At 37.3% G+C, this 144,179-nt stretch overlaps 6 protein-coding genes and 2 long non-coding RNA genes across 14 annotated transcripts; 4 read left to right on the top strand and 4 right to left on the bottom strand.

Annotated features, from left to right (window-relative positions):
• The first annotated feature begins 3,632 nt into the window (after positions 1 to 3,632).
• Positions 3,633 to 29,527, top strand: LOC130431949 (collagen alpha-6(VI) chain). The gene is given in 41 exon segments (XM_056761167.1): positions 3,633 to 4,282; positions 4,365 to 4,937; positions 6,277 to 6,852; positions 6,946 to 7,560; positions 8,186 to 8,755; positions 10,270 to 10,751; positions 10,753 to 10,822; positions 10,924 to 11,502; positions 12,408 to 12,995; positions 13,278 to 13,621; positions 14,682 to 14,760; positions 14,934 to 15,070; positions 16,128 to 16,220; positions 16,744 to 16,797; positions 17,071 to 17,142; positions 17,433 to 17,459; positions 18,108 to 18,152; positions 19,505 to 19,558; positions 19,662 to 19,724; positions 19,826 to 19,891; positions 20,458 to 20,511; positions 20,750 to 20,785; positions 20,868 to 20,933; positions 21,032 to 21,094; positions 21,206 to 21,268; positions 21,365 to 21,427; positions 21,891 to 21,941; positions 22,067 to 22,102; positions 22,185 to 22,247; positions 22,413 to 22,475; positions 23,140 to 23,175; positions 23,284 to 23,320; positions 23,417 to 23,428; positions 23,777 to 24,273; positions 24,389 to 24,464; positions 25,574 to 26,227; positions 26,619 to 26,706; positions 27,771 to 27,928; positions 28,077 to 28,247; positions 28,384 to 28,425; positions 28,595 to 29,527. Coding segments are annotated over 41 exon segments (8,205 nt in total). The 5' UTR covers positions 3,633 to 3,693; the 3' UTR covers positions 28,795 to 29,527.
• Positions 29,528 to 32,244: 2,717 nt separating this feature from the next.
• Positions 32,245 to 38,109, bottom strand: fndc5a (fibronectin type III domain containing 5a). Its single transcript, XM_056760062.1, has 5 exons — positions 37,567 to 38,109; positions 35,512 to 35,627; positions 33,914 to 34,112; positions 33,664 to 33,753; positions 32,245 to 33,558 (listed from the first exon to the last, which is right to left on the bottom strand). The coding sequence occupies exons 1-5, from the start codon at positions 37,634 to 37,636 to the stop codon at positions 33,419 to 33,421; spliced, it is 615 nt and encodes a 204-aa protein (XP_056616040.1). The 5' UTR covers positions 37,637 to 38,109; the 3' UTR covers positions 32,245 to 33,418.
• Positions 38,110 to 55,309: 17,200 nt separating this feature from the next.
• On the top strand, positions 55,310 to 56,631 carry olig4 (oligodendrocyte transcription factor 4). The gene has a single exon (XM_056761268.1). It carries the CDS (start codon positions 55,621 to 55,623, stop codon positions 56,416 to 56,418), a length of 798 nt encoding a protein of 265 aa, XP_056617246.1. The 5' UTR covers positions 55,310 to 55,620; the 3' UTR covers positions 56,419 to 56,631.
• Positions 56,632 to 62,680: 6,049 nt separating this feature from the next.
• Positions 62,681 to 69,070, top strand: LOC130431139 (52 kDa repressor of the inhibitor of the protein kinase-like). 6 transcript variants are annotated; one of them, XR_008908140.1, is made up of 6 exons: positions 62,681 to 62,813; positions 64,262 to 64,364; positions 64,479 to 66,919; positions 67,620 to 67,698; positions 67,845 to 67,996; positions 68,137 to 69,070. XR_008908140.1 is itself a non-coding variant. In XM_056759993.1 (6 exons), exons 3-6 carry the CDS (start codon positions 66,798 to 66,800, stop codon positions 68,514 to 68,516), a joined length of 726 nt encoding a protein of 241 aa, XP_056615971.1. In that variant the 5' UTR covers positions 62,681 to 62,813; positions 64,262 to 64,364; positions 64,479 to 66,797; the 3' UTR covers positions 68,517 to 69,068. The 6 variants fall into 6 exon arrangements, 2 of the variants coding, with proteins under 2 accessions (XP_056615971.1, XP_056615970.1); XR_008908141.1 differs by having other exon boundaries at positions 67,845 to 67,969; positions 68,137 to 69,069; XR_008908139.1 differs by having other exon boundaries at positions 67,620 to 67,748; positions 68,167 to 69,069.
• Positions 69,071 to 76,740: 7,670 nt separating this feature from the next.
• LOC130432103 (uncharacterized) lies at positions 76,741 to 78,579 on the bottom strand. The gene is made up of 3 exons (XR_008908416.1): positions 78,542 to 78,579; positions 77,988 to 78,078; positions 76,741 to 77,827 (listed from the first exon to the last, which is right to left on the bottom strand). It is a non-coding gene; the product is annotated as an uncharacterized LOC130432103 (long non-coding RNA).
• A 938-nt stretch (positions 78,580 to 79,517) lies between these two features.
• Positions 79,518 to 81,422, bottom strand: LOC130431933 (gastrula zinc finger protein XlCGF7.1-like). Of its 2 annotated transcripts, none has more exons than XM_056761155.1 (3): positions 81,361 to 81,422; positions 80,807 to 80,876; positions 79,518 to 80,638 (listed from the first exon to the last, which is right to left on the bottom strand). In XM_056761155.1, exons 2-3 carry the CDS (start codon positions 80,862 to 80,864, stop codon positions 79,698 to 79,700), a joined length of 999 nt encoding a protein of 332 aa, XP_056617133.1. In that variant the 5' UTR covers positions 80,865 to 80,876; positions 81,361 to 81,422; the 3' UTR covers positions 79,518 to 79,697. The 2 variants fall into 2 exon arrangements, with proteins under 2 accessions (XP_056617133.1, XP_056617132.1); XM_056761154.1 differs by having other exon boundaries at positions 80,807 to 80,897; positions 81,361 to 81,396.
• Positions 81,423 to 82,725: 1,303 nt separating this feature from the next.
• Positions 82,726 to 83,756, bottom strand: LOC130431934 (uncharacterized). The gene is made up of 3 exons (XR_008908371.1): positions 83,673 to 83,756; positions 83,118 to 83,208; positions 82,726 to 82,950 (listed from the first exon to the last, which is right to left on the bottom strand). It is a non-coding gene; the product is annotated as an uncharacterized LOC130431934 (long non-coding RNA).
• A 6,677-nt stretch (positions 83,757 to 90,433) lies between these two features.
• bsdc1 (BSD domain containing 1) lies at positions 90,434 to 96,202 on the top strand. The gene is made up of 11 exons (XM_056761042.1): positions 90,434 to 90,484; positions 91,293 to 91,350; positions 91,951 to 92,067; positions 92,183 to 92,350; positions 92,702 to 92,756; positions 92,855 to 92,970; positions 93,087 to 93,155; positions 94,034 to 94,121; positions 94,397 to 94,798; positions 94,900 to 95,003; positions 95,101 to 96,202. Exons 1-11 carry the CDS (start codon positions 90,474 to 90,476, stop codon positions 95,131 to 95,133), a joined length of 1,221 nt encoding a protein of 406 aa, XP_056617020.1. The 5' UTR covers positions 90,434 to 90,473; the 3' UTR covers positions 95,134 to 96,202.
• The last annotated feature ends 47,977 nt before the right edge of the window (positions 96,203 to 144,179 follow it).

The raw sequence follows: 144,179 nt of genomic DNA, 5'->3' as shown, positions 1-144,179 counted from the left end.
AAAAATGTAATAATGCAAATATATTAGTTTTTGTCGTTTCAAAACGTAAAAATGTACATAGCAGGAATGTTTTTAAAATGAATGTCCTTGACTGGATTATGGAAAAAAAGCATTGAATAAAAGCACAGAAAGGAGTTCCTTCAGTAGTGTTTCAAAGGTTTTCTCAGGAAGGTGCTTGATAAAATGACTATAAATTGTGAAAAAAATGTTGATAAGTGATTTATGCCCAAGTTTTAAACACAGTGCAGGAAATATAAAAATGGATGCTCTTAAGCATTACTATAGGATCTCTTCAGCATTTCAACGATATCTAACACCAAGGCACTCATTTTCATTTTCATCATACATATATTAATGTTCTCAAAGAAAACCATAAAAAACCAACGACGTCTCTCTTGGACCATTTAATATAGTATTTGACTGAAAATGATGAAAGAAAACAATTGGAAAAAACATTTGTAATCTGATTTTGTGTTTAATAGTTTTGTTAATAAATTATTTTGTACTAGCTATCCAAATGTGTGTGTATATACAGTGCATGTTATACGTTTAAATACGACACAAATCTACATTTACATAAATAATATGTATTTACATAAATGAAAAATGTGTTTTCTGGTAATCGTTTGTATTATAAATGATGCAACAAACCAACAAAAAATATGAAGACAAGGCTTGTGCCATCATTCCAACACGGATCACTCATTTATTTTTGTTCTTGTAATGAAATAAAATCAATTCTTTGGTGTCTCATAAACTGCATGTGTAACGTGTGAGTATTGTAAATGATTCCGTAATGTAATGCTGCTGCTCTGTTAGAGATGTCTCTCTGGTCTTTATCTGCTGGCTTGAAGATTAATCTCAAGTAAATATTTTGACTGAGCAGATGTTTTAAAGGTCTGTAACGATAATTCTCAGACTAACGAAGATCAGAAACAGCCCATCTCCAAACGCTGTCTCGATGACTCTTTTGCTTAAGATAAACATTCAGACTGCAGTAAAGGGGTTTTCACTGGTGGATTGAAAGAATAACAGAAGTTTATTGCTGTGCCACGACCCCTTCTTTCTTTCGAAAAGAAACTCTTCTGAAGATCACACGGGTCAGCACTGAGCATGATCAGCATGTTGATCGGCCACTTTTGTCCCAGATGTTTGTTTATTGTGGGTCCAGTACAGTCAAAGGTGGCCCTGATTGGTCAATTTTTATGTTTCATGTTAGTTTAATCACACGGTCAATGGAAATATAAAAAGCAAATGTAAGATAAGCTCTGGGCTTTATCTTCTCTTGTCTCCTCGCTGGAATCTTCTCTCCTAGAGCTCTTGCTCTTCTTTTTCTTCTATACTTTCTCTCTTTTCTTTTCTATCGTCTCAGGTTATATCACCTACATTTGGAACCTGTTATTCATATCATTTGCAATTTTATGCATTTACTTTGTAACAATTTTACGTGTAACATCAATTTAAGTCTGTTATTAAATACTTTCATTTACTAATCTGCAGACTAGTGTTGGTTTAGTGTTACTATTTAAAGTCATGTTATAGCAATGCAATCCCACATATATAGCTATAATCACTGTGCTTATTTCAGTTGTTGATATAAATTGCAGGATGGTGGAAATTGACAAGGAATACTCACTTTAATACCATCTTGCTGTTAACGTTTCTATAGTCATTTCGACATCCCTATTGGCTGAACCACTATAGTGGAACCACCCTTGCAACATCTGTAGCTTAACTATACAGGATGAAGCTCCTGTAGGGTTTGATTCCCAAAGCGTGCAGACAGTTATAAAATTATTACATTATGTGAAACTTTCATGTATTCTCATGTAATGTTAAAGGTGCAGTTTGTACTGATCAAACAGTAATCGTTTTCAGATCATATGACTAAATAGTAATACATTCATTTTATGAATTATGTCTTAACCTAAAACATGCCATCAAACGCAACATTTCTAAAACTTTATTACTTTACATCATCCATAAATGAGATTCCTCATTCACCTCTTATTGATTATTAGTGCTTGAGTTGAAGACGACAATTCCCATTATTCCACGCTCCTTCACACGTCATAAAGCTACACCTGTATTGTTGATTTGAACATCTTTTGATTTTACAAACTGCACCTTTAACGTATGTAAAATATGTATCCATGTAAATAATAAAGACATGGAATGGGCCTCTTGACTTTCTCAACCATGATGTACTGTATGTGTAGTGTACGCTACAGTACAGTATATTTATCATGTCTGTGCGCTAGGTAGACAAGGAAAAGGATCATAAGATCGGATCACATAAATCTCATCCTGATGGTCTCTGAAAACAATGTCACCTTTATTTTTATGGGAAAAGGGAAAGATTAAGAGGAAATAAATCTTGATGTTCTTGTATTTCACTTGGTGGAGGATTTTGTTAGCAACATAAATGTCATGAATTCATTCTCAAGGCAAGCTAAAACTAATCAAATAGAATCAGATTATTTTAGATAAAAGCATCTGCCAAATTTGATTTAAAATGGAATAATATGAGTTTTCCTTCACATGGTACCTAGTACACAAATATATTTGATAATTTTTGATTAAACGTATTTGTTCCTTTTTTGTCAGGCCACGAGGAACTGCAAGGATGAAGAAGGATTGGGAATTACTTGGATTTCTTGTTCTTACAGTGTGTTTTCACATCAACACTGGCCAGAAAGTTGGTAAGGCCAAATTTTCTGACAGATGGGAATATTCAGTATACTCCAAAATCTTTTTTCAATCTTCAGAATATTCTGTATCTAAAGTAGGGTTGGGAATCCTAAGAACTTTTTCATTTTCTCCCACTCCTTTCTAAAAGATAGATACAGCTGTATGATTATTTCCGCAAATATACGACGTGTTCCCAGGGTGGGGGGGGTGGTTTGTGGTTAGGACTAGGCGGAACAAAATACAGACATCAATTTTACTGACCGCGTGCGGTTTATGTCCGCAATCTTTTACTGCGCCATCTATCAGTTTCAAACGATCTCCCTTATCCAGCGTTATATCCACCGTTTATATAACGTTCATCACCCAAATACTGTAAACAAACAAACACAGCTGAACTTCGCTAAAGTAGTGCTTCTCTCTCTCCGGCACACAAGTGAAAGTGACGTTTGCGCATGCTCCTTTATCCGCTCTCCTTGGTTGACGCATACCGCATGCTTTTCCGGGAGAATTGTCCAATAAGGGACTAAGAAAAGTTGCTACAAAACAGATTTTTATATTCGAAAAAAACTTTACAAAACCAATATGAATGCTTGGGGAGTGTATCGAGCACAGAAATACTACGTCATACGTCTAACTCGTTTTTGACAAGTTGACCATGTTAAGGATGAGAAGCCAGCACTTTTAACAGTGTAAAGAAGTCAGAATGCATGAAACACCGTTGCATCCCCTCTTTAACTATTTATCCTAATTAAATCTAGTGTTGCGGACTGTAAGGTAGTAAGTAATGTAGTAATGCTAATCCATCAATCACATGTGCTTTAAAGTTGATGTTTTTACAATTTCAATAACATTCAAATAGTCCAATGAGGGCTTAGAAACATCCAAAAATTAATGAAATATGAAAAAATATATTAAACCCGAATCTGTGGGGTGCCGCCACGCATCGCACGAAAACCGTTCCCAACCCTAATCTAAAGTCATGTTTTTTTTCTCTCAGTATGTATGCAGGAGGCCGTGGCTGACATTGTGTTCCTGGTTGACGGCTCGTTCAGCATCGGGCTGGAAAACTTTCAAACAATTCGTGAATTCCTTTCCTCACTAGTTAGCATCTTCGAAGTCGCCCCCGACAAAGTGCGCCTCGGTCTGGTCCAGTACAGCAACACACCTCGCACAGAGTTTTTACTCAATGCTTACCAGAACAAAGAGGACATTCTCAACTACATCAAGAATTTGCGTTATAAAACCGGCGGCACTCATACTGGCCTGGGTTTGGAGTTCCTGCTAAACAATCTTTTCGTCCCGGAGGCCGGAAGTCGCACACAGGCCAACGTTCCTCAGATTGCCATCGTCATCACGGATGGAAACTCGCAGGATGAGGTGGAACTGCACGCTCAGAAGCTCAGAGAAAGAGGGATCAAGTTGTACGCCATCGGGATCAAAGATGCAGACGAGACCTTGCTGAGACAGATCGCCAACAAGCCGTACGATCAACACGTCTACAGCGTCTCGGACTTCGCGGCTCTGCAGGGAATCTCTCAGAGTATCATTCATGAATTGTGTACTACTGTAGAGGTCTCAGTGACAACCAAAGGTAAGTCTATTTGTTTATACACAGGATTTAATGTTATATTGTGATAAAACAAAATAAGTACTAACCCTAAACTCTATGATAGACTGCAATGAGACGGCTCAGGCGGATGTAGTGGTCCTCGTGGACTCATCCGGTAGCATCGGCGAAAAACACTTTGCGGAAGTGAGAAAGTTCCTTCATGCCGTTGTGGACAAATTCAACCTTCGAGTGGACAAGGTAAGACTGGGACTCATTCAGTTCAGTGACCAGCCGTACCCAGAGTTTCTCCTCGGTGACTACGTAGACAAGAAAGACCTGCACCAAAAACTGGACAACCTCATCTACCGGAAAGGAGGAACCAATACCGGTCAGGCTCTCACTTTTGTTCAAGAGAATTATTTCAAACTGGCAAGGAATAATGTCCCTCGGATCGCCATAGTCATCACCGACGGTGAATCACGTGACTCCATGGAGGAACCTGCTCAGAAGTTACGAAATCAGGGAGTTTCCATCTTTATCATCAAAGTGGGAAAGGGCAACATCTCAAAACTGCGTGCCATCGCTAACAGCCCGCATGAGGAGTTCATGTTCAGTATCGACAGCTATCAGGAACTGCAGGGTCTGCAAGAGAGTCTGCGCAACAAACTCTGCTTTACCATCAGTGAACAGTTGATGGGTAAATACGTTTACGTGGTATAATATAGAGTACATTTATTTAATTATAATATATCCTACATTTATTTATTTTAAACACATTTATTTCATGTTATATCCTAGGCTAATCCTAATAATTGTATTGATTTGCAATGAATTGTATAAATATTAAACTGTGTTTTATGTGGATAGACAAAAATAGCTTCATAAAGACAAAAGTCCCCCAACTATAAACTCAAGGGGTCAAATATTGTCATATAGAGCCAAAATGTAAACACTGGTCCAGAAGAACTTCCTTTTTAATTTTTGTATTACATTTTTTGTCTTTGTTACATAGTTTAATCTTAAACATATTCATTTGACATTTTTGATTCATTTATTACAGTGGAGGTAACACATTCAGTTTCTGACAATCTCATATTATCCTTGAGTACCTATAGAGAGTAGTACTGCATACTTTGTATCTTCAAAGAGTATTTAGTTTGATTACATTTATAAAATACAGATACAGCTGTACGATTATTTCTGAAAAACAGGCTCTGAAGGCTGCGGAGGGAACTACAGCATGAGCTGCATAACTGTTGTTCACTATAAGTTTGTGTCGCTTACATTATGTACATACACGCCTATTGCCAACAAAAAACAGACATATGACTCAGTTCCACTTGCCGCGTGCGGTTCCTGTCCGGCATATTTTAGCGCTGGGACCGCTCCATCTATCAGTTTTAAACGATCTGCAAAGTTTATATAACATTCCTCACTAAAAAGCAGTGAACAAACGAATGGACGTGCTCTTTCTCCCGCTCTCGCTGGTTCATGCGTGGGCGTGCTTTTCCAAGAGAATTATCCAATAAGGGTCTAAGAAAAGTTGTTATGTATGGGAATTTCATGTTCGAAAAAAACTTTCCCAAACCCATACGAACCCTAGGGGCGTAGTTCGAGCACAGAAATACTACGTCATTTGTCCAACTCATTGACAAGTTAGTTCAAACATATACAGGAAGTTATTTTGGACCAGTGTTGGACCAGCATTGTTTATGTCTTCTTAAGCCTTCTATAGTACAAAAAAAAGTATAGTTAGGTTACATTTTACACTAGCTTACTATTGAGTTCAATAACCGCTAAACCCGGTTAATGGGAACACGTGGTACTATTGTACTTTTTATAGGACATTTTCTATTCAGACATACAGCCTTACTAAATGTAAACATAATGGAAATCGAAAACTTTCCTAAAATCCCATAAGGAAAAAATGATGAATATCGGCGCTTCAATGCTTTCGTTACTCTGATAGCCAAGTTATTTAGTTAAATATGATGAGATATTAAACGTTTTATTCCATTATATCCTTTTTCTTCAAGGTTTTGTCCCCAAATTTGCTGATCTCTTCATACTGGTTGATAGTTTAGCAACTAAACAAGACTCAGTTTTAATAAAGAATTTTCTGCCGAGATTGATCAACCAGCTGAGCACCGGTAAGGATTTCAATCGCATCGGCTTGGCTCAGTTCAGCGAAAACGTCACAGAAGAATTCTTGCTCAATACTGACAAGTCCAGAGCTGAGATGGTGACCCACGCCCGGAACCTTCAGCTGAAGCCCACGGGTCAGCGCAAAATTGGTAATGCCATTGAATACGCTCGCAAACATTTCCTCACCACTGCTTCGGGGAGCCGCGTCTCCGATGGCTTTAAACAGTTCCTGTTAGTCGTCGCAGCGGGACAATCAGACGACAAAACCGTCCAGGCAGCTCGCACCATCAAAAAAGACGCAGTGACAGTTTTCGCAGTTGGTTTGCCTAAATCTGATCCGGATGAGATGGAGGATATCTCGAGTCGACGGAACAGCTTCCGGATAACAAATAGTAATACAGCTGTTCAAGTGCAGCAGAAGATCAAGAGCAGTATTGAAAAGGCGTACGAACCTGTCGTCACAGAAGGTAAGTGCACTATCCTTGTTGTTTATTGTGTTACAAGATAAATGAATTCATGTGCATGAAATCAAACAACATATGTTTTTCTCTCTTTGACAGAATGCAAGTTGGACGTAGTGGCAGATGTTGCATTTATAGTCGATCAGTCCAGCAGTATCAGATACAGAAGCTTCCATCTTATGCGAAACTTTCTGAACAACACCATCATAGGTCTGGATGTGGGCAAAGGAAAAATTAAGGTGGCGCTGATCCTCTACAGCGACGTCCCTCGAGCTGACATTTACTTTAACACTTATGAGAACAAGGACGATATACTGCGCTACATTCAAAGCATCGCATACGGCAGCGGCAAGACAAACACCGGAGCCGCTCTCACGTTTGCCAAAGATAAGGTTTTCACCAAAGCGAGAGGCAGCAGAAGAGACCAGGGCGTTGAGCAGGTGGCCATCGTCATCACTGATGGCAAATCCACGGATGATGCGGCCAGCGCTGCGGCAGCGCTGCGGCGTTCTGGCGTCACTGTGTTTGCTCTCGGTATAAAAGACACACAAGAATCTGAATTGAAAAAAATCGCATCGTACCCAGCCCGGAAGTTTGTGTTTAATGTGGAGCACTTTGATGGGCTTAATTCACTGGCGAAGATTTTACCCAGAACGCTGTGCAATGCTGTCGCAGATGCTGTGATACCTGTGAGATTAAACGCGGTAGAGGAAGGTTTGTGGGGTATTTTTACTCAAGTTCGAACTGTTTTAAAAGTTTTTATAAATTCAAGCCACATTCATTCATTTAGATTTGTTTATGGAGAGTTTTCCAGTTTTTCATGTTTCAAAGCATCTTAAAAAACAAATTTAACATTACAAACATAAAAAATCTAGGAGGAATATGTAAAATAGTTATATATTACTATTTTCATATTATATATTGTTTAATTATTCTTGTTCATTCTTTTTTATTTATATATTTAATGTGTATATAATAATACACATATTTATAATAGAAATATATGATATATAATTGAAACAGAATGTATAAATAAAATGAATAAACAAACAATATATAATATGACATTAATTTGTAATATACATTTTATTTATTTATTTATATATTCTATGCTTTATTTACACATTTATATTATACATACATGTTTTATAAGAAATGTTTAAATAAAGCATAGAATATATAAATCAATTAAAAAAATTATACTGAAAATATATAAAATACATAAAAAAAATTTTAGTAACTAGAAACTTTAGTAGTAAAATTATTGCCTCTTAAAAATAATAAAAATAAAATTCTGAACCAATTCTTTAAATTGCGATCTTGTTTCGTTTCATACCAGGATGCAAGCTAACAGCAGAAGCCGACATCTACTTTCTTCTGGATGAATCTGGAAGTATTTCCTACGAAGATTTTGATGAAATGAAGAAATTTATTATGGAATTCCTCGAAGTGTTCGAGATTGCGCCGGATAAGGTGCGCATTGGTGTTGTGAAGTTTGCGAGCCGAGCGAGCGTGTCTTTCCGATTGAACAAGTACAGCACAAAAACTGCCGTCCAGCAGGCGGTGAAAGGTCTTATCATGGACGGAGGCGGCACCAGGACCGATTTGGGATTGCTGGAAATGATTCCGCTGTTCAAGGATGCCGCACACACAAGAGAGAAGAAGGTTCGCGAGCTTTTGATCGTCATCACAGATGGCAAGTCAGAAGACAGGGGGACGCCAGTGAAGGACCATGCTGAGGTGCTGAGGAACATGAACGTCACCATTTACGCCATAGGTGTGAAAGATGCATCTATGTCTGAGCTGGAGGTAATATCCGGCAGCAAGAAAAGAACATTTTATGTTCAAAACTATGATTTCCTCAAGCACATCAGGAAAGAAATCCTTAAAGAAATATGTTCTGTTAAAGGTGAGAGATATTTCGATCAATGTGCATTTCTGAACAATATTTTAGCTTTTTTTTATTATGTTTATCTACATTTACATTTAGTCATTTAGCAGATGCTTTTATTCACAGCAACTTACAAAGAGTTCAATAAGCGATATGTCACACAGGAGCAATAGTACAATAGTTGCTTATAAAAGTTACTAGCTTCAACAAAAGCTAGACCACTACCTGTTGAGAGAAAGATAGAGGTTTAGTGTTTTTTTTTGTCTGTCAAGTATTCACAGAAGAGAAAGATTTTAAGTTGTTTTTTGAATGTTGTGAGAGAGGTGGTTGACCGGACCGAGTAATGAAGAATGTTCCACCAGGAAGGAGTTGTGAAGCAGAATCTGCTAGAAAGCGATTTACTTCACCTATGAGAAGGCAATACAAGATGCCGCTCGTTTTCTGAACGCAGGGTTCTTGATGGGGTGTAGGTATGCTGGTGCAGATCCAGTGATAGTCCTGTAGGCAAGCATTAGTCAATTGAATCTGATACGGGCTTCAACCGGTAGCCAGTGGAGAGAGATAAAAAGGGGTGTCACATGAGCCCTTTTGGGTTGTTGGAAGACGAGGCGTGGTGCTTTCTGAACCACCTCGAGTTGTTTGATAGTCTTTGCAGTAAGACCAGCAAGAAGAGCATGATATTCCAACCTTGAGATTAAATGGCCCTGACAAGGACTTGTGCCGCATGCTCAGTGAGATAAGGTCTAACCTTTCTAATGTTGAATAAGGCATATCGGCATGACCGCGATGTCTTTGCAATGTGATCATTGAAGGACAGCTGTTGATAAAGAATGACTCCGAGGTTCCTGGCTGTTTTGGAAGGAGTATTGTTGTATTGCCAAGTTGGGTGTTGAGATCATGTTGCACAGTGGGGTTTGCCGGAAACACTAGTAGTTCTGTCTTGGCAGGGTTCAGCTGGAGGTGATGCTCTTTCATTCAAGCTGAGATGTCTTCTAGCCAGGCTGTAATGCGAGCTGCTACAGTGCTATCGTCTGGGTGAAACGAGATGTAGATCTGGGTGTCGTCAGCATAACAGTGATACGAGAAGCCGTGTGCCGTATGATGGGTCCCAAGGATGTCATGTAGATGGAAAAAAGCAGCGGTCCATGCACCGATCCCTGAGGGTCCCCAGTGATCATGTGGTGAGCAGTGGACAGCGAGCCCCTCTATGACAACCTTAAGGATCTGCTGGAGAGGTAGGATTTGATCCAGCGGAGAGGAGATTCCTGGAGATGACAGGGTTGCTAGCAGTATCTGGTGATTGGCAGTGTCAAACGCTGTAGATAAGTCAAGCAGAATGAGGACTGAGGATTTAGATTGTGCCTAGGCTATCCACAGTGCTTCTGTGACCGATATCAGTGCAGTCTCAGTGGAGTGGTTTGTTTTGAAGCCAGACTGCTTGTCATCCAGTAGTTTGTTCTGGGATAGGTAGGAAGACACCTGGTTTTCTACATTTTCTATTTATTTATTAATGTTTCTGACATTTTCTTCAGCATGCGAAGGTCTTCTGGCAGATGTCGTCTTTCTCATCGATGGCTCTGAAGGTACTGCCCCCGAGGACTTCAACAAGACCAAGGATCTGTTGGAGTTTATGGTCGAAAACTTTGCAATCGGTCCAGACAAAGAGCGAGTTGCTGTTGTTCAGTACAGCACAAACACAAAAAATGAGTTTTTATTAGACGCTTTTGACGATAGGAGAAAAATAATACAGGAGATAAGAACTATAAAACAGATGAGTGGAAAAACATACACTGGAAAAGCCCTCACAGAGGTTTCGCAGATATTTGACGTGTCGAGTGGGGGGCGGCCCAAAGCTTTGAAGTTCCTGATAGTCCTTACGAATGGAGTCAGTAAAGATGAGGTAGGGACACCTGCTGAAGACCTCAGAGAGAACGGTATTAACATTTATTCCATTGGCATCGGGCCTTTAAACCGGCTGGAGCTGCATGCGATTGCTGGGTCTCAAGAAAGAGTTTTTTTTCGAAGGAGACTTTGAGTCTCTGGATAAATTAGGCAGCGATGTCCTTCTGAAGATCTGTAGCACGGGTAAGCAAAGACAATATGTACTGTCATCTTTATTCCTATTAAAACTACCCATTTAAAATGTTCATTATCTCTATTCGTACATTATACCTGTATTTTTGCAGAATGCAAGAGACCTGAACTGATGGATGTCATCTTTCTTCTGGATGCCGCTGGTACTCCCAATAAAATTGGCTTCCTGGAAATGAAAACCTTCATGTCAAATGTGGTCCGCATGTCTGAAATCGGAGAAAAGCGGGTGCGCTTTGGCTCGATCGTCTACTCCAGCACCCCTGATTCAGAGTTCACACTTAACCAATACTACAAACAGGCCGATGTTGAAAGAGCCGTCTCGAATATCAAAGCATCGGGGGGAAGCAGAAACACGGCTCAGGCCCTGAGGTATGCGTTGACCTACTTTAGCCAGGATCACGGGGGACGACGTGCAAAAAATGTCCCACAGGTGCTCTTTCTGATCACAGATGGACAGATGGACGATCCCACCGGTCTGGAGAAATGGAATGACTTACTGGCAAATTCGGAAGTCAACCTCTTTGCTATTGGTGCGGCAGGAGCCCAGGAGGCGGAGCTAAGAACAATTGCAGAGGGAAGCAAAGGAAAAGTTCTCTATGTGAACGACTATCAAGGACTGACCGGACTTCAACAACAAATCACGCGTGAGCTCTGCAATCTCACTAAACCAGGTGATTCTCATTTCTCATTCAAACACACCATCCTGTGGCAATGCAATGCATTTGTTTTAGGATTTTTTTTAATTAAGATGTTTCTACGATTATTTGCATCCAGAATAAAAGTTTGTGTTTCCATAATATATGTTTGTGCACTCTGCTTATTTGTTATTTATTAAAAAATGTACGTATATATTTAGGAAATATTTGCTTGTAAATATTAATATATTTACATAGAATTTAAGTTATTTGTATAATATTTATACATTTTTAGATTTTTCTTAAATATATACATTAAATATACAAATGTATGCTTATAAATACAAAATAATGTACACAGTGCACAAATATATAGTTTTCAAACACAAGCTTTTATTCAGAATGCGTTTAATCAGGGTTTATCATTGAATAACAGGCTTTCTTCGTTGTCACCCTGATTTCATACATTTAAATAAAAAAGTAGTTTTTGATACAGAAGTACATCTAGGTTAAATTTTTAGTTCTATTGTTTTCAAATGAGTATCATTCATTTAAAGATATAGAGCTCTTATTTAAGCTGCAGTTTGAACCTTTGCCTCTCTATCGCCATCTCTGTTTAAAAAATGAAATTGCAGGTTATAGTTTAAATTAAAAATCATTATTTTAAGGTTAAATTTCTATTTTAGAAGACAGAAATTATTATTTAATTGCAGATCTAAATATGGTGTAGAGACAGTAGAGACAACATCATTTAGTGTACTAGAATTTATTTCTAACCAAAAAAGTGACGTATTGCACCTTTAAATATAGCTTATATGTACTTGGACATGTTGTTTATAACCTGTAGCTAACAAAACAGTAGCTTTAATGTTTCAAAATAGCTCCCCGAGAGTGTTCTATTCATATAGTTTGTCAAGTCCTAATGTTTTTTTTCTTTACAGTTTGTGAGAAAGAGATGGGAGACCTTGTATTTCTTATCGATGGATCAGAATCTATCAAGCCTCCAAGTTGGGTTGTAGTCAAACAAACAATGTTTGGCATCGTGAAAGAGCTCGATATTGCTCCAGACAAATGGCAAGTGAGTGTCGCCCAATTCAGCGATATTTTCCTGGACCACTTTTACTTGAACACCTACAGTAACTTAGCAGGTGTAAATGCGGGTATTGAAGATATCAAACAAAGAAAACAGGGTACGAGCACATGGATGGCCCTAAGACGTATAAAGGAATACTTCACCTCAAAGCATGGATCCAGAATCGCTGAGGGAGTCTCGCAGAATCTACTGCTCATCACAGATGGAGAGGCTAATGATGACAAGGACTTGGAAGCCTTGGCTGATCTCAGAGCCATGAAGATTGAAATCACTGTTATTGGGGTTGGAAAAGATATAAGAAAATCTGAGTTGCTCGAGATAGCCGGAACACCCGATCGGGTCTTGATCGAGACCTTCGAAAGCCTTAAGCTGAAGACTACCATAAAGAAAGTGTTGAGTTTGCTTTGCCGCCCCCAACAATCCATCGACCCAAGGGGTAAGTAGTTGGAATGTATTTTTATTTAGGAATGTATTTTTTGGTCTTTTGAAGTAAAAGAAAGATTTTCTTGTTTACCAAATATTAGTGGAACTTGTCTTGAATGATTCAATAAAATCATGTCAATATCAAATCCAAATGCATGCACAAATGCCTCTGAAAAGAAAACATTTTCTTTACACATGACCCTTGGTTTTGTTATTTGATGCGGTGGCTTTCAAACATCTTTAAGTGTGACTTAAATGCCCAATTAGCCTAAGTTTTTAAATTTTGTTTGCATAGATTGCAATATTGACATTGGAATCGGGTTTGACGTGTCCAGACGGGCGACCACACAGCCTCTGTTAAGACCTCATGTTGAGCCGCTGGTCCGAGCAGCACTTGTCAGCGTCTCCGTGATGCCGGATCTGTGCTGCGTCACCGCCGACAAAATCGACACTAAAATAGGGTACAGGATTGTTTCGGGTCAGGATGACAGAGTTCTGGAGGATTTTGACTTTGAGAAGTACAATGATGATGTGGCCAGGAAGGTGCTGTTACTGCGACCCGCCGTTCCTCTGGCCTTCAATACGTTCCTCTTGGATTCCTTCAGAGAAAAGTTTGTCCGGTCCACTGCTAAAGTGAAGGTAGGACATGACATTAAAGGAATAGTTCAACCGAATATTGTATTTCTATTGAATATAATATATTTACACACCCTCAGGTTATTTATTATAAATGTATTTGTTCTGCTGATATTTGGAAGAATGTAAGTAGCCAAACAGATCTTATCCCCCATTGACTCCTGTTGAGATCTGTTTGGTTACTGACTTTCTTGCAAATGAAATTTGTACAGGTTTTAAATGACAAGAGGGTTTGTAAATGATGACAGAATTTTCATATTTATTTCAATATTTTTATATATTTAGTATGACCACCGAAAATAAACAATATATTACACCAATTCTTATAAGTTGAACACACACTATAGTCGTGGTCAAAAGTGATGTCGTATTTGTGCAATGTTTGCTTTTAAGTTGCTTTTTTTTATAAGTTGTAAGAATTTTTTTAAGTAATATTAATATAATTCCACTAAGAGACGAAGACAGGTGAAGACACTGAACACAATGTTTCCTATTTGGAAACGAAGACTAGTGACAATTTTAGCTTTTGTAAACACACATTTTAATAAGGATACAGTCCTGTTTTGTTGAAATGTATGCAGTGTTGGTCTAAGTTACTAAGTAATGGAACGTGAAAGACTGGTTACTAATTATATATTTATGTAATTAGATTACTCTACAAATTACTCTACAAAGTATTACTAATTACTTTCTATATCCTACATGAATCTTGATTAGTTAAGTGATTCAAGGAGAGACATGAAACAGCTATTTTAATTCATTCAAATAAATAATATAAAACTACATAAAGTGGTATTATTAACCGACCGAAGTTTTACAAATGTGAGAATTATACATTAAAAAACAGATCTTAAAGTCAGACTTTGTATTTTGATGTCTATTCCACTATAGCATACATATATTACACACAGTAATTAGTTTGATTACATCAGAAGTAACTGTAACTAAATTACAGAACATTTTGAGTAATCTCTTACTTTGATTTTGCCAAAGGAAAAGCAATTAAATTACAGTTTCTAATAACTTACTCCCGACACTGATTGTATGTTTTTGAATGCTGTAGGTGTTGATAGTCTTCACAGATGGGTTGGACGACACTATTGAGCGTTTGATGGCGAGTTCGGAGAAACTCAAAAACAGTGGTGAGTGCCGTTGAACACGCCGGATGTAAGACACAGTTTATATGTGGGTTAATAATTGTGATTTATGCTGCGATTATGTTTTTCCTCGTTTTTTGGGGTGAAAAAAAGTGAAGAAATCCAAGGTTAAAGGTTAAATTAGTTGATGAAGTAATGTTATGTGTGTTATACTCCAGGGGTCAGCTCGCTGTTGATCGTGTCTTTGGAGGGAGTCGTTGATTTTCACCACCTGGAGTTTGGCCGAGGATTCGACTACACGCAGCCACTGTCCATTAACATGCTGAATGTAGGCAACGCTCTGATGAAACAGATTGTAAGTATCAAAATAAGAGCTGTTTACTTCAAACCAGCCGAGCAGTCTGTAGTATTCGCTAGCACTGATCTGGGTTTACACTTATTTTGCTTTTATCATCTGCATGAGATCTATTCTTACCATCTGAAAGTCAAACCCCTTCACTATATAATGCAGAATAGATTTGTCTCGTGTTGATTCCAAAATATTAAACGGACACATTTTTGTTATATATGTTTTTTTTCTGTATGTCCATACATCCTATTAGCATCCTATAAGAAATAAAACTCATAGATGAGATCCTACACTAAAAAATTCAACTTAGAAAATGCTCGCCCTACAAAGACAAATAAGTAACTTTAACATTTTTAGTTAAAGGAGTCAAATGATTTTTTTACCTAAACATGTTTCTAGCAAAGATTGTTTTGTTGACTGGACTTAGATTCTCAAGTTTACCAAAAATGCGTCAGAAAGTATTTTGTTCTGATATTATTCTGTTGTTCATTGGGTAAACTTGACTATATTGTTACAACAATGGAATTTTTAAGCTTCAGTTTTTGTTTGTTGAGTGCTTGTGATAGGTTGCCTCATTATTTTTAGTTGACTCAACTTTTTTTAGAGCGTAATATTTCAATGATTAATTCTTATAGATGAAATGATTGACAAATGAAAAGTTGTGCGGATGTTTTCTGGGTCCTAACTAGAAAGTGAGAAAAGAGAAAATGAGAAAGTTTATACACAACAGACAACTCTGAGAAAGCAATAACATGTTGAGTGTAAAAAAGCTATGAATGACCTGCTAATTGATGGAACAATACACAATAAAAATGGCAGATGCATTTAAACGTTTCCCTTTTAAAATCAAGTTTATTTCGACAACCTCACTGAGTGGTTATTTTTTGTAGGTTTATCACTGTTCCATCTTGAGATGTGCTTTAAAAAAAAATTCAATTATCAGAACATTGTACACTGAAAATATACAGTGACGGAGCACTTTCAAAGGCATACATTTTTTTTGAGATGTGCTGTTAAAAGGAATAAACAGACCCACACACCTTGTGTTTTTGTCTCCTGTCAGGAATCAGTTGCTCTTAGAGAATGCTGTGATGTTCCGTGTTCATGCACTGGTATATCTGGACCACGAGGACCCCCTGGTCGCCCGGCTCAAAAGGTAAGAATCAATGTCATGGTGTGAGACATGCTACAGTAGAACATATCTTTATGGTTTGTGTCAAGACCATGACCGGTACTCCTAAAATTAATCTGAAAGATCATCATAACACAAAAAGTCATATTGTGGAGCTTTGAATTAATTTTGTTGACAGATTTCTTCTAGGACAATCCCCCATTCATCTCTTACAGGCACAACAGTCAATTCTTATCTTAAACCAGGACTAGGCCTTAGTTAAATTAGTATATTTAAGTCACTTTTATTAAAATGCCTCGGATAAAAATACTGGTGGTGTGCATCTTGAGACAAAACAATGGCACCGTATTTTAAATAAATCTTACAGACATGAAGGACATGCAGGAACCCTGCAACTGACGGAAATCCGTCGTAGTGACAAAGAACTTTAATCCATAAATCATTTAATAGTGAAACATGCTTTGAACAATATGAGGTACCTTAGGAGACGGCGGGATCGTGTTAAAAACATCTTTGTCAAATTTGCATTAATATTTCTCTTGCATAGGGCCTCCCGGGTGAGATGGGATATCCTGGATTTCCTGGAGATGAGGGTGTTATGGTACGTCTATCTGATCAAAGTTGATGTTTAACAGCCTATAATGTTTACAAATCATGTGAATGTATATCATTTCCCACAACTTCGTTTTTTCAGAGGTGGGTGTACAGCAGGTATGAGGTTTAACCGTTTTATGTCACATTTATATCCGTGCCCTTTGACCTCGGCCATAGCGACGTGTCGATGATGATATAGAGGCAGGATGAGCATGTTTGAGAACAGATGCTTCATGTATATGCTTTAGATAAATAGTCTCTTCCGTCTGCTTTCCGGCAGGGTGAGCGAGGACCGCCGGGGTTGAATGGAACTCAGGGACACAACGGTTGCCCTGGCAACAGAGGAGTCAAGGTAAAGCCATGGTGATTTATCATCAATAATGCATCTTGTGCTCACTGAATTTCTGGATTTATCATAGTGTGCATGTTAGTATGTCTGAAGCAAGTTAAATCATACATGCCTAACCACCTACAGTGCCTACCGGCATGGCTGAAATCTAAATTTCTGTTTATGTCAGCTTATGCACATAATATTTCACTGAATATTACTCTACTGTATATGAGGAGAGTAAAACCACATGAGATGTGTTCTTAACTTGTGCTGAATACAGAAATCCTGTTTTATTGTCTTTTTTTTAACAGGGTCAGCGAGGCTACGCTGGAAATAAAGTGAGTGATGAGTTTTAACTCGATTTACATTTTAGAAATCAAGAGTTGATTCTGTTCTTTCATAAAAGGGTTTGCTATAGTTTAACACAGCAAAAGTCATGTTCTTTATCAGTGTAATTTATAATAATTTGTCAAGTAAAAATTGGTATGATTAATCTTTGAAATTGCAAGAACTAAGAATGCATTTATTCACTAGCGAAATTACGAAAAAAGCTGGTTAGATCCATCTCTTTGATATAATTCTGTTTATTTCAGCACATTTCACGCCTGCTTAGTGTATTGCAGAAGGTTAGCAGATAAAACAGAAATGCACACTGAAATTCACTCCTAAGGCTTAACAGAGAATGCATTTTGAGTTTTTGTTTCGTTGCACTGCACACATTTACTGTATATATTAATTGAAAATTTTGAAAATATATCTTAACTGTGCGAATCTATCTTGCTTTCTTAAAACAGGGATAAAACAAGACAGATGTGTTCAATGGTTTTTGCAGTGTAGTCAAAGGTCATTTTGTGAAGACAGATGTTATTCTTTCTACAGTTTTGTTAATTTTAGGCTGATAAACAAGAGAAGACATTCGGTGCTTGTTGCCAACTCATACAAACATGTGTGAATGTGTGTTTGACCTGTTGACCTGTGTTTAACAGGGAGGAGATGGGGAGGACGGTCTCGATGGAGTGGATGGAGAACAGGTCACATCTTTATTATCTCTGTATAACAACACTATTACAGTGATGATGCTGTAAGAAAGGGTGCTTCAAAATGTTCTCCGATGCCATAGAAGAACCATTTGGTTCCATAGAGAAACATTTTGTTTTGCAAAAGCAAACAGGTTCTTTTGATTATAAAAAGTATGAAAGATATGGTTGTTTGTGGAACCATAAATGGTTCTTCTATGACATTTGGCAGTTTTGTTGCTAAGGCATCACGTTGCAGTCATTAATGTTTTAGAAATTTCTCTTTTTTGTGCTTTAAACTGGCTTGAGGAACACCAGAAAGTTAAAAAATCAAAAATCATTTCATGAAATCAGATCTTGTCTCTGAGCCTTGTGCATTTGCATTCATGGGTCTGTGTTTTGATGTACTGTTCAACTTAAATTAATTTATTTACACACTTTTGCATTATTGCAATGTGCCTTTGCCGAAAATATATTTTAGCATGAAAAAAAACATACATTTTTTGTTAGATTTGACTATTAAAGTACATCATATTAAAAGGATAGTTCACCCAAAAATGAAAGTCCCGTCATCATTTATTCTGCCCATATTTTGAGAAATGTCTCACTGGTTTTGTGTTCATTCAATGGAAGTCAATGGGGTTCAATATTCTCATCGGCAGTCTTCAAAATATATTAATTTTGTGCTGTGGAGAAGAAAAACACTCATACTGGTTTGGAATCACATGAGCGTGAATAAATACAATTCATGTAAGAAATTTTTTCTTAAGGCACATCATTTTGATAAATAATTTATTAATGTAACTGATTATCAGACCGTTAAATTAATATTTATAAAATTAGGTCACATCAATTTTGGCCAAGTAATTTACAGGATATATTATCTTACATAATATATCTCCCAAATTTCAAGTAAAAATATCATATTTGCGTTTAATTACAGATCATGAAACCGGAGAAACAGGTGAAAATAACAGAAAAGATGCTCTGAATTTTGTCAGACATCACATACGGCAAAGAAAACAAGTTCAGATGATCTTTTCAGCAATACAACAGTCATATTTATACATGTATAGGAAAAGTTAAAAACATATTTTTTTATGTGATAACCTGGATTTTGATCAGTTTTCATGTGTCTTGTCATGCTTTCACATTTGCTGTCGGATGACTTTATGTCACTCCTTAGGTTTAATTTTGTTGAAATTCAAAAGACGCTGGACTGAAATGACCACAATACATCTAGAAATGATTACATTTTATTTTTAAATCTGCGGCTGTATGTTCATAGGGGATGCTACAGTGAATGACATATGAACGTCATGCCAAGTCTATTTAAATCTTTGCCTGTATATTTCATGTGTGTGCAGGGCGACACAGGTCTACAAGGGCTTGCAGGACCTGAAGGAGATCCAGGCAATGCTGTAATTTCACACATCTATCGTTTTCATTTAACAGCTCTACCTTCATACGCCGCTATAAAGAAAGTGTCTGATTCAGCTCGTGTTTTTCTTCTCTGTGTTGTAGGGTATGAAGGGTTTAAAGGGCTCTACTGGACCCAAAGGACACAGTGGTGTGAGAGGAGATCCCGTGAGTCTGTCCCGTGTGTTTATAGCACACTCTCTGAAATCTAAACAGCTTGATATGATTCAGATTCTTGGTCTGAATATGAATCTGTGTTTACGTTACAGGGCTCACCAGGACTAGACAACAGAACTCCAGGTCTGAAGGGCGAGAGAGGAGGTGCGGGACTCACGGTGAGAGGCCTTCTGGAAAATGTTAACAAGATTTGTTTGCATTGGACTCGTGCTGTGTTACTATATTCCTCCTGTATGATTGTGTGAACGCATAGCTGAAAAATTTGTCATGAAATTTTTTTTCGCTGATAAATGGTGAGACCAAGAGCTGCTCTGAAGGATGGTCTAAACTAGGATTTATCACACATTTATGTTTCTGAAGCTAACGTTTACACAGCAGGGCCTTAAACACAAATATTTACTTATGTTTACATGTGACGGTGTTTACTTAAAAAGCACACGGATGCACCAGGCTGACAACAGCACTTCATAGTCAGCTTTAAATACCACCAGTCAAAAGTTTAGACGTGTTGAATCTGTGCCTTTAAGCAGTTCTGCGTAAAATGTATTAAAATCATCAATCATTAGAAACAAGGTTAGTTTCACAGGCAGTTACACAAGCATCATGATTAAAAAAAAATTAAAAAGGGAACACTGAGATGCTAACATGTAATAGTGTTGATTTGTTAAACAGAATCAGAGTTTGTCGATGATGTAAATGTGACCTCATTGTGTTCTGTTGTCAGGGTGCCGAGGGGCTTCCCGGACCCCCGGGTGACAATGGAGATAGCGGTGATTCTGTGAGTGATGCTGAGTAGCTATACATGATATTCACAGAATAGAATAAAACGACATACAACATCACACTGCATTTCTGGATCTCTCCGAGAACTAAGGGAGTGTTTAAATTGCATTTTCTGACCTTTGGCGTCAACTGCGTGATGATGTTCAGTATTGCCTTAAATAGCCAAAAAATGTATACAATTTTATTTGGTCGAGGAACTTACTTCTCTTTATCTTTTTGAATATCTTTTATAGGGTGCTCCTGGGAGAAGAGGCCCACCGGGACTTCCGGTATGTAATACATCTGTTCTATTCTGCTTGTGGATATTCTACGCTTTCTACCAAATGTATAAATGCGTTTGTGTGGTTGAAGGGTGTCACATCAGATGAAAGAGGTGACCCGGGCCAGCGAGGACCTCAGGGTTACACTGGACCAACAGTGAGATTTATACAAACACAAAGATTTCACCGATTTCGCATCACAGAATAATATTTGATTCTCTGGGGATTGTTTTCATTTTTTGTCGTCTGCCTCAGGGAGCAGATGGTGGAAACGGGACCGCAGGAGACAGAGGTGAACCAGGTGTACCTGGAGTTCAGGTGTGTCAGTAGTCTCCATGCACTTCTCTTCAATGTTCAATTTCCATGTATTAACCATGAAGGAGACTGTATGTGTTGTTGTGTTAATGTCAGCATGATGACGTGTCATAGGGTCCGACCGGTCCGTCTGGAGATCAAGGGTCTAAGGGAAGGACAGGACGCAGAGGGTCGAGGGTAAGACTCTTATTTTGCAAATGTAAAACTGCAGCCATGTAATGTTTGTGGATCACATCTGAGCTCGCACTTCACATGTGTGTTTACTGTGTTCAGGGTGTGCCCGGTGATATGGGGATCAAAGGAGATCCGGGGCCTGACGGATTCAAAGGACCTCCGGTCAGTAAAGCTTTAATGTCCCTGAGAAGCGGATGTTGCGATTGTTTCCGTATTCTGACACATTTCCGAGTTAAAAGGATTTTCACAGAAAATGAGTGGGCGTGGCTTGTGTATTTCACTGCCAATTGGATGTGTAAGAACTTTCAATGATTTTAAATGAATCTGTCAGCAGACTGAGAGTTGAAGGGGCGAAGTTAACCGATGCTCCGCCCAAGCCGTCTAATTTACGTCATTTGAGATGGATAGTCATTTCAGGGCGGAAGTGCATTTATAAATTTTAACTGGAGATTGTGAGGGTACATGAATTGTAAAAAGAAAATGACCCACATTGATAAGATACTATAAATATTTCATGAAGAAGTAAGAAATGTCATTTTTTATTTCACTGGGACTTTAAGATAAAATGAGTTTTCATCAGATTTGATGTTCCTTAGCTTCTCGCTTCATGTGTTCATGTAAACAGGGTCAGGATGGAATAGATGGATTTGGACCGGCTGGACCCAAAGGGAACAAGGTACCTGTCATTCATAACACAAGAGAACATGTCAGTTCTTCAAATGCTTGAACTATTTCACGTGTATTCATTTGATGTTTGGTGAGGTTTTATTTCATTAAAACACAAATGAAATGTGTTTGTAGGGAAAGCCAGGATACATCGGCGTCCCGGGTTTACAGGTTTGTTAAAACACAGATCATAGTTGTTTTGTAGACATGTTATATACGTGACTAACGATTGATATATTCTATTAATAATAAGGGTGAGGATGGTGCCAAAGGATCCGGCGCAAGTAAAGGACACAAAGGCTACCGAGGAAAACCTGTACGACAAAGTTGAATTTTTCCTATTTATTTCTCCTTTGAAATTATTATCTATCAAAAAAGGATGTTATGTGTGATTGTAAATGATATGAATTCACATTCTTTCACTTGTTGCTTCTCTATGTTTGAAACGTATTGATGATAATGATATGTATCTGTTGATCAGGGGAACGCTGGTGCTTCAGGTGTTCCAGGTGATCCCGGGGAAAGAGGAATGGATGGACACAGGGTCAGTCATTTTGATGAATACAAAGATGATCTCATTTAAAGTGATAGTTTACCCAAAAATAAGAATTCCGTCATCCTTTATTCACCTTCAAGTTGTTCTTAGTAAAATACTGTTGAACACAAAAGAAGATATATTGAAGAATGTAGGACAGCAAACAGTTCTGGGGCACTTTTGACAACAATTGTCATTTTTCCTTTTATGGCAGTCGATGAGCTGTTTGGTTACAAGCATTCATTGGACTATATTTACATTTACATTTAGTCATTGAGCAGACGCTTTATTCCAAAGTGACTTATAAGTTGGGTAAGCAATGGAACCAATTGGGTCAACATTAGGAAAAGTGAAATAAAAAATGTCTCACAAAGCCTACTATAGAAAGACTATATTTCTGTGGTCAACCAAACAAAGAAATGTATACAGATTTGGAACAACTAGAGAGTAAGTAATTCCTGTCAGAATACATTTTTCTGATTTAACAGCAATATTATTTCTATTGATTTGTTATACAGTATTATTAAACCCTCATGGGCTTGGGTAAATCAGGCATTTCTTTTATTAACCGTACAGTCCATATCATTATTCATTTTTTTTTATTGAATTCCACACAGCAACAAAACATTGAAAACGAAGAAAGTGCAGATTTGTAATGAGATTTTTTTTTTAGGGCAATAGAGGATTGCCTGGAGCCATTGTAATGTCTGTAAGTACACATTACTATAAATTCATAACTATAATGTCATATTTATACACTAATGAATTACTCACGGCTGTATATGTTTAACTTGTTCTTCGGCTTCTCCGTGTTAAGGAATGTGAACTGGTCGAGAACATCCGCAACAACTGTGGTGAGTTTAGATTTACAGTACAATATGATTCAAGATAAAATGACGGAAGCATCTTCTGTTTTGACGTTGAATCTTTTTTGTCTTTCATCTCAACAGCTTGCTGTGCAGGTATGGAAGTACTTTTTTATGCCTCATTCACCAATATCACTTATCTAGAATAAAGGCTATCGTGACCTCAAAAACATCTGAGGTTTATTACAACTGAAAGTCTGTCACCTCACGGCCTATGTGAATGGTGAAAATACTGTGTTGCATACTTTAATATTTACTAAACTAGTTAAATGCTGAGATATTATAGTTCTTCATATAGATTATCTGAAGTAGAGTTTATCAGTTTACTTTGGTTAATACTATAGTGGTGTACTACAGTATTTTGCATTAAGAAAATTTCTTTGAATTTAAACAAAATAAAAGCTTTCTGATTTGTAATTTTATGTCCTTTTATGTTGTTTTCAGCTAATGGAGGTCAGTGTCCAGCGTACCCCACAGAACTGGTGATCGCTCTGGACATGTCGGCCGGCATCACCGCTCAGGTCTTCGAGCAGATGCGAGCCGCCACCCTCTCCTTACTTGAGGACATTTCCATTGCTGAGACCACCTGTCCGTGGGGGGCTCGCGTGTCCGTGATCTCCTACAGCAGCGAGTCCAAGTACCTGATCCGCTTCTCAGATCACCGTCAGAAGAAACTCCTGCTGGAGGCCGTGAGCATGATTCCTCTAAAGAGAACCACGAAAATCAGAGAAATGGGACAGGCCATGCACTTCGTTGCGCGGAACGTCTTCAAACGCGTTCGAGAGGGACGGCTCATGAGAAAAGTGGCCGTGTTCTTCACCAACGGGCTGTCAGAAGATGCGTCCAGCATTAAAACAGCCATGCTGGAGTTCAAGGCTGCAGACATCGGTCTGGGAGTCGTCGCCTTACAACCGGCCAAGGATGTGCAGCTGGCTGTTCAGGTAACTCTGGAGACAAATATTTGTGGACTCATGATGTTACGTCTGGGTGATGGGGAGAGAGCTCTCTTGTGGAGCATGAGGGCACTGCAGCTGAACTCTGGAATGTTTGTTTCAGGTTGATGACACCAGAAGCTTCATCGTGGTTGATGGAGAGGGAGTCAGTCGTATTAAACAGTGCGTCATTTGTTTCGGTAAGCTCCAGTGCAAACACGTCAATATATACAGCTTTGGAAAACTGAAGAAAGCACTACACATTTGCATTTACTTAGATTTTACATTTATTGTTTCATTCCAATGTTGGTTGTATTTTAACAAGAGCAGAAACCAAACAGCAACATAAAAGACTGAGAGCCAAGGCACATTAAACCTGTGAAATGCATTTAAATGCATGTAAAATAATTACTGTGGTTTTGTTTGAAAATTGATATACTTGTTTTAATGTTAAACTTGTTTGAAAACCCTTTTTTGTTATTTTTACCAGCTTTCACTTTCATTTACACTTATTGGCAGAAAATATAGAAGTTCAGTAGGTCACAGAATGAAAAAGAAAACCTTAATTTTACCCAAATACCCAAAACCGTTAAAAAAGCTGTATGATTATTTTTAAGCATTCAATCAAAACACTTTATTTTAGAGTGCTGTTTTTTTAACGCAAAGAGTCAATGGTTTTATTCAGGTATTTTTTTTAAGAGCTCTATTAATATTAAATGTCTTATATTCTTTTACTGGCTTTACAATTTTCCTTACTATGTTTAAAAATGAAGGCCAGGATTTTTTTGCTGATATCCCTTATGAAAAGGTACCACAAAACCCATGCTTACTATAGTAAAACCATAGAAACCACAAATGAATTATGATTTTGCTACAGTAACCATAGTTCAACAATGGTATTTGTATTAAAAAGTGTGCTTTTACGTAATATATGTCTGTGTAAACAAAAACTTTTATTCTGGATGCGATTAATCACGATTAATAGTTTAACTGCCCTATTGCATTACTTCCTCATCAGCAAACTTAAATTGAAATCAGTTGTAAATCAAGTCTCTCTGACACTTCCAATGAGGAGATTTAGTTTTTTAATACGTCAAAAGATATATTATATAAACACAAACTTTTATTCTGGATGCGATTAATCAAGATTAATCGTTTAACAGCCCTATTGCGTTGCTTCCTCTTCAGCGAACTTAAATAGAAATCAGTTGTAAATCAAGTCTCTCTCTGACTATTCCAATGAGGAGATGCGATTTTTTTTAACACATTGTTGCTCAAATCATCAAAGTAAACAATGTTTATTCCTCAGACCGTTGTAACCCGAATCCAGCCTGTGGCATCAATTTGAATCCAGAACCCCTGCGGATAGATATGGATCTGTCTGTGTTAATGGACGCCTCTGATAACCTGAGCCCTCAACAGCATCTCACCGTGAAGGAACTCACACTTTCTCTGTTGGATTCTGTTGATGTGAGCAGCGAGCCGAACGTCGCCGATGGCAAAACCAGAGTGTCCGTCTACCAACAGAGCTCCTCATACGGCTCCTCTTATATCCACGAAGAGTTCGGCTTCACTGCATTTAAAAATAGCAGCGTGATGAAGAGACTCATAACAGATACGGTGAAGCAAGTGGGCGGGGCATCCCGTGTCGAGTTCGCTTTAGAATGGATGATCACAAACGTTCTCCTGAAAGCCGAGAGACCACGGAAGAACCAAATGATCGTGGCCGTTTTTGGCCAAGAGCACTTGGACAAAGCTCAGCTTGACTATGTGTCTAAACTGTGTAAGTGTCAGAATGTTGTTTTATTTATCGTCATGGCGGGACAGACATTCGACTGGAGACAGATGGAGAAGCTGACCAGCGTTCCTCTGGAGCAAAGGCTTGTGTTCCTGGGATCTGCCAGACAGAGAGATCGAGAGTATGCCGGACGCTTCATCAAAGCCTTTCTACACCTGCTGAACAGTAAGAAGCAGCATCCATATTCTTATGTCATCATTTGTCCGTTGTTTGAAAAGAGACGCGAACAACAGTTCACCTAAACATAAACATTAGAATTGACTCTCGTCATTTCAAACCTGTGTGAGTTTCTTTCTTCTGCAGAGTACAACGGGAGATATTTTAAAGAACGTTGATAACCAAACAACGCTGAACCCCATTGTCTTCCATTGTATGAACACAAAACCACGGAGACATTTCTCAAAATATCTTCTTTTGTGTTACACTGAAGAAAGACTCACGTACAGATTTACAACCACATATAGAGAGAATAAATGATGAGTTTTTATTTTGAGTAATACTTTCTTTATCTAACCCATTGTCTTCAATTTTGTGTGTCTGTGCTGTTGTTGTGCAGGAGAGCCCATTCCTCGATCTGATGCTCCGGCCCGTGAATGTGATGCTTTTCAGCCGAGAACCGTAGAGTTTGGACAATCCATGGAGAGGTTAGTCATTTACCAGATGTACGCTTCTGTTATTAAATTATCTCTAAACATGCTCTGTCTTGTTTTTGTTCTTCTGCCAATCTGACAACATGTAGAACCCTCTTCACCAAAATTTCCCTGCAAAGGTTCTTCGGTTTTGTGCTTTAATGAAATAATAAAAACAAACAAACAGATATTTAAAAGAAATGCCCTTGTTTTTCGACTTGAACTGTGTACTGGCTTTCTGGAAAAAGTCAATGGTTGTGTAGGTGGTGATGTCATAGCCTGTAAAGCTCTGTCACTAGCAGTTTGGAATAATACGCAGTGTGTAAAGCGCTTTACAAATAGATTTACAAAAAATTACAGATTTATTTATAGCGGCACATGTGATTTGAAAACCCTCCTCGGTTGGCATTTGTAATTTTTGAATTGCGTTTGTCAAAATACAGACATATCTTATGATCCCTTACAAACATTAATCATGGTTTAAAAAAGGTCTGTTAAGCAATTAATGGATAAGTCACATCCAAAATAAAAGTTTGTGTTCCATGATAAATGTCTGTGTACTGTCTGTGCATTATAATTCTGCATTTATAAACACAAACATGTATGTATTGAACAAAATAAAAGATAAAAATCAATAAACGTTTATATATAATTTAAATTGTAAATGAATATAAATTAATACATATAAATATTTCTAATATATAAAGTATATGTGTTTATAAAAACAGAATTATAATACACAGAACACAGACGCATTTTATGTTAACACAAACTTTTATTCTGTATGTGATTAATCGTTTAACAGGCCTAGTTTACGACCAGAAAAAACATGCGCTGTGTCAGAAATCGTCTACTTCCATACTATCTAGTAAGCGAAAATGAGTACATGAGTTTAATTGTTAGGGAGCAAGATTTCAATGAATATTGAGATAGGAAAACTTGATCTCAGATGATCAATAACTGGTATTGACAGTGCTATATAACGTGGCTCATAAAGTTCAGCATATGAGAGGATGTTTTTGTTTGCGAGATAAGATGCAAACAGTACTTTCTGCTGAAATAAATCCTGTGTGTTTCAGAGACGTCATACCCATCCTTCCCCAAACAGAAGTAGCTCAAGAGGAAGATGAAGACGATTATACATACACCGAATCGTTTGTAAACGACTACACGTTTACAGAAGAGCACACAGAGGAACACAAAGAGGACCCAGTTGAGCCTCACGAGATCAAACAAGGTGAATTCACATGAGAGCACATTTTTGTGTTGTGATCTGTGTTGCTCATGCAAACCGGGATGCCCGAGCTGTTTGTCTTGGCATGTAATGCTGTTTCTCTTATAAACTTGCGTTCAGTAGAATATTTTCGGTGGTGTTTTTTCCACAGCACAATGTTTTCTAAAGAGAGATACGGGTTTGGCTTGTGCATCGTATGAGCTCAGATGGCACTATGACCTGAAAACCGGAAGTTGCCTGCAATTCTGGTACGGTGGTTGTGGTGGAAATGAAAACAGGTTTTTGACGGAGGCAGAGTGTTTCAGCGAGTGTGGATCCATAGGTATGTCGATTATTCACCAATTCATGTAAATAATGATATAACATTTGGTATTTTGTCTAAATGAACATTTATAGTTTATGGATTTATTCATCTTAACGGTGTACGATTTGCTTCATTTGACTGATTTCTCCCACAGAATCGGAAAATCACCCACAGGATGATCCCAATCCAAACGAGGGTATATAATACAGATAAAGCACATTATAAACACGACTCAACAGCCGCATTTGGTAGATCTGGCTGTAATACCATACATGAGTTGTGCAACTCTTTTTCACATCTGTAGACATAAAGCTTGTGATTCTGTACTGGTTGAAAGCATGTGTGTGTTTTCTGTCTGTTGTTAGACGTTTGCCAGCTTGATTATGATGCGGGAAGATGCTCGGAGTATTCTGTGAAGTGGTACTTCAACATCCACAGCGGTGAATGCCTTCGCTTCTGGTACAGCGGCTGCGAAGGGAACGGCAACAGATTTAATACTCGCCAGGACTGTGAGATGGGCTGTCTAAAGTCCAGAGAAGCATCTGCTGACACGTCTAAGCTCTGATATTTAATGAATGGAATGCATTGGACAGCGTCCTGATTCATATTGACGTCTTAGGGAAGATGGTGTATTTAAATGATGATTTTTTATCAAAGGCACGAATGTTTGTTTGATTATTAATGTATTACCTGCTAGCAGAATTCTTGAAAAAGTCAATATGGTGCAACAAAGCAGAACCATTTTCAGTTCCTCAAAGGAACAGTCAAAGGTTCCTTAAAGAACCGGTCCATTCTTTCCTTTTTATAGTCTAAGGACCCTAATAACTACCTAATAACTTTTTGTGAACAGGAGTTCATTCCAGAAACTATACAGCCAAAATGTTTTTATGACATCATTTTTAAGTGTAAACAAAACAGAATTATTCGGCCAACCTGGCGTTATCACAGCAAATTCTTGTCACTGGTTCTGCGAGTGCTTTTAAACTCTCAGGTGTGCTTTAAACTTAAACTATCCAGAATGACTTAGAACCAGTGGCCATATTAGTCAACGTTTGCCATCTCTGTGTGCAGTTCACTGTATTTCAGTCAAACAAACTCAAAAAAATGTATCTTTAGCCTATAATGCTACTTTGGTTACATTGATGTTAGTGAAATTCTTATTTGTATCTCGTTTGTAAAACTTGAACTCCCTTGGTTTTGGGTTGGCCATTGTGTTTTCTTTTTGAGGAATAAAAACCCTTTGGTAAAGAAAAAGTGGACTTCTGATGTACTGTATACTTTGTGTATCATACACACAATCCTGGTTACACACATTCCTGCTCAATATTTGTTTCACAGTACGACTTATGAAAAAAACATAAATAAATCTGGAATGCACAAGTATTAAGTCGCTAATTCATTTGTCTCTCGGTAACACAAGACTTCATAGCAGAGTTATTATAATTTTGTTTTTACTGAATTAATATCATAAATTAGTTTTTGTTTATTTTTGTTCATTCTTTAGCAATCTTGTCAAAAATCCTTTTGTCGTTTTTTTTTTTTTTTATGTTGCTGTAAAAGATTATTTATTTTGTTTTAGTCTGTGCCGATTGCCCTTTGGTTAGCATGCCTTAAACCCGGGTTCGCTTGCCATCTCAACGGTCCTTTGCCAATCCCGCTCTGTGATCTCTCAGCCCAACGCTTTCATGTCTGTTCTCTACTGTCCTCTCCCAATTAAGGCAAAATCCCCTCTAATATCTTATTTAAGAAAAATAACTTTTAATTTTCAGTAAACTAAATTCACCTTCATAATGATACAGGTAGTTTGATTCTCCAAAGTGTTTTAGGAAGCCAAAATCATGATGTTTATGCATATCTGGGGAGGTGAATTAAAAAAATACATTTTAAATGTGTGCCAGCAGAGGGAGTCCTTGCGCTCTAAACATTTGTATGCACACTTGTGGCACAAACACAAGAAAATACATTTTTCAGTTCCATCAGATTTAATGACATTGTGTCCAGGAGAATGTTGAAAAGGTGACAGTCAAATTGAGAACAAAGTGTGGTTTAGTCATCAGATTCCCATAAATTATAGTAATTGGCCATCACTGATAGTCCCATCAGGATAAATTCAGTAAATTTACAGAGGACCACCGGCTGGTCAGAATCCCTCATGATGTTATTGCTGATCTGAGATGTTCAGCCCTGGTTGAGAGTTAAGTTTCTCCCATAGACAACAGTAACATTTCTGAGAAAAAAAGACAGAAATATCACTTCTGTACTATTGAACAGAAGCTCTAACTCAAATCTTCTAAACAAAAGTCATCTGTGGGCCCAGGACAGGCAGGTTATTCCTTAGACCCTATGAAACTCTTTAGAGCTCTCAAAAGATTAATTGTCATTTAGAATAAATACACAGTTTAATTTGTATAGCCCACTATGCGGTTTGTTTAAAGAACTATATACTAATAAGTGTGACGGACTGTGAGAAAGAAAAAAATCACAGAAGATATATTTTTAATATCTAAATAATTCTTGTACGTCACTGAGATTAAATGCGAGTCTTCTGCGTCTCAGATATTTCTCCTGAGAAACAAGTTTCAGAAGAGATCTCGACAATGTGTCAAACTGAGCTCAGATATGTCAAGTCTATAATCAAAAGTCAATATACTTAACTGAATCCAAATCCGGATTATGTGAACTAGGGAGTGCTAGACAGTCCAAATGATTCTGTTTCTATGAGTTCTGGTTAAAATAATATTCACGATCTGCCGAGATGGGTTCTTCACAGTGATGCCATAGAGAAATCATTTTTGGTTCCCCTTAAGAACGAAAGAAGCCTCTTCCACTACAAAGAACCTTTTCTGCAACAAAGCGTGGATGTTAAAGGTTCTTTATGGAACCAAACAAACCTATAATGAACCGTTAAAGAAAGCATTCTATAAATGAGAACATGCAGAACAGTTTTCTAGGAACTGGCGCTTTTAAAGCTGTTGCAAGAAAAAAGGGGTTTGTTTTTACATTTTTGGAAACGACATAATTCCCAAACGTCAATTTCTATTATTTTAGCATTTTAACTACAATTATGTAAATAAACAATGACCAGGTTTGTCCAGAGGTCTGACTTTTCAGTTCTGTTCTGTGCATGTTGTCCATTTTCAGTGTCAAACAAAGGTTGAGGTTTTATCCAAAGCGACTTACAAAGAGTTCAGGGAGCAGATCGAGTGAAAGTCCTGTAGGCAAGCATTAGCCACTTGAATTTGATATGGCCTTCAACTGGTAGCCAGTGGAGAGAGAAGAAAAGGGGTGTCACATGAGCCCTTTTGGGCTGTTGGAAGACGAGGCGTTCTGCGTTCTGAACCAGCTGAAGTGGTTTGATAGCCTTTGCAGGAAGACCAGCAAGGAGAGCATTGCAGTAGTCCAACCTTAAGATTAATGTTTAAACCTTTCTCCTGAGTGTAGTTTTAACTCTCTCGCCCCATTTAGCAAACAATAAGTCCTAATATGATGAATTCCCTTCCATCCCTGAGGAGATATTCTGAAATATACTTTTTTTGCAATGATTTTAGAATGGTTGCACAATTTGAGATCCTTCTCATTTCTGTTTCATACAATTACTCAAATGGAGACTTTACCATATCATGAAGCAATGAAAGCAGACGTATCCATTCTGTGGTCAGAAGGCCTTTACCTCAGTTAAATAATTAACTGTAAAAAGTCCTCATTCCAATTATGTCAATTTCGGAAAGCTCACTGCAAGAGATCCCGGGTTTCGGCACCAAACTGTAAGGGTGGTTCCACTATAGTGGTTCAGGCTACAGGGATTCCGAAATGACTAAAGAAGCATTAACAGCAAGATGGCATTGCACTGTGCATTTATTGTCAATTTCCACCCTTCTGCAATTTATAACATGACGGAAATAAGTGCAGTGATTATAGCTATATATGTAGCTTTATACATTGCTATAACATGATTATATTGTATTACAATATGGAGCGTTGAAATATTAACTCTAAACCAACACTAGTCTGAGGATTTGCAAATGAAAGTATTTAATAACAGACTTAAATTAATGTTACACGTAAAATGGTTACAAAGTAAATTCATTAAAATATAAATAATACAACAAACAGTTTCCAAATATATGTGATATGACGTGAGATGAAAGAAAAGAAAAGAGAGGAAGAGAATGAAGAAGAGCCACAGCTCCCAGAGAGGAGCTTCTAGTGCGAAGAAAAGAAAAATGAGTTTATCTTACATTTCCTTTTTACACGTTCCTTGACCATGTGAGGGCCACCTTTAACCCCCCACTGGACCCACATAAAAAAAATCTCAGGCAATAGTGGTTGATCACTACCTCAGCACCCCTGTGATCTTTAGAAGAGCAATGGTGCCTTTTGAGAAGTAAGAGGGGTTTGTGCAACAACAATAACTTCCTGTTATTTTTTCCAACCCTGCAATTGCATTTACTCAACAGAATGCGTCACAAGCATTACACTCAATCGCATCTCAGGTGGAGTCAATTTGCACAAACACACATGCTCAGTTCTTCTCTGCTGCTTTATAAGCAAACACCCACAGCATTTGCCTGCCCTCTACAGGTCATCACAACAACTGACACTTCATTGTCACTCTACAACACCTTCTTAACGTTACATCGTTCATTATCGCTTAAGCTGTACCTTATCGTTAATATGTGTTCCCTGAAACGTTCTTATTTAAGTATACCTTCTTTAAGTCATAGGTACAGAAGGTTGGTCTGGAGCGCTCTTAGCTATACCGTGTCACTTTGAAGAGTTCACTCTGCGAGTAGCCATTGGTAAATAAAGCTTCTTTACATCGCAGCATATACGAATAAAATGATAAGTTAAATATACCAGTATATTGAAGAGTTTGGATGCAAAGAATACAATTGTCTTCTCAATGCTGGTTGTATGCATTTATGGTGAAATTACTGCATTTCTGTGTCAACTCGTGTTCATTTTGAGCATGAAACAGTATGTGTGCTATCACTTTAAAACAGTCCATGCTGTACAGCAAAAATAGACTCGATAGATAAACGATCGCTGCACTGATGTACCGCACCGCATAGGCAGCGGATGGGCCGCACGGCATTCGGGTGGTGTGTGATTGATCTAATCACTTAACATCGGCACGTGAAAAAATACGCACCGCATACGCACTGCATACGGAGTGTGTGAATCGGCTGTTATACTTTGCTCCGCAGCAGTCCACCTGATGGATGCTCTGGGGTACTGCACTCCGATGAGTTCTTGGCTTTATCCTTATTATTATTCGGTTCGTTGTCTTTGATGATGTCATACTGACGGCAGAAGAGAACAATCACACCTGGACAAAGGTAATAAACATTTAATACTGAAAAACATCACATTCACTTGATGTATTTGAATCCCGAGATCATGCAAACTTGAAATGATGTCATGACCATCTCACCGGCCCACATGATCAGAACCACCACGATGATGATGAGCTCTACTGCCCTCAGCTGAGCATTCTGTTCTACCTCTTCCATGGTAACTTCATCTGTAAATCACAATTATCAGATTCAGACAGGACAATTTCATTCAAAATGTATATATCATTTTTTTATGATGCTTAAGGGATTATAGTAGTGAGAATCCAGTTCTTTTTTTCATTTGACTTTTGTGCATATTGTGATTTATTCATAGTTTGTGGTGTGTACCTTTGCTTTCGGATCCTTGTGTTTTTGCTTCTCTCGGGGATCTGAACTGCAGCGGTTCACTGACAGGACTCGGTCCGCTTACGCTGATGGATTGAACGTGCACAATGTAGTCTGTGTCTGCCTCCAAATCCCACAATGCACAGCTCCTCATAGTGGTGTTCACTTCCTGGATGAACCGCAGCATGTGCATGTCTTTTTTCTGGTAAACATAAGTCATCATTAAGCCCAATGTTATGCGTTTTTCCAGATCCACTGCAGAGTGATTGTGACACAATTTTAGACACTTACGAATGCTAAAGCTCATAAATTCTTTGTGAATAACAGCTGTCTCTGTTCTGCTGAGGTTTCTTTGGAGTTGTGCACACAACAGATTATTTTACATAGAACGCAATTACCTCACATAATGCATTACAGAGTGAATAATTGATTGTCGGACGATCGATATCCATTAATTCAGCACCTCCACCATGTACAGCAGCTAACTTGGGATGTAAGAAAGTAACCTCCTAACTAAGGTATAGATCGGGAAACACTCCTAGAAAAGTATAATTCTAGTTAAGGTGTACCTAAGAGTCTTCATAACGCGCTAGAGAGAACGTTATCGGGAAACGCAGCCCTGTGCTATAGAAAACCGCAGAGAAATATATTTTTTGTAGGCTAACCCAAAACCTAGCGCTGCAGAGGTTCCCTCGACCGAAAGCCTATGCATTTTCCCAGACTTTTAGAAGATCGCAAAAATTAAGCTCTGTGATCAACAAAGGTTTATGATATTTATACGTTTTGTCTATCAAGATAATCTTTACACACTAACACAATATTTGTTACTTTTAAAGCTGAAGTACAATCTGCAGAAGTAAAAAGCTAACACGATGCTATAAACAGACTTAAGGTCGCTTGATATAAACGTCACCACCACCAAGCCTCCGACAACTCTTGTATAAAAATGTGTTGCCTGGTAATTAATTACCCTGCATCTGGGTTTTAAGAGTTGTGTGTCCATGTTGCATTACTTGTGAGCTTTATATGTGCGATGACGTCAAACGTCCCCGCCAAAGTAAGAAGTCACTTCGAGCAACTTATCAACCGACATTTTTAAAACTTAAAAAAATCACAAGCGGATAATTGGTGTGTTTTATGTCATACAATAAAACGTGAAAATACTTAGAGGTTTTGTAAACCCCAGACCTTATTTCTGGCGATTTAACGACAACCCATTCAAAAAACCCATAGACTTTGGAGCGATGGATCCGGAAGTCCTACAATGCTAACTCACTTCTGGTGTTTGCGTTCAAAAATACGTAATCTCTATTTAAGAATGTTTACTTATTTATGCTCTTTTTCCTTGTTTTTGAATCCTTGTGCTCTCCCTCTCCCCCCCCTCTCAAGATTCAAAGGAGCTTTATTGGCATGATAAAAGAAAATTTACATTGCCAAAGCACAAGATTAAATATAGACATGCACAAATGCAGATTAAGATAAAAAATAAGATAGAATAAAATTAAAAGTCTATAAGTAAAAATATATATATATACATCTCAATATAAACAGAAAAAGAGTTCTCTCTCTCTCTCTCTCTCTCTCTCTCTCTCTCTGAGTACCTGCTGTGTGATGGCAAATCCAATGACTGACTCCCCGTCTGGCGTGTCCCATGTGAGAAGAGCATAGCTGGACTTCAGATCTCTGATCGACACGTTCACTGGAGCTACCAAGCTGTCTGGAAATGCCGAAACAGAGAGAGAGAGATATTCGGTCTGTTCTTTTAAATAAATCATCTCATACAGTTATGACAAGGTAACCTTCCCACGATGCCAAACTTTCACAGAATCATAATATGTAGGACAGAAAAGGTTGACTCTGTTCACAAATGTGTCATTTATTTAAATGGTTAGACTTCACAGTTTCGCTTCAGGCTGAGGATGTGAAGATGGTTTCAGACAGTCCGATAGTTCTTTTAGTCAAATCTCTCTTTTGCTGTTCGCTGTTCTCCCGTGTGAAAGAAATGTGTGATTACTTAGGAAGAGTTCATTAAGGCTGTGTCGTCCAGTACTAATGAAGCCTCTTTGGGAATTATGGTATTTATGAGCCTCATGAACGCCACCATGATGACATAATGACCTGTGGGAAACTGCAGCTTATAACCGTGAACTGTTAAGGAATTTAATGGCTCAATGAATCCAATAAAGACCTATCAGAGGTGTTCTGCTAATCAACAAATCCACAAGGTATAAACAGGCAGGAACAAGCAACACGAAGTAACAAGAACTAGTACGACCTGGTAAGCAGAGGTATACACTAGCAGACAATACAAACGAGCACATGACAATAGACATGAGGGCATTATAAGGGGAAACTAACAAGGGTAGATTGACAGAAGGCAGGTGCAGGGAAACAACTATGATGGAAAGATGATGAGGGAACGAGAGGGGCGGGGTCATAGACTAGACCGGAGAGAGCGCATATTGTCTTGAGACAACAATGATATGTCTCTCTCCACACAAAACATGAGGCTCTGTCATGATCCTGCCACTAGACCAAGAAAGATATGACATGATGAGGCAGAATCATGACATAAACGTGTCAGCTAAATGTAAATACTGTATAATCACCAGTGCAACGTCAAGCGCTTGTTTTGTTAGTATTTTAAGTAGGAAACTCACAGGGAAACAACCTTCCAATGCGAATCTAAAGCTTTGTTGCCACGGTGAAGCAAGTCAGTGGAAATCTCTTCTTGTGCCAATTACAGTCCATCAGGAATTGTGTACATCGTGAAAAGTGAGCGTCACACAAATGGATGTGGGTGGTTGGAAAGGAAAGGTATACTGTTACTTTAACTGAAATCAAAATCAATTCAGAAACAACGAGTTTTACATTTGGAGAAAAGAGATAACACTTGTCTTTAAAATGATGCACACTGATGATTTGTGCACAATAAGACCAGGAATGTTTATCGAGATTAAATTCCGTGTTGCCTTTGGACTCATTTTGATGCCGTTTGTTCATGTGCACGAACAACATTATTGTGCATGTATACTGTTATATTGCACTCTTGTGTCTGTGTGTAGTGCTGGTCAGTGAATTATTATTATTATTGTGTGTATGTGTGTGTGTTGTTTCTGTCTGTGGAACCTTTAAAAGCATCCAAGAACTGACAGTCTCTGCTGCCAGTAGCCATTTACACACTGTTCCATGGCTTTTCCCTCTTTGCTATAGGGCTAAAAAATTTATAGGCACTTGAGTTAATGTGTTGGCTGCTGGCTTTGTCTCTACCAGGGGGAACTTTTTTATGGTTCAACATACATGTCATGCTTCAATTAGGTGGCAACAGCAATGCAGTATAAAATCACTGTTGCTGAATTTTAACAGATACATAATGGTCAAATTATGATGTGTCCATCCGTGCGTGTTGTTACGCAACAAGTGTGTGGTTTAGGTTTTCTCTGTGTGTGTGTGTGTGTGCGTGCGTGCGTGCGTGCTGTGTGTGAATTACATGTGTGCTTGTTGCAAATACACGTCATAAAACACGCTATATGAAGCGTTCAATGTGACCACATAAACAGATTGTTATTCCTCACTGGATGTCGAAATCAAAGAGACATTCAGTGATCAGCGAGCAACAGCCTCAATCTACAAATGGATTATTGTGAATAACTTACCAGCGACGACCCACGACGCTCCAAAGCAGCTCAATACGAGCAGCGGCGTGGGCATGAAGAATCCCCTCATCCTTCCCACGGAGGCTGGACGTGAAATCTCATCTACACGACTCGCATCCACGTCGATAAATGTCGCTGTCTGGAGTGAACGCGCTTGATTTCAGCACCGCGGACAGCGCTCGGCATCAGCCCGACACGCGCGTCTCATGACCGCGTGACGTCCTCGAGCTCAGCGGATGCTAGCGCGAAGAATTTCATGACAACGCTTTCCTTCTGTGTCTATGGGTTTTCATACGACTGTCGTTTAAAACGAAGTGCTGCACTGAGAGGCTTTAAACTATATGAAGGTGACGGTGTGGTGTCTTGGTCGTCTCTCTCTCTCTCTCTCTCTATCTCTCTCTCTCACTTCCGGTGCATGAGTGGTTGAATGTGATCTGACGGAGTGCTGTGAGTTCATCCTTTTCTTTTGTCCCTTGCTTTTCTGTCTTTAGTTTTTTGCTTGTTTGGGTCGCGTGCGTTCCTTTCCCAAAATGTCTAATGTTCCACCTTTTGTGAGCGATGATATTAATTATTGGATGCGCTCACGTGATAATGTTATATCTTTAGCTAGGCAAGATAGATTTTACTTTTTTAAAAATAATTTTAGTGTCACATTACACCTGTGGGGTTTACTGATCCTAGTATATTGTACGCTGCAAACTTTTTTTATGTTCAACAAAACCAAAGTGCAAATCAGTTTTTTTAAGGAATCCTTTGGGAAGTTTAAGACAAGACAGTTCATTCAGCAGTACACTCTCAATGTCACTTGACTCGTTCTTTGGAGCTATCATCTGATTTTCAACAACTAGCTCAGTCTACCGGCGGGCTGAGTTTTTTGAAAGCCTGCTCGAGGAAGAAGGCCCAGTTATCTGATCAGCTTGGTTATAAGACACAGGGGACTCGATTTCACGTTTTTCACGTTTTCAAAGCATTGATCAGATGAATGCACCATCCAAATATTTTTTTAACTTGGAGAAAAAGAATGGACGGAAGCTGTGTAATATGACTGTGTTATACAGAAACACTGGGATGGGGTCGTTTGGAAGAGTCCTTTGGGTAAATGGACATGGTTATTACCAAATATGTCCTATAGGGGCAACAATGTCAACAATTAAGTAGCTTCCTCACTATAGCATAAGATGACCTCTGTGGTCCCTCCACTGCGCCTTTTAGCTTTTTTGGGTACGACTTACATTGGATCCCACAGAGAAGTTTAAGCCTTCCCAAGATAGAAGGTGGTCAAGGGTTGATCCATCTACAAAGTAGATATGCTGCCTTATGTTTACAGTTCCTAAAGAGATTTGTTGATGGCTCAACCAATTTTAGCTGGTTTGTTGCACTATTTTGCGTTCTGTAAAAACAGTTATGCTGATGCCTTGGGCATTTTCTCTGTGGGACTGTCAGTCTGTGCCAGATCCTCTCAAAGCGTCTTACATGCACACAAGAGCAGCAAGAAATTAAATCAGTTTGGATTAACCACACTGTTCTGGGTCAGAAGCGGTTAAATACAATTATTTCATACCTTTGTTTAAGAAATTATTCAAATCAATTATCATACAATCTTTCCATTTCAACTTGAGCTTCAAACAGCCCAAAATGTATGTATTTATTGTGATACAATAAATACAATTTATTTCTGGCTTCTGTTGGTTTCAGATATTCAGACACAGAATCTATCACTCTTCATTACGACTCTGTTTGGGGTTGTTATATAACAAGCGTTGTTCTTCACCACCTCCTTTTGCTCCAGCCATCCTTTACACAAGGTGTTTCTAGGTAGTTGAGTGACCCACACAGAAACCGTGCCTGCGTTTTTCTGTTTTTGGCAAGAAATAATGCTTTGGCTTTATGTAAATCCATTGCACACAGATATGAACATTTTGGCCAAAAAGCAGCGCTTGAAAGTGATGACCGGACGCTCAGACATGTGTGTGTATTGAATGTGATGACGTGTGTGTACGTGTGTGTCTGCACGTGTACGTGTTTCCACAGAGTTGCATTTGTGTCGGGGGCAGGATTGCAAAGATGAAACATCACATGTCCCTCATCTCACATCTCAAATATTTATGTCCTGTCATGCCAACCTAACCGTACAGAGAGTGAGTGTTGGAGCTTTTTTCCATTGGTGGTAGATCTTGGATTAAATGTGGCACTAATGGAGGACGTGTCAGGATGTTCTTCAAAAATGGGTTCTGTGCGTTCATACGTGTTTAGAATAATGTGAGGCCGAGTAAGTGATAGAATTCGTTTTTTTGGAACTTTGAGCAAATGTTGTTGTCTCTACTGACGATAAACGTGTTTATCCGTCTATTTCATGCATTCGGACTTCTTTACACTGTTGAACGTGCTGACTTCTCATGCACAACATGGTCAATATGAATTGTTTCGTAACAGGGATCCTATTCCTTTTCCTAGCCATCCTCCTGGAAAAGCACGACCATGCGCTAGCCTGATAGAAAGAGCACGCCCATCCTTACCGCTTCACTCGGCTAACGGAAGTTTAGACATTTTGTTCATTCTCTGCATTTCAGTGATAATTGTTATATAAACAGTTGATATAACGCTGGATTTGGAGATTGTTTGAAACTGATGGTGCAGTCCCATTGCTAAAAGATGCCGGACATGAACAGCACGTCAAACTAAGTCATACGTCTGTGTTTTGTTGGCAATCGGTGTACGTGCATAATGTTAACAACACAATGAAGCGATGAACCGTCCCACTGCCCGCCTCCAGCAGCTCAACTTTTTCCAAAAATAATCGTACAGCTGTATCTCTCTTTTATACATTTATACTAAATACTCTTCGAAGATACGACTATGCAATACTACTGTTTAGGTACTTAAGAATAACATGAAGTCGGCAGGAACTGCATTGGTTACCCCATCTTTAAAGAAGCAATGTGGTGGTTTTAGTGGCACCTAGTGGTGAGGTTGATAATTGCAAATGTCTCACTCCACCCCTCCCTTTCGAAGCACTACGGTGGCTGCAAGGGACTAAGATGTCGTCGCCTTTTAGCTTCTTTGCCGAATGAGATAAGGTATATATATAAAAACTTTTTTGTTTAGTGTTGTGTATGAGTGGTTAACCTGCAAGTCTGACTGTTCATCATCAGCTCATTCTAAACGTCCCACACAGCAAACGCTTACTGCTAACTCAAACTCTCTCTGGTGTTACTGAATAAAGATGAAAGACACATCAAGTTTTTGTGAAGCTCAAAGGGGGAAGCTCTCACATCTCACGCAAACCATTACATAAGCTGTTAAACTGAATAAGTTTATGTCCTGAAGCACACCACATCTTGAAACTATGAATCATTGAAGACATGAATCATTTAACGCCACTACCTCAGGAACTGTAGTTACTCTCTCTCTCTCACGAATAACACTCCTTTTGACTGCGACAACACAAAATGACACTTTAGTCTTTCTATGTGCTAATTTTGCAATACTAAACAAGTAAAATTTAAACACATTGAACCACACTGTCAGATAATTATTTTGTGTTGTGAAAGGGAAACGGATGCTGTTTTAATCTCATTTACTGCAGAAAGGCTGAATTTACTTAGCCAGAATCTAAAAGCTTGTGTCGGTGGTTAGGAAAATGAATGGGTCGAGGCGAAAGCTGTCAGAGCGGACGTAATTAATGAAAGGAGACTTAAGGAGATTCTTTGCACTTGTCGTGTGTTTTGTGCGAGAAGCAGGTTTGGAAAATGAATGGTACAATCTCATCAGCTCTCAAAGTCAAAACCTGCTGATGTTTCTTTGCGTTCAAAGCTGTTTAGACGTTTGTTTGTGTGACTGACTGATTATAGATCTGGATGATGTGTCTCTATGAGTTTTATTTTACCGTTCACAAAAAAACAATTTGATGTACAGTAGATGCATTTCTTTTTTATGCTATCTCTGTATGTTAATTGGGTTGTGGATGTATCATATGTGATCTCTGCACACTGTGTTCCTGTAGTCATCACAAAGCTTTTGATGAAGTCAGATGTGAAAGGCTGGTCGTTGCGTGATTAAAGAGGCTTTCAGGAGAACAACAATGCAAACACACAGATCAAAGCGGGAAGGACAGAGGCCACGGGAGGACGATATTTCATTGTTTATTGTTTATCTGACACACTTATTTGCATTTTTGCATCCCGGGAAGGGGAGATAGAGAAAGACTTTGCGTACGAAGATGGGCTCATAACAGAACGCAAAATAAAGAGGAGAGACTTAGCAAGGCTTTGCATACGTTACAAATAAAGTTTGTATTTTGTTTTCTGTTGAATGAACTATATGTATATTTGCCCATAGCCAGTGTTATTAATGAACGCATAATGATTCATATCTCCATCACAGGTGTTCTGTGTGCAGGTGTGATATGCTATTGGTAGGTGAATAGTAATGAGTTACAATGTTGATGTTCTTTATGTTTGGGTTCATCCCCAGACCACCCACAGTCTCGTGCTGTCACCAGCATCCGTCTCCACGGAGACCCTGCAGGCCATCTGCACTCACTGTTATAAATCATACAACAATTCTGCACAAAGCTGTCGAGTTATTCCTTTCATACTCTGGGAGTAATATTGATGGCTGAATCTCGCCCATACCCCATACGTGTACATACTTTTTTCAAAAAGGCTTAAATTTAATATCAAACACTTCAGCGCAGCAATGCAGAGTAGACTTGTTAGGGAAGACCGGGGCTAGTTGTCACAAGGACTACACATGTAAAAACAACTTTTTTTACAAGTCTGTCCGCCAAAATTAAACCAAGTTCCATTGGCATCATGATTTTGTAACCGCTCTTGTACGTGTGACAACTTACCCCTGATTTCACATTTCCCAGTTTATTTGGTGTTTTAATTACGTTTTTCTTTTGTAAATCCTTGCTGAATTGTTTCTCCTCCCATGTCATCTGTGCCATCCTCCTGCGAGATCCTGTGAACTTAACTGATCATCCCAGCTCCAGCATCTCCGTCGACAATCATGAGCAAAGATGGACCCTTGTTGTTTTAAAACGAATACTAACTTTTGTATATTTTTTTCTTTCTTTCTGTAAATCTGCTTTGCAACAGTTAAACATTGTGAAAAGTGCTATATAAATAGAACTGAATTGAATCTGTGTGATCTCACTTTGATCTGGTTTGAATTTTTTTCTACATCATCTTAAAAACAACTGTGAAATAATGAACCGTAAGCAAACATATTTCACTGTCAGGAGTTTTTGATGAGTTTACACAAACAAGACAAGATGTTTGTTTTCCAGATAGCTTTCACATCTCAGACAGATTGCAACGGACGTTCTGAAGGTTGGAATGGATGTCTTGTGTTTCTGGGACAACTCACGGAGCGTTGAAGATGATCGGGACTGTCAGATTGTTCTCTTTTTTCCTTCTTAAGGCAAGTATCTCTCTTTCATCATTACTTTTAAGTCAGGGGGGTGGTTTTAGGTGCAAAAAATACTATACTATATATAATATTATAACAAAATAATAACCTTGAATAGAATTTGACTGACTCGAGATGCAAGTCAAGATGCAAAGCATACTGAGGCCATTTCATATACCTCACCTCGACCTTGAATAGGAGATTTCTCTCTCTCTCCCTCGCGAGTCTAGAAATGTTTGTGTACATAAATAAATGACGATACTCAAATGGTTTTTCCGTATTACAGAATAACAGAATCCTAGAATTCAGTCAAAGTCAGTACAAGTTACAGTCTCTGTCTGTTTAGAGACACATAAGTGTAGCTTCCGTCCATAAGACAGTTTCAGCTGCAACAACACAAAAACATTTTGTGGCCCAAACGTAACTACCAGAGGACCTTCACAAAGAATCAATAACTGTTGAGTAGTTTTAATTTAAATTAATAAAATGTATATACCATACAATATGAATATAAATTACTTACAAAATCAATTGTTATATTATAACCAAACGAACTCTGGAAGTTAACTTTGGGCCAGGCGCATGTATCCAACATATTTTGCATCCGAATACGCATTTTTCAAATTGATGGTATGTGCAACACTTTGTTAAATTAACATAAAATGACAAAATAATTAAACATGTTATCAAAAGGGATAAGGATATGCCAAATGCAAACATTCATTCTTTTTCTCTTTAATACAAAACCTTGGACATTAAAAAAGATATGAATCATTTTAATAAGGTTATACTCACACAGACTATATTACTTCACATAATGCCACAAACATAAAGCAAGACTGCAAAAAAAACTTTGGTCAGTCCTGAGTAATGGAAACTTGTGTGAATCTGTATATTTCATTATTTCTTTGACCTATTACTCATCTGATAAAATATCAAAGTAACACTATAACTGGAGGCAGTGTTCAGCACATATGTGTGCGGGGATGGAGTTTTGTAATGAGGATGCTTTAATAATACATGAACACGTCCCTGCTGGAGCCCTGCGTGATTCTTGAGAGAATTATATCCCTTTTCTATCCCTGTCCTCCACATACATCTTTTATCTCATCTCATCTCATCTCATCTCTATTTCTCATTTGATTTGTGCCACGCTTTTATTTCTTCAAATAAAGAGGAAATTTGAATCTAATCTGTTATCATTAAAGTTAATAGCAAGATTTAACAAAATGCTGAATTTCAGGCCTCGTTTGAATTGTTTCAATTGAATGTACTTTATTTGTGGCATGATAAAGCATTTATTTGTGGCATGAAGCAGTTCACCAAACAACCACTAGAGGACAAAACTGAGCACAATGTCTATTTCTTATTGCAGTTATAGACAGTAATTTAGTGTAGTAATTAATATATACAGTCCTCAACAATTTACCACAGTGTACTATAGTATATATTGGTAATACAATGACATTTTATACATGTTTCCAAATACTTTGTGACTTTACTGTAGCTGTAATGGTAATTAAATTTTGTTCAAATGAAATAAATAACAAACACACACTTCAATTATGCAGTGTGTATTTTTCATTAGCATGCAACCCCCTTTTCTTCTTCTATTTGTTTAGATTTTGCCAAGACCTTCCCTGTTCTCGTATCAACAGCACGTTTATTTTCTTTAGGGACAAAAGTTTATCCCCGTCCTGCCGAGCCCCCAGGAGAGCACTTTTTGGGGATCACAGCGCAGGTGACCTCTGGAGAGATCCAGCGACATCCTCGACTCTTCAACATCAAAGAGATCTGCAGGGGGGCGGAGCTGAAACACAACGCATCACAATGCAGATCCACCTACATTCCTCCAGTCCTGTTCCTTGCTTTCCTCAAGTATGCGAATGTGAATGACCTCTCACCTCTCTATGTGACCTCTCCATCACATCAGTACGCTTTTCACCTGACGATGAGTGAGTGAGTGAGTGAGTTACTCATATGACTCTCTCTCTTCTTAATCTCAGAAATGTCTGCTTAAATGTGCTGCAATAACTAAATATTCTTCCTGATTTTGTCAAGTGCTTGATGTCCTCAGGCTAATATTTTTCGTTGACCTTAGGACAACATTTATATTAATAAAACGTAAACCCACATCATACCCCAACCCTAAGCCTTACTTACCCCTCAAATCAAAGTGAAATAATAAGTGAAAAACAATGTTCTAGAAGCACCTAATCCTGGTTGTAAGATTACATTCAAAATAAACTGTAAACTTTTTTCTGAAATCTGATTGGTTGATTTAAATGTTGTCCAGGGGTCAACATGATGTTGTCTTACGGACATCAACCTCTTCTCAAAATAAGAAGAGCCGTACTTCTGTATTGCCAAAGCACTTGCATCTGGGGAGCATACAATGATGTGTGTTTTCTAGTGCTAATGCATGATGTATACAAAAAACTGTCAAATTAAATTTACAAATATAAATACACACATAAAGAAGTAATATAATGAGTTTATAAACTGGTGGAATTTTGTGAAAGAAGTTCCTAGGCTCTGTGACTTTTTGTGGCTAGATTTAAACTTTTTCTTATTTATTTTTATTGTATCTTTTTTTACGAAACAATTCACAAATTAAGTAATAAATAAATTGGGTCATTCCTTAATGGTCTACAGGACAAAATCATAACAAAATTTAAATATAGTAAAGACTTATGAGAATTTACAAAATAACTCGGTTCACAAGTTTTCTCAAATAAATATTTTACTCAAAAATAAAGGTTATTTTTAATTAACCCTCATGTCATTCAAAACCAGCATGTGACACTTCTTCTCAAAAGAAGATATTTTGAGAAATTTTGTGTTCATACATTGGAAGTCAATGGAGTTCACTGTTGTTTGATTATCAACATTCTTTAAAATATCTTCTTTTGTGTTCTTCAGAAGAAATAAAGTCAAACAGATTTGAAATGACGTGGTAGTAAATAAAAGATGAAAGAACTTTCAATTTCAGCTGAACTATCCATTCTGAGAGGCCACCTGGCTGATCAACAACTGTTGTTTATATTTTACATTTAAATGTACATTTAGTCATTAAGCAGGCGCTTTTATCCGAAGCAGCTTACAAAGAGTTCAGGAAGCAATAAGCGATATGTGTCTTAAGTAGCACCACAACATTTTTAGTAAAAGACAAAAATACATTGTATAGGTCAAAATTATTAATTTTTCTTTTAAGCCAAAAATCATTAGGATATTAAGTAAAGATCATGTTCCATGAAGATATTTTGTAAATTTCCTACCTTAAATATATAAAAACTTTATTTTTGTGAGTGAACGGTCTGCCACAGCGCCTCTTTAATTGAAGATTAACAACTTCAATTGCAATTTTCTCAATATTTAGATTTTTTCCACTCTCAGCTTCCTGAGATTTAAACAATTGTATCTAAGCGAGATATTGTCGTAATTGTTGAAACATCTGAAGGGAGGTGTAAAATGGGGCAAAATAAACTGGATTTAGAAATGTTTGAGCTCACATGGAGATCTTCAGTAATATTGATTTAATGGAAGACTTGACAAATCTGAGCTCGTGTTCACATCTCTTCTAAAACTTTAATGACAGAGACATTCGTCAGATTTATGACTATTTTTCTAAGGAGAAATATCTGAGATATTAGGAAAAGGTTTTCTTTGCTCTCCATTGATATCTACAGCATTAAGAGTATGTAAAGGCATTAGTATCGAACGGAGAGGAAACAGATGCAGTATAAGTTTATTGATCTATTTTGACTAATGATCTGCATGCTAAAGTTTGTTAATAGCTTCATGCGTGACCTCGTGGTTTTATGGTTTTAAGACACCTAACAGGATTGTTGGTGGTTAAATTGCTAATGATGTGTTCATGAATGTCTGTGTAGGTCACGCGGTTCACAGCTTAACCATCATACGTAGTGAAAGACATCAGAATCACCCGTGACTAACGTCACAGCCGAGCGAAAGTAAAGAGATGCTCCTGATATACCAGTTTCCTCTCCGTTTCAGTCTGTTTCTCAATAAAAGCAAAGACATAACAGAGAGGGAACAGCTCTGAATGAGGTCAACAGCCCAGACAAAGACAGAGGAAATCTAATGCTCTTGCAGATGCTAATTTTATAGGCCACCAATTAAGGAGAGCTGTTTTATGGCACTTTTTCAAGACAACAAAACCTGCGCCCCCTCCTTCGGCCCCCCGGCCGACCGTGTGGTGTCCAGCTTCTAATTGGACGGCTCCTCCTGTGTCTTCACACACACACACACTGTGGAAATGAGCCGCTGTCTGTTTGTTGTCCCTTTCACATACACAACACGTTAATCACTGTCACCGGTGTGTGTGTGTGTCAGGTCTGTTTCTGTCCAATCTGTTGTGTTTTTGTTTTTTCTTCTGTGTTGGCGTGTGCTGCAGTCATACATCTCCACTTTCTGTGTGTAGCTGACAGCTGTGAGTGTGCATGTGGGCTGAAGTCAAGTGTTCGTCTCCACAGTGATTCTAGAATGAGGTGTTAACTAGACAATGATGCTTCTAATGTTTAACAAACTTGACTGGGTGTGTAAAAATGTGGGCGTGACGGATGTTTTAAAAAGATGTTGGTAAAAAAATATTTGGGGCCGTCACAACAGTATTTCAATTTTTCATTCATTTTTTTTTCGGAAATATCGATGTTGTAAACTTTTCTTTAGGTCATATTAGGGGTTTTATATAGTCTACTAAAACTGACTCTAATAAAACATTTTTATTGAAACAAATAAAATATAAGCTAACATATTATAAAAAAAACTTAAACTGAACAAAAATAAATCTCAAAAATTATCTTATAAATTGAAGCTAATGCCTTAAAAATGTATAATTATAACTGGAATGAAATATAATAAATGAAACGTATAGTAGTGTTAAAATAAATAGATAATAAAATGACAACAAAATTGCTCAAAAATGAAGAACAATTAATCTAAAAATATATATAAAAATCAATAATTTGAGGGACATATATCACAGACACGCTAATGTTTTTTGTGCTTTAAAGTTAAATGTTTACAAACATATTTAGAATCAAAGTGTGGATCAGTTACAAAAAATAAATCAATGAAAAAAATAAAATACTGACATCACACACAGTGATGACTGACTACAGAAACAACTTAAATACCAACTACAATTCACGAGTTCACCTGAGCAGATAATGTAGATAGCAGGAGTAGTAAAAGTATGCGTGTTTGGCGTGCTGTCCGGGGAGCAGGTTCCGAGCTCGCCGATTCCATCCGATCCCGGTACGCTCCCGCCCCCCAATAGGGGCGAGTGCGCCGAGCTCGGAAACGGCCGAACCCAGAACTCACCCCCCGGAGTTCTGCTATCGACAAGCGCTCAAGTGGAGGAGCCGGGGAGGTGGTAGGATGTGTAATCCTTGAGAGATGTCTGCAGGTAGGAATCTTTGTCTATTTATGTGCTGGTTCGCTTGAGCTGATAGGGTAGAGACTATGATTGCTGATTGCGAACCAGCCGGTCTTAATTATATGCCCTGGCTTCTCCCGAACTTTGTTAATCTATAGTCATCCATTAACATCATTTAAATGCATCACATTAATTGTAGCTAACGTAAACAAATTATTTGGAATACTTGTAGCAATGTTAAACTATCTATAGGGATCCTGAGAGAACATATGAACTTTTAATGAACTATTAAAACTTCCTCTTAAATAAAGATCTATCAATAAACCACAGAAGATTTTTCGGGTGGAATGTGTTTAACCATCACTGAAATAAAGTCCAAAATACATTTATTTTGAAACGTTGCTGTGATATGAAATACCCTATCAATAAACCACAGAAGATTTTTGGGGTGGAAGGTGTTTAACCATCACTGAAATAAAGTCAAAATACATTTATTTTGAAACGTTGCTGTGATATGAAATACCGCTCAGACGTGCTCTTGACAGGTTTCGCTCTTGTCGTGTCTTTTCACACTATTTATCTTCATGTGTGCTTGTCACCAACCTTTTAGCTAGTTACCTATGCTTGTGTTCCTTCTCCATGACAACCCCCCACCACACACACAATCCAGGTCCCATCTGTGAGGGGTCTTGTGCCATGTGTCCATTCTGTGGTTGCCATGGGCTACAGCAGCCCATGTGTGCAGTGTGCGTGGACTGTCTGCTTTGTCTGTGGACAGTGACAGACCTGCTTTCAGTCATTCCTCGTTGACCCGGAGGTCACGCCTCACAAAAACCCTCGAGTTGGTGGCCACTGTACTCAGTCTCATTTGAGGATGATTAATGTGTGGAGGTGTGAGCTTGATTTTCAAGGAGATGAGATGAATTAGTGACACTTAGTCGAGCGTATTGGCGTATATGACTTTAATGAAGTCAATGAAAACATACAGTATTCTGTTTTACACATCGAGATGTGTCAGATAATTTGATTTGCTTGCTAGACACACTTTTAGTCAAGAGACCTCATGCAAGTATTTTATCATTTGCTCACTCATTAGCAGGTTCTCTGGACTACAGACGTATTGTACGTCAGCGGTTCTGTTGACACTTTAGTCAAAGAACTCACATTAGACCTAAACATTCAAGATTTTAAGAGACACGAAAAGATGTGAGATCTGGTCAGAGACATGAGGACAGGAAGTGTTATAATAGATATTATTCCTGATTCATTTTATGAATCAGTCACATATCATCAGTTTATGATAGATGCTCTTATTAAAGGGATGGATCTAGAGAGGTATGTTTGTAATCTGGAAAACTGATATGTGAAATGATGATTATTTATTCAGTCTCCTTGTGCTCTCTCTCTCTCTCTCTCTCTCTCTCCCCTCTCCCTCCTTCTGTTGAGTGTGTTTGTGCAGGAGGTTAACACAATCTGCCCTCATCGTAACGCATGACCATCTGTGTGTTGTGACCGTGTCCGTGTGTGTGTGTCGGGCTGATCTCTTCATTTGGATTCAAAGCCACTTCCTGATGTTTAAACACACTGAGTGTTAAAGACGAGAGTTTGTAACAGATGTTTTGTTAAGTCACCACTGCCTCTGTGTGTGGATGTGATTTTAAATCGGACTGTTGTTATGAAATAAGCAAACAAACACTAAAAAAATGATGTGTTTAGGGAAAATATTCACTTTTTTTTCATTTTGTGAACTTACAATTTTGCTCTCAAATTGCAATACAACAATCATATTACTACACGTATTTAGGAAAAGTTTTTTATTCTGTTAACCTAGATTTTGATCACAGTTTTCACGTGTCTTGTCGTGCTGCCAGTCTTTCACATTTGCTGTCGGATGACTTTGTCACTCTTGATGTTTGATTTTGTTGAAATTCAACAGACACTGGACAGAAATGATCACGATGCATCTAGAAATTATGATTAAGTTAACATTTGAAATGGTCTCTTCGTTTTTCTGCAGCTGTTTTTAAAGGAAGAGTTCATGTATGTTAAGCTTCTGGATGTTTCTGAATCAGTTCTGTTCTTTGTTTTGCATGTTATTTTATGGTGTTCAAAAATGTCTTTTCAACCAACTTAAAGCGTTTGATCTTTATGGAGTCTTTTAAAAGACTACCACCTGTGTTGGGTGTAACTAGTTACTAAATAATTAGTTACTGTAATTTAATTACTTTTCCTTTGAAAAAGTAAAGTAAGGGATTAGTCTTATTTTTTCTGTTATTTAATTACAGTTACTTCTGTTGTAATAAACCAAAAAAACTTTGTGTAATATATGTGTGTGCAAAAGTGGAGTTGACATCAACCTTACATTTTCAGAGTATCTTACCGAACACTGACTACCACACTTTAGACCAGGGGTTTTCAAACTGTGGGTCGGGACCCACTTGTGGGTCGCACGGTGGCATGAGGTGGGTCGTGGAAAGTCACATTTTTTTCATATTTTACCATGAGATAATTTGGTGTTTCATCTTAAATGTAATTTATTCTATTTAGAAAATACAAACTCTATTTTAAGAGGATGACTGTGTGTTTTCTCCCCATATTTACATAAAAAATATTTTGGTGTCTATACCTGTCTATAGGTGGGTCCTGGAATGAAAAAGGTTGGGAATCGCTGCTTTAGACTGTAAGCAACTAGATGTTTTTTGGAAAAAAGTTCAGAGAAGTAGAAAATCTGTCTGTATAATAGGGATTTAAATGTAATGTGGGTCAAATCAGTTGGTCTTGGAAGAATTTGACTAGGTAATATTTAAGTTCACTGTGAGATCTTTTTAGATACGTGTGTCTTTACCCTGGTAATTTACATTTACGCATTTGGCAGACACTTTTATCTAAAGCAACTAACATTATATTGTCCTATACATTTATAGATAGGTATTTGGAATCCCCTGGGATTGAACCCACAACCTTGCGTTGTTAAAGCAATGCTCTTACCACTGAGTTACAGGAAAGCTACAGGTAATGAAACATCATTTTTTTTTCTTTCTTATCATTGCTATCTAGAAAAAACCTTGGAAGTATTAAAGAGTTTAAATTTTATTTCCTGCACATTTTGACGGTGTTGTAAGGGAATTCTTTGCATTTCTTAAAAGGCTCATAATGTCACGATGATCAAAGAGCCGATCCCCCTCCTCTTTCCTCAGCCTCTGGAGAATCATTCTTTCTCTTCTCTTCTAGTTTGGCTGTAATTTATGATGTTGCAACAGTCCGAATGAAGCTTTTATAACAGACGCCTGCTGGCACACTTTACCTCAACCTCCCCCCACACCCCTCTCTCTGTTAGGGAAAGTTATTGGGCTTGTTAGTAACGGTTATAAAAAGCTTGGGGCAGTTCACACTGTGCTTGTCATGATGTAGTTTAGTTAACGTCATTGTTTCAAGTGGGTGAAGTTAATAAATCACTAACTCCACATTGAGCTACACAACCAACCACCCACACACACACACACACACACACACAAACACACACATATATATATATATATATATATATATATATATATATATGTCTGAAGTTTTGTTTTTATTCATAGCTATTTCCTTTAGTGTTTTTTTTCTGTGGCACATTACATTAAAATATGGCTAAATGTTTGTTAATGATTAATGTCTTTTTCCCGTTTGAATTTAAAAAAACAGGAATCACAAAACATACTGATGGGACATGTTTTAAGAAGTACAATTTGAAGTATTGCATCGATGCACAATTTGTACATATTTTTTTGTAGTTCAACAGCATCCGTCTTTGTTCAAGAACATTTTCTAAAAACCTTTTAACTTCTTTCCATTTTTGGAGAGACAGTTACAAAGGCGTTTCCTATTTTCTTTTAATGTTTGTTTTTTCATCCTGTTTCCCTTGTGCTAAAATATTTTCATCTTTAGTAAATCACATTGTGAAAGGCAATAGAAATAAAATGAAATTTAATAATGATATTCATAATGATGTTTGTTCTTATGCCTATATGAATGTATAAAGTTTCTATTTCAAATATGTACTTCAATATATCAATATTTCATGAAAATCTATTTTATTTGTTTATTTCCGCAAGCACTCAAGCTAACCAAAAAATGTTTAATGTTCTCGTTAAATTATGAAAACATTATTTCTAAATGTTCTAAATATTCCACTAACAGGGCAAAAATTATTTACACCAATGTTTTTATAACATCAACTTTTTGATAACTTTGAGAGAACTTCTGAAAGCATTCCCACTGTATATATTGATTTATCAGACATCGTTCACAAAACATTGCTGATTTCTAACATCCTTTCTTACTTCATATCAAGTGTATTGTATTGATTTGAAAAAGCTGTCAGTTTGTACATTTTCTTGAAGAATTATGCAGCATCAGTTTGATCTCAGGTCTTCTCGTGGGGTTTGTCACAGTAACTGTTGGAGATATAGTTGTTTCGTTTTGTTTATTTAAGTGTAGCTTTAGCCAAATCCTGAGCTTAATGCTGTATATGAAACTCCTGCAGTACCATTGAGAGGATTCAAAAGCGATAGATCTGTGAATGTATGTGTGCGTTTGAGCTCAGTTTTTAATCCTCGCTGATCTCATGAGACTACACACACACGACTGTGATAATACTCTCATTTTCTGGTTACCTGAACATTGATAATTCACACAGATTCTCTCTCTCTCACACACACACGGGTCTTTAACAACAGCTTAGGAAAGTCAAACACTTTAATTCCAAGTTAAAGACACGCAGATTAAACATAAAAGAGGTAGAGAAGTGAAGAGATACTCTTTCATCCATTCATGAAGATGCATTCAGATTCTCCTCTCTCGGCTTTTCTTACTGTGTGGCCTGTGGAGAAAGTAAACACATGAATTTGAATGAATCTCTTGAACACTCTCATGTATTCATACGCACACACACACACACCCACACAGATGGACACAGCACACTTTGAAGCACATGTCAAGATACAGATTTCTTTTCAAAATATTTTTTAGGATGTTTCTCAATAGATGTTCGTAAAGTTTTATAATATTAACAAGTCAATTGGTATGATAGAACATCTGCAGATCAGATAAGTACACTACCGGTCAAACGTTTGGGATCACTCACTTAACCCAAAACCAAGGAATTTTGCAGTTTAAATCTGTGTGAATTATTTTGTAACTAAAAGCATTCACAATAAATTAACTCTACTTTTTATTTAAGCACTTTAGAAGTAGTCACCCTTTGAATAGAATTTGCTAATCTTTCTCTGAGCATTTTTATAATCCAGCTTCTTAATGCCTCATCCTGGGACGGTTTTTAAACATTATTAAATTTCCATCTTTTTCAAAATCTTTTTTTAAATAAAATGCTCTAGAAAGAAATTAATATATTGGCACAATTGTATTTTTGTTCACACAAGCATTTCAAACATGGAAACATACACCTTTAGATTCAAGACTTTTAAGAGCACGAGAAACATTTTTGTCAAGTGATCCCAAACTTTTGATGGTCGCTAAATTTGTAGGAAGTAATTTAATTTGTGATTTTTGTGCACTATATTTGTATTATTTATCATTTTCTTCTGTAGCCTCTTGTTTTTAATAAGCGAACACCTCAATGTGCTGTAAGTCTAAAATATCATCATTCTTTATTCTCAGTTGTAATACACAAGTAAAAAATGTATCATCTGTTTTAAATAGTTTCAATTGGTGCAATGCTGATTATAATGGAATTGATCTGGTTTTGTATAGCCACAGTTTGTGTTTGTGTGTCAAAGTGTGTAATGGAGGTGTTAATGACTGCACTAAATTCAGAGCGATGCTGTTGGAAAATAACTCTCTCTTTCTTTTTATCCCTCCACTGCCCTTCATTTCATAGCCTCTTTAAACTCTACTACTGCGTCCCAATTTGCCAACTTTGTACTAAAAGTATGCACTGTTTTTGTAATGGAAGATTATATATATTTTAGCGTATAGCAAAACAATATGCACACACTGGGACATACTAACTGGAAGCGAAAGTGGCCGATGTTGAGATACAACATTGTGGCCAATAACTGTTACACACATCAAAATGAACCTCTTCATTCCATTAAGATATTTATACATTTATTATCTTGTATGTTATGTTTACTGTATACTTACATTTCTTATTTTAGTAACAAATCAATTATATAATTTATAAATGCAGTGCAGCATCACTAAACTCCTCCTACTTGCGGTGGATTGTGGGTAATATTAACCGTTGAGAGTGTGCATCCTCCTGCACTTCAAATTTCTACCTGAAATAGTAGACCATCCGATAATCTCTGAAATACTCTTTTCAACATTCCACGATTTGGGTCATACTTATGTACGACGGATAGTATGCGGATTGGGACGCAGTTTACGTGTTTTATGTAATTTAGACTGCCGATCTTTTAAGTGCAAAGTTAAATGGTCTATAAACGGTCTTTATTACTCCTTATCAAATTAACACAACTCACCATTTGAAAATTTTAGATTATGGTGAACAAATCATATCCCAGAAAAAAATATTTAAGATAAGAAAATGAAGTTTTTTATTTAAAATGATGAAATGCCTTTAAATCAAAGTCAATATGATAAAAAAAACTATGCTTCACAAATGGGCGAAATAAATGTTCTTCTTTTTTATTTTATTTAGTTATGGTTAAATGTGACTTGCACATGTTTTTGAAAAGTTGTGTAAACTAAAGGGTTTTGCTTTTTAATTGGATCATGAAACGTCTTTACTGTGTAATTTGATACATTCCATTCGTTTTAATATAAACTTAATTCAACTAAGGCTATACATTCATTAATGTTTTTGCACATATGTGTGAATGTGTGTGTGTGTGTGTGTGTCTGTGAAGGTGGGGTTTAGACGCTGTTGTTGGGACAGGGAAGGGGTGTGTGGGGGTGAAAGTGTGTCCCCTCTGTCATTGGCTCAGTGCCTAATGTCACATTATGCGTCTCATTGTGTCTTTGTGGTCTTTTGGGGTATAAATACAGCCTCCTTGATGTTCTCACACACTCATTCCTCATTCTTCCTGAAGACCCTCCGGCTCAACCGTCAGAGCAACCCGATACAGGACAAGTTCCTGCATTGACTTAACTTCAAGGCATTTTAAACTTAAGTCAAGTGGAGTTTTTCCTGAAGACCACGAGTTCTCAACCTAAACAGACAACGTTTAGTTCTTTTCAAGTTCTGTAGATTTTCGGCTTCAGACAAGATGGATTCTGACGCTGGGTCCACATGCAGCCGATCTTCATCCCCCGACCTGGCTGTGGACTCCCCTGCCAGCGTTTTTTTCGCTGACAAAATGTTCCAGGCGTACTCCGGTGACAGAGAATCGGTGCATCTCAGGGCTGAAAAGAATTGCGATCGCTCACACAGCTCCGCATCTGGCTTAAAAGGCTGTGCAGAAGTGGACCTCTCCAAAGACGACCCGCAAGATTTGCGGCTAAAAGTCAACAGCCGAGAGCGCAAGAGAATGCACGACCTGAATCAGGCTATGGACGGACTCAGAGAAGTAATGCCCTACGCACAGGGACCTTCGGTACGCAAGCTTTCCAAAATCTCCACCCTGTTACTCGCCCGAAACTACATCCTCATGCTGTCCAGCTCCTTGGACGAGATGAAGAAGCTCGTCAGTGACGTGTACGGAGCGAGCGCTCAGAGCCACTCGGCTAGACGAGTTCTACCCCCGGCTTCGGCCGCACCTGTCCCTCAGTTGCCTCTGCTGTCTCTTACCCCGTCCCTGCACTCTCTGGTGGGCAGCGGCTCAGCTGTGACAGTTGCCCCTCTCCGGCACACCTCAACGCAACCGACTGTGGCTCATGCTCCACGCTCATCCCCCACCGCTGGTTACTTGGGGTTCCCGGCCCCACCTCTCCACACAATGATGAAGGACCCTCTGCACCTCTCCAGCGGATACAGGCATTTCCCCGGCATGCCCTGCCCGTGTTCCCTCTGCCAGCCCCTTCCCGCGTCCACAGGCTGTCTCCACGGCCTCTCCATGGGGAAGTGATTCTGGTGAGGCACAGGCTTCACGCTGGAGTAGGCCTGATGTCGAAATACGGACTGATCCACACCTGGGTGTGTTTTGTATACATGTAAATGTCCTGTACAGAATTTCCTCTTGACAAGCTGCTGCTATTTTTGTACTGAAGAATGTTTTGTAATGTTGAAGTTGTCCAAAAGTGCTTTTGAATAGTCACTGAACTTGTGTGTCTTTTGTAGCAATACAGAAAACTGAGAATGTATAGTTTTGTTACCTCTCGTGGTTTGCTAAATATAAAATCTATTATTATCACGAAAAAATTCTCTTGTAGTTTTTCGACTTCTGAGCAATCCATTTTATCATTGTCAGAGAAGCGTACCAGATACTATTTAAAGGAATAGTTCACTCAAAAATGTAGTTCACACATTTAATCGACCTTATACAATTTCACACCTGTATAAATTACTTTGTTCAGATCAACACAAAGAAAGATATTTGGAAGTATGTTCCGGGACATCATTGACTACCATAGTAGGAAGAATTAAATGGTAGTCAAAGGTTCCCGAGATCTCTTTGTATTACTAAATTCTGCAAAATATCTCATTATGTGTTCAACAGAACACAAAAATACAATATTGTATTCTATTGTGGATGGTGTCTCATAACTGAAGATTGCAAACATTCTTCCAAATATCTTTTTCTGTGTTCATTGGAACAAAGACATGTATACAGGTTTGAAAGTTTTCTTTTTTGGATGAACTATCCCTATTTACATCTCATAAATGGGCATAAACAAGCACACAATATAGACCATTTTGCCAGATGTCAACATTGGTCCAGAACCACTTCCGTTCCATTGCTCACATACATAATTAGATTTTAAACATACTTAACATTTTTAGTTGGTTTTAAATGTCCTGTTGGTTGTTTTCTTCCGAATTCACATTGCTCCTGTTTTACAAAGTGGTCTATAGAGTTCATAGTAATATGAGTCCCTTTGGATAGAAGGGTCCCTTAAATGAATACTTCTAATGGACATAGAGTATAAAACCTAAACAGCAATTAAAAGATACATCCAAATGAAATAATGATCTACTAAAAAACATCTCAAGACGACATCTGCTCACACATTTCATGTCTGAGTGTCCTTTATGATGTATATGAATATCAAATGAGTCCATATGTGTTCATCCTGACCGCCACTCATACAACAATATTGTCCGCAACCTGTTTATGCCTTTATCGTATGCTAACAAACACAGGCATCATTTCAGCCCGCCATAAACGCTGCTTGGGCCTAAACCATCTGTACTGGGACTAGTTAATGTATGAGAGGAGAGACAGCCAGACCGCTCGGAGCCCGAGGCCTACGCTCAGCCATCAATCAGTGAGAGGGAGACGCAAGCTGTCGCCAGGTTGGCGCGTCGGCATTGTGTGGCGCACGCAGGGGACAGCCAGCGACCCTTTTCATGTTAGCACAGGAAGATTTGTCACTGTCCGATAAAGCTGTGATCATATTCAGTCCGGCCTCACCGGGAGTCGATTTCAGCAGGGCCCCTGACAGCTGTGCGCACCATCATTTATATTAGCTGGAGAGATCGACTGGAATTTGGACTGTTTGGTCATTCTGATATTGCCAGTACCCACATACTATAGTATACTATAATAGCTACTATAGAAAACCGTATAGTACATAGTATAATATAGTAAAGTGTAGTAAAATTCCTAGTGTTTTTTAACCTAACTATGGTAAAAATTATAGTTATTAGTTACTGTGATTTAGTTACCTTGTGTAATAAGTGTGTGTGCAATAGTGGAATTGGTATCAAAATTCAAAGTCTGACTTTAAAATCTGTGCATTAGTGTATTATTCTCCCAATTGTATTACTTCGGTCAGTTAATAAGAGTACGTTATGTAGTTTTTATTTTTTGTTTATTAATTAAATGGGCATTTTCATGTCTATACAAGAATCACTTAACTAACCGAGGTTGATATAGGATATAGAAAGTAATTAGTTACAAGTAATTAAATACTTTTTGGAGGGAGTAATTTGTACAGTAATCTAAATACACTAATAAATATGTAATTAGTAACTAGGTATTAATTACTTTTTCAGAGTAACAAGCCCAACACTGAAACTACATTATTTACTACTGTTTACCCATTATTACACATACCGTATATACTATAGGATATTTTTTATGTGAGTAGTTGAAGGTGTCGAGTTAAATTGTTAGGGCAAAAATGCACTTTATAATTTATTCCTCTGTTGTGTTAATTCCCAAAATTATTTGACGCACATGAAAGATATGCGTTGATGCGTCTGCTGTTCGAAAAGGCTTGGAAAAGTAGTTCGAGGGAGGAAATATTTGCCATTAGCAAAAATAATACAGGGTAGAGCAAATACAGAATATGTTATAATAAGGTCCAAACAATTTTATAAAGATACAAAATATCAGTGACATAAAGTCAGCAATGACATCATTTTGACACATCTTGTCTGTTGAAAGCAGTCAGAATGTGTACAATAATGCAGCTATAGTGGGAGTCAATGGGGTGATGAAAAGCACACGTCAAGCTTGAATTTTTTCTATTTACAAACGTTTGCTATTTATGCTGTTAGTTGTTTACGTAATCCTATCATCATGTTTTATTGTTGAAGGAAACCAGTACAGTTCTGCTAGTTGCATCATGGAATACTTGCAAGTGAAAGTTTTCAAAGTTATGTGATAGTTACTTGGTTCACTGGTTTTGATGAATGACCCAGAGTTTAATTTTCCTTGAGCAACAAGATGTGTAAGTGTGTTCATTTGGATGTATTTACAAACTGAGGGATTTATCAATTTTATTACTTGACTGAATTAATTCTGAAAATAACAATTCATTAAATTAAAACCAATTAAAGCAATTTGTGTAACAGTCATTTCACAACAATTACAGGGAATCAAGCACGACACAGCGTTGCATTATAGAGGAGAAAACATATCAATGCCAGGAAGCATGGCGTGGAAATCCAATATTTGTTTAAACTCGAAATCTTCATTTGTTGCGAATTCTTTAACACACAAATGCACTCAGTTTGAGACCGTCAGGCGTGAAAAATACACATTTCTCTTCACAGGAATCCCGGGGCCGACAAGAAAAAGATCAGAGGACAGATGAAGAGAGGTTCGCTTCGACTCCTCTCTTCTCCTCCCTCTCTCTCTCACCCTAAATGGGAGAAGACAATAGCACTCGCTTCGAGCACAAAGAGAGGGAGCAGGGGGCAGCCCCGTAACACAGCCCACTCTTTATGCCCTTTTTTCAGTGCGGTTAGCGGCCCGGTCGGCCTACAGAGGGCCCTGACACTCCAGACGCCAACACAAAGACGCTTAGCTCCTTATTTATGGGCCCATTGACAGCGCTAAAGAGCTCCTGTCAGGGGCCCGCTCACAGTCAGCTGGTGAACGTCCCAGCGGGGGGAGGCAGCTGCCATCCTGCCCAGAGAAGAAGCGCCCTCAGCGGGTCTCCGTGTCCCCGCGGCCCCCCTGAGTCAGGGCTCTCCCCCCTCCGGGTCCCAGGCACAGGTGGGTATGGGAAGCCGAACACATTGTGGGGATTACTGGGATCTGTGGGCCAGCCTGCTGTACGGGGATAATTAGACACATTGACTTGTGCAAAGCTGGTGTTTCCTGATTGGGGGCAGATGGTGACGGTCCAGAGAGATATAACAGCAGGCTGGGTATCTCTATGTGTACACATCGTCCGGTAAAGAAACATGAACAAAAACATATTGCCGCTGTCCTTTGGAAACCTCAGATGTCCACATTCGCCGTTTTTGGAGAAATTAAAAACACCGTGCTTTTTTAAATGATTACATCAATATTGACAAGCACGCTTTGATACTTTTTATTGGTTGAATATCTGCGAAGGACTCCAGCGATATACAAAACAGAAAATATTTTACTCGGATGCCTACAACATATATGTGCAAATATTTGAAAAGTTCACTTGCAAAAACAGATAACTGCGTTTTATAAAATGATTTAAAAAAATTACATTCCAATTCAATCAAACTGCAATTGGGCCGTATTGAACTAATAAATCAATCATCTTAGGTGTAGACAACCTGAATTTCATGAATTAGTAAAATTCTTCTCTTCTAGATCCAGCTTCTAGATACAACATTATTTATTTTATCTGTAACAAAAAATCTGAAAAAAACATTTTTCAAACATTCAGACTAGTGTTCTCATACCAAAAAATTTCAGTCAAGTGACCCTAAACATTTAACAGTGGTGTGCATAAGCTCATTCGTTACTCAAAGAGTCACACAGCGTTTGATAACAAGACATCTTGACTATTCTCTTCTTTGCTTTTGCAATCTGTTCTAAATACGACATTGCTGGATCATCTGATCAATACATGAATACGCCTTCTGTGGCCCCAGATTTAGACTGACAGAGTTAATTAGAGAACCAAAGGTCCCAATTAATGGGATTGGGGAGGGTTTGGGGACATATTGTGCAACATACGCACACATTGTTCAGTGTCTGGATAGAAGGAGGCTTCAATTAAGAGAGAGAGCAGGAGATGACCCGGTGACACCCGGTTAAACCACACTTCCCATCATCCTCTAACTGCCTACTGACAAGCAACATACAGCTGGGATAGGACTCCGTGACGCCCTTGTGTTAGGGGTCTGGGGTCTCAGGTGCGTGGTTAAGCACTCCCATTAGGGTTCGATCCATATGGCCTGTTCTGAATTGTAATGAGGTGATAAACTCCTCATGTCAGTTCCATTATGAGCACATTCATTTCTTGATTATGACGAGACAAACTCTCTCCCCTGAGACTAAACAGCATTTAGGATTTTCTGTCCTTGAATGAACAAACTTACTCTGACTGCCATTTTAAGACAGAATGTGTCAAATAAGGTTCATGTTTAAAACAAGCCTTTTGCATTTATGACCGCATTATCTTTTTAAAAGATGAAGCAAACGAAAGGCTCCAAAGAACAGTTCACCAAAGAAGTTTCACGATTCGGTAGCCTTTGTGATTCTTTAAATCAAGTTTTGCAGATGTGCACCCAGCCCTGCAGATTACGCAGCTCTTTTAAGTGATGGGAGAAACGAAGCTTTTCGGAGCTTTGAATCAATTGAACCCATCCAAATGGCTCTCGAAGCACTCGAAATGCCGCGTGCTGGCGACCCCTGCTGGTGAAAACGTTGCACAAAACAGTTGCAATATTTTAGGAATGTGTGTTTTTATTACAAACCAACAAATGATGTGTTTTAGGTTTTACACATGTTTATAAGTATAGAGTCATGAGTCGTGAGAATGCTCGGATGGAGTGCTTTTTGCTTCAGTGTTTTAGTTACAAAGCCTAATTTCTCTTTGTATATAACTTTTCTAAGAAGCATACCAGCCATAAACAATGTGGATTCAGTGATGCAAACATACTGTGCGGTTGTAATCCAAGGGTCTGGTGCACCAACAAGGATTACAGTGAACAGAGTTTAGGGCTAATCTATGGTTTGTCGATACTAGTTCTATTTTAATTTTAAACAGAGATGAACAAATCGTGGATTAAAACTTTAACCTGTATGTAAACCGTCGATTCATTTTGTCCGCCCTGATGGATTTGTCAGATTTTGACTCCCCGTAAAATTTCGACTCCCCGACTTCTGATTGGTTCATTCATTTAGGATGCTGCTTTGTGATTGGTCCCTATCTCTAACCTTCGTATGGGAAAACAGGGGAGACATAATCTCACGGGGGGAGTCAGAATTTGATACGACACAGGTGTAATTAAACAGCAACAGTGTTGCACTCTCATTAAAAAAAGTAAATAAACAGCCCCTGCATAAGAAAAGTACTTTTACTGTTTAAAACCGCTCCCTGGTTAAATCCTTGATCGGTCTGATCATCCGTAAACACATTTCATAAGGCTTGAGGTCCATGACAGCTAAATGGCGAAGGAGCGACTCAGGGAAGAGGTTTTTATTTATTTAAAGCTCCTCAGTAGCAAGTTTAATGTCAATCCCTAACTGGGAGATAAATCAGAGCTTCAAATCAGGGAGTAAAAGAATAAAAAAAGGAATCTAGGTTTTCTGTCAAATTAAAACCTGGATTAAACGATACCTTAAAAAGAATCCTGATTGCTTTTAAACAAGGTTCACAGTTTGGTGCCACAGAATTATAAATTAACCTTGATTGAATCTAGACATAAATCTAATCCTTGTTGGTGCAAGGGTTATCTCTGATCCACAACCCGCAGTAGATGGCAGTAATGCTCGAGTTATGAATGCAAAGCGAGCCGAAGAAGTTAAGGCAGCAAGAACAGAACTGCAACTGTCGGGACAAGTCTGCAAAGATTCGAGCTACAAACGCTGACGGAGGAGAAGAGAACTGGTGCATATCAAGACTTTCTTTAAAACAGGTTAGTGGACTGAAAACAAAGATGTTAATGTGATTGGTTTTATTAGGACCCTACAGAGCAAGTTAGGCCCGGGCACATATGCACAAACCTTTAACGGTCCCCTTCCGTCTGCTCGCGTTGCTCATTACTGAACATCGGTGGTTTACTCGGGTGTGTTATTGAAATGTTGACGCCTGTCAATCGCGTAGTAACGGCTGACACCAAGGGTGAGCAAAAGCGACGCAGGCAGTTTATATGATTATAACAATTATATAATAATAAAGTTGTTAAAGATTAAACATTTCGCCAAAGAGTATAGATACCAAGATGCGAAACTCGATACAACGTTCCATTGCATTGGAGCCCAGCGCTTCCGCCATTTTGGGGTGATAGCGACTCATCTTTTTGATGTCGCGATGGCAATATCAGCCGCTTTGTTTAAAAAGCTAAAACATTAAAGCTGAAATTCAACCTGAATGATGGTAATACATAATGAATAAAGCATTGGCCCGCTGGAAACTAAACAATTTCAGGTATCAATAATTTTCACCCCAAAATGGCGCCTCGAGTTTCGCCTCTTGAAATCTTTATTTTTTCCCCCATTGTTTCAAAATATATCAAACATACACGGCTTATTATAACAGATAACCTATCACATTTGTAATATCCATATCTTGAACAACAATAAAACAAGAAACGGAAGAAGGAACAAACTAAATTAAAGTAGAGAGTGTACATGATACAATACAATCAACTTAAAAAAAGGCATTAATAGCACTTTATAAGTCAATAGTTCTGGAAGCTTTTCTGTTCGCAAGTCCTTAACATGTTTCAAAGTAAACGTTCATTGCCTCTTGGTACCTATCCTCAAGTTTCCTGCGTCCCATGACGCTTTGCGCGAAAGATGGGAGAAACTTCCGGTTTGATGTAAACAAACGTGATTCTGGCGTATTTCAAGTCATTGGTTTATAACAGAATGTGAACTTACACACTGACAGCACTTATAAACTACATCAGAATTCTGTCCACTTCTTTATGGGATGATGATGATGATGATAATGTTGTACATTATACAAAAATAATAGTGTAAATGATTATATCAGGGTTTCGCAGGGTCTTAAAAAGTCTAAATTCCAAAATCAAATTTTTAGACCTTAAAAAGTCTTAAATTCGCTGAAGTATTATGTTCTAGCTCTTAAATCATTTTAAACGTTTATTAATTTTCCTACGGCCATGTTATGCTATCACGCTGACACCCCGTGTGAATGTAAAAATGCTGGTGTCATTTTTACTCTCCACATAAAATATGAAATGCAATAAACTGTATTTTTAAGTATGTGAAATAGAAATATCTACTGAGTGCTATTTATTCGAAATGATGAAATGAAAGGAGTTGTTTTTAAAGTGTGTGAGAATCATTCATTCATTCGAAAAGACTGATTCACTGAAAAACTTTGTGATTTTGACAGGTCTGTTTCGCTGAACCACACAGATTTACTCAAGAGGAGAGTGCAGACATTAGTAATACAGAGCCATACAGAATAAAAAATAAAGATACCGCAGACAAAAGAGGTTGGTGTCTATTCTTGTTTCTTCATTAATGATTGTGAGAAACATTAATGTAAAAACTTTATATTGATGTTGTTTTATAGGCTTAACATATACTTCTTTTGTTTCATATTTTAGATATAATGGAAGAAGAAACATCAACATCAGAAAAATCTTTTCATCGCTTGCAGACAACAAATATTTTCTTTTCTTTTACTTGCTCTCAGTGTGGAAATGGATTTGGAAGTAAAGAGCAGCTTGAGATGCACATAAGAATCCACACTGGAGAAAAGCCTTTCACCTGCACTCGGTGTGAAAAAAGCTTCAAAAGCAAAAAAACACTTAATTTTCACATGAAAAGTCACACTGGAGAGCGCCCGTTCGCATGTCCACAGTGTGAAAAGAGATTTTGGCAAAAGTACACTCTTGAAAATCACATAAGAATTCACACAGGAGAACGGCCTTACACATGTCCTCTGTGTAGAAGGAGTTTTATGAACAAACGTGCACATTCAGATCACATGAGAGTTCACACTGGAGTGCGCCCGTACACATGTCTGCAGTGTGGAAAGAGTTTTACACAAAAAAATAGTCTTAATAAGCATGGGGTACTTCACTCTAGAAATCGTCCATATATTTGTCCTCAGTGTGGAAAGAGTTTTTCAAAGAAAGAAAAACTTGCAGACCACATTAGAATGCACATTTGAGAACGCCTGTCCACAAAGAGTTTCAGACGAAAAAATGTAGAAGAACACATGAGAACTGTAGAACATCCACACACCTGTTCTCAGTGTGGAAAGAGATAAGGAAGACTTAACCATACGTGTTAACTGTGGAAAGAGTTTCGCAAGCAAAAATCTTGATATCCACATGAGACTTCCCACAGAAGAGCTCGTAACAGTGTCTACAGAGTGTAGAAAGTGTTTCACAGTGGCTCTGTTCACACTGTCAGTGTTCAGGATTGTCTTTACATATGCGAGTCTTTAAATGTTCTGTTCTCACAGCTGAAATACTGCCCGAAGGCTGAAGTCTTTATTGTGTTCCCATGCGACTCATGTAACCACAGTGTTGGACTTTAATATGACTGGTATTCTTTTAAGTGTTTAATTCATACACTGACAAGGATTATAAAACCGTTTTTCACCGTATTTTCTTTCAAAATTATTTTGGTGGGTCATGTGCTCAGAATCTAAATCAGGCCCCTTAATTATTGATGTGGCTACAGTACCTATGGACAATCTTTTTTCTAATTAAAATTGCATCAAATGTCAATTGAAAGATATAGATAAAAAACATGTATTTAAAAAATGATAATTTGAAACAATAATAAATATATGAATATAAATGTAACCTACATTTAAAGGGTGACTTAGTGTAAACACTGCATCTCTGTGCATATAAGTGAATCTTATTTGTTTACATTTTAGCTGCTTTTTTCTATTTAACTCCGAGCAACTGCTTTGGAGCCTGTAAATTGAAAATTAGGGAAATTACTTTTTCCATGCATTGATTAGACTAACACTATCTCAAAGAAGTGTTGGAGAACATGACCATAATTGTTCTTCATTATCAACAAAATTGTTAAAAGAACCACTTCACTCATCCTCTGATTGTTTTACCACAGTCAAAACCAAAAAACACAGGTGGGCCGAGTTCACATTTTAGTTCTTTTTTTTGAAGCTGTTGCGTGTGTTTTACATTATAATCCCATGGAGTAAACCATGTTATCAAAAAAAGTGCTGAGCGTTTTTTTAAACACCAGCGCCGGTGTCTTATCAACATCTGACTCCCCGTAAGATTATGACTCCCCTGTGTCACCAACGAGGGTTTAGGTGTAGGAGTCGGGCTTTGGATGTAGGGACCAATCACAAAGCAGAATCCTACGTACACCGGTTTCTTTTTCTGCAGCTCAGAGCGTCTTTTGAGTTTGAAAAGTTACTTTTCTGGAAAAAGAAACCTAGGTCAAGCACCTTTTTCTACAGCTAATAAACCATGATTGACAGCTTTATTTACTGAAATGTTGTATTAAACGGTAGCTCACAGGTGAAATACTGTATTCTGTTCCCATGTGACTCCACGATGACATTTTCTATTTGACTGCTATTCATTTTTTGCTGATATCATTGTTTGTGTGAATGTTTTCTGTATCGACCATCACTGTGTGATGCTGCTGTCATTCACACTGAGGGTCGACTGTAGATAGAAAGCTCAACGATCGGACGTCAGTTTGATTTCTATATCAGTGAAAAATAAATTTCAATGCACATTATAAATACTTTAATTATTTAAAAACTTCTAAGCTAATTCAAAGAATTGAATAGGTTAAAGTAGTTTTGGTGTGTAGTACGTAATCTGCTGCTCACACTCAGTCCAGTAGATGGCGGTAATGCGCCTGTAAGATGGTTTGGCAACCTCTAATAAAAACAAAAGAAGCGAAGATACACAGAAACGGACAGAATGGCAACGAAGGAGAAACCAAAGTGGAGTAAAAGAACGCAATGTTCGGCAATTAACTGCAAAAATTATCAGTGTGACAGTACAGATGTTGCTTTTCACCGTTTTCCTAAAGACCCTGATAGGTAACGTTAATTGTTCACAAAACTGTAGAAATATCTTATGCACCTGATTCTTTTCAACTATTTTTAACATAGAAAGTCAACGTTAGTAAACTTAACGTGACGTTAATTGTTTTATGAACTTCATGTCCTAGCCATAGAAACCATAATAAAAAACACGATTTATATGAATATGACACTAAGAACGAGCTTTTTAAAGTCTTTTACTGAATTCATTTATTTAATTAATAACGTTAGACAAACTAATATCGCATCATTCTTACCTGACGTTCGCTGTCATACTTGAAGAGAAATTTTACATAATCATTGAACTTCCTTGTTTCAAGTTCTGTTGAGAAAAAGCCTGGATAGTTGGCAACTTCTTTTAACTGCTATGATGTGTTTAGTGTTTAATAGTCACCCTATTATTTCGACCCTAAAAAATGACGTCTGCTCCGGACCAAATATATGTAACGGTCGTCTTTATACTTAAAGTAAACGCAAGCCTATTTGAACGATAAAAGTTAAGTAAACAAAATCAATCTCAAAAAAGCTTGACTGAGTTTAGGCTTACATTTTTTTCTTCTTCTTGTCTTAGAATGGGCGTAGGCCTATCTTGTTATTTTTTTCTTCCTCTCATCAGTTCTTGTTCATTTTCTTAGTATTGGAATTGTCATGTTAACCATTCAATTAAAATACTTGCATACAACACTATCTTTTACAGGTCTTCCAAGTGGGTTCAGAATCTCAGGAATGCATCTTTGTTGGACATAAGCCCTGAGCGGCTCAATCAAAACTATAGGGTGTGCAGTGCACATTTTCACACTAGCCAGTTTAAGAGACCATCTGATGTGTATGTATATACTAAAAGGAATATCCTTTTGAAAAACTGCCTTGTGAAAATCACAAAGACAATCAACTTTTGTCTGTCTTTCTCTTTACCTTGTAGCCATGCGGGATTGAAATGGAATGCAGTGCCCACATTGGTTAATGTCTCTAAGCCATCACCCCCAGTTGACTTGCAGTTAAAGAGAAAGCAACAGAAGACCTGTCCGGAGTTACCACCAAAGAAACGTAAGAAAAATACAGGGATACCTTGAGGTAACAGTCCACTTTTAGAGTGAAAGTTTAGTTGTTCTTGATTCCTTTTCAGACTGTATATCACATGACCCATTTTAGGGTGTCAGTCTGACATGAAAGTAACACTTTGTTCTTTTGCTGTAATGGCAAACTATTTATAGGTACAAAAATTGTTTACCTGTCAAATCCAGGCTCATCCACTGCAGACAGTGTTCAACAAACCATCGATTCAGAGACAGACAGTAAACCACCTGATGCTTCTGCGGCAGGACCTTCGATTCCACGGACACCACCAACATACCTTGACGCTGCGACTGCCAAGGAACATGTCATGAAGATGAAGATTAGGTGTCTGAAGGTACAGGTATGCAAGTTGAAGGCGAAATTGAGGGAAGTGAACCGGCTGAAGAACACAAGGAAGGCCTGTGTTAATAAACTGTCAGTGATGAAGCAGTTGAAAAAACTCTTACCAGCCAAAACATACGCTTTTGTGAGTGAACAGATACATATGTCACAGCGGAAGACTCCTGGTTTTCGGTAGACCAATAAGGACAAAGCTTTCTGGTCTCTGGTACATGCCAGTCCAGAGTGTTACAGACTACTGTTGAGCGTGTTTTCTATGCCGTCTGTCCGCACACTGCTGGAGCTCAATAAATCTTAATCATTGTATTTATTTAAGTTTTAGTTTACTGTATTGAATCTTTCCATTTTATTCAGCTTAACACAATTACCATTACTTTTATTAGTAACTATTGTGTATATGAAATATATATTGAATTTTTGAAACTCTGGAAAACACTACGGTCATGATGATCTTATAGATGCATTGCTATGTTTGTCCAAAACACAATGTTGTTGTTTTTTTCAACATTCCCAATTTTTCTGATGCATGTCCTTAATTAAATTTCACATGTTGGTATTTTTTCAGTGTTTATAATACTTGTAGAATGTCAACCAAACTGACATGGTTTCTAGAGAGCACTTAAACGCAAAGTCAGTAAAATAAACTGTGAAAAGATTTGATGATGGTTATTAAAAAAGTTTGAGCCGCTGAAGCAGTTTCTGGAGGAGAGGCTGTGTACAATACCACCGAATACTTGACCATTTCCGCGCATGTGGGGAAAATAAACAAGATTATTGCTGCTTTCAAGACACCTCAGATTTATATTCATGCATTTAGCAGGCCCTTTTATCCAAAGCAACTTGCAGTATAAAAAAGCAATACATTTTATTAGTGTGTTCCTTGACAATCAAACCCACAACTTTACATTTTTGTAACGTCCCTCTTTAAACTTTTATAAATACTTGCTTTGATGCAACTACGTTCCGTAGTATATTGCACTTGGATTTGTAGATAAAGTTTTTGAAATAGCCAAACTATGCCCAGCTAGCACATGTATGTCAGTAAAACATCTGCTGAAGATCTGGGAAACATCTGCTTTGTAAATTCATCTGCTAAACATCATCTGCTAAAGACTCATTTTAAATCCATGCTTAACCATAAAACATCATACAGACTTCTTTTTCTGGATGTCTATATGACATCTGACAGCAGACGTCTCCGAGATGTATTGCAGATGAGCAAACGATCGCAGATTTTTTGCAGATGTAAATGCAGACGTGAAATAGATGTATAGGCCAGATGTATGTGAGCTATCAGGTGGAGCATTAAAACTTCCTAATACCAAATGTAAACGCGTAAGATGCAATTGTGGGTTAAAATAATGTTCATTAGGAAAGCTGTCAGTAAAAAGTACATTTTGAATGAACGTTTTAATTAGGTTGTTTTCTGTTAATAAGATATGGTCCGGTATCGATTTACATAGGCCTATACATCTAATATACTAATCTTAACAGTTTAGTTACTATTCGTATAACTTTTCCTTTAAAATGTAAGTGGACTTTTGAATCAAGGTCACTTCCACCTTAGCTAGAGAACATGCAAAAGGAGGAAATAAATATATTAATAGAGGAATTTCAGATATGGAGGCAGTAATTTTCCTCATGTCTTGAATCTCGTTAGAGGATCTAGCGTAATAATAAAATATCTGATCTGAAGTAAAAACCTATAACTACGTTATTGTTGGAGTCATCATTAAAGAAAGAGTAGAAATATATTATAAGCATTGGAAATTGGGGTGAAGATGGAGGAGCTGGGCACGCAGCTCCTTCTGTAGCTCTTATTCTGAAATGTTTGTCCTTTATATCTGAACCACAACCTGCAGATGGCGGTAAAGATCGAGTTATGAATGCAAGCCGCCAGCAAAAGAAGGAGAAATGAACAAAGCGAGCAGGAGATATTGTATTGTAATTAACGTTGCCTTTCGTTCCTACAATGAGAAGGAAAATAAATACTTGACGAAAAGGGATGTTTTTTTCTTTCTGTCAATACGATTTGGTCATTCATTCATGTTTTCATTTACATATACTGTAAAGTACATAATCAAATTATCACTGTCTTTGTTATTATCTGTGTTAGTATTCCATTATATTTTTTAAAACAAGACATGTACGATTTGTACATTTAAATTCGGAGGTGGGTAAATAGTGATGTAAAGGTATTTAAATTTATATTCGACCTTTGATAAGAAAGCTGTAAAAACATCTCTGGTACCGAAAAAAGATTTCTGTATGAAATAAAATACGGTTTAAATTTGTGTTTATTAGAAGATTATTTAATTCCTTTACTCATGTCTTTGGTGTGGAGTTTCTAAAGAGTTTCTAAAGAAACATGAGAATTCATGCCACAGAGTGTAAAATGTGTTTCACTGTGGCTCCATTCACACTTACAGGTGAGAGTCCAGTTTTAATGCCTGAAACATTAAAAACATCATTTTTGATAAACAATGTTAAGTAAGTCCAATACCCCATGAAACATCTGAGTTTTTCTATTTTTTGACAAAAAAAATAAACAAACAAACTATATAAACAAACTATGTATATAAACTATAATATATATATATATATATATAGTATGTCTATATAATAAAACTTTATCATTAAACCATTGATTAACAAGCACCTGTTTATTGTAGAATGAGACATTTATGTATATATGTGAGTTTGTTTATAATTTTAGGGTGGAAGAATACGTGTACAAGAAAAGGTTTTATTTAGTTATGTATTTTCATTATTAGTGCAGATGCTCATTAATGTATTTCAGCTATAGTTATAATAAATACCTGGCCTTGAACTGAACCACCAGTATTCACGGTACTCTTTAAAAGCAGTAACCTTAACATTTTATTAATAGAATCTTACAGTTCACCTCGTGAAAGACGTTAGAGCGTGCATGTGACGAGTGCGCATGCGCGGCTGACAGTGCATGTGACGAGTGCGCATGTGCGGCTGAGAGTGCATGTGTCTGACAGTGCATCTCGTCTGCAGCCAGATGCTATTGATTTTATTTGCATGGTCAAAGAGTATATTTAATGCAATATAACCTATTAATTAACTACAGTGCGTGAAGGCAACCCAGAGTATGAAAGCAAAGCGCTAAATGGTAAGTTTTTTAGAGTTTTTATTCATCTCGTAGAAAGCGATATGCGAGTTGTAGTTCTATTCTGAGCTCATTATTGAATAAGTTAAGGATCTGGGGTTAAAGGACAATAGTGGCAAAATTAAGTCAAGGTGTTGTCTTTCATATTTGTGAAGTTAAGAAGAAAAACATCCCGTTATGCTTGTCGCATTTAGCTTATACTAATACTTCTGTGGAAAAATGTTGTCAATGAGTAATGCAGACCCATGAAAAATGAAGATACTACAAAAAAAGAGGTTGGTGTTCATCCTTGATTCTTCATTTATTATTGGTGAGGAACATAAAGTAAAATCCCTTAGTACTTCATGAGTCACTACAAGTCTTTGTTAAGATTTAATGGTCTTGAAACAAAATTGAAAACTAATATAGAAAGTAAAATATCACAGAAAACATTCTTCTTCTTTCTGCTTTTAGACATAATGGAACTTGAATGAAACGCTGGAATCAGAAATATCTTTCGGTTGCTTGAAAATTCAAAATACTTTCTTTCCTAAAAGAAAGTGAAGAATAGAGGCCACCAAATCTTTTACTTGTCCTCATTGTGGAAATGGATTTGGAAGTGAAGAGCAGCTTGTGAAGCACATACGAATCCACAGCGGAAAAAAGCCTTTCACCTGCCCTAAGTGTGAAAAAGGTTTTGCAAGCAGAAGAACACTTGCTGTCCACCTCAGAATTCACACTGGAGTGCGTCCATACGCATGTCCTGAGTGTGGAAAGAGTTTCACGCAAAAACATCATCTTGATAACCACATGAGAAGTCACACTGGTGAAAAGCCATATGCATGTTCACAGTGTGGAAAGAGTTTCACACGGATACATCATCTTGATGGTCACATGAGAATTCACACAACAGAGCGTCCACACACTTGTCGTCAGAGTGGAAAGAGTCTCACAATCAAAAGTAATTTAACTGATCACACCAGAGAAAAGCCATGCACGTGTCCACAGTGTGGAAAGACTTTCACACAAAAAATTAATCTCAAAATTCATATGAGAATTCACACTGGAGACCGTCCATACACCTGTCCTCAGTGTGAAGTAAGTTTCATACAAAAAAGTTCTCTTAATACCCACATGAGAATTCACACTGGGGTACGCCCGTACGCATGTGTTGGCTGTGAAAAGAGTTTTACGAGTAAACAAAGTCTTACTATCCACATGAGGATTCACACTGGAGATCGTCCATACTCATGTCCTAAGTGTAAAAAGTGTTTCACACAAAAAGGTAATCTAGAGTCTCACATGAGAATTCACGCTAAAGTGCGCTCATGACCATGTGTTAAGTGTTAAACGATGCTCATACTGTCAGTATTTAGGATACATTTTACAGGTGTGAGTCTGGAAAGGAATGTTTTCTTACAAGCATGATGTGTTTTAATTTATATTAATGTATTTAATGTATATTATATGCTCACATATGTAATTCTCATATGAAGACCGTAAAGATGACTTAATCACTGTTTTGTGGCATTAAGACATGTACTTTCAGCTTGTATTGTTTTTCTCCATAGCTTAGTTAGCATAGACAAGTTTAGCCGGCAAGATGCAGCGGTGTTGTGTTAACAAGCCAGAGGTGATCGGGCTCTCCTGGCTGAGTCTGGTTTCTCCTAAGGGTTTTCCGTTTATTTAATTCAAAATCTTTTTTTTTTGCCACAGTCGGCTGATGTGAACTTGCTCACTGGGAGACTTGAATATTGTTTTAATTATACAAGTCAGACTCAAACTACAAACTACTAACTGTTTTTCCCAGGAATGCTAACTGCAACCCATGACAATATTGCAAATTCTCTTTTGATCTGTTGATGATGTATCTTAAGTATCTCCAGCTCATATGAAAAATTTGCACTAATACCATGAGAGCAGTTGTACAGTAAATGATGCCTATTTAATGTATGTGTGTACATAGGTGACTATGCATTTACTCTCCCCACTTACCTTTCGATATTCCATATACTTAATAAAGTTCATCTTATTTTTACGTATTTTATTTTCTTGGTTTTAGTTTCAATTTAATTGAATTGAACTTAATTTATACAGAGAGAAGGAATTTAAAAGCTAAACTTTTTTGTCAATGTTAAAAAAAGTATAAAAGTGAATTATTTTGTTGTAGATTTGTTGAGAAATGATGTTGAAAGTTTGATATTTTTGGAGTGGATTCTTCAATATGAAACGTTGATTAAATATGGTTAAAATGTTGCACTTGGATTTGGTCACGTTGCAGTTACAGTGTTTCAGATTGTAAAGCGCCTAAATCTGGAATACTACATTAAGCTTCTGAATTCAAAGAAAGTTCGTGGGAAAAATAAAAAATGCAATTTAAAACACTTGAATGAACACTGTAGAAACTTTGCTGTATTTTTGCCTGGTTTCTGCCGAGGATTTATTTTCCCCATTATTCATCATTGTAGTTTGGGTTCCTCGCCACAGCAGGGCAGTGTTGGCTTTGCTTATCGGACGACTGCATCTTTTTATTTATTAGATATAACTTTACAAAGATAATTTGTTAATAATAATATTTGTGAAGCTTGTGACTTGCTGGGGGCTCGCCACAGTTAAAAAGAAACTAGGACCTTAAGATGTTTCATTCCATTTGTGCTTTTACATATTTTTTACAAAAAAGTAGACTCTCCAGAAATACTCTTATCCAGATATAGAAACACTCCATTTAACATACCATAATTTGAGATGTACTAATTTTAACTTCGACAACTATTTAGAACAGATAGTATGTGGGACACAAAGTAAGTCTCATAGTTTGTAATTAGTTTCGACATTTTGTTAACACGACTTAAAGAGTTTATTTCCATGAGATATGAGATTTTTCAAAAATCATGTTTTTTATTATATTACCATGGTCTTGTTGTGTTTTCTTGTGTTAGTTTGCTGTATTTTAGCGTTATTATGGCTTAAATCAAAACAAACCAACTACAGTTTGATTGATATTAATTGGAATGCACAATAAAAAAACATGAGTTTTGATCAATTTAATCTCATTTTGGAAAATAAACTCTTCACTTGTTTTTTGTTGTTGTTGTTGTTGTTGTTTATTGTTGTTGTTGTTCCTATTTTATGTTATGTCACTTCTGTTACCTGGGGCCTGTATCAATATACCATTTTTTTAATAAAATAAAAATACTAATATAAAAGATGTTAATATATATTACAAGTATAAAAATATAATAATGGTTACTAGGTAAAATCAGATTTAAGAGATAACATTTGCTGGCTTTCCCTTACACTCACAAAAACTTAAATTGACTTCTATTCCATTCTTATACTGTACAACATACAATATGTATATGTATAGGTTAATCCTTTTTTTCTAAAATCAAGTAACACTTAGAATTCACCTAATGTATCATACAGTAGACCTGAATTTTACAATGTATAAGAAGTTTTTAATACCGTAATGCCTATTATCATTCCCTAAGGCATCTGTGTTGTGTCAGTGCTTTGAGGAAGTTAAATCAAATTGGGAACAGTACAAAACCCTTTAAGTGAATTAAATATGTGACCAATGATCAATTTTAAACTTCAATACAATCGTCCCTTCTTTGTTCTATAATTCTGTTTGAGAGCCTGTTTGTGGGAGACAGGGGTCCTAGCCAGAGGTTTTAGATGGGATTTTTTCCTATCCTGACCACAGACCCGCTTCGATTATCTTAAATGTATATAATAAATCCAAGGAATGCATTTTCATTTTAATTTTACGACTCGAAGAGCGTTAAAATATCAGTTTAAATAATATGTTAAAACAATTGTAGGAACTGAAGAATGTAATTGATATAATTGAATTTTAATTTTGCACTTAATGTTGCACATAATGTTATTTTAAATGTACATTTTAAACCACAATTGCATTTTCATTTTACATACTCCATTGCCATTTTGGATTTCAAATGGAAAATGGCAACCAATATGCTTCCATACAGAAGACACTGTAGTTTTATTTCTCAACGGAATAGACATCAGGTGAAATAACTTTACACCGGGATGCTTCACAAACAAATGTTAGTAGAATGCTGGATTAATAATGGGTCATGTTTTCAGTTTTTACACATATGACGCGTTTGTCCCATGTTTTGTCCGGTATAAAAACAACGTGCACGTTGCAAAGCACAGCACTTCAACAAATGCGATCCAATGCAAGGACCCGTGTTTTCGGCCTGAAATACTCATATTTGAAGGCACCTGCCTTACTGTTCTCCAGAACGTTTGAATATGAAGTCGCAGTCTCCTGTCCTGACTCCTGTGGGCTTCTGTTTCTCTATCCCATACACTCACTCACACACGCACGCAGACACACTTTTAAAGTTAAAAAACATTTTATCAGTAATACTATGTCTGTCCGTCCGTACATCTATCCCACTCGCACACATAACTCTCTCACTAATATCTTTTATTCTGTTAATAACCCTTTGGATCGCACCTAGTCTGGAACCTCATCCTTAAGCATGATTGACTCTTGGGATAACTGGAACACCCAAGCTTCTCCACCACGTCAAGGTGGCGATCCTTGGAAAGGGGCAAAACACGCATACGCACGCACACAAACAACAACATATTTATAATATAATTAATTTATATACAATGTAATGGCTATATGCCTATGTCTTTTTTTAATGTAGTGTAGCATCACAAAACTTTACCATCTCACAGTGGGTTTTGGGTAATATCAGCTGTTTGAGTGACCGTGTCTCTACTCTTCAAGTACCAAGTTCTCTCTGAAAATAAAAGACCATCTGGGTACTTAAGAAACACTGATTTCAACATTCTATGATTTGGGACATACTTATAATTTTGAATAATGTTTAGGATGGATAGTATTCCACCAAGTGCCAGACGTCCACATGACATTGTTTTTCGGGCTCTATCTCGTTGGCCCTTGAAGGCCCTTATTTAGCCCAAAAATTACTTTAAAAATTGGCCTTTGCTTAATCTGCCTGCTTTGGAGCAAATTTAGCCCTAGATGGACATCTGATTTGGATCATATATAGTCCCGAAACAGAACTGAATTGCAGCGAGCAATAAAAATGTATGTTATGATATGTATTACACCCGAGACTTTCATTCATTGTGGTCAATATGGTCTTCTGAGATCTCAATTATAATCTATTTCAAGATGTTTTCAAATGGAACTATGGGAGAAAAAAGAGACACATTCAATTTTTTTTAGAGTTTAATTTTATTTGTTTGAAAGAAGTACAAGTTCTATTGCAATGGCGAGTCAAATTAAAGTAATAAACATATCACAATCTGAAAGTCCATTTCTATGGTTACGTTTTTCTCTTTAATGGTGAGGAGTCAGGCAGTAGTCTAGCTTTTTAAAAAACTTATTAAAGTGAACATATTAAACACAGCGTGTAACAGGGTCACAAAATATCTAAACAACATTTATATTGGGTGTGCAGATAAATCTGTTAACTCAGAATTGTAATGCATGAATATATGATTAACTCATCATACTGTGTTCATATGAAATAAATATGTATACATGTATTATGAAACCACAGCATGCATTTAAAAAAACACAAACACACAATTCCAGACTCACAGATGTAAGACAATCTAAACACTGATTGTGTGAATATCCTTTAACACTAAACACATGGTCACGAGCGCACTTCAATGTGAATTCTCATGTGAACAGTAAGACTGGATATCCTCGTAAAACACTTTTCACAGTCAAAACATGCGTATGGGTGCACTCCAGTGTGAGCTCTCATGTGGCGATCAAGATATTTTTTTTTGAGTAAAACTTTTTCCACACTGAGGACATATGTATGCCTTTACTCCAGTGTGAACTGTCATGTGGTTATCAAGAGTACTTTTTAGTGCAAAGCTCTTTCCACACCGCAGACAGGTGTACGGACACTCTCCAGTGTGAACTCTCATGTGGCTTTTAAGATTATTATTGAATCTGAAGCTCTTTCCACACTGAGGACATGCGTATGGTTTTTCTCCAGTGTGAAGTCTCATGTGGCTATCATGAGTACCTTTGTGTCTGAAACTCTTTCCACACTGAAGACATGCGTATGGCTTTTCTCCAGTGTGAACTCTCATGTGTTCGGTCAGTTGTAGTTTTCTTGTGAATTCTTTTCCACACTGAGTGCAGGTGAAAGGCTTTTCTTCAGTGTGAGTTCTTTTGTGCTTCACAAGGGTCCCTTTACTTCCAAATCTCTTTCCACAACGAGAGCAAGTAAAAGATTTGTGGGATTCCATTTTTTGCTTTCTTTTGGGAAGGAAAGTATTTTGCTTTTGAAAACAACCAGAAGATATTTCTGATCCCAATGTTTCTTCAAGTTTCATTAGGTCTAAAAGGAAACAGAAGAAGAATATTGTATGTGATTTTTTTTCGATTTCATGTCAAGACTATAAAAAACATTACATTGTAGTGATTTGTAAAGTGCTTGTAAAGTATTGCTTTATTGATCCTCACTAATATTTAAAGAAGAATCAAAAATAAACACCAACCTCTTTGTTCTGCAGTATCTTCATTTGTTTTTTTTCTGCATGGGTCTATATTACTCATGTCTGAACTCTTCTGTGATTTAAAGAAACAGGCCTGTGACACAACATGTGATATTTACAGTATAGTTTAATAAAAAAATTCAGTTAGGCATCACATATCAAATGTATTCATTCATAGCACCACTAATCCATTATTATAATTCAGATTTTTACCAGAATATGTAATATTTACGATATTGAATAAATTAAGCATCACTTATCGAATCCATGGATCTAATATAATGTTACACATCGGATATTTTCCCCAAAAGGTAACCAAACATTAACTTAATAAAGCCTATAACAGATCATGTCTGCACGAGTTCTTGTCGAATTCGCTCGCTGTATGAAAGCTTTGTGCACGCGCTTAATGTGTGATCAGTCAAAACTGCTATTTAGCGCTTTGAGTTCATATTCTCATTCTTCATATATAGTCTCGTCCACTTGCCTTCACACAGTGTCGCTTATTAATAAGTTAGATTGCATTAAATCACGTTAAAGAAACTCTTAAATCATACCTTTACACTCGTCACACAGCTATACCTCTAACTTCACCTGTTGACTTACTCGAGTGTGAGTCTGCGTAATTGCTTACGTACCACAAGTGCCCCCTACTGGCGGGATGCATTAAGCGCTTGATCACTTCCGATTTATTTAACCTTAATTTTTCACTACGAATTTGTTTTATGTGCAAGACATTAGATTTAAAGAAATATATTATTTGACCGAATCATGAGCCTTTTTATTTAGTAAGGACCAGTAAAATGTCCTCACAAGTCGGTTGTAATGACAGTTTTACATCAGTACAGAAAAGTTTAAAGCTTGGTTTTGGTACCGCAACCTTACATTTGTGTGAAACTTACAAAAAAAAGTGGTTTAATGTAAAAGTATCTGTTATTTCCTTAATTAGAAGATCGCAATGAATTGAGCTGTGGTCCTATTATTCATAAATTAGAGATAAGATCTACATTGGGAAGAGATGTCCAGTTTAAATTTAAATGAAAAGTTACAAAGATAGTTTAGTAATTATTAAATGTGCTTAAATAAAAGAACATTCATACAGAAAAAAATGAATGTGCTTTTGGGATTTCATCTGACAGCTATTATTCCTAACCAACATTTGTTTATTTCACAAATACAGTTTACATTTTTTAGTCCAACACTCTTGACAGATGATTTGTGCACTTCAAAATCTGAGAAACTGTATCTGCAAAGTGGCCAAACCCAAGTGCAATAGTTTAACCACATTTAACCAACATTGCATATTAAAGAATCCACTACAAAAATAAAAAAACTCTCTATAATAACAGTCACCAACATTTCTCAACAAATCAATCATGTCTAGGTCACATTCAGACAGCGAGGCATGTGACACTTCTAGATGAACGGGCTCATATGAGATCTCAAGTAAAATATCAAGACCCGCCAAAGTATTGCCAATAGAAACAAGGGAAAAAACAGAAACACACTAATTTTCTTTAGTTTAGTTTTTTATTTACCTTCTCTTTGTAAAAATGAAGTACAAGTTTAATAGCGATAGCAAGTCAAATCAAAAGAATAAAATCTGAAAAGTCAATCACTTTGGTTGTGATTTTCTCTCTAATGATGGGATTCTGTAAGACAATCTTGAACACCGACAGCGTAAAGTCTTTAACACTAAACACATGAGCGCTCTCACTTGTGAATTCTCATGTGCCCCTTCAGATCTTCTTTCCTCATAAAACTCTTTTCACATTGTTGACATGTGTATGGCTTTTCTCCAGTGTGAATTCTCATGTGGATTTCAAAAGTACTTTTTTGTGTGAAACTCTTTCCACACTCAGGACAGGTGTATCGGCTGTCTCCAGTGTGAACTCTCATGTGGATATCAAGATTACCTTTTTGTGTGAAACTCTTTCCACACTGAAGACATGCGTAAGGGCGCACTCCAGTGTGAACTCGCATGTGGATTTCAAGATTACCTTTTTGTGTGAAACTCTTTCCACACTGAAGACATGCATACGGGTGCTCTCCAGTGTGAAGTCGCATGTGGATATCAAGAGTACCTTTTTGTGTGAAACTCTTTCCACACTCGGGACATGTGTATGGGCTGTCTCCAGTGTGAATTATCATGTGGATATTAAGATTACTTTTTTGTCTGAAGCTTTTTCCACACTGCAGACAAGTGTATGGCCGCTCTCCAGTGTGAAGTCTCATATGGCAATCAAGATTACTTTTTAGTGCGAAACTGTTTCCACACTGAAGACATGCATACGGGCGCACTCCAGTGTGAAGTCTCATGTGGTTATCATGAGTACCTTTGTGTCTGAAACTCTTTCCACACTGAAGACATGCGTATGTTTTTTCTCCAGTGTGAATTCTCATGTGTTCGGTCAGTTGTAGTTTTCTTGTGAATTCTTTTCCACACTGAGTGCAGGTGAAAGGCTTTTCTTCAGTGTGAGTTCTTTTGTGCTTCACAAGGGTCCCTTTACTTCCAAATCTCTTTCCACAACGAAAGGTAGTAAAAGATTTCCGGGATTCCATTTTTTGCTTTCTTTTGGGAAGGAAAGTATTTTGCCTTTGAAAACAACCAGAAGATATTTCTGATCCCAATGTTTCTTCAAGTTTCATTAGGTCTAAAAGGAAACAGAAGAAGAATATTTTATGTCGTATTTTACTCTTTTTCAATTTCATGTCAAGACTATAATAAACATAACATTGCAGTGAATTGAAAAAGTGCTTTTAAAGTATTACTTCATTGATCCTCACTAATATTTAAAGAAGAATCAAAAATAAACACCAACCTCTTTGTTCTGCAGTATCTTCATTTGTTTTTTTTCTGCATGGGTCTATATTACTCATGTCTGAACTCTTCTGTGATTTAAAGAAACAGGCCTGTGACACAACATGTGATATTTACAGTATAGTTTAATAAAAAAATTCAGTTAGGCATCACATATCAAATGTATTCATTCATAGCACCACTAATCCATTATTATAATTCAGATTTTTACCAGAATATGTAATATTTACGATATTGAATAAATTAAGCATCACTTATCGAATCCATGGATCTAATATAATGTTACACATCGGATATTTTCCCCAAAAGGTAACCAAACATTAACTTAATAAAGCCTATAACAGATCATGTCTGCATGAGTTCTTGTCGAATTCGCTCGCTGTATGAAAGCTTTGTGCACGCGCTTAATGTGTGATCAGTCAAAACTGCTATTTAGCGCTTTGAGTTCATATTCTCATTATTCATATATAGTCTCGTCCACTTGCCTTCACACAGTGTCGCTTATTAATAAGTTAGATTGCATTAAATCACGTTAAAGAAACTCTTAAATCATACCTTTACACTCGTCACTCAGCTATACTTCTAACTTCACCTGTTGACTTACTCGAGTGTGCGTCTGCGTAATTGCTTACGTACCACAAGTGCCCCCTACTGGCTGAACTCGTGCAGAAGGTTTAAATGGACGCTGTAAGCCTTTGGTCACTTCCGGTCTAAAACCTTTTTACTTATGAATTTGTTATGTGCAAGACATTAGATTTAAAGAAATACATTATTTGACCGAATCATAAGCCTTTTTATTTAATGAGGACCAGTAAATGTCCGTTGTAATGATAGTTCACTGTATCACTGAGGACATTTGGCCTTCACATTATTTTTAAAACTATTTAGGACGGATAATATCCCACCAAGCAGCAGACGTCCACATTATGTTGGTTTTGAGGCTAAATCTTGTTTGCCCTCGATGGCCTTTATTAAGTTCAAAAATCAATGTTGAAAATTGGGCTTTGCTTAATCTGCCTGCTTTTTACCAAATTTAGCCCAAGCTGTACATCTGATTTGAACCATATATAGCACTAAAACTGAAATGAAAGATCACATTGCAGCGAGTAATGAAAATGTATGTTATGATATGTATTACACCTGAGACTCTTGGAACATTCATTGTGATGAAAATGGTCTTCTGAGATCTCAATTATAATCTATTTCAAGATGTTTTCAAATGGAACTATGGGAGAAAAAAAGAACCACATTCAATTTCTTTATAGAGTTTAGTTTTCCTTTTATTTGTATGAAAGAAGTACAAGTATAATTGCAATAGCAAGTCAAATAAAAATAATAAACATGGCACAATCTGTAAATCCATCACTATGTTTATGGTTTTCTCTTTAATGGTGAGGAGTCTGCATGTAGTCTAACTTTAAAAAAACGTATTAAAATGAAGATATTAAACACAGCGTGTAACAGGGTCACAAAATATCAAAAGAACATTTATGCAGGGTGTGCAGATATATGAGTAATTGTAGTGTATGAATATGTGATTAACTCATCATACTGTGTTCATATGAAAAATATGTATACATGTATTATGAAAACACAGCATGCATTTAAAAACACACAAACACACATTTCCAGACTCACAGATGTAAGACAATCTAAACACTCATGGTGTGAACATCCTCTAACACTAAACACATGGTCACGAGCGCTCTTCAGTGTGAACTCTCATGTGAACAGTAAGACTTGATCTCCTCGTAAAACACTTTTCACAGTCAAAACATGCATACGGGCGCACTCCAGTGTGAGCTCTCATCTGGCGAGCAAGAGTACTTTTTAGTGCGAAACTCTTTCCACACTGAAGACATGCGTATGGCTTTTCTCCAGTGTGAACTCTCATGTGTTCGGTCAGATGTAGTTTTCTTGTGAATTCTTTTCCACACTGAGTGCAGGTGAAAGGATTTTCTTTAGTGTGAGTTCTTTTGTGCTTCACAAGGGTCCCTTTACTTCCAAATCTCTTTCCACAACGAAAGCAAGTAAAAGATTTCCGGGATTCCATTTTTTGCTTTCTTTTTGGAAGGAAATTATTTTGCTTTTGAAAACAACCAGAAGATATTTTTGATCCCAATGTTTTTTCAAGTTTCATTAGGTCTAAAAGGAAACAGAAGAAGAATATTTTATGTGATATTTTACTTTTTTCAATTTCATGTAAAGACTATAAAAAACATAACATTGCAGTGAATTGAAAAAGTGCTTTTAAAGTATTACTTCATTGATCCTCACTAATATTTAAAGAAGAATCAAAAATAAACACCAACCTCTTTGTTCTGCAGTATCTTCATTTGTTTTTTTTCTGCATGGGTCTATATTACTCATGTCTGAACTCTTCTGTGATTTAAAGAAACAGGCCTGTGACACAACATGTGATATTTACAGTATAGTTTAATAAAAAAAATTCAGTTAGGCATCACATATCAAATGTATTCATTAATAGCACCACTAATCCATTATTATAATTCAGATTTTTACCAGAATATGTAATATTTACGATATTGAATAAATTAAGCATCACTTATCGAATCTATGGATCTAATATAATGTTACACATCGGATATTTTCCCCAAAAGGTAACCAAACATTAACTTAATAAAGCCTATAACAGATCATGTCTGCACGAGTTCTTGTCGAATTCGCTCGCTGTATGAAAGCTTTGTGCACGCGCTTAATGTGTGATCAGTCAAAACTGCTATTTAGCGCTTTGAGTTCATATTCTCATTATTCATATATAGTCTCGTCCACTTGCCTTCACACAGTGTCGCTTATTAATAAGTTAGATTGCATTAAATCACGTTAAAGAAACTCTTAAATCATACCTTTACACTCGTCACTCAGCTATACTTCTAACTTCACCTGTTGACTTACTCGAGTGTGCGTCTGCGTAATTGCTTACGTACCACAAGTGCCCCCTACTGGCTGAACTCGTGCAGAAGGTTTAAATGGACGCTGTAAGCCTTTGGTCACTTCCGGTCTAAAACCTTTTTACTTATGAATTTGTTATTTGCAAGACATTAGATTTCCGAATCATAAGCCTTTTTATTTAATGAGGACCAGTAAATGTCCGTTGTAAGGATAGTTCACTGTATCACTGAGGACATTTGGCCTTCCCATTATTTTTAACACTATTTAGGACGGATAATATCCCACCAAGCAGCAGACGTCCACATTATGTTGGTTTTGAGGCTAAATCTTGTTTGCCCTCGATGGCCTTTATTAAGTTCAAAAATCAATGTTGAAAATTGGGCTTTGCTTAATCTGCCTGCTTTGTACCAAATTTAGCCCAAGATGTACATCTGATTTGAACCATATATAGCACTAAAACTGAAATGAAAGATCACATTGCAGCGAGTAATGAAAATGTATGTTATGTATTACACCCGAGACTCTTGCAACATTCATTGTGATCAATATGGTCTTCTGAGATCTCAAGTATAATCTATTTCAAGATGTTTTCAAATGGAAAGGGGAGAAAAAAAGAAACACATTCAATTTCTTTATAGAGTTTTTTTTTTTTAAAGAAGTTCAAGTTTAATTGCAATAGCAAGTTAACTTAAAAAAATATTATCCCTTAAATTCTTAGCCTAAAAATTAGTAAAAAATATCCAATATAAAAATATTATACATCCAAAATTATTCTCACTTTCAATTACTTAATTTTTTCACTCAATCAGTTCTTCACGGAGCCGTGTAAGGGACATTGGTGAAAATAAAAAATCAGAAAACGTTTCTAGTGCGCACGCGATAGTTTCACGCACGTGCGCACGTTTCCCGTGTTCACGAGAACTTTTTTACGTGCTCACGTTATATGGGGAGTCTGCAGACCTGCAGAGTTTTACGCCCCAAGCAGTTTTACGCCCCTGCTGTTCCTATTTCTCCAGTAGGGGTTTGCTGTTCATTATGAACTACCAGTACAGACCTAACAGATAACTTCGTCGTCTATCGCGAGTTAAGATATGGTAAATAATCAAGAAATTCTCCGTGTTTTAGGTATTATTGCCTCTAGTTTGTGCGTTTAAATTCACAGAAATCCTACATGTATGTCATCTCCCCAAAACCGTGTCCTTTTTTGTTTCATCCATATAACCATATATTAAACACCACAGTGAATCCATTAATTACTAATACCTAGGGATGGCTGACACGTTTCGACACAAAAGGCGATTCAAAACACCTGTCACGTGACTACAGCTAAACGAACCATAGGGCGTTTCACAAGTATCTGCGTTTGATTGACAGAATCGGGAACAAACCACACGATCGCACATCCGTCTCAACTAAACTCCCACATAGTATAAAAGTGGTGTAATAGAGAGTGAGATTTTGACATAGTGGATGATTTGCGATATATTGACATTTAAAGTTTAATTTGATTAGTATGGCTAAGATTAAAAGTTTTTATTGAGATATTATTAGATAGGCTTAAACAGTGAGGAATAGTTAGGATAGATGTAGTGCCAGGCTAAGTTAGATAGTGACAGATATAACCGCATACGTTGAGATATATCATGGATAGGTAGATATATTTATAGATTAAACAATAATGGAGGCTCTACGTAAGAGATGTCGTACATATGTGGTTTGGGAGCATTTCCACACTTAAATGCAACAATAATGTGCTTAAGAATGTATTAAAATATATCTATTAAATGTTTATTATAATGACGATACCTTTTTACCCGGGATTCGTACTCGGGGCTACAACATGTCAACCGAAAACAAAACACGAATCCATCACTTTTTCGGCAGATGGACTGATACTGTTTCAGAGCCAATCTCGAATAAGACCACTAGGTGTCACCGTAGAGACGGGTGTCGGAACTCGCCGTGTTTTGTGCGTCTGCATGGATTTTAAAGTTTTTATGACACCCGTGTGTTTTCTTCCAATATAAAAGCACAAAGAACTTGTAAAGTTTTCTCTGCTTATAAGGTTTTCAACCTATTTAATTTGTTATATTGTTATTATTTGTGTAACTCCCTCTCATGTTTTTGTTTTGTTTTATTATTATTTATTTTTATTTTATTATATGTTTCGAGCCATAATGTTTTTTATTTTCTCTCTTTTCATTAATCCAAGTGTTTCTTAATGTTAAGTTTCTGTTGTAAAATTGTGTTGTTATAACAAAATGTTCAATAAAGCATTTAAAAAAAAAAGACACCCGTGCAAGTTTAATTTGCCAGCCAGTACAGTAGGTGGCGAAATTCCAATAAATACAAGAATAAGGATGGGTGGAAGCGGATAATATCTCTTTAAAAGTATTGTTGGGAAACGGTTCTAGGCAATCAAGAGTACATGAAATATTATTTAAATACCTAAAAAACCCAGGAACAATAGATAGAATATAGGAATTAAAATGTTTTTTTCTGTATTTCTTTCTTCCAAAACGAAGTACTCTCCACACTCCAGATCAGTAGGTGGCGGTAATGCACCTTTTCGTGGGTTTGCCAAACCGCCAGAAAAACACTAGAAGAAGACAGGTAAGTGCTCTGAATGGATGCCATAGTGCTTTGATGTCGTGCGCTAACACATAAACAACCGCGTATGATAGTTTGATTACATGGCGAATAAACGCTTTGAAGAAATTTCAGCCTTGATGATTAAAAGGTTTGCAGAGTGAGTGAAGTCCGTCCTGGGTAACTTGTACGAAGAGAGTTACGTTTGCCTACCGTTTAGTTTGTGGAAACAAATGCTTGCATTGTTCAATGGGTCCAAACAGTCTAGCTCATGTTGAAATCGAGCATGCGAGCAGATTGATTAGTTTTTAATGACAAGATTGTATTTTAATAAATTCTTAATTTTCCATTTAATAGAGATTGCTCGTTTTTTATTCCTTTATATTTACAAAAGAGTTGGGGCCATAGAAATAAGCAATTAGATGCCGCATTAGCATCTGTTTCAACGGGCCACTATACGTCGGTCGTCCGCCATATTGGAACTGTGCGAGCCGGTCTGTGTTGCCAAGTCTGCGGCTTCCCCGTGGAATGTGATTAATTTGTAACTGTTCCTCCGGTTCGTTTTATCCACAGGTTTGAAGTGGAAAGAAGGATTTTTTAATAGAGCGGTCAATCTTGAAATCATTTTATTTATGAACGTTAAATCTGTTATCTTTAACAAACCGGTCCATTTACCCTCAAGAGCAAGCTGACTGTGTGTGATTATGAAAACATATTTGTTGTTGTGTAAACTCAAACAATATATTTGCAACACTAAATAAGACAATAACGTAAGGGTGTCCAATTTTTCAGGATACAAAATGTCATGGCTATGCAGTTGTGGCATTCTAGAAAACTGTGTCGTTAGTGGACCGTTCCAAGATGGCGGATGCATCTATGTGCCTGGAGCGTTTGAATGAGGAGTCTAATTATTGTATCTATATGTACTTGGTTTATTGCAATTAAATGTATTTCAATTCAAATAACTTTCGCAGGCCTTTACGTATTGTTGACAAATCTTTTATTTTTTATTGATTTTGACAGATCTGTTTCTCCAAGCCACACAGAGATCCAAATTCACACCTTTGGCACAGCCGTTCACAAATAAATTGTAGAATAATTCTAATGTTACAAATGAAGAGCCACTTCATTCAAAAGTGGATATAACACTTGAAAAGCGAGTTACAGTATGTCTGACGCAGTCCTGTTAAAATTCATTAAAGAGGAGAGTGAAGACATTACAGAAACCAGCGCAGTGAAAAATGAAGATACTGCAGAACAAAGAGGTCAGTATTCATTCTTGATTCTTCAGTAATTATTGGTGAGAAACATTAAAGTAAAATCAATTGAATCTCTATGAATAATGCGATTTTTATTTAGATTATTAGATTATTTTTTATAGATTGTATGGTGTGATTATCAAAGTCAAGTCAAATATCACAAAAATCAGGGCTGTAAATGTTATCTTTAATCTGATATATCACATTATTATTCACATGCCTATTGTAAAAATTACCATTTGCTATCGTTAAAAAACGTGTATTGTGTCATCATTTACTCTATGCCACAAAGTTAACCATCTGCACAAACCATGTGATCAAATTCAGTTACTTTGTACAATATGAAGGTTAATACATCGATCAATCTGGTGCGTTTTGCGAGCAGATTTTAGTTTCACTTTGGTTCTTGTTTATTATTATACTTTTAGTGCTTTAAACTTATTTCATTTTGTTTAGGCGATGTTTCAAATTTTAGTTTAGTTTAGTTAAGTTTATCCAATTATTCTAAGGTCAATATTTAATTTGATTTCAATGAACCGAGACAATTTCAAAGTTTAAATTTGAGTCAGCTAAAATAACCTCGGTTCACACATTAATGTTGACAGCCCTAATAAAGATATGTATTTCTTTTGTTTGATTTTAGACCTTATGGACCTAGAAGAAACATGGGTATCAGTATGTCCTCGTTGTGGAAAGGAATTTAGAAGTAAAGAGCAACTTGTGAAGCACAAAAGAATCCACACTAGAAAAAAGCCTTTCACCTGCACTCAGTGTGAGAAAAGTTTCCCAAGTAAAGGAAGACTTACTGATCACATGAAAATTCACTCTGCAGTGCGTCCATACACCTGTCCTCAGTGTGAAAAAAGTTTCACACAAAAAAGTCATCTTGTTGTCCACATAAGAGTTCACACTGGAGAAAAGCCGTACACATGTCTGCGATGTGAAAGGAGTTTCTTTACAAAAGGAACACATGAGAACTCATACTGGAGAGAGGCCATACACGTGTCTTGAGTGTGGAATGAGGTTTAGACAAAAATCTTGTCTAAATAACCACATGAGAATTCACACTGGAAAAAAGCCATTCACGTGTCTACAGTGTGGAAAGAGTTTCAGACAATACAGTGGTCTTTGGGCCCACATGAAAATTCACAATGAAGAGCGTCTGTATTCATGCCTGGAGTGTGAAAAGAGTTTCACGCAAAATAGTCATCTTGAGATCCACATGAGAATTCACACCGGAGAGCGGCCATACGTATGTCCTCAGTGTGGAAAGAGCTTCAGGCAACGAAGTACTCTTGAGATCCACAAGAGAATTCACACTGGAGAGCGCCCGTATGCATGTCTTCAATGTGAAATAAGTTTCACACAAAAAAACAGTCTTGACAAGCACGCAAAAATTCATGCTGGAGAGTGCCCGTACGTATGTGTTCAGTGTGAAATAAGTTTTGCACAAAAAAGTCATCTCGAGAAACACGGGAGAATTCACTCAGGGGAAAAGCCGTACGCATGTCTTCACTGTGGAAAGAGTTTTAAACACAAAGGTTATTTTAAGAAACATATGAGAATTCACACTGAAGATGATGTATAATGTTAAAGCAATTTAGAGGACCATGTAAGAATTGAAACTATTACAGTCCTCCGTGGAAAGAGTTTCACACAAAAAGGCAGTCTTGAGTCGGAGCCCTGTGGCGGGTTGCACAGTCCTCCAGTGCTATCCCAATTCAAGTCTCTCTCGTGGTCCTATCCGGATCCTGCCCTTTTGGTCTGTCTCGAGATTTTACTTGAGATTTCAAGTCAGTCCAAATGCACTTTTAAAATGGAGATAGGAATATCCACTTCTCTCTGTTAATAATATTTGATCCAGTATTTATGTTTTTGACGTATGTGAGCCTGGTCAACAAAACCAGTCTCATGGGTAAATTTTTTGAAATTGAGATTTGACATCATCTGAGTAATTAAGATTTCTATTGATTAATGGGCTGTAAAGAAATTAAAATATCTGATGGAGATACAATAGTTTAAAACTCTGGAATCTAAGGGTGCAAAAAAAAATGTAATTTTTTAATCACACAGTGTTCTTTGACTTTGTTAATCAGAGGCGCTGTAGCAGGCCATCCACTCACAAGTTTTTAAGTATTTTCTGTTGGGAATTTACAAAATATCTACATGGAACATGATGTGTACTTAATATCCAACTGATTTTTGACATAAAATAAATGTTTTACAATGTTTTTTTGGCTTTTACTACAAATATGCCCATGCGATTTAAGACTGGTTTTGTGATTCAGGATAAGGTGTGAAAAAATGACTATCCCTGTAGCATACTTTTATGCAATTTTCATTACACTGTAAACTCAAGAATAATTTATATTAGTACATTATATTTATTTAAGCTTTGATTGTGTTTCTTGTTGTTTAAACATAAATAAATATTTGTTTATCACTTTTCACACTTGTTGACAAAAGAAACAGCCATCCCTGTTCTAGGACTCTCTTTAGTTTTAAAATACAGTCTTACAACATAGGCTGTATTGTAGTTTTTAACATAAGGTTGTATGCACAAGTAGCAGGCGATATGGCATGTTTGATAAATGTAAAGATGTAGCACGAAAACTTAAGTTTTTATCCCTTCTGTATTGATTAAAAGATGTCAAGATGTTATTAACAGTCATAATATGACTCTTATTTTGGACATCTAATAGAAAACTGTTAAAACATCTCTGCTATACTGCAAAAATGACGGTTAATTATTGTTTATTAAATGGTCTTGGAATGAAGTATTATTATTATTATTTTCCTGTATTATTTATTTTGTTAAAATACTGATTAAAATAGTGTTTCTTAAAACGTTATCTTGCCGCGTCAGTGAGGTCAGAGGGTCACGGCGGATGACGTCATGCGCTAAAGATGGCGGACGGGTGAGTTCACAGCACACAAACATTGACTTTATCGAGTAGATTTATGACATAAGTCAACTGTGTAGAAGTATTAGCGATAACAATAGTGTTATTGGTGTGTAGTTGTTTCAAATACATGTTTCGGGTGTTTTTATTTATGTGTTATATGGCGGATGTGAAGTAGGAAGTCAAATGGGTTTGTTTACAAAAATCTTGTCCTGAACAAACATGCAGGACAATAACGAGATATTTATTTTTGTATTATTAATAAAGAAACACAGCGGATATGGATAAACTGTACATTGTGTGAATGGGGTAAATGATTGCAGCCTAACGAGTCACAGATTGTTCCAGAACGTCAGCGTTAAATCATATTGTTTATGCGCGTTATACCGTACGGACGTTTGTCATGTGTACGTAGTAACGATTCAAGTTATATCAAAACATAGAAAGGAATATACAGTTGAAATTTCACTTGACATAGAGTAAAAACCAGCATTTCAACTTGTGCAAAACAACAATCTGGCAGTATATTATTTAAAAGAGCTACATTTCTCTTTTTGGCGTTTTAAGTTATTATCTCTCCTTATGTCCTTTGCATTACTTTTCACCCTGTTCATCTTTTGTTCTATCTCTAAACTAATAAAACATCCATTTGCAAGTCACAACAACACTCTTTTTTTTTAACTCATGACATCATCGTCTAAGAAATATGCAGAAAATAACTACACATTTTCTACAGTTTGAGTTCTGAAGTTGCTGGACTGACTGAGATTTTGTAATATCTGATGATTGTTATTGACGTGAATCATGTGTAATGTGATCATAGAGAAGGAGGATGGTGGGGGGGCTGGCTAACACAAAGCTTCCAGACCGTCAAAGATAAGGTAAGAATTCAGATTGATTATCCAGATCACATATATAAGGCTAAAATGCTAATTTCTCACATTTTCAGTTGATTCCAAATGATTTTGTACATCAATAGATCTTTTCCCTCAAATGATAAAATCAGCATAACAATGAGTATTAAATGAATATAGATTTTATTAATATGACTTAAAAAGGCCTGGACGTCCTTTTTTATGACGGCTGTTATAAAGTTTGTGCTAATCTTGCAGAGAGCTTTGTACTTCAATGATATAATAAAAATCAAATTTTTAAAGGATTTGTCATGCTTCATGTCACAATTGTGTATATGAAGAAGTAGTGTAAAATCATATACATTTATTCATTTGGCAGACACTTATGAATAGGGCTTTTCAGACCTTTGGACCCCACTTTAGGATAAATCTTTTTAAGCGGTGTATTTATAAAAGTTAATTTTGCTACATTTTTCTGGGCCTGATGCAGAATAGAATAGGTGTTGTGGGCAGTGTGTCAGTTTTTAGTTGATTCGATGTGTTGCCTCCATAATATTGTCTTTATGTTTAACCTCTGCTTCAGCTCACACTAAATTTCTTCCTACACATGATCTCTTGTCTCAACAGTCAGCTGAGGCATTAGAATTTATCAAACGGGACCTGACAGAATTCTCCAGCGTGGTCCAACATGACGCGACGTGCTCTATTGTTGCCACAGCGAACGTTGTTAAGAACAAACTGGCAGTAAGTAGACCGTTTACACCACACACACACACACACACACACACACAGACACAAAAACTAGGTGCTGAATCTAATGTTGTTCCCTAAAGTCCCAAATTCATGTTTTGATTTTTAGGTGGAAGGTTCATCAGAAACCGCAGAAAAAGTGAAGAAAAGCATTTCCAATGTTTTGGGCGTGATCACAGACACTTTGTCCCCTCCCGCAGACATGACTATTGACTGTGATGTCATAACGTTGGTAGCCACGCCCACAGGCACAACAGAGGTGTACGACAGCGGCAAGGTCAGGCCCAGTCGTCTGTACAGCCGAGCACTAGAATGTTCTGATATCTTTATCCTGAAATTTTAGAGGCTTCTGTTTTTCTAGAGGCTACTGTGAAACATACTGTTTTATGTAAACAGCTTTTTTTATTTTTGGTCATGATGATCTGTGATGATCTCAAACTAAATAGTGTTTCTAAATTCTTCCTTTTTGTTCTTGTGTAAAATTCGACCTGGATGTGTTTTGACAGGTTGCGTAAGATTCCCTTATGTATTGTGAAACCGTCTGTTAAATAGAGTTAAGCTTTAACTTAAGCAAAGCTTTAACAAAAACAAATTGTTTTTGATTGACATGTCCTTGATTTGCTGTCAGGCTCGACTCTACAGTCTCCAGGCAGATCCTGCGACATACTGCAATGAACCTGACGGTATGTAACTGCCATGCCTTTCATCTCTGAAACATGCTCATCAGTTTTTGTCTGTCTCGAATGTCTGGTGTGTAATTCTTAGACTCGTCTTTTTCCAGGCCCTCAACAACAGTTTGATGCCTGGCTGTCCAGTTTCAGTCTGGAAGAGAGAAAAGTAGAAATCTCTGAATTGCTGGTCAATAGTCCAGCCATCAGAGCGCTCTACACTAAAATGGTATGAAACGTTGCCATCCCTTATTTATTTGACTATTTAGTGTTGGTCCTTATTCATTAAGCTGAAATAATAATAGGTAGAAAAGTTTGTTACATTTGATTTTCTGTACATTTCAGGTGCCTGTAGCAGTAGCACACTCCGAGTTCTGGCAGCGGTATTTCTACAAAGTTTTCCAGTTGAAGCAGGTACAGTGGTTACTGTGTACTGTTTAACACTGACCTGCAAATGTTTAATGATTTTATCTGAACACAGAGCTCACACACTGAAACCGGTTGAGCCATCGGTCTGAATGACACAGAATGTTTATTAACAGATTCTTTCTTGAGTTTGCCTATCTCCGCTTTTAACTGTTTGTCGGTGTGGTATAGAAGATTTTAAAGTTACATGTTACTGCCACCTGCTGGTTGGGATGTGTAACTACAGTAGATTTATATTCAATCATATTATGCATAAATCAAAATGTTACCAGTTTTCATTGGCAGTTCTCACAGCTTTTCATTGTTTTAAAGCAGTTGTCCAGAAAACCCCTTCAGACACTAAATCAAGATATAGACCACTTCACACGATGTTAACTCTGGTCCAGAAGCAATTCGGTTTTTTTTTTTAATTCTACACATATATATATATATATATATATATATATGTATATAAGTCTTAAAGACAAGTGTTAAACATTTTAATATAGTTGTAAATTTTCTATTGGTTGTATTCTGTTTGTGTAATGTTAAACTGAAACGTTTTTCTGGACCAGCATTGTTTACGTTTTCGGAAGTGCTCTATAGAACTAATAATAAAGAATAATAATAGAACTAAGAATATTCAGTAAGAAAAAAAATATAAAAATTAGAATAATGATAAAATACTATTATAGATAAATAAATATTTATATTATAGAATACATGGTGTGAATCTTCCAAGAAATGTTAAGAATCATAAAAGAATCAACAAAACAATATATTTACACGCATAACTATTTGTTAGGTCAGTAGTGATGTAATTTGATGATTACTTGGGGGTTTTGAGGTGAATTTTCTCTTGCTTTATATGGTTTGTGTGTTTGTAGGAAGAGGCCAGGAGGGTGGCATTAAAGCAGAGAGCAGAACAGACGGCTCACTCCGAGAGTCTCGGTTGGGAGGAGGAGGATGAAGAAGGTCTGATCTAAAGATTTTATATCAAAATGAAATGAAGAGTATTTTTCCAAAATGAGAACTCCGTTTGAAGTTTTTTAAATCATGTTTTTTTTTGTGCATTCCAATTTATATCAATCAAACTGCAGTTGCCACGATAACAAAAAATTCAGCTAAATAACACAATATAAAAAGGATAATGTAATAAATAACATGATTTCAGTTAGTTATCTCATTTTGGAAACAAACTCTCCAAATACATATTTTCAATATCTCACCTTTCTTTCTCTCTCTCTCAGGTGAGTTTCTCGGGGCTACATCTACATCTCGATTAGATTTCACTCCCCCTTGTGAGGAGACACAAGAGACCACTCCAGAAAGCACCTCACCGCCTCAGGGGGTGGTTTCCCCCGGCAACGTAACGTCTGACGTCACCCCCTCTGCGAGCAGTGACAGCGTCAGTTTCCCCACCCAGATCGAATACCAGTCGGACCCTGTCACCATCAGAGTGACCCAGATGCCGCCTGCTGAGGAACAGCTCTCAATCAAACTCTCAGAGGTCAGCGTGCTGGACATGGTCCCAGAGGAGAGACCATCACAGCGTGAAGAGACCACCAAAGAGGAGGTACCTCAAGACCTCAGAGTGTTTGAGCTTAACTCGGATAGCGGAAAATCTACACCTTCCAATAACGGCAAGAAAGGTGAGGTGGAGTTTAATCATTCTGGTTCCGCTTCATTATATAATAAATGAAGTGTCGTTATCATCCAATAAAGACAACAAATACTAATTTTATGTGTGCAGGTTCAAGTACAGATGTGAGTGAAGACTGGGAGAAAGAATTTGATCTGGATATGACAGAAGAGGAAGTCCAGATGGCTTTGTCTAAAATTGATGCAACAGAAGAGGTTTGTAGTTAACCGATTGTTGCACTAAAGTGTCATTTTATCATTTTTAAAACGGCAAAAACATGCTTGACGTGTTTTTATGACATGTCTTCACCAGTTGGAGGATGAGGACTGGGAAAACTGGGAATGATAACCTGGTGATGGGATTGCTGGCCTGACATCAATGCGAGACGTTGGTGTTCACCAAACCATCCATGCTTATGTATTTAACTCCTGGTCTACAGCCACATCTGCTCATTCAAGTGAACAGGTCACCCCCTCTCGAATGACATTCACATCCAAGATAAACACACATCTACAAAGCTCATCTGAAGTATGTCCTTTAACCGTGCCGATGAAGGGGTGAAACACTAAGACTGTTCAGAGAAGTATTGGTTAATGCGGAGGGATCATTTTTGCTTGCCCTATGTAAATTCATGTTATTCTTCTTTTAAGATTACAGCGAGAAATGGAAACGAATTACCAGAGCTCCTGATTAGCTGTATTATATGACGCCGTTCATCGTTCTTATAGAATTAGGATATTCTTCACATGAAAATATATATAAGTTATGTTTTTGTTCTCTTTACATACTAACACCTTTAGTCATATCAAGTTGTTCTAGCATTGAGAATGGGAATGGAGTTACGCCTTTTTCGCTCTGCTGGTCTTTCATGGCCTTGCTCAGTGTTGTGTGGAATTAAAGAAAAGGTATGAAAAGTAAAAAAGTGAATATTTCACTAAACACAACCAGTTGCTTCTTGTGCTGTCCACTTTCTTTTTCTGTCCTGTCTGTATGCGTGTCAAGTTTCTTCTCAAATTCGTTTGAAAACACATCAAAATATGGCCAAAATCTTCTTTTATCAGAGCCTGAGGGAACTTTAATTTAAGAAATATTTTCAATTTACTACGTTTGTCTGTTTGGTTTAAAATGCAAACCATTCTGATGTACCGGGGATTCTGACTTGTGTAGAGATAGCCTAGAAAAACTGCTCATTTTGGATGAATACAGCATACAAATTAAGATATTGTAAACTATACTGCTGTCTTCAGAATGCCTTGTCGCAAGTAATGCTGTTTGTCTAAAGTATTTATTTAGTCCTTAATTTCGATTTATAATCTGTGTCAATAATGATTATCATGCTTGTCAATATTTTTTACAACTATATTGTCCTCTATTTTTCCAATGAGCATCACCATTAAAAGCAATATCATTCAAATTGGTGATTTGTTTAAATATTTGTTGTTTAAATATCTAATTTGATGTTTTTAAAGCGTAAGGTAACAACGGGAAGTTTATCCCTGTACCCTATCCCCATCTTTCGTCAGCACTCGGCTCGACTAATGTCCATCCTGTGCACTGTGTACCTTACTGCTGATTGGCTACAAGGTTGTTTTGGTACTCGCTCCAGGCATAGTGTCTTATAAACAGTGAAATTGAATGGGGGACTGCTGTTAAAATACATTAATAAGGCTTACGTGGAGTGCAAAAAATGCTTTGTTTTCGTAATGTCGGATTGGTGGGTCGTTCCTCATTATAAAAATATATAACAAATAATATATTACAAAAAGTAGATAAAAATAACACATTTTACTAGGGAAATAAGCAAAGCTATGTTAGATGGATACATGAAAATAGTTACATGCCTGTATAATATGATAAGCTTTCTGGTTTTTGGACGGTAAGATTAAGTTTTTTCTTCCTTAAACGTTTTAAAGCATGGTTTTCCACTAGAAAATGTACGTTTATGAATACGGAACTTAGCTATTAAATTAGTCAAATTAATCAAGTGTGGATTTATTTGTCTTTCTGGTTGACCTAACAACACAGTTTCCATTGTAAAATGAAATTTCTATCAATATTTTATTGTATTGTAAGTATATTAAAGTTATGTAAATTTTGCCAAAGAACAATAACCAGAGCCCCAAGCACCAAAACAAACGAACAGCGGTCTCTTAACAGGAATAACATGGGCTACAACCAACATTTATATCCTTTTTAAACTTTGAGCGATAACATTTAACGGGTTATATTCTGTGTAAACCTCTTTAACCTTGTTTGAAGCCACCTCGATCTTACATGAGAAAAAACATATGTGGTTATGGTTCGTGTGAAACCAATGATGAGATCACATGTGAAACGTGAAATTCTTCTGGGTTTTCTGTAAGGGGTTGATTTCCTGGCTGGTATCCATATTTATTTTTTTAATTCGATTAGATTTTCAGTTTAGAGGCACCTTCATTTGTTTAAAAAATATTTATTAAAATATGAAAAATCATCTTCTACATTTTTGTAATCACTCAACAGACAGACCGGTTCGTCTAGTTCTTTTACAGGACACCAGAGGGCAGTCTCGACCCAAAACTGCGGATCCAGACAGTTTGTCTTAGCATGTAAAACAGGTGCAGTCTCTGGAAAACATTTAACCCATTGTTTTTAATAGATAGGGTCTTTTTTCAGTATTTAATTTATTTACCTGAATGTATTTTTATTAATATTCAGCTGCCATATGTTATACGGATCATTTGTATACATAAAACGCAGCAGAATACCTATTATGATTTGCATCTGTTGTATTTGTTTGGTATACGTTGTGCTGATCTGGATGTGTAGCTATATTGTATAATTGTGTTTTTATAATTGGAATATGCAGTTGCATCTGATTTTGCACCAAAAATTACTTGTTTAGTCTTTATATTAGCCTACTTTTGTCCATTTCTCACATCCTTTCACCCGCCAATCACCGTAGAAGTTGTGTGTGTGTGTTATGAGAAAGTTAGTGATTTGAGAAATTTTGTTATTGAGCATAAGTGAATTGGAAAGAGTACAACATTCAAAATAAGAATGAAGCAGGAAAAGGCGTGGCTGTTCATTATCCCGTTCCTATACATTTAACCAAGCCAATTAAAAATAATGAGATTCTTAATGAACTCTCCTCGACGCTCACTCTCAGCTCTTTAACTATCCCATCACACTAAAACCCTTTTAGTTCATTCAGACTCTTTTTAGACCTTCCACTCCAGTGTTTTCACCTGAAGAGGCCTTCAGCGGTTTACACGCACACACCTGATTCTTCTTCTGTGAAGTGTTTTTGTCTGAATGCTGTTGATGTTTGCCTGCTTTTGTTCTTTTAGCTGGGAACCTTCATGTATCCCAGCATGCACTGCTGTCCCATAGGCTGTATCAGACATTTGAGTGGACCGTGATCAAGGTGGGCGGAGGGAGGAAACTCAACATAAATGCTTTACATTTTAGTAAACGCATGCTTTATATCTGTGTAAGGTTTTATTTTCATCAAATAAATTAGAGGAGATTTTTCGTAGATGATTGGTTATATTATATACAATTAAACTTGTAACATTTCTCTAACGTTTTCCACCCGTTCAGATGGATTTTCCAACTGCGCTTGCTGCAGTGCATCATGGGATTGCATTCTCTGTAAAGAACGCATGTAGCGTTGCCTCAGAAGTTGGCCACAAGAAGGTATCTTTGAAGGCAGCGTAATTATTTTGCCTACCACATGCTTCTTAAAATGCCTTTCCACCATCGGCACCTCACTATGATTTGGAACAGAGTCCGTGTGTGATCGTAACCGTGGCCCTGCAGTAACGTTTAAAACTAATCAAGTCACTTATCGCATTTAACCAAATTAGAAACCTGTTTTCGGAAAGCCTGTAATGGTTTGTGTCCGGAGTGGTAATTCGGATCTGGCCATCGTGGCACACATTAGTGGTCTGCATCGCTTGGGTTGGCATCCCTCTCTGGGTTTGATTGCCATCTTTGGGAATCGATTTACCCGCCGTTGCCAGCGTTTGCTTTAGTTAAGATCAGTGTGAAGTAGTTGACGTGGCAGAGATGCGTGTTTGTGTTGCTTGGCAGAACTCAAGCGCACAGCCTGTGATTTTCTCTGTGGGTTTGGCATCGCTCGCATGCCGTGTTCTCATTACACTTTAGTTTCCCGTTTCTAGATTTATAATATGCTCACAACTTCAAATGCCAGGGCCGTAATACGATTTCTTGTGGATGCGCAGGATTTAAGATTTGCTTTCATTGGGTGATTCATGCATGAACCTCGTTCTTTCCTCCTGTTGCTTTGTGAAGTTTATGTCACACATTTTTATTGGGTACACAGTCGTTTGAAATGAAAAAATTGGTTCATTTCATTGAATTATTTATAAAGCGGCAATAAAAAACAACATGAGTTGACCTCACTTGAGTCCAGCCTCTATAAACTGACTTGCAGATATTTTCTCAGTAATCATAGAAAACGTAAAAGGAAGCAAAAATGAAATGGTCAAATGAAGAAACCCTTACTAACTTGGTTCTCCGTGAGCAGAATAGTCAAACCCCAAACTGGGAGCTTTCGGATAAGACTAGGAGAACGGTTACCATGGAAACAGTGCTTCTCATCTTTATTCAGTTTTGCGTCATCTGTGTCCCCCAGACAGACGCATCCTCCGTTATTCTCTAATGGATAGCGTTGCGTTCCTTTTATTGAAAATCTGTCGTTTAATGGATGTGTTCTTTATTGCCATCTGTTTACCGCGTGTGAATGGACCTGTTGCCATTCAAGCAATGAAAAATGTGACTGTGATGACTATACGAAACAGTGCCAGAAAATCTGGCTAGTGCCAGCTTCTGATGGTTCTGCTGTGTTGTTTTCTATCTGGCTCGGGCTGTTAGTTCAGCATCATTATTACAAATCCATGGACATGGAATTAAGCCGAAAGCTTTTTAGATTTCCTGAGAATCTAAATGTTTCTCATACACGGTGTACTACACATCTCTTGCCCACTATGCTTATTATACTTTGGCTGATTTGATTACGATTTACTCTACCAATAAGAGTCATAGAGTGTAATACTCTTGATTCTTTAGATGTATTCTACAAACCCTAAAACCAGTGCCAAAAATGCCCCCAGACCACTAGTCCAGGTGAGAACTGCTTACTGGTGCAGTCAAGATCAACTTGGTTTTTCTAAACATATCTTTCTACAGACAGGTGAAGCATGATCTTAATTTATATTCTATGCCCTAAAAGCTGTCTCTTATACTCTAAATTTGCTGTTTTGGGATTTGCAGTAAGTGCTCGGAGCGCTTTCTCCATCTCTATTTCCACTTTCTCTTTTTCTAGACTTGTGATGGATAACAGAGCTCATGGCACCGGAAGACTGATTTATTATTCCCAAAATCGCCTCTTTTCTCCTCCGTAAACATGAATGGGAGGAGAATAGGAATGTTGCCAGCGGCGATGGAGCCCTGTTCGCCACTGAGGAATCCTGGGAATGTTTCCTCTAATCAGACAAAAATGGCAGACAAAGAGTCTCTTTTGCTCTCCTCAAAGCCCCGGAGGCGCAGACACCGTTTCAAGCATCTTGTGAATATCCCGTGTGTCCTCCTGAGCGCTCGGAAAGATGAGAAAGTGTTTGGGATATTTAGGCTGGTTTAAAGGATCAAGGATGAAGTTTAGCCGCTAAGCTGCGGCGGTGATCAAAATATTCCATGAACTGGAATACTTTTCATTTTGGATCCGGATCTATTTGGATCTAATTCACCCTTAAATACTATTTAATTACTACACAAACTAGCTGGAATCATGGTGTGCTCATGCCAGCTCTCATTTGCTCTTTAAAGGAGTAGTGCACTAAAAAAAGTAGTCGTCATTACCAAACGTCATGTCAATTCAACCCTGTATTATTATCTTTTTTACATGAAACATTAAATTACATGTTGAGCACAGTTACTGGTCCGATCCTTATACAAAATGGTAATGCTTTAGATTATGGCCCACAATCTACCACATAATTAAAGGGGTCATATGACACATCTAAAATTAATATTATGGTTTGTTTTGGATGTAATGCAATGTGTAAACACAATATAAGGTTAAAAAATGTGCTCGTTTTATCTCCTATTTGCTCTCTGAAACATGCAGATTTTTGACAAAGCTCATGTCTCTGAAAGCGAGGTGTCCTGTGATTGACCAGTGAACCACTGTGTAGTGATTGGTGGAATACTGCAAGCGTGTGAGGGAAATGTAACGCCTCTGACCATATTTGGAACATCAGGTTCCTCTTCAATTGTACTGACAGCTAGACCACCTTACTTGCGTATACATTTGGCCGGTCTTAGTCAAATCAGACCACCAACTGATGTAGTTTTGTGGGGGTGTGGTTACACAAGGCGTTTCAGGCAGGTGTGGGTGAGCATTCGCTCTTAGATAGAATACATCTTTTGTTTCGACACTTTCATTTTTGCAATTTTACATGTCTGATAAATGCATGGGCAACTTATAACACACCAAAGACACAGAAAAACACGTATTCGCGACATATAAACCTTCTAAACAGGATTTACAGCGTAACTGATTGTAACAATAATGTACCTCTACAGTTCATATCTGTAGATAAACAGGAACGATATGTAAAGTTTGGGAATAAATGGGTAAGAGTAAGGAAAAATATATACATTTTTGAGGGAACTGCATGCCATATAAACATCCAAATCAAACCACGCTTGAAATACTTGATTATTGTCTCAAAAGATCAACGTTGATCTTTCACATTTGACACATTAAAACTCATCAAAATAATTCATATTAATAAATTATTTGCAAACAACAATCCTAAATTCAAACAAACAAATCCTACTAAAGTCAAATTAACAGCTGACCAACTGCATGCTTCATTCGTTTTGTTTTGCTTGCACAAAAACTGAACACAGGATTTCCCCTTATTTCATGTTTGCTATAATAAATAAAATAAGAACCCCACACTTAATTAATATCCACACTATCTTATTTATGGGTATATTGTGATTACAAAAATGTAGTCTATGTTCACGCTAAGATTTTTGTACAGCATACTGCAGGCATACAACGTTATATTAAAATAGTTCCCCTTAGTTTCAAAATACAATGTAAAACCAAACTTTGCATTTTGTTCCCCTTTAACTACAGATATGTACTGTTGACGTACATTATTGTTACAATTAGTTAAATCCTGTTTAATTATGCATTACATTGCGGCCCGTAATCTAAAGCGTTACCTACAAAGTTATTGTGTGTGTGGAGAAGACCTGGAATAGAGCACTTGGGTCTTAGTCATGATCACTTCTTGTGTGAAAAAGCACTAGAACATTAGATTTTTCAGGGATAAAAGAATAAACATTATTGGAATAATCTATGATGATTTTGGAGAACTGTTTCTTTAAGAAGACTTAAAAAAGAGTGGATTATAGCTCATTAGCATAAGTGCCTGACTGTAAAGGTTCATGTTGTAGTTGTCAACACTAATACACTAATGATACAGATATGAGCTCCGTTGCCACGGTAGCAGGTTAATTGTTCTGTGTAGCAAATATAAAATCAATAAATAAAATACAGATTCTGTGAAAATACAAAAGGCTAGACCACACGTGCATCGTAATGGGTCTGCGTTTCCTCAGGGGATGTCGGGACCTGTGTCATGACTTCTGTTATCTGGTCTATCGCTCCGCTCGGATAATGAAAGTGTGTCTGTGAAAATGATGGACGATCAGAAGAAATGTGAAATGTGAGCATGCTCTGTACGGTCTCTTTCACCCTGGAGATAAACGGCAGATAAACTGAGAACGTTTACGACACTGATTGCATAGAGCGTGGGTAGTCAGTCACACATCTCACGGGTAACACTTAGTCTGGCTCCCCAAAGATGAGAATTCATTCATTTATTGACGCTCATTTCTTTCCAAACCTGCATGAGTTTGTAAATTGTGTGAACCCAAAACCACCGAGACATTTCTCAAAATATCTTCTTTTGAGTTCCACTGAAGACAGAGACACATGCAGGTTTGCATTCCACGTGAGGCTTTAAAAAATGACGACAGATGTTTACGGGACTTGAGCCTTACAGTGTTGTTTCTGTGCTGCGGATGCGATCCACACCAAACTCTTACCAGAAACTCTGTGGGTCCATAATCAATAATGTAATATAAGAAGAGCAGATGACAGAGAGACAAAACATTCCCAAACAGATTCTTATGATTCTACTTCCAGGTTTTCCAGAGCGGTTTGAATGTCAAATTCATAAACCAAATCTTAGTTTACTTGGTAAAATGACAATTTCTCTCTCTCTCTCTCTCTCTCTCTCTCTCTCGCTCAAACTAATTAACAATAAGATCAAATTAGATAACAATAAAATAAAAGTATCTATATATGCATCGCAATATAAATAGAAAAAGAGCAAAGTATTGATGACAGTTCTCAGTGAGGGTGACAGAATCCTGTCATGTAGTGTCAGTTTGTGTGTGTTGTGTCAGTGTTTTGTTGTGTTGTGCTGGTTGTTATTTTGTCTTGACAGGCCTCAACATTTCTTGCAGCTTGGTTTGAGCTTAGTGAGTTGACTCCCAGTATGTATGAAATCTTGTCCTTTTGTTGAAACTGGTTAGTCTTTGTGGAAGTTTGTTATCTGGGGGAAGAAAGTTTCTCTGGTGTGTGTATAGTTTGGACACAAACTCTCTCTCTCTCTCTCTCTTGTGTGTTTGGAGCATCATTAGGATGTGTTAATGGACGTCTCACAGCTGGTCTGTACGTGATGCTCATCCTGAATTTGCTCTTCACACAGTTGTTTTATGATGTCCTGGAGAGTCAACCGAGGCCGCTCACATGCGAACGATGGAAGAAAAGCTGTTTTTTAAATACACATGATGAAATTATTTGCTCTTAAAAGCAGATTTCCCCACTGACCGTGTCTCTAACATCTGCTATCCATTACACACACCCTCTCTCTCTCTCTCAGTGTTATTCTTTGGTCTTATCTCTGCACTCTTTCAGCAGATGAAGTGTATCTCTCTGCCTGTGTCCTTTTCTATGATATCAAGTCACCCGCCCTCTGAGAGTCTAATGATCATTCTTTTTCTGCTCTTATCTCTTCACTGTATCTCTCTCATCTTTGGTTACTTCGGCGGAGGAACGGCGCGTCCGTTTCTGATGTGGGTTGACGGTCTTCAGTCTGTTTATCTTGCAGATGATACGTGCAGTGATTCTTTTCAGAACTTCACCAGAAGAGAGTCTTAGAAGTCAGCACACGTCTCCTCGCAGATGTGCAGAGACACACAGAGATGTTCAGAGGTTCATCACAGCGTTTAGGATTTGATTTCCTTTGAGGGGAAATGAAATACTCTGTTGAATAACTCTGAATATTTTTCTTTTCTAGCTCTTTTCTTGCAATCTTTAATGTTTTTCTACATTTTTTTTTCAGCTAGATCTGACGTATTGAGACTTTCTCGATCTGTCTTCCTTCCCATAGGAAAGAAAATCACTGAAGTCAATATTATTGAAGATCTCAATATGAACTCAAACATTTCTCATTAAATTTATCCAGATTATTTTACCTCTACAATCATGTAACACCTCTGTACTTTTCAAGTCATTTGTTTCTGTGTATTTCTCCTAAATTAGTTTAAGAGAAATATCTGAGATTAATATACACTACAAGACTTTTGCTCAGATTTTGCCCAGATTTTTAGTTTGAACTTTTTGCAGAAAGTCTGTGCCAGTCTGCAGATTTGATCAAAAAGTGTGTTTCTATCTGAAACTTTCAAAAAGTCTGCAAGTGTATGATGTAGTTTTAGAAAAATCTGTTTAGATTTTAAAGGTACTGTAGTGTATTCCAGTAATTAAAAGTAACATACTATGTCATTCATTCTGACTTCTTTACATTGTTAAACGTGCTTCTCAAGCTTCACATGGTCAACTTGTCAAAATACGAGTTGAACGTATGACGTGGTATTTCTGTGCTTGATTCACTCATGCAAAGTTTTTTTCGAACATGGATTCCCGTTTCGTAAAAAGGGTTCTTAGTCCCTTATTGGACAATTTTCCCGGAAAAGCACACCCACGCGTCATCCAGCGAGTGAAGGAGCATGATCAGGCGCGAGCGTGAGAGAAAGAGCAAGCCCACGCGTCAACAAGCCAGCGTGAGAAAGAGCAGTTGTGTCAGGTGTATTTGTTTGCTCGCTGCATATCGGTGATGAATGTTAAATAAACGGGGGATATAACGCTGGATTTGAAGATGGCTAGAAACAGATGGTGTGATCCCAGTGCTAAAAGATGCCAGACATGAACGGCACACGAAAAGTGAAACTGAGTCATATGTTTGTGTTTTGTTGGCAATCGACATATATGTGCATAATGTAAACAACACAAACTTATAGGGAATCAACAGTTATGCAGGGATAATGCGATGATGTGTTGTGTGCTACTGTTGTAGATCCGCCCTCCCTGTTCGCCTCTAGGAGCTCGACTTTTTCCAGAAATAATCGTGCAGCCTTATCTGTCTTTTATAAATGTAGTTGAACGAAATATTCTTCGAAGATACAAAATATGCCATAAGACTCTATAGGTACTCAAGATTAATATGAAACTGCGCGTGTTCCTTCATTTTGAAATAAAACACAACGGAGAACTCCATTAATCTTCTGAGATATGAAAGAGCAAACCGTGAGCAATTACATTTTCCTCTGGGTTTTTACTGAGTAGTGACAACCGTTATAAAATGTCTTTGTTGAGAGTTCTGTGGATGATGGGAGAGAAATGGATGATGTTGAGAATCTGCTGAGAATTTGAGCGCTCATCATTTGTTCACCTGGGATGTCTTGGCATTTACCGGCGTAACAGTGAGTTAGTGTGGATGTGCAGGGCTGCAGAATTTAATGCATGTGGCATGCAGGAATGCCAGCAATGATGTGTTTGTCGACGCTATAGATGACTGAAATATGTTTCCTAATTGGACCGGTCCTCAAACCACTAAGTGCTTAATGTTCTCTTCTGCTGCTCTGCACATTCCTCTCCCCCCCCCCCTCTCTCTCTCTCTCTCTCTCTCTCTCTCTCTCCTTCTCCCTCTCTCACCCTCTCTCTCTCTCTCTCTCTCTCCCTCTCTCTCTCCCTCCCCCCCCTCTCTCTCTCTCTCTCTCTCTCTCACTCTCTGTGTGAGTCAAAGCATGTGTTATTTTTGTGTATACAAAGGTGTGTGTGTATATGTGCGCTGTTCTAACTTAACCCTTTAATCACATTTGAACTGTAATGATTCTGGTTCTACACAGATGTTGTTTGATAGTGTGTGCTAGGTGGCGCCGTGTCTCTGAGTTTGTCTATAGTCGGCCATTCAGCGTGTGAGATCAGACCGGGATTTTCCCATCAGTGACTGCCCACGTCAAACCTGCATGTTCTGTTCATGTGTTTTGCATCGTTGGAGGATGAATTTAAAGGGATACTTCACCCAAAAATGAAAATTCTGTCATCATTTACTCACCTTCAAGTTGTTGCAAGTGTGTTTAAATGTCTTTATTCTGATGAACACAAAGAAATATATTTGTAAGGATGCTAACAACCAGACAGATTTTGCCCCCCATTGACTTATATAGTTGGAACAATTACTTTATTATTTCGTTCTATTGAACACAAAAGAACATTTTGAAGAATGTAGGACAGCAAACAGTTCTGGGGCACTTTTGACTACCATTGTTTTATCCTACTATGGGAGTCAATGGGGGGCAAAATCTGTCTGGTTGTTAGTAATGCTAGAGGTGTAATAGGCAGTTGATCTTTCATGACAACATTGATAAAAGTAAACAAAATTAAAATTAAATATTGGAAAATGAATTCCAATTTTTTTTTGTTAAAAAATGTATTGTTCTCATGTGTTTAGTGTTCATTACTCAAAATAATTGAGATCATCAACTTAAAAGTTTTGAGGTAATGTGTTTAGATTTTTTGTTACCTTAACTAGTATAGTCTTGAAAAAGGTGGATGAACACAAGTCGGAGGCTGAGCTTATTATGACTATAAATTATGACGATAAACAACCGTAACAATAATTGGATCCGCACCAATGGATGATCATGTTTTGTGTAATTTATTCTTCACATTTAACATGTGTGAGCCCTTTAAATAAGAATAGGTTTGATTGGCTGTCAATGATGTATTGTTCATTTGCTGGGAAAAAACACTCTGAAAGTGATCCGAATGCTATCATTTCTCTGCGGCGTGGACTTCACTGTTGTTTTAAACTCAAAATAAATATAAAAACTTTATTATGGACTTTTTAATCTTATATGGGTTTTAGTATGTATGTGTAGTATTACTTTGCATGCTGAAAATGTTGCATATTGTGTGTAGTTTGTTAGTTTTTGCGCTTATGATCATAACTAACATACCGTTTCTGTCGTTGTGTGTTTCTCTCACCACACAGCGTTTCATTCACCTCCATCCCAGTGTGGGAATGTGAGCATATGTGCAGAGGTTTCATTGTTTGCTGTGTGCCAGAGTTCAAGTCTGGTGAACTCAAAAGACATTTGACCAGGATCTAAATGTCACATATTGACCTCCTATCCTGACACAACGCTTAGACTCCAAAGCTGCTACTGGAAGGGAAAGTTTGTGCGTATTTCAGCATGTAGAATTCGTTTTAGTTTTTTGCATATTCAAATCAATCATGTGTTTAAAACAGATGTCGTGCCGTGTGTGACATCAGATCCCCTTGTTCATATTTGTTGTTCATATTTGTGTGGGGGGGGTTTGTTACTTAGGACCCCCAGTAACAGGTTTGATTGGAAAGCGTGTTGCCCCCGGCAACCAGTCCATGGCGAGCAGCGCACAGGCTGTTACCGTGGCAACCTAAGGGGGAACCCATCCACATCCATCTGAACTGTGAATGGTGAACATGAACGACGAAATATTCTTTTTCTGCCATCATATTTAAGTTTTATTCTTAAAGAAAGATGTTTCGATCTGATAATCAGACTTATCTGATAAGTCTTGGCCTGCTATTGACAGCAATCTTGAAAGTCGTTATTGAGTCAATAAGTGATCAGACTTCGTTAAGAAATTGCATTGAAAAATGCATTGATTATTTTCTACATATATATATATATATATTCTGCTACATTTAGGCATTTGCCAAACGCTTTCGTCCAAAGCCACATACAGTGCATTTAATCTCTCTCTCGCTGTACATATATATATGACGAGTTTGGTTCCAAAATGTGTTAACTTTTTTATTATGTTACCATGTTTTTATGGTGTTAGTTAGCTGCATTTTTTGAGTTATAGGTTAAATCAAAACAAACAAACCGGTGATTGATTGATACTGATTGGAATGCATAATAAAAAACATGATTTTAGAAAATGTTTAAACAATGAGTTACCTCATTTTGGAACCAAAATCTTCATGTTTCCTAGGATTTGAACCCATGACTTATGCATTGCTAAAACGATACTCTGCCGACTGAGCTAAAGGGAGCACACAAACAGGTTTGTTAAAAAGGTTTGTTGAGATCACTATGATTTTATCAGTTGTTTAAAGTATTTAAAAATTTGCTAAATATTTACTAAATTCCAGTAAGCAGGGAATGTAGGACCAGATTCTGTGTGGCTCTGATTATAGCGTGTTACAATTCTGCCTTCCCATCACAAAATGTTCCTTTGTCTGTCATGCAGTGTTCGTGTTTGAAAGCGAGTAAAATAGTTTTCAAAAAAGCAAATGAGATTGATTCCAAAATGAGAGCATTTGTGTGTGTTGGTGTGTACATTGGCTGCGTTTGAGGCCAGCTGTCCTAGTGTGTCCAAAATGCAGACTTTCTGCAGATTACCTGCCTGAGCCAGTTCTGGCTGCTTACTGGAATGAGATTAACAGCTGTGTGTGTTTGTGTGTGTGTGTGTGTGTGTGTGTGTGCACGAGAGAGTGAAAACCAGAGAGACAGATAAACCTGCATTCAATTCTGTCCTGGTCCACACAGTTTTCACATGTGCACCCATATGGGTAACCCTGGAGACAGGCTCGTCTCTGCAGCGCTGTAACCATGACGACCGCATCCAGGGCATAAATGTGTTCATGACAATGTATTGTCTGGACCCCAGCATGCTGACGTAAAGAGGTATAATTCTGAACTCAAAACTAAAAACATGACTGTAATATACCACTAATCCTGTAGTAGTGTCTTTGTGAACTCTCATTGGGTCTCGTGATGGTTTAACGTGTTAATGTCGATCACTAAGATCACTTCTGGAGCTGGCTTGTGTTATGTAATGTAATTCAGGCATGTCATACCAATATCTCACCATCACACTTTTTCTCTTAACTTGTTGTCTTTCCTCCCTCTCTCCCTCTCTCTCTCTCTCTCTCTCTCTCTCTCCCTCTTTCTCTCTCCCTCTCTCCCTCTCTCTCTCTCTTTCTCTTTCTCTATCGCTGAGATCTCTGCACTCAAAAAAATAATATGTTGGACTAACTTAACTTTTTTATGTCAACTGGTTGCACGTAACTGGATTACATTGAAATTAAATAACATTTTTTATTTCAGTAAATGTCAGTTAATTGCTTAAGGTAAAAGCAATGTTGTTTAGTTGAATCAATTTAACAGGCTTTGTTTTGTTTTAAACTATTGAGTTAATTAACTTCAGTTATCCTAAAATTTATATTTTTACGTTCAACCAAAATAAATTCTACAGTTTCATTCAGTTCCTGTTTATTCAATGAATTTATTCAATAATTTCAATAACTTTTACAACATTTTCCAACAAGAATAACTTGTGTAATCTCTAAAGACTACCTTTACTTTTCAATATCAAAGGCATGTACATTAAAAAAAATTCCAACAAGAATAACTTTTACAAACTCTGTAATCTCTAAAGACTGCCAACCTAACCAAAGGCAACACTTTTCTGAACAAGGGTAACCACCAAACTCAAAAATATAACTAACTCTTTAAAACTTTTAAGATAAATGAACATTAAACACTAACAAGTGTTTATTTTTACTGAAAAATGCACGATATAAAACACTTATTTAAGAAAATAGCTCTCAAAATGCAGTGTACGCAAAGCATGCTGGGAAATATAAGTCCTCTGCCCTATTATAACTATTTTATGTTAAGACAACACAACTCCTTTATGTTGTCCCAACATGAATGGATTCAGTTATATGACTAAACATAAAACAATCATGTTGTAACCATATTTTCCCAAAGTTGTGTTGCTTTAACTTAAGCAAGTTAAGTAAATTGAACAGACAGCAAACATTTTTTTTTGAGTGTGTCCTAATAATGCGCTCGAGTCAGAATGTTTCTTCCTGTGTGTGATTTGGCACAAATTCAGCGGTTGTAGGAGAAGTGATCAAACATTTTTGAGCGAGGGATGGGAGGGGCGGGAAACAGAGGAATATTTGGGGAAAAGCAAGAATGTAGGTCAGAGATGTAGACAGACTGCTTCAGCATATCGCTCCTTTTCTTTATTTCATCAAGCGGACAAGACAAACATTTATACGTAACTAAACGAGTGATGCCTAAGTAGCCTATACTTTGTAGTCTATTTTGTCTATGCATATTTAATATATAATGTAATACAGTCTACTTTTTTGTCTGACAAAATTATACCATGTTTTTGCCATCTCCTTGACTTTTGTAATCACACAAGAACTGTATAGTTCACAGTCAACATTACACTGTAAAAGTTAATGACAAATCTAATACAACATGTCCATATTTATACGCAACTTTATGAACAAATCAGACCAAAGTTGCTTTTTACATGCAAAACTGGCAACACTGTAACCGTCACTCACATTATTCTGTATGTTTTGCCTGAAAATATCTTTCCTAGTCTCTCATTCCTTCAACTTTCTTTTGTTTAGATTGTCTTTCTTTTCTGCTCATTTTATTATCCTCCCTACGGCTGTTGTTTTCCCCCTTCTCTCTCTCTCTCTCTCTCCCTCTCCCGTTTAGTTTTCCACACTGTCAGGCTCAACCCTTGTTTTTCTACCTTCATTCTCTTAAATTTACAGCCATGCATCCACAACCCAGTGAGCTGTCTATGTAGGCGGCGATTTAAGTGTAAAGTCCTATCACTTCTTTTTTCCCTTCAAATTTGAATGCAGCCTCTCAGAAAAGTCAATCCCATGATGCATTGTAATGGAGATTTGCATTATATTTCTATGTACGTGTACTTTTGTTTTTGTTAGAGTATTGTTTACTTTTTTATTTTAGAAAAATTTCAGTTACAGCTCCCTATATAGACAGTAGCTCACTTAATTCTGAAACAATCGTCCTTATATTTTTATAGAAATTATATACAGCATGCGTTTGTAGTGTTGTGGTGTTTTTGCAGGTGTTGCAGGATACGTTATGATCTCATTTCTTTCAGATCGCATCAGCTCTCGCCTCGAGACACTTACTGTAAGTTTCCTTCAGTTCTTTATGAAAACTATTGCTTGAATCGCATTTGATTGTAAATATGAGTTCTGAATTAGCACTCATTTTAGATTTTCATACTCAGATAGTGCAGGATTAGTACACAACAGATTAATCTAATCCACTGTAATTTATTGTTGTGTGTTGTGTTGCTTTTCTGTCCTAATACAGATCGAGATAAATGACCTGTTTTCAAAGTTAATATGTGTATGTTTCAGATTAAAGGCATTTCTGGAGTCATAGTTTCTTGGATCAATTAATAGCCAGAGCAAAATGTTATTGCTCAGATGTTTCTTTTTCAAAGCTCAGTAGATTTGATGGAGTTTGGAATTACTTATGTATTCATATAAAAAAAAAATTGTTGAAACACATGAAGAGTATGGAGGTGTCAAATGAATGTAGATTGTAGAGGTCAAATAATCAGGATTTGATCAAATTTGATGAGTAATGTTTGAGTTCATATTGAGATCTTCAATAATATTGACTTTAGATTGCAGACTTGACAAATTTGAGCTCAGTTTAACACATTGTTGACATCTCTTCTCAAACTCTAATGACAGAGACATTTCTGACTCTTTTTCTAAGGAGAAATAAGCAATAGATGCTATTTGCGCTCCAGAAGTAACCAAGTTGTTAAATAAAACTATTTACCCTGGTATTTTACAAATGCTCTTTCCAATTTTAATTTGCAGCTGGGTTGCTCACAAGTAGTGCAAATATGTAAAAAAAGGAAAGGAAAGATAATAAAAAAATATAATAAAACAAAGCGTGATGTATGTAGTCCAACTTAAAGTGGTTCATAATATATGTTAATATATAAAAACAGAAATAAGGTATCATTTATAAACACAGATTCACAGCAGCAAAATATTCATTTAAGTTGCAGAATAAAGTAATATGCAATAATATAGTATGTACATATATTGGAAACATCGGGTCAGGGCGGATTCATTGTTTTCTCTTTTGTTGTGACAGACAGCTAACATACAGCAGTCCTTGTGTTCTCCTAACAGATACGGTACTTTCTCATCGTTTGACAGACTTTCAAATGTCTGGTGTTTGGATTTCTCCACAAGACATTGTCCGTATATCCGTGTATTTCTCTCTCTCTCTCTCTCTCTCTTGTTACCCTGTCTAGCAGTGAATCCCGTGGCGTTTATCCATTTGTATGTTTTTAAATAGGCATTGAGTGGACGTTGAGGTTACTGTGGCGTAGTTTAAGCTCCTGCCTGTAGCAGCACAGCGTAACTCTGACCTAAATATGTGCACAAAATCACTACACAAACAGAAACATCACTCTAAGAGAAATAGGTCACATTTTAGCCCATCGCTCGATTGGATTTGACCGCACAGACTGAATCTGCTCAAGCACTCGCCGCTGATGGTGTCTGACCTTCATAGCACATCACAGGACGCAGTATTTCTGCTTTAAGTCTTTCTTTTCCTGAAGCTATAGGCCAAGTCCTAGCCTCAAAATATAAATACTGTTCACTATTCCACATTACTGTTCTGCGTTATTCCTGCGTGAAACATGGGGGATGTGTTTTTTGAAAGTTCTAAATACGGCAATAAAAATATACCTAAACCATCTTCTCTATGTCAATATATTCTGAAGGCATGGTGAAAGCTTTGTGTGAAGAATAGACTGAAATGATTGATTCGAATTCTTGAAAGATGTTTTTATGTTTAATTAGCTGTTGCGTTACTTGTATGTGATACTTATGACTTTTGGTAGAAGATAAAGTGATCCTATAGCACTGAAGGATGTACACCAAGGAGGTACCAGAATATTAGATTTTGGTGTAGAGCTTCTTATTGGGTCCAGTAAACATCTACCCAAAATCCATACGCACTCCAAAAAATCTTCTTGTGTGTGGTTTTCAAAGACAATTATCTAAAACTTAACTTGAGAAGCAGAATAACACAAGAATTGATGTCTTCATTTCAGAGAAATCTTGCAGAGTTTGTGCTTGGTTAAGAAAATAATCATTCTTACGGAAAGACAAGATTGGAAAGTAGCTTTTTAATTAACAAAAACATCACATAATTCTGTTACATTTCTCTGTAAGCAAGAAATAATAATTTCTTGTTGTAGGGATGTTCAGATTATTGTGTTGGAAACAATACATTTCTTGAATGTCAAGAAAACAACATTTGGTAGCAGAATTCAATTTGATTGAGATTGTTCAGAGATTCTGTCGTGTACATACAAATGATGTGTTGTTTCGATTGTAGTGATCTCTGGGCGTATTTTAACATCATTTCTGTGTGTCTTCGTTTCAAAACGTCTCTGTCTGTCTCTCTCTCTCTTTCTCTCTCTCTATCTCTCTCTCGGGCGGTGCAGGGGTAGTAAAATGCATTATGGATTGAACATTACCATACATCACTCATAATCATGCTGGTTGATAGATACCTTATGTTGAGAAGACGGATGGATACTAAATCCAATAGTCCGTAAATGTTATTGAATTTTTTTCATGACACAAACCATCGATTTATTTTCCTCTTGATCTCTTTCTTGCTTTTCATTCTTTAAAGGGGCCGTATCACTGTAAAAGAAAATGCTGTAGTTACGCAGCTAGTTGCCAGTAACGTAGATTTATATTTATGTAATTTATATGCGGTTTGTTCAAATATAAATTAACATCAAACATTAACAAGTATTTATCTTTATAGAAATAAACTTTAAAATAACCGCTTCATGTAAAGCATTCTGAGAACCAGAAAACCTCATCAACCTTTACTCTGTTTCCCAGAATGCTTTGCAAAAGGCTGTTATTTTTAGTTTTTTTACCTCTAAAGATAAAGACTTGTAAATGTTTAACGTTAATCTTTAAACAAACTGTTGCCGGTAAATTAAACAAATGTAAATCTACAGTAAGTTACCGGCAAACTGCTGTCCGCCATACTGTAATTTCTATACATGTCTGGTCTTGGTTTTGTAAATGATATACATTAAACACACCGATGCATTTGGCTGAAACATATACAGCAGGTATGTATTTATTCATCATGTATGTGCTCAAATATAAAGCCACAACGTCACAAATGTAAATGCTGTCACCCCGGGCCCCTTATTTCACCCCCTGTTTGCCCTGCTGTCTAAGACTGGCTATTTAAATGAAAAAACATTCACAAGAGAAGGCAAATACTCGCATACAATGGAAAGCACATCCAGGCCGTGGAGAGCGGAGGGGCCCGGTGACAGGGTGTCGACAGGGTTTAATGGTGAGGGTGTATGATGGAATCTACCACTGTGAACAGTGGTCTAATCCATCAGTCTGTATTCTGAGAGCTGGCGAAATTGTTCTTGAACACTTGATACTGAATATTAATGAGACTCAGATTACTGCTGACAGACAGACAGACAGACAGACAGACAGACACACAGACACACAGACACACAGACACACACACACACAGACAGAACTTGTTAGAAACTTCTGAAGAAGAAGGTTTTTATACAAAGATAATTATATTTACACAAATTGGATGACATGCATAAACTTGCTTTCAGAAAACAAGTGTTAATGTCCTGGGTCACATTCTTTATTAATGAAGTTGATCTTAATTTAAGAATTATTAGACATTTGTACTTTAAAAGCATGTAAAAAAGCAATGTAAAAAATGTTGTTGAGATTACAGCATTCAGCCCCAAAAATGCTCAATACCCATGGAAGCCAGATGAGATCATTAAAACCACATCAGATGTGTTTAAGCTGTTTTTCATTCTGCAGGGAACTTCTGTGCTGCAATTCATTCAACTCAAAGTAATGAAAATAGAAATTAAATGCTATGTTATTTCTTTATGTCTGACTGGTATGCAGCATTATTGTACATGGAGAAACTGTTAATGTTAATTGTATCATCATTTCTAGGCGTATTGTGGTCATTTCAGTCCAGTGTCTGTTGAATTTGAACAAATCAATCCTCAGGAGTGACATAAAGTCACCCGACAGCAATGTGAAAGACTGACAGCACGACAAGACACAAGAAAACTGATCAAAATCCAGGTTATCACACACAAAATTATTTTTGACCTTTTCCTAAATACATGTTTAAATATCCCTTAAAAGTGAATCTGAACTTGTTTTTTTTTGTAGCATTTGAGATCTGTAAAGATACAGAGCATCTTAACTGTTATTTTCACCTGGTACTCCAGTTTTCATTTTCTTCAAATAAATGCAAATATTGACAATGTTTTTATTTGACTTTTGGGAGAATTGTTATTATTAGTTCACTGAATAAAAGAAAAAATGATAATTTTACCTAAACACATATAGTCAATTCAGAAAAACGGACAGAACACTTTTTTTCCACATGTGTATGTATACACGTGAACACTGCTGACTTACAGCAGCAGCCTAAAATTGTGACCTTTGAACTAGTCTAACTATTCATCATCATGGGTTGGCCTCCTAGAGGTCGTATCGGTCCACCAGCTGCGTTACACACATGCACGTACGCACGCACACACACGAGCACACACGCGCACACATAAAATGTAAGGCACACACGCAGATACACACACACACGCACACGTACAATGTAAGGCACACACACGCTCACACAGGCATCTGTGACACATCTGCACACAATGAGTCTTGGGGGCCGTTTATTAAATGCTGCAGACTTGCACACTACCCCCATCTCCATCTCTCTTTTTCCACTAGTTTTTTCAAGTTTTGGAATTGCTCTGGTTTGTCTTGCTGAACTTGTTGTAGTGTGTTTCTCAAGCTTAGACGTGTAATGTCAGGAGCATTAGTTTGGTTCAGTAATGAAATGAAATGAAACCCTTAAAGTCTTGTCACTTTGAGAAGCATTAAGTCTTTCTCTTGGAAATGTACCCTTATGGATTATGTTGTAAATTTTTAGAGTCTCATGAGTGAAACTGCAGCTCTCAATGTCAGGGTTCTTTGTCTTCGAATGAAGTCACATTGTCCTGATCCAGAGCGAAATCAAATCTGACCCAATTCTGCAAACTCTTTCGGAAGAATGCCAAGCGCAGATGGAAAAGTTTTGGGTCAGGTTTAAACCTTGTCTCGAAAGGCTAAACTCACGAGGGTCTTCTACGGGTCAAGAGTAAAACTCGGTCTCGTTTGCCTGGGAGAGGTAATGTGTGTTGTATTACACATCATAGACTGGTTTTAAATCAAAGTCGATTGCATTCGTCCAGGCGTATAATGTGATGATGAAGCCGCGTCTGTATGTGGACGTGTTATAATTTACTGCCGTTTCTTGGCTCTGTAGGTTTTGGATTTCCTCTGAGAAACCTGCTGGATGGGAGCGTTCATTCCATTCTTGTTTCACTTCCCCGTCGCGCTTTAACTTTAATAACTCATTCCAAATGTTATGGATCCCACTCCCCTGATGTTGTCTTACACACACCCCGTTTGGAGCGGCTTTTGGGTCGGTGGGTTAATAAGAACCAGGTCTGTGAGTCTTTCCACACCCTGTACAGTTGGGTCGAACTCACATAAACACATGCGGCAGCGATGAAGTGATTGTAGATGGATTATATGCACCGTACGCCCTCTTTTCATAAGAAAACAGTCAGAAAAATTGATCCTTAACACACACGTACACACCCAGAGACTGATGGAAGACATTTTAACCTTCCACTAACACATCTGAGCATTAAAGTGCGTTTTTAAAGTAGTGTATACTGTACACACTAACATAGATGACATACACAATTATACTGTTATGATATCATTTACAGTTTTATGTGTTCAAAGGACGGTCTTAAACAGTGTGAAACTTTCATTTTGTTAAGTAATGTTCAAGTTTATTTTAAGTACACTATTTAGTACTCTAATATCAATGTACTATGTCAATCACAAAATGACTTATAACCTTCTTTTGAACATTCATTTGTTTTATACTACAACTGTACTACAACTATACTACAATTGAACTTACACCGTGTCTACACCGGACGCGACAGGCGCGATGCAATATGACAATCTGGTTGTTCTTAAAGGGATATTTCAGCTCAAAACCGTACAATTTGCCGTTTACCCACCCTCAGGTCATCCGAGATGTAGGTGACATTTTTTTCTTGAGTAAAACCATAATGAAGATTGTTGGTTAAATCCGCAGCCCTCCCTGCTTCATATAATGGAAGTCTATGGGGTCCACCTATCTAAGAGTTCCTAAAGCACATCATTCCAAAAAGCGGCTCCTGGTGACATGTTGACGTTTCGTGAAGCGAATCGATTGATATTTTCATAAAACTGAACGTAATTTTTAATAATATTACCCATAATGTGCAGCCTCTGCACACAATCGCAATCTTCTTCTTGTAGTATTTAGTGGCGGATGGCATATCAGCGTCTGGTACGTTAAGCGCCACCTGCAGAAAGGTCAGTGTTGAGTCTGTACAGTATGGCTAGTATTATGAAAAAGGATGTTCAAATTTATAAAAATATCGAAGGAGTCACTTCACAAAATGTCAACATGTCGCCAGGAGCCGGTTTTGGAATTATGTGCTTTAGGAACTCTTAGAACGGAGCCTACATCTAAGATGGCCTGAGGGTGAATAAATAAACGGCTAATTGGATTTTTTGGCTGAACTATCCCTTTAAAGGGTTTGTCACACAGTGCCACATCCATTGTGGACACAATTTGAAATTATACTGAGTTCTAATGCGTTTCTAATGTCTTTTGTTATGTCGCTGCATGCCTGTCGCGTTCGGTGTGGACACGATGTAAGTCTAGCTGTAGCACATATTTAGCTCATGAATGTACACTTGTAAGTACACTTTGAATTACACTATTTAATATGCAACTCATCAAAGAGCAAACAAGCCAAGTAAACTAATAATACCTCTAGAATAAGAATACTATAGTATATCTCCATTAAAAGATGGAGGATGAGTATAGGCCAAAGATTTGTACAATTCCTGTCAAGTTTACTTAAGTGTCATTTTACATTATATTTTACAAGTACAAAAAACTAAACAAAGTGCACATCTCACACATTCATTTTGTACTTAATATACTAAAAAGTAAAGATATTACTATCAATTCAACTTAATATTTTTTATAATTAATAATAAGTTTTGAGTTTCCAGTGGTTAGATGAAATAACATGGAATTGAGTTGATAACTTTTTTAAAAAGTTGCAATTGCTGAACTTATTTGATGTGTTAAAGTAATGTAAAAAAACTTTAATTACTTTTAAGGCCAAGTTCATTGTACACTAAAAATAGTGCTATTATAGGGAAACCACTTTTAGTGCTAAATTGAACCACATTTTGGTTCTTCAGCGGTCCTTTGTAATGACTGAGGTGCTATATAGAACCGCTGAAGAACCATACAGGGGCTTCACAGTTCTTCATTTGGATCCGGTACTATATAGCACCTCAGTTACCCCGAAGAACCTCTGAAGATCCACTGAAGCACCAAGATGTGGTGCTATATAGCACTTAAAGTAGTTCCCCTACGATTACGAGCAATGAACCACTTTTATTGCAACATAGCACATTTTATTTAGAGTTTTTCTAGGGTGATTAAAACGGTCAAACGTTAAGAGTTGATATCATTTCTACACTTCTTTTTGCGATCATCTTTCAGAAGCTGTCCATATGGTATTCCACAGTATCACGTTTGCACATACCTGTGAATACTTCCTAAAGCATGTTGCTAGTTCAGCATGGCGACATGCATGCTGGCGGTGAGGTGTCTGTAATCTACAGCATCAAACATACAGTAAGTGCACAATCTAATGAACATCTGGTGAACGTGCACTTCTGCTCTCTTTCCTCCTCTGTCTTTCATTCATCCCTCCTTTACTGGAACAGCTATTTCCTGTTTTCCATAACCCCGCTCCCCCCTCTCTCTCTCTCTCTCTCTCTCTCTCAGTAGACCTTGGTATTCTGTTCAATCTGTTCTTTGCATTATGAACTGTATGTTAGCATACAGTATGTCTCTTACAGGACAGTTTTCAACAATAAAACTCTAAAGGGGGCCATAAAATGTTAGGCAAGGTAGAGTTGAATCAAGGTCCATACTATCAGAAGAAATAAGGTGAAGTATTTAACATAAATGAATTAAACACACGGTGTAATCTTGAAGAATACCTGCTCTCTCTCTCTCCTCATATATTCATTCATTTTTTAGAGTCTCTCTGTCACATACATGACAGGACTAAAGCAATCCTAATCATAATGTACTGTTTCAGCAAAAAATGTGTGTGTGTGCGTGTGTGTGCATTTAAATTTGAGCAGTCTGGATGATTTAGAGATGTTACATGAACCATCACTTCATGCCTACTTGCACGCAGATACGCAGAAAATTTGTGCATCAGGTTCGCGCAGAGGATTATGGGTTTGGAGAATCAAAAAAGTGTCCGATGAAGAGAGAAAGCAGCCAATAACGGGCACATTTTTACTATCACTACTGTTTTATTGTATTATTCATCATGAAGAGATTGCATCGGTGGTTTCACACCCCGGCGAATAAAGGTCAGGCCACTACAAACATATTTCTCTTCCAAAAAATGCAGAACTAAAAGGGAGTTGAAAGGAGTAGAAAGGAAAATGTTGTTTTGTCTCCCTTTCCAAAGCAAGGCTTCAAGCTGAGTAAATACATAAACATCAGCCACTGCTTACAGGAAAACTCCACAATCCCCAAACTTTCTGTCGGCACTTACATTTCAAAGCCCTTTGAGATATGTGAGACCTTCGGCTTCTTAAGATTCTTTCCTCTCTGTCAATGAAGATGCTCCTTCATCATCGTCATCATCATCTCTCTCACTCCTTTCCTCTTTCACTCTGCTTGTCTATACAATAACAACATACAATCATGTGGTATTAAAATAAGGTGCTTAGGTGGTGGATAACATAAACAAAAAATTCCAAATATATTTCTCTCTCTCTCTCTGTCTCTCTCGGGATGTCTCAGTCAGGATTTCCCTGTGATACTGAATAATACGCAACACATGTAAACAACAGGTAACACCGCACACACCTGAACAGCATTCTGAAGCAAAGGGACACACATGTACCACCCAGTGTGAGAACATTCCTCCATGCCGTCTCAGTTTCTCCCGTTCTCAATCTTTCTCATGCTCTGGACATCTCCAGCTGTTTCTAATACTCCACTCAGTCATGCTGGAAGTGCTGGAGCTATACGGTTACAGCTGTGTGTGTGTGTGTGTTTGCACTAACTATGTGTTCCCATCTGGTTGATTCTCAGGGGAAGTGGAGGCGCTCTTAAAGGGTTTGGCTCTTCAGTCGCCTCATTCTTGTGTCAGTGGAGGCGCAGTAAAGCATCTGATTGGCAGATTAAACAGGAAATTGTTTTCTTTTTTTCTTCCTTGGGGTTTCTGATGATTCACTGTTTCCTTAAGGCTAGAATTGGTCCAGCGTGAATTGGCTTCATCAGCAAAACTCAGAGATCGAAAGTTTGTTCTGCAATTGAAATTATGAGCAATTAAAAACAATTGATGCAATGCAAAACTAGTTTTTAAACATTGTATAGACTACATTGATAACACTACAGGTATGTTGACAGGTCCGACATTTTGGAATGGTCCACATTTTTCTGGTTTTCCAAAATTGCGCCGCCTCTTGTAAAAACTGTCAAGATTGAATTGGTGTCACTCTGTTCTTCCATATGTATTAACATGTATTACATTTAAACATAACTATGATGTCAAATGGAGCATGAATCCACATTGGACCAGACATCTTGAATGTTTACTGTCACAGTATCGTAACATACATTAATTTAATGCTTAAAGAACCCTTCTGGATTTCACCACGAGGGAAACACATGCCACTGTGTTGATCTCTGAATGACATGTGTGTACTCAAAACTCTTCTACACGCACGCATGCACACACAGCAGTCCAGACGCTTGAGAATGTGCTGCTGTTTCAGTTCATGCAGCCTGTCAATATGTTTGTGGTGTTGTTTGTCGTTTTAGTCTTCTAGAAGGTGTCAAACAGGATCACGAGTGTGTGGTGGCATATTTTCACACATTCTTCAGGCGTGGGTGAACATGCTTTAAATATTTTGAAATTAATCGTTTGAAGAGGAATGAAGAGGGGGGTTTCGGGAAGGCATCTTGCGTTTCCCCCAGATAAGAATATGATGTTGGCGCTTGCTGTATGAAAATAATTCTGATGTGGTTATACGCCGTACAGTATTGTCTATAGTTGGTGGTTCCAAAAGTAGCGGTCGGGACCCCCGGGGCTCGCAAGAGTATGTCCAGAAATCTTTTTATTATGATGATGAATAGCGTATTTAATCAACAAGTGAAATCAAATATCAAATATTAGTTAAGTTAAAAATAAAACCATGCAAATGAAAAGGCTTTGCTTACCCTCAATCGTGACCCCAGGTGGTTACATTAGCAACCGCATTAGGTTAGGCATTTTGACAGGACTAAGATAGATTCTTTTAGAGGTTGTTAAAGGAATAGGTCATTAAAAATTAATAAAAATAATTTTCTTATATGCGTCTATTTATGTCGGTTAAGCAAAGGTGAGAATTTTGGAAAAGGTTTCAAGTCATTTTATGAAATATACTTAAGTAAAGAAGTGTGTAGTATGTATACTAATATCAATGCAATGGTTGTTTACTTGTAAGTGTACTATTTCAAGACTACTTTGGACTAAATTGGCCCACGTTTAAGTTTTAGAGTGCTTTTAAGCATGCTTTGTGTAGCATTAGTGAACATGGAGTACACAACTAGTTTACAACTACACTTTTTTATTTGTACTGCAACTGTTCTACAGGTAAACTTATGGGTATACTTACTACTTCAATATGTGTTGCACATTCTTTTTAATGTTTGAAAGCACACTTTGAAATACACTCTCAGTAAACTATTAGTTTAGTAGTTTTGACACTGCAAGTTTTAACATTAAGTTTATTTATTATAAAATATTCTTGTATTGTAAGTATACTACTGGGTATATATTTAGGTATTTATTTGTTTACTTGAAATATACTGTAAACTGTACTTTTTAAGTAGTGGATTTTAAGTATTTCGCCATTATGACAACTGGGTAAAAGTAAAGGGCAAATAAACCAAGGCTTTTCTGCCAGTAGAAGTCAAGTACACTTAAGTGCAGTTTTAGGTATGTTTTGAGGAGAAAAGTTGTCTGAAAATGTGTCTTTTTCTGTTTAAAAGACGTACTAATATTACACTTGAATTGAATGGCTTGTCAGCCATTGTTGAGAGGAAATAAGTGAACATTTTTGAGAACTTCCTGAAGACCTTTATTTTGACCTTTAAATAGCGCTCCGACTTCCATTAGACCTCTTCGTGTAAAGTTAAACTTCCTCTAGTGATCAGCTGGTGGTATTGTGCTGTCTGTGATGGTGACGTTATTGTTTATCGTGGCCGTCGCGACTGCTTAGATCCCAATCAGAATTTATTTAACATTTACATGACAGAGAAAACCGCCGTGTAATTTATAAATCTGTATAAGATGCCGTGGCTGTATTGTCTTCTATTGTCTTCTATTGTACCGCTTTTTTGATGGGGACAAATATAAACTCACAGTGCAGGAAAACCCAAAATTTGCATCACTAAATGACTTACAATCATTCTTACCTCTGCTTTAATCAATATGCAAACGGTTTCTACAGATGTTGTTGCATAGAAAGTATTGTTAACCCCGTCAGTGGAAAGTCCTTGTGATGATAAGTGTGTGTTTGTGTGAAGGTTATGTTTACAGAAGTGAAGCTGTCAAAGGCCAGTATTTTCACACCCAGCACTCGACATGTGTGTCAACTCACGGATGTGTCAAGTCATATAAAACACACTTGCACAGAAACAAATGATCAACACACTACTTTTCACACACAGACATCATAAATGCATCCTCAAGATGTGTGAGCTGAGCTGCTGTCGCCATAGCAACCGATGGACTGCCGCTGCAATGCTCAGCATCTGGAAATACATCTGCCAAAATATAAAAGCAACTTTAATTGTATAATTATTTATATATGGATACATTGATAGTGTGAGTTCTGGACTTTTTTTGAAAAAACAACTGCATCTGTTTGACATTTATTATCATAGCTGAAATCACACAGATCTGCTTTCCTCAAACAAAGCCGCAACTTCATTTCTCTTAGTAGCATGAAAAACAAAACTGTTATTCAAATATTGGGTCAATTATACACAAAAGCATGCAATGCAACCATATTAAAATTCAAATGTGACTGTTTGAAGAGTTGGTTGTTTTGAATTGAAGAAGTTCTAGTTTTTTATTTGCATGGCCGGCGCGTTTGTCATATATAGAAAATAAACATATTTGTTTCCTCTTTTTTGGTGAGCGGCGAGCACGTCGAGGAGCAGTTCCAGTTGCATTTCCACAAGGTATGATCACATCAACATTCTCAGGCTGGATTTCTCTGCACAATCAGCCAGTTCTTCCCCTGTTTTTGGCCGAAAACATGTGCGTAAAGCTATTAAAAGTTAATAAAAACCACCCATGGTATCTCTTTGTCGCCAGCTGTGGTTGCAAATATTTTAACACTGTTTTTGTTTCACCACAATGAAAGAGACCAAAATCACCCGGCACAAGAAACCGAGAAACTTCAATTTCTGTTCCTCACACAGAGCTGTCATTGGTCCACACGTCGACTGTTCGAATAGAAGAATGCTTGAAAAACACGAATGCTATGTGTTATATGAGCCCTTAGGATGAATCAGATGATGCACAGATACACAGCCAAAACTGCTGCCAAACGATGGAATGAAGCCAGTTTGTGGTTTGGCTTATAGTTTTCATTTGGTAAATGTGTCGAACTAAAGACAGAGCTTAGTCAACCCTGTGGCTCTCTTCCAAGACCCAGTGATCTGCCTACGTAGGCAGACTTTTAATACAACAAATAAGGCACAGTCGCTCTTCCAAAAGAGTAGATATTTACAGTATACTGGATTCTAAGATGTTTCCTAGACCAGCACTTTCTTCAGCCTCAATCCCTCCAACTTCCAATTTCCAAGCTCTTGATGCAGATCACCAGTTCCTGACTTGTTGACATTATTAACAATGGATTCTGCGTAAAATGTTGTCATGTTTTATAGAACTCATGCAACAGAATGTGGTGGTTCTTGGACGAACCGCATTTTAGCATGCCTTTAATTCAATTCAATTCAATCCAGTTCTATTTAGAAAGCAATTTTCACAATGTTTAATTTAACAGGAAGAAAGACAAAAGCAAACCAAAGTGTTAGTATTAACAAAACAAGTGTCCATCTTTGCTCTTGGTTGTTGACAGAGATTGCCTGAGCTGGAGCTGGGATGATCCGTTAAGTCCGTAATGTGTAGTTTCCTCTGGAATGGTATGGCACATGGGCTCATAACCATAGGGGAACCACTTTAAAGGCTATGTAGAACCATATCATGATGCTTCTGGGGTTCTTCAGAGGTTCTTCAGGATGACTGAGGTGCTATTTAGAACCACAAAGGGGCTTATCAGGTTTTTTATATGGAAACGGTGCTATATAGCACCACGGTCATCCAAGAGAACCACTGAAGAACCAAGATTTGGTTCTATATATCTATTAACGTGGTTCCCCTATGGTTACAAGCCAAGGAACACATTTCGTCCTGAGTTTTGTGTTCGAGTGATGGGTGATAGAAGCTCTGTTAGATAAGCCGGAGCTAAACCATTTAAACTTTATACGCAATTAGAAGTTATTTTTTAGTCTACGGTACTTAAAGGTGCAGTTTGTAACCATTTTGCAGAAAATATCCAAAAACCACTAAGCTAGTGTTATATACACTCACCTATTGGTGTTATGTGGTCAAATTTTCTCACATTTTTCTCAATATTCTTCAGTTTGGCAATGTTTCTGAGATGGGAGAAGGCTGTTTGAGATGTGGTTTTCAAAAGACAGGTTACCGCCCAATGTGACGCCAAGGTGTTTAACTATATTTGGTGAGGTAACATTGCATCCTTCTATTTGCAAGTTGAATACTGTAATATTCTAATTACAGGTATGTGGTCTGATTATATCCATGATCAAAAGTCAGAAGTCTCCCTATTCAATAGTCTCACTGTGGTCCAAGCTTTAACAGTGTGAGAGGGTGAGATGGACACTATGAGAGCGGTATGGAGACGGGCAGAGATTGTGGAAATGAATTAATGGTGGGAAAGGGAGAAGAAAATAAGCAGAGAGACTGTGGAGTTCAGTAGGGGGTTTATAGAGAGAATGAGCTCTTTAGAAGGGGGTGTGGGAATGAACGAGGGCAAGAAACGGGGTGGAATGAGAGAGGGAAAGAGAGGGAGATTTAAGCTTGAGTAGCTGGGTGTGGGAATGAGGGGTCAGAACTCTACTGGAAGAGGATCTTGGCAGGACACGGCTGAAAGGGATTGTGGGAATTTACACAGGATTACTGGAGTGTCTTATGCCTGAAGACACACACACACTCACACACACACACACACACAGTGTGATACACTTTTCTACACACTAGCTGGTAGATTGACAATATATTTGCAATATTTGACAAAAAAAACAATTACTGTTCTAAATATTTTATTTTGCTATATCTTACAGATCTAATACACACACACACACAGACACACACACACTACTAAGTGTCATTCCTGAGCACACATACAAAAGCAAACGTTGGCTGGAGAGAAAATGAAATGTTCTCTTTGGTGGTTCTGTAGGATCTGGACTGTGTTGACTTTGGGATCTGGTAACGTTCTCTTTGCAGTCAGCCATGTCAGCAGATAAAATGAGTTATAGCTTCACAGAACTCCCAAGAAAAATAAACCTACCTTCAGCATTCATACGCATCTGGAGAAGATAAAGATCACAACCATTGTGTATGTATATGACAGTTTTATTCTGGAGCTGTCGCTGTAAATGAATGTTTTTGGATCCAGCGGTTGAGATTTGTGTATTTGTGTGTGATAAAGGTGATGTTTAATTTTTTAGTTGAGATGTACATCGTGTTATCATTGAAACAGTTCATGGCAAGAATTTGGGCTTTACCTGTTTGTTCTACGAGTGGATGATGAGGAGAGGGTGTCAAAACAGTCTTTAATTGGATGGACCAAGAAACAATCGAAATTATTTAGCTTCAACCAAACAGTAAAGTTAAAAGTAAAAAATGAAATACACAATATTTATTGATTTATGTATTTTCAGTACTACTACTGTTGTTTTCATTATATTATTTTTGAATCATAATTATATAATTAATATGACAGAAAAACCAACGTGCTATATACAATTATACATATATATATATATATATATATATAAATATGTATAAATATAATTATATATAATTTTATCTTATATAATATTCGTATAATTATTACTAATACATTTAAAAAGTAGTTGAAGGATTAACTTTTCGATTTACGTATTTTCGTATGAATTTTTGACAAATGAATCTCAAACACATGTCTCATTTTGGTGAGAGTGTTACCCTCAACTCATCATTTTAGATTTAAACTCAATATCGTTTAAGATATAATGCAAGTATACATCATGGGTAACTGCAATGCAATTATTTCAAAATCATCAGTAACGCTTTACTTTATGGGTGAAAAATATTTTGTTACAGTAATTTATTCTTAATAATCCTTTTCACAACTGTTGAATACATATTTAGTTTTTTCAATATAACAGTCATCTTCACTGTAATGTTTCAGAAGGTAAATGAACGTTAGAATGTATGAAAAATCCATAGCTCCTGCCTAGAGCTTGAAAACAGGAAGTGGGGGGCTTTAAAAGACCTCATAAAAACAGTGAACAGGCTCTGCAGATTCTAGTTGCCGGGGTGAATGAGGCTGGAATGCTGCTTCATCATAATGCTGTGGGCTGCGGTCTGCATGAAGCTTATTGTAAGGCCGGTAGAAGTGAAACCAGTGTCATTTCAGCTTTTACTGTGTCTATAAAGATTTACACTCATTTAAAAAGCTTTACATACTGACTGCTGTGGACATTTATTTAGAGATTGACTGAAATCATTACAAGAATGTTAAGTGTCTCACTTCATATATGTCAATGCAGAGGAAACGTAACTGTTACAACAATCGAAAGAAACCAAGAAGAACCATTACTTTGCTAAACTTGTCTCTCCAATATTTTAAATTTAGACTGCGATACCATTTCAACTGCTAGATGTCAATGTACCATACGGTTTCTTTAAAGGGGTCATATGACGCGGCTAAAACGAATATTATCGTTTGTTTTAGATGTAATGCAATGTGTATACATGATTTAAGGTAAAAAAAAATGCTGTATTTTCCACATACCGTGCATGTTTGCATCTCCTCTTTGCTCCGCCTCTCTGAAATGTGCAGATTTTTTACAAAAATTCATGGATCTGAAAAGCGAGGTGTGCTATGATTGGGTAGTGATTGGTTTAACACTGCAAGCGTGTATCGGAAATGTGACACCTCTTACCATATATGGAACATCAGGTTACTCTTCAATTGTACTGACAGGTATGCACACCGTAATTGCTTATGCATTTGGGCGGATTTAGTCAAATCAGACCACCAACTGATGTAGATTTGAGGGGGTGTGGTTACACAAGGTGCTTCAGGCAGGTCTGGGTGAGCATTTGCTTTCAGATAGAATGCATCTTTTGTTCCTACACTTTCATTTTTGCAATTTTACATGTCTAATACATCCATGAACAACTGAGAACACACCAAAGACAAAGAAAAACACCTATTCGCCACCTATAACCCCTTTAAATGCGACCGAACTACAGGACCCGTTCAACAATTGTTTTATTTAATAAAATAAACAAACATCACAATTAAACAAGTCGTTTATTTCATACAATTATTATACAGGAAAATAACAATAAAAATGTATATTAACACAAATCAATTAGTTATCTGGGGGTAAGGCGCTCGCGTCTGATGAAACGGTCTACACATAAAATGGACATTGAGGTTTCAGGGAATAAATAGACAGGTTTTTGAACTAATGAATTGCAATTCAGTAAATTCCTCTTTTTGTCATTCCAACTCAAATTCCACTTCAACATCCTGTGAGGCCCTGTGAGGAATTTCTCTCTCTCTCTCTCTCTCTCTCTCTCTCTCTCTCGCTCTCTCTCTCTCATTCTCTCTCTCTCAAGATATTTATCTTTCTTTCTTTCTGTCTGTCTGTCTCTCGCTCTTTCTCTCTCTCTCTCTCTCTCTCTCTCTCTCTCTCTCTCTCTCTCTCTCTCTCTCTCTCCCTTTCTTTCTTTCTTTCATTCTCTTTCTTTCCTTCTTTCTGTCTTTCTTTCTTTCTTTCTTTCTGTCTGTCTGTCTGTCTGTCTGTCTCTCGCTTTCTCTCTCTCTCTCTCTCTCTCTCTCTCTCTCTCTCTCTCTCTCTCATTCTCTCTGTCTCAAGATATTTATCTTTCTTTCTTTCTGTCAGTCTGTCTCTCGCTCTTTCTCTCTCTCTCTCCCTTTCTTTCTCTTTCTTTCTTTCTTTCTTTCTGTCTGTCTGTCTGTCTGTCTCTCGCTTTCTCTCTCTCTCTCTCTCATTCTCTCTCTCTCAAGATATTTATCTTTCTTTCTTTCTGTCTGTCTGTCTCTCGCTCTTTCTCTCTCTCTCTCCCTTTCTTTCTCTTTCTTTCTTTCTTTCTTTCTTTCTTTCTTTCTTTCTGTCTGTCTGTCTGTCTGTCTGTCTCTCGCTTTCTCTCTCTCTCTCTCTCTCTCTCTCTCTCCCTTTATTTCTCTTTCTTTCTTTCTGTCTGTCTGTCTGTCTCTCTCTTTCTCTCTCTCTTTCTCTCTCTCTTTCTCTCTCGCTCGCTCAACTAGAACTCTTGAACTTTTAAACTTTCAACTTGGTTTAACACACATTCTCACTCTTTCAGCTGTGGTTTAAAAGTATCGTCCAGCAGTGTGTTTACCAGGGTATTCATTATCATATCTCCTGTTATCTCCACACACTGACAGCTTCTGCAGTCCAACACATACACACACACCAGAAAAGAATAACAGAGATATACTGCTTCAGCATAACATATTTAGCTTCCAGAAGTGCTCAAAACCCTAAATAACTTTTAAAGGTCTGAGGGTTTTCTGAATACTGACACGTTTTCTTCAACAGTGACTAGATCTTCCGTACAGCTGGTTGTATCAATCTGGTATTTTGTAAACTCAACTTGGTTTCCAGATGCACCAGTTCACCCACAGCAAGACTGCAACCGGTGATTCACTCTGTTCTTCTGTGCGGTCTGTGATGCCATCTGAAACTACAGTTATGTTCCCCTATCTGGTACTTTTCTACACCTTTCTTTTACCAAAGGAATATTCTGCTTATAAACGTGATTTGCTCTATGAGTTTATAGTGTGAAGGGTGGTGTTGTTAAACAGTGCTGAGTTCAGCTTGTGACGTGCCACAAAAACAGTCGGCACCAAAACTCTTCAGGCAGTTCTGCGTCAACTGTGTTTCTGCTGTTCATCGCGACACATCTGTTAATGTCTACAGGAGTCTGTGCCACAAATGTGAGGTGTTTGAAATAAGACTCATGGTGTGAAGGGGGAATTCCTATGTATTAAAACACCTCCCACATGCTCTCTCTTTGACTCTGTATGTGTGTGTGTGCTTGTGTTCTCTTTAATGATTTCCATCATTCACTCTATTCATGTCATTGAGTCTCTCTCTCTCTCTTTTTTTTCTGTGGGGCATTTGCGTGGTCTGACTCATTTATAGTGTGCACACTAAAATGGCAAGGACTGAAATATCAACGGGGAAGTTTTTGAAGTGTGTGTGTGTAATCCTGACAAACCCTCTGTTGAGAGGACCAAATGTCCCCAAAGTAATATCGGTCATTTTTATACCTTGATGAGACATTTTATGGTCCTCGGGAAAGAAAAAGTTGTATGAAATGTAAAAATGCACAAAGTGTGGTTAAGGGAACCAAATGTACAGTTTGTACAGTATGAAATTATGTCTATGGAAAGTCCTCATCAAACATGGAAATGTGTGTGCGTTCGTGCGTGGGTGTGCTTGAGGGTAAAGAGGAAGTGACACACATGGTCTCTCCAAAATATCACAATCATGTGATAACCCACAAGATTCAACACTTTTGCCACTCTAAAGCAGAGCCATCTGAAACTGGCAACTTCGCTAAACTGGTGTCCAATCAAATTTACTTACAAGATTGTGCAACCTTCTATCGAAATGCTGTTAAAATAATAAAAAAAGTCTGTTACATTACATGCAACCAGTATTGGGTGTAACTAGTTTTTATTTAGTTAAATTTATTTAGTTTTTATAGTCATTATTTACTGTAATTTAATTACTTTTCCCTTTAAAAAAGGTAAAGTAAGGGATTATATAATAATAATATATTATAGTGGAAAAGTCTAACTTTAAAATGTATGCTTTTGTGTATCCTTCTCACATTTGTACACTTTGGTCAGTTAAAGGTGTCATATGACTCGGCTTAAATGAATATTATTGTTTGTTTAATATGTAATATAATGTGTATATACGTTTATATCTCCTCTTTGCCCCGCCTCTATTTTGACAAAGTTCATGGGTCTGATAAGTGTGGTGTGCTATGATGCTAAGTTAACCAGTGCGTAGTGATTGGTCAAATTCTGCAAGCGTGTGAAGGAAGTGTCACGCCTCTTACCATATTTGGAACATCAGGTTCCTCTTCAATTGTGCTGACAGGTACGGCACTTCACTTGGTTATACATTTGGGCGGTCTCAGTCAAATCATGATAGAATGCATCTTTTGTTCCCACACTTAAATTTTTTGCAATTTTACGTGTCTAATACATGCATGGGCAACTTATAACACACCAAAGACACAGCAAAACACATATGTATGACAAGTTTAATAACAATAATTTATGTAGTTATTTATTATTTATTTGGATGATTCAAATAAGCCGTTTCATGTCTATCCTTGACTCAATTCTTAACAAGGTTGATGTGGCATATAGAAAGTAGGTATAATAGTAATAAGTAATTTAATACTTTTTGGAGAGAGTAATTTGTACACTAATCTAATACCAGTATTAAATATGTATTTAGTTACTAGCAATTACTTTTTCAGAGTAAAACCGTACCCAACACTGCTTGCAACATGGTTGTTTTACTCTCTTATTTATAGTCCGTTCTTCCTTTGTTAACAAGATATTATCGGCGATTATCACATACCTGTGCTGTCAAAAGGTCATTAAAAAGAGTCCCGATTCATATGTTGACCTTTTGTTTATCTGTTTTGTTTTTGCAGGCTACGGTTTCTTTAATCCTGGTTTTTCCTGTAAGGCCTCGGGTGTTGCGGCCTCCAGCATATTGTGTAAAGAGACGTGAAACCCCCGTGAAACCGGCTCTGTGCAAGCTCATGTGAAAAAACCCAGAGGCTTTTCAAGGTTATTCCCTCTCACATCAAACCAATTTACTGTCAGATTTAAAACAGTTTTGTATTGTTTTAGCATTAGTGTTCCCTCACAATATAAGTTATGTTGTTAACCGGCCTGTTTGTGTCTGTGGTTTCTTATATTCTCATCTGTGCGATGGCATTACAGGTGTTTCTAACCGAAGGTTAGAAAGTGTCATATCACCTAAACACATTGATCTGACCTTGTGACACATTACCCATAGCAAGAAACTGATGTTAATATGTTCAGTCTCTTCAAACATGTCATCATGCAAGTAACTAAAAGTTGAAGATTTTCTGATGTGGAGAGAGAGAGAGAGAGAGAGAGAGAGCTGTGTCAGCATCAAGCTCCAGACAGTAAACTGCCTTTTAAAAATAAGTTTGTTCCAAGAAAAACTGGTGTTTGCATGGTCAGTTTCACTTCTTTCTACTGCTTGTGTTGATTCTGAAACTGTGGCCTTTGAAAGAATCTGCACACTTTATACATTTACAGCCAGACACACTTCAACGGTAGAAATTTTACATTGCATCATAAAAGAAATTTTAAATCCATGTCACACTTTTCGTTCCTCCAGTAACGTCAGGAGGACTTTTATGAAGATAACTTCATCTTCATAACTTTCACCTCACTTCAGGTGAAACTGAGCGTCACTACAACAGTTACTTAATGTTCTCTGTGAATGCTGAGAATGCGACGCATGCGACACATGCTTGCACTGCATTATGAAGTGCGATCTGATACATTTCAAATCGCTGTGACGCATGAAACCGAATGTGTGATGTAAGACGAGCTTGTGTTTACATGCTTGCTTGAAGTTTGTTTCAGTCTGTTGTGTTTCTGTAGTTAAGTCTTTACACGTCTGATATTGAACAATTATTCATCAGAGGAAAGTTTTTAGACCTGGCAAAAGGGCTTGATCCTGTGTGTGTCCACATGTCTGTGTGAGTGTGTGTGTGTGTGTGTGTGTGTGCGTTTGTGCGCAGTGCTTGAAGTGGGAAAAAAGATTTCTATATTCTCTTGTGCACATTGCCATGTGCAAATTATTTACACATTTGACATTTCTTCAACGAAATAACAGTATTTGGACATTGCTGGTAAAACATATTTAGTTACTAAAGAAACATTTTGCCAATCAACTTATTTAATAATGTTACATACAAATTTGACCCCTAAAATTTAAAACTTATTTTTTTTAGCTGTGTTGAGACTGAGATGAGACTTTGACGACTTTAATGGGATTGTGATGAGATTATGATGAAAGTGTGATGTTTATGATGAGACTGATGGTTGTGATGTGTGTCCCATCTGTTTTTAGAAACATTTAGATTAACTGAATCGCATTTTTTTCTCACAATGTTGTTCTCAATATAGATGAGGTTTGCATACCCAGTTAACGCTAAATTTGTAAAGAGGTTAACCAACTCCACTTGTCATAAACTGTAACAGAAAGAGATTCAAATTAACTGAACCACACACACACACACACACTGCAGGAGCAAATTACCCTCCTCCATCCCTAACTCCACCACGCATTTACAATCGGGACTTTACTTCTGTTATTCCTTTTCATGAGTCTCAACTACATTATAATTATTTGTTACACTTGAATATCTTTAAGATCTAATAACATTTGCTTGTTCTGTCCTTCTTACCCTGTGGGGTTATTGCTGCGCTCCCTGCTCTTATTTATGCTGGCTGCATGGATGGGCAGGGATTTTTACCCAGAACAGAACCGTATCACCGATCTAAACTGTATGCTTATTGTCAATCATTTTTGAAGGTAGTGAACCTAACAGAATAGTGGTCATCTCATTTCTGTCTGTCCTTCTTGAGCTCCCTTCTTGTCTCCTCAGACTTCACGATTCCCCCTCCTCCCCAAGGCGGCACTTAAATCCCTCCACACTTGAACAGAAATGCACTGCATCAGTAAATCACTCAATACGGAGCCCAACTGTGTGGGTGTGTGTCTGTGTATGAAGAATTCTGGATGAGGAGATCCCAGCCCTTCGCCGCATGGAAACTAGTTTCTCTGCATGACTGCATTATTCGCCTGTTATTTCACCTTACTCACTTTCATGTCGTTTTGACTTGAATTTATTTTTTCTTTGCCAACATGAAATCAAAATATAGCCCATTTAATGTGCTAACACACGTGTCTGGTTTTATTGAGCATGTTATGCAGAATGTTTCGATTTATAATCGTTTGCAAAAATATCGTAACTTTCTTTTATGTCAAGTCGCACATCCATCTGTTAACATTTTTCAGCCCCTCCCATCCCACCATCTGGCTTCATTCTACTGTAGTGTCTAATGTTCACTTCTTCTATTGATATTGTAGTCATGGCATGATGGAGTTGTTCCTGTGAGAGATTTTTCACTCTTCTGTGTGATTTTTCCAGCCCTCAAGTATAAGCAAAATTATGCCTAAAAAATTGCATCAAAGTTTGATTTTGAGCATTCATTTCACTATGATTTCAATCTTTGACTTGACCATACTATACGTCAATATTAACGATATCAAGATTATATATTTGCAGAACGTTCTTTACATGATGTAAGATGATTTAAAAAGAAAACAGTAAATCATGACTTTAGCTGGGATTTTAGAGCCTTTGACACAATTATCTCAAAGTTAGTTTGTTTTCAATTGCAAGACATAGATATAATTATTTATAAAGAATAAATATAGTTCATTTGCCCAGTTAATTTTTTTTCTGAATGTGCTGGCTGAAGCTGCATGCGCTGGTTTAAGTTGGTCATGTGCTGGTCCTAACTCAGCATACGTTGGTTTTTTCAACAGGGTTGATTTTCATCATCAGTCTAACTTGCGAGCGTTTTTTCGTTTTCATAAAGTTGCGACATATCACGGATGCTCCTCTGATTTTAAACCTGCAGAAGTCATAAGACCACCAGATATTGCATTGTTGGTTTAAATATTCTCTCAACACAACAATACTCTTATTCCAGAAATGATTATGATAAAGATTATCAATATAATAAAGACAGGGTTAATCGACTTAATCGACAAAGATTCATGCATGCACGAAGGTATGCAGAAGCACACACACATGTTGTGTTTTCCTAGTTTACGGGGACATTCCATAGACACAATGTTTTTTATACTATACAAACTGTATATCACATTCCGTTCCCTTTACCCTACCCCTTAATCTAACAATCACACACAACTTTCAGCTCTTTTAGATTTTAAAAAAAGTTAATTCTGTATGATTTATAAGCTCGTTTACTCATAGGGACCAAAAAATGTCCCAAGGATTTCGGATATTGCCATCTATGTGGGAACATATTGTCCCCATACCGTAGGGTTTACCAGGTACACACATACACACACACATACACACACACAGACAAACTACACCCCACGGTCTAATATTCTTCCTCAGTGTCCAATAGATGGGTCCCATGTGAGCAGTAATGTCTGAGTATCCCACAATGCATCAGCTGCATCCTTCTTCAGTCAGACAGTAAGTGGCCATCTAAGTCTTCCTGTGGGGCGTCACATGTATCCGTGTGGTAAATACGTCTCTATATGTCTTACATTCTCGGGTGTAATGATCGACTCAGACAGTCAAGCAGATCATAGCATGAAACAAGAAAGACAGTGTTGTTCACCAGAGAAAATACCTTGATAAAGAAGATATTTCAGGTTGTTCAGATGTCTTGTTTAGTGAAGAGATGTTTTCTTTAGTTAAACTTAGGCCTGTCAATGACGACGGTCTACATTGGAATCTATAATTCTGTTTGCTTCTAAGGAAAGAAAAAGGAATCGAAGCAGCCACACGTTTCACAATGAAGGCAAATCAATGCACAGACGTCATTGAGAACTGTAGGATACAAACGATATAAATGGTAAGAGATGATATGTTTGATGAATAAAACAGGAATTAGGTCTAATTAGAATCTGTGTCAGCGCTAAGTGGTCCGGTGGACTGTGAGCCGACATATTGTGCTGTATCACTTCCAGCGACCCGAGTTTGAATCCCCGCTCATGGTCCTTTCCCGGATTCCCTCTCTCTCTCATCCCATAATTTCCTGTCTCACTCTCCACTGTCTTATCCATACAAAGATGCAAAAAGGCAAAGGAAAAAAAGTCTGTACATGAAGAGTAGGGAGGTGAATGAATGTAGATAGTGCTCATATCATCTGGATTTGAGTAAATTTGATGAGAAATGTTTGAGTTGATATTGAGATCTTCAATAATAATAGATCTATGATTGCAGACTTGACAAATCTGAGCTCAGTTCGACACATTGTTGACATCTCTTCTGAATCTCAACTGAAAGACACACTTGTGAGATTTATGGATTTTCAAGTAGACTTTACACGTTTCTGTCTATGTAGGACGTTCTGAATCATTCAGATATTAGGTTCTCATTGTAGTAAGAATTCAGCTGTTAATGTAAGAAGACAGAACAGGGTTTTGAAACGGAGGCATTGTTTAACAGAGCCATTCTGTCTCGCACACGCTCAGCCTCTCTTTTCTGTTTTTTTCGTCGTTTCTGCATCTGTTACGCCCAGAGTTAGTGTCTGTGGCACACTGCCAGCACTCACAGCTGCCGCTGAGAAATAAACCAGCACACAACTGGAACGCAGTCAACGGTCGCTTCCTCGGGCGTCTACTGCGTCACCGTCTCGTCTCCGCCGAGAGAAACTTCACCCTGACAAGCCATTCAGCCTTTTCAATGTAAACACAAGCAAAAATCTCAAGTGACTGTACCGATATCCAAAACCTTGGTGTTTGAAAGTTGATTTTACGCTGATGGGTGTATTTGTTAAAGAATGTCTTACAGCAGCTGTTCTCCTTCATCTAACAAACATGACATCGACTGGTGTTTCGTTCGTCTCATTTCTTTTTCAATAATGAAAAAGTCCTATCCCATCACAATCTCATCGTAATTTATTTTACAGGACGGGTCATTTGTACGAATTTCTATAATTTTATGTTTTAACACGATGTGTTTTCACTCCTGTGACAGAGAGGTTTAGAGATAGGGGGTCATTCTTACTTTTCTTATTTTAATATATGTAAGTTTGAATTGATGATTCACATCATACACATTCATACGAACTGGCCACTTCGTAAAGTAGTTGTGAATTCTTGTTCAATCTTTCGTTCTAATCCAGTTTAATGTACAAACAGCTTTAAAACAGATTGTGTTGGGAAAAACACTGCATCAACGTCTATGATTTGGAGGTTCAATAAAAATGAAAATAAATCAAGTAAAGGATGTTTAAAGTATGATCCGGCTACTATCCATCTCTCTCTTTCTTTACATCCATCTAGGGTCTGAACGTGTAGTGGAAAATCTTCCCCCGCCTTGCCGTGTCCCTTCAGCACTGTGTATGCAGTGTGATGTACGGTCTGTATGGGAGACAGTGTTACTATGGCAACAGATAACAGGTACATGCTTTTCCACACTGACCACAGGCTATAAAAATAACACAAATTAAAACCACAAGTGTGATCCGCGTGGCTTGTGTGACTGCAAACAGTGGTTTTTTCGGTTGGAGTGGAGAAGAATATCATTTTGGTCTGTCGCACACACAAAACAACACAGGTTGAAACAACTCAACATTATTTCGAGCTCAGAAAAGAAAGCTCAGATCTGTAATGGTCTAAGTGATGGTGATGGAGAGAAGCATGGAGGTACAGTTATCAGTTTTCACTGATCTGTTAAATTTTTTCTCATTGTAAAAACAAACCTAATCACATCCATCCATTTGTTCTCCAAAACCACTTGTCTTGTCAGATTTCAGATGAAGTTTTCAGATTTTTTTTCGATGAGTTCTACATTTGATCAAATCTGCAGCCGTTGTAAGATTTATTGTTATGGTGAGTTCAAGTTAAAAATGATGGTTATACAAATCCTTCGTCAAACTCAAAGACTCATATATTTAAATATGCTTTATTCATCGGTCTAAATGTTGAGGACATTGACAGTGTTCACAGATGAATCTGTGTGAAATTGGTCCAGTCCTGAAGGAATATGATCAGAATAATGGTCTATTTGGAGGACGGCCAGCGTTCAGTTGTAAAGGCTGTGTATCATAGCATTGGCCCAGAGGGTTTATCATCATCATATAGGTCACATCATACTGGATGTGCACCAGTGTTCGTGTACGGAGATTAATACCAATGAGAATATGGGGCTAACGCCAGTACATTCTAATAAATGTCTCACATTACAAACGTCCAGTCTTTTATGGGGTATACGGGAGATATGTGTAACCATTAAAAAGTTAATAAATGGGTTTTTTAACATTCATTTTGCCTAAGAGACACAATATTCAACACTTTAAAATAGAAAATATAATGCAATAAAGCTTACTGGTTAAACTCTCCTGACTGTAGTCAAATGGTGACTTAATGCTTATATGAAAGAGAAAAAAACGTGAAGTGGCGAAAGTCGCAAAATAGTATTTAAAGCAAGCAATTCTTCTCCCAAGTATTATTATTAACTGAAAGGTGTTTAGGCACATTGAAGAGATACTTTACCCAAAAATGAAAATTCTGTCATCATTTACTCACCTTCGAGTTCCAAATGTGTATCAATTTCTTTGTTCTGATGAATACCGAGAAAGATATTTGGAAGAATGGTTATAACCAGACAGATTTTGCCCCCCGAAGTATCACTTTTATATGTTTGGCACATTAATATAGTATCAGAAAAGACAATTTAATAATGTAAAATAACCATCAGTATGTTTTTGGTTTTCCTTTTTCTTTCCTTTTTTGTGTTTATTTTTAACAGTGTAGGTCTGAGAAATATGCATGTCTGTGCTCAGTTACAATAAACACCTGTTCTCCAAAGATAATTCATCCGCCTAATACGATACACATTTATATCCACTTTCAAACATTGTATACATGGTCCAGATAACAGATGAGAATACAGAGGTTGAATAGGAACACAATACAAAGTCAACAATTCTGCATGTGTATATTGATTCCTTTAATGGTCATTTTATGGAGGGGGGGGTTGAGGAATATATAAAACCAGTGGCCAGATTCACAAAACATTCTTAAGAAGAAAATTATTCTCAACAGCCATGTTTTTTCTGAAATTCGAATTGCATGTTAAGTATTCCCGAAAAAAACGTCTGAAGACAGTTCTTAATTTTTTTTATCAAGATTGATTTATGGAAAATTTAAGAAGAATCTGAATCCTCGAAACAAAAAAACGTTATTCTGTGAGGAAACGGAGAAGGTCACAAATATTATGGCGTAGTAACAAACAAAAAGTATGATAAGAAGTATATGAGAATTTATCTTTAGAACAATCTTATATATTTTTTTAAGAAAATGTTTCATGAATCCGGCCCCAGATCCTTTAATTGACACCCCTACAGTCCTGTCAACACATAAAGATGAGGTTTTAAAAAAAAAAATTATAAGTTCCTGTATATGGCTAAATCTGATTTTTATCAAACTCTTTTCAAAAGGGAAAAATGCTGAATACTTCCTCATTCTTTGAAAATTCACATCCTGAACTTTGAGCGGAAATATTCCAGTGCACTCATCTAATCTGGAGCATCTTGCCTCGGGAATGTTTAAAAGGAAAACGGAAAATTGTGTATTATAAACATGATCCGACCCTCAAATCTGACAATAGCACTCCTCTTTGCACTGTGATTGAAACCTTTAGTTACTAATTACATATTGAATAGTGTAATTAGATTACTGTACAAATTACTCTCTCCAAAAAGTCTTTAATTACTTATTACTAATTGCTTTTTACACCATATCAACCTTGATTAGTTAAGTGATTCAAGCATAGACATGAAAAGATTCTTAATTAATTCAAATAAACAACATATAACTACATAAAGTACTCTTATTAACTGGCCGAAGTTTTACAAATGTGAGAAAGATAGATTAATGTGTGCATTTTAAAGTTAGACTTTGAATTTAAATGTCAATTCCAGTTTTGTATACATTACACAGAATGTAGTCAATTTACATTAAAACTAATTGTAAATTACAAAATAAATAATATCCCTCACTTTACTTTTTAAGGGAAAAGTCATTAAATTACAGAAACTAATTACTTGTAACTAGCTACACCCAAGACTGTCTCTCACTCACGAGTAACTAAAATAAACACTTTTTTATTATCAACAATGTTTAATTTTTTAGAACTTTACAAACATAATTTGTGGGTGTGGCAAAATCATTTAATATTCTATCTGGTCTCAGGTTTGAGTTATACACAGTGTTGTGCCCATATAAAATGAATCGATCAAATGTCTGTTATAAATCAAACATGCGTTTGAAACTGGATTATTTGAAAATGCCACATTTTATTCTTTGGAAACAACTGCACAAATGAATCATTCACAACAATAACGTGTCAAAGAAATAAATCCCCGTTTTCTTTATTAATGATGTTGTTTTCAACCATACAAAGATTACCAAACGTGTTCGAGCTGAGTTTTTTGAGAGTAAGTTAAAAAGATTGGGGGAAAATATTGAGCTCTCCATTACTTCCTCTTCTATAGTCCGACTGCACACAGCTGCATGGGATGTGTGTGTGTGTCCGCATCAACACACAGGTGCAGTGAGATCACTTCCTCTTCGCAGGGCCTGTTTCCGTAGCAGCAGTTACTTCCTGTCCCATGGAGAAATCAGGAAACGCATCCTTATCCAGCAGGGGTCAAAGGTACGAGTTGAGAGACAGTTTGTGTGGTCTTCTGTGTATGTTTAATTTGTGAGCATCATTTGTGTAGTTTTGTGTATAAATGTGTAGGTCTTCCTTTTGTCAAACACATGTGAACTTGAGATGGAACACATTGCTTTGCGGTTTCTGGGGTCTTTGGGTGTTTTTTGAGACATTGCTATGTGGTCGGAATGGTGCTCTGTGTGGTTGCTCACCTCTCAAACCCACAGACCGCCCACAGTCTGCATGCTGACCATCTCATATATACACACACACACACACACACAGGAAACCACATGATGTATGCTCTGATTTGATTGGCTGATGCAACTATTTAGAGTAAGAACACAGTTTGAAAAATATGTTTTACCTATCTTTTATATTTATTGTTGGATTTATTTAACAGAGATTGTCCACTGCTGCTTGTTGATGGATGTTTCCGAGAGGTGCTCTTGGTTCAGTGAAGACTAATGCACGTACACACTTTACAACTATTCAAACTATTTGAAACCGTCACCGTTTCTTCTGAAAGACACAGTGTCTGTGATGAGGAGTTGTGTATGATCGAGACGTGTCGAAACAAAACTCTGCACCTCTGTCATTTCCCATCTGATTCTTTGGAAAATGTGTCATCTTAACAATGAGCACAACCTGACAATTCAAAGCACAATCTCCCATCTTCTTCGTTAAAATACTATAAAAATACAGTAAAATTTGTTTTGTTAAACTGTAAAAATACTGAAAGTTTTCTCTTAAAGTTTTGGTTGAAGTGTTAATAACTTTATGGAATATCCTCGTTTTAGATGGATAAATGTGTACGTGTGTGTGTGTGTGTGTGCATTCCTCTGACGTTCCTCACAGACTGTTATCTGCAGTTATGTGATGTCTGTGTTTTCTTTCTTAAGTGTGTGTTTGTGCATCTCCAGTTAATGTACTCCTCTGCAGGCAATAAACACAACAATATCAATATGTGTTTTCTGCAGGAATGTGTCACTAGTTTTGAGAGGCGTTAACATTTTGTACTTCCATTTCTGAGGGCAAGGTTGTAAGTTTGATTCATTAGTGTGAATCACTGTGTTGATTTAAGACAAGATTACATTATCAAACAGAAATGATTTTGTGTTTCAGAGGGGCAGTTTCGTATTGTAAAATGTGAAAATACATGTACTGTAGGTGAGATCATATACAAGATCATAAAATATTATTAAATGTCACTGTCCTTTATGTTAATATCATGAAAACAGTGGGGGAATATGTTTATTTATTTATTCCATTTAGCTGCTGGTCCCTTTAAATGAAGAAAATCCACTTTCAAAGATCTTGAAATTAATATTTAGAGATTACAGCTTTAGATTTACATTAAATCATTTAGCAGACGCTTTTATCCAAAGCGACTTACAGAGAGTTCAGGGAGCGATAAAACGATATGTCGTACAGGAGCAAATAGGTGCGACTACCAAGTCATAGTTTCAACAAAATCCAGAACAATATCTTTAGATATATATGTTTTAGCTGTAGTTGGACACTATATTGCATGTGCTTCAACTATAATAATTCACACACATGGGTTGCATTTCCTGTTTTATAGTCATCTGTGCTGTGTCACTTCCTGTAAAGAGAGGATTTCCTGTATGTTGGCTGATGTTTTCAGCCCTGGGCAGTGAACTATGACTAAGTGTGTGTGTGGTATGTAAGGCTCTTGTGGGTCTGATGACCCTGATCTTTCATCTTAAGGAAGACACACATACACGTAAATTTCTTTAGATTACATAATCAGGATTTGAGGTTTCATTAAGAACCCAGTTTTTGTTTCACTATAGTAGTGAGGTCATTAATGAACATGAACATCCAACCCACATGCACATAACTCTTCTCCACGCCTGTCATTAACAGATGAGATAAAGAGAAAGAACAAGAGATTGCAAGACAGACAGACAGTGGTGCTTAATGTGCGATAAAAACTGATTCATAATCAGTGTTGGGTAATACTCTGAAAAAGCAATTCATTTCTAGTTAATAATTACATATTCAGTAGTGTAATTATATTACCGCACAAATGAATCTCTCCAAAAAAGTATTGAAGTACTTATCACTCAATAATTACTTACTATATCCCATCAACCTTGAACAAAATTGATTCAAGGAAAGACATGAAAGTGCTTATTAAAGAAATAAATAATAACTATATCAATTATTCTCAATAACTGACCAAAGTATACAAATGTAAGAAGGATACATTAAAGCATTCGTTTTAAATTTAAATTTCCACTATTTGAATATATTACACAGTATTTAGTTCAATAACATGAGACATAACTGTAATAAAATTACAGAAAAAAATATATTTAAGTAAAAAATTACTTTTTCAAGGGAAACGTAATTAAATTACAGTAACTAATGACTGAGTAACTATGACTGCTCGTCGGAGCATCAACAACATTGCTACAACATTATAAAGATGATCTTAAATATTCAAACACTTCATTAACCTCTGATCACCGCGTCTTGTATATTGTTGTATTTTGCTCCGCCTTGTGATTGTGACCGAGAAGAGCCACTGCGTCCCCATCAGACAGCACAGAGAATCCCAGAAACATCAGACATGATACATCACCTGCAAAAGTTTGTGTTTGTTACTTTTGTGATGCGATGTATTAAACAATATGATCAATGAAAAACTGGATTTTAAAAAGACGCGAATGTGAGATTTCTGTGGAAGTCTGTTGACCTGGCCGTGAATGTTGGGTGAGCAACGATGCGTAGTGTTTCTGAATGCTGACTGTTATTGTGGACGTCACGCCCTGTCTCTCATTTGTGAGATAGTGCCGTGTGATCATTCAGATATCACAGACGCCTGCTTGAACAAGTCACTTCCACTTATGACACACTGATATGAACCTTCACCTGCACGTTTTCACAGATATACCGGAAATCAGTTTCGTATATTCATTTCTACTTGCTGTTTGCTACATAATGAGTTGCGTAAATGAAGTCATTTCGATACAAAACAGTGCACGAAAAAAGCCCTCGATAGCTCAAATGCTTGAAATGCACATACGTGTACATGTCAACCAACACATACCATCACTCATCCCAAAACATCCAGAGTTCTGGTTTGTCATTCTCATTCAGGCATGTGAGGTCACTTCCTGTTTCCCTCGGGATGAGAGGGCAGCGAGAGGGAAAACCCACTTCCTGTGACCTGGAAGGAAGGATGGGAGTCTAAATGGATTGACAGACAGACATTCCTCAGAGAAACACAGTCTATGAATGATTGAATTGGTTTCTATCTGATGGTAAAGTTGAAGTGAATCACACATTAGAGTAACGTTTGGGAATCAGTGCTCGAGGGGAAAATCCCTGTGAAAGAACGACGCATGATGGTATGCAAGTTCAAACGGTCGCGTGAAGACAGAAAAATGGCTAAGTTCAGCATCATACACGCCAGATTTGCATAAAAATACAGAACTGACTGTAGAGAGTGAAACGTGAGTTGTTTCTGAGCAGATGCCTATTTCTAAAATAGAAAAGTGTAAAACTGTTTCAAAACAGTATCATATGACTAAATTCTTTTTAAGCCAAAGGTTTGGGCGAAGAATTCAAGGTTCAGAACAGCACCGTGGGTTTCTGAGCATTGAGCGTTTAGTGTATATGTGATTGTATGTTTTATTTCTATATGTGGACCATTTTTCCATTTGTATTTTTTGACTCTCTCTGTCTCTCCCAGTTTTACACTCTCAGAGTTAAGTTGAGTTCATACAGTCTGATAAACTGTTCAGAGTTAAATGAATAACTGGGTCACATCGCTCTATTAAGAGTTTGTGCGTTGCTCCGCTGTCAAACATACGCATGTTAAGCGCTGGAACACTTCGTTTTTCAGTTAGCCAAAATCCAAACCTCACATTCTTTAGATGTTCTTTTATTTCAACACAAAGCAAAAGTACTTCCCAAA

This window comes from Triplophysa dalaica, chromosome 11, assembly GCF_015846415.1.
Source record: "Triplophysa dalaica isolate WHDGS20190420 chromosome 11, ASM1584641v1, whole genome shotgun sequence".
NCBI classification, from domain to species: domain Eukaryota; kingdom Metazoa; phylum Chordata; class Actinopteri; order Cypriniformes; family Nemacheilidae; genus Triplophysa; species Triplophysa dalaica.
This window is presented reverse-complemented; position numbering and strand designations above follow the sequence as displayed.

What these genes read in the sequence shown, in the direction of transcription:
- fndc5a (XM_056760062.1), bottom strand. Translation starts at nt 37,636, where the DNA reads ATGAGGGGATTCTTCATGCCCACGCCGCTGCTCGTATTGAGCTGCTTT. An exon ending in AGCGTCGTGGGTCGTCGCTG is followed by an intron (nt 35,628 to 37,566) that starts GTAAGTTATTCA and finishes CGGCATTTCCAG; the next exon opens with ACAGCTTGGTAGCTCCAGTG. An exon ending in GATTTGCCATCACACAGCAG is followed by an intron (nt 34,113 to 35,511) that starts GTACTCAGAGAG and finishes TATGTTTACCAG; the next exon opens with AAAAAAGACATGCACATGCT.
- olig4 (XM_056761268.1), top strand. Translation starts at nt 55,621, where the DNA reads ATGGATTCTGACGCTGGGTCCACATGCAGCCGATCTTCATCCCCCGAC.
- LOC130431139 (XM_056759992.1), top strand. Translation starts at nt 66,798, where the DNA reads ATGGCAACGAAGGAGAAACCAAAGTGGAGTAAAAGAACGCAATGTTCG. An exon ending in TTTAAGAGACCATCTGATGT is followed by an intron (nt 67,749 to 67,844) that starts GTATGTATATAC and finishes TTTACCTTGTAG; the next exon opens with CCATGCGGGATTGAAATGGA. An exon ending in GGAGTTACCACCAAAGAAAC is followed by an intron (nt 67,970 to 68,136) that starts GTAAGAAAAATA and finishes AACTATTTATAG; the next exon opens with GTACAAAAATTGTTTACCTG.
- LOC130431933 (XM_056761155.1), bottom strand. Translation starts at nt 80,864, where the DNA reads ATGAGTAATATAGACCCATGCAGAAAAAAAACAAATGAAGATACTGCA. An exon ending in AGATACTGCAGAACAAAGAG is followed by an intron (nt 80,639 to 80,806) that starts GTTGGTGTTTAT and finishes GTTTCCTTTTAG; the next exon opens with ACCTAATGAAACTTGAAGAA.
- bsdc1 (XM_056761042.1), top strand. An exon ending in ATACTGCAATGAACCTGACG is followed by an intron (nt 92,757 to 92,854) that starts GTATGTAACTGC and finishes GTCTTTTTCCAG; the next exon opens with GCCCTCAACAACAGTTTGAT. An exon ending in GGAGGAGGAGGATGAAGAAG is followed by an intron (nt 94,122 to 94,396) that starts GTCTGATCTAAA and finishes TCTCTCTCTCAG; the next exon opens with GTGAGTTTCTCGGGGCTACA.